We start from the raw sequence: 144,179 nt of genomic DNA, 5'->3' as shown, positions 1-144,179 counted from the left end.
TTTTAAATTCATATGGTTTCTATTATGATATAGAATGTGATTTTTTACTTTTATTTTTGTAAGATTTTGTTTATATATAGATTTTATCTATACTATCTATATAAACAAACTACCCCCTAAAAATTTAATACTCTACCTTTAAAATCTCTAATTTACCCTTTTAATTTACACTACCATCAAACACTTCATCCCTGAAATTCCAAAACTACCCTTAAAAAAAAAATCTCTTCCCTTCCCTGAAGTGGCTCACATAGTATACCAAAATAACACACATGCGTTACTGAATTTAATAATCAATCAACATAAAAAAACGTTCGCTCTAAAATAACAACGGCGGTTTGCACTTTCAGCCGGACTAAGAAACACTTGAGTTGAATCATACATTTAGGTAATAACATGGTACCGCTACTTAACCAGCGTTTTTTTCCAATACCCCGTTGCATCGTGCGGGTACAAGACTAGTTTTTATTTAATTTAATAGTTTTAGATAATATAATTTTGTAGATTTATATATTGTAAAAAAATATAGAGATGCCACATAGGATAAAGATTTATGTGACAATTTTTAAAAATAGCTTTAAATTATAGAAGGCTTTAAAATATTAGAATAACTATTGCTTTAATATTTATATAGATATAATTGTGATTTGTGAATATGATACCTTTTTCAGCTTCCTTATGAAAATGGGCATATAACCTTTTAAGAGAATTATTTAAGATACCCCTGCACTTATAAAATATGCCACTTTTACGTCATTAATAATGGAGAATGCCTTTTCTAGTACAAACACGAATTCATTCTTTGGGTCTCAATCACTAATGTACCATTGGATTTATACTATTTATTGCCTTAGTTAGGTCGTGTTATTCTGGTAATAAAATATGATAAAAGTATATGATTTCAATAAAAAGATTTTAAAAAAATACTTTCTCTAATACATTCCTGAGATGATATGATAAAAGTACATGAAACTATATATTTATAGGTACATCTTCTTACGGTGGTTTGTGAAAAGTTTTTTAAATATCAAATTTTATTCGGAATGTAGAAAATAATTTGACATCAATCTTAATTAACAAAAACACACGTAATACACATTTAACGGCATACCAAATTATAAATATGTATCTTTAGTGTATTAAAGTAGGTTGTGCGATTCTTGGCTAAACTCTCCAAGAAGCTTCATCACCACCCGATTACGAAATCACCATAAGAAGCTTTCAAGGACTATACATGTCCCATGGCCATATTTTGTACCAAGGCTGTGAATAAGACATGTGATTACTAATAACATTTACGTGGTCATTATTTTTTGGGAAGTGATAATTATATTACCACAAACAATAAATCTAATACAAGTATGGAACATTGAATTGTACTATATGCTAGAAACCTTGTACTTTGTGGTAGATTAATTAAAAAAAAGTTGTACATTTATCATTTCCCTAATTTTTGTGGTTAAAAGTTCAAATTTTACTTTTCGTCTAATTATATTATAATGTTGGGTGATTTATTTATTTTGAATTAAACATAAAATCCAAAATTGATAATGGATTAATAATCTATCTATACAAAAAGTAAGAAGAAAATGTTAAAGTTTATAAAAATGAAAACAAACCATAAACATTCACTAAAGATGAATTTTAAGAACACACATTAGAAATATCCTTACCAGTTTTGTTTATCTTTACAAAATATTTTAGTTTTTAATTAAAATTCACAAACATATATCTTGTAACTGTAAATATAGATTACTCATTACTTATCTATACTATATTATTAAAAATTAATATTTTATTTTTGAAAATATTGAAATATATGTAATGTGTTCATTTATTTTTCCTTAAAATTTTTTCACACACATATACACTACCCTCTTAATATTAAGAGAAATGATATATTTACAACATAATTTAGCCATCTACAACAAAAATACATATTTCACTGCACAGTGCACAACTGTGTAAAACACGCATTGTTGTAGATATGTAAAATGTGCTGTAGATATATCACTCCCTAATATTAATGATTAAATTATACTCCGTATTATTCATCCTTAATTTTTTTAAATATCTCCATTAACCTTTATATCAATTAATTTTAGGGGAAATGTTACGTAAAACATGCTTTACCTAAGGGGATTATGTAAAATTCAGGGGTTATGTATGTTTATCAAATTCAAAGGTTTAATTTGTAACTTTTTTTAAAGTAACAGTACCTAATCTTAGGTAAAGTCTGCAGTACGGATCATTTTCTCTTACTTTTACATCAATTATTTACACCACTCGGCATCTTATCTACCACTAACAGTCGCCCCACCACAACCACCGCCGCAAAACGCGATAACGTGTTAGTATTTTTTTAAACAAGTTCACCGTCTTTCATATCTTTCAACCACCATAGTTTGTTTACTATCAGAACACAAATACAGACATACATATTTATAAAGAATATATAATGGTGTAGTGTGACACATTAAATTGAAAATCATATTAAGTGCAAATTCAGTGAATAACTGAATATATATATAAATACTAGGCTATAAAGCCACGTCTCCTATTTGTCTATTTATAAACTTATTCAACCTTTACCTTTAATTATAAATACTCCCCCACTCCCTATCTCTCAAATCCCACATATAATTTACAGCCAAATTATTATATTCTCCAAAATACTAATAAAATACTAGTAACATTTATTTTTATTTTATACATACAGAAAAGAGGTATCAAGAAGTGTGGGGAGCAAGAGCTGAGGGGGCCTCAGTTCCTGAAAAGGAGAATTTAAAGTTTGCCCACAAGCAATTTTGCAGCTGAATTTCATTTCATTTGCGTGTGTATATATACATATATATCTGTATATATTATACATAAAAGTGTGTGTGTATATATATATATACTCGTCTTCAAGATTTCTCAGCTAAGCCCTCTTCTGTGTGAAAAGCTGTAAGCTTTCTATCTTTTCTAGCTTATTATTGAGGTTTGTTTGATGAATATACATTGGCTTTGATTTTTAGATAGTCGATTGATTAAAAGTTTGAATTTTTAATTGGAAAACGAAAGAAAGATTTGATTTCTAATGACTATTTTTGTTTTTGTTTCTTAAGTCTATGTTAATAATTTGTTAGGATGATGTGTTATGTATATCTTGAATTCTTGATTTGATTTGATTGCAAAGTTTATTGCTTTTAATAAATTGTTAGATTATGCTTCAATTTTTTTTTTCCTTTTTTTTTTTTGTCAAATTGGGAAAATACCAAATTTGGGAATTCACCAATTTAGGAATTTCTGCTGACCTTAATTTATATCTAGTTCAAGTCATGCATGCTTATTTGTATTGAAAGTTGGGTGCTTTTTGGTGGGTTATGCTTACAGATCTTTCTGGTTCATTCATTTTGGATTGTAACCTTCATTCGAGAAATTTTTTTTCTATACAAATTATAGCTATAGTCCCTTTGTATGATGTTATTTATATATAATCCCTTAATATCTATTTATATACAGTTAATCAAAAAATGAAAGATCATATGTAACTTGTACAAAGGTAAACTCATTTGTAATGAAATTCAAGAAAATCCCAACTGAGAAATTACAATCTTGTGCTTTTTGTGTTTACTCGGTTGATTTTCAATCTTAGTTTGTTTTGGCTTGTGTTATGATTGTGATTTGGGATTGTCTTGTTGGCTTTTGATTAAAGAGTGCATTTTTAATCTATTTTTATGCTTAGTTAATTTTCAAAGATGGGACATTTTGTTTTTATGGATGTCTTATCTTTGACTGATCTATACATCATGTTTACTACGATGATCTAATCCATTATTAGAAGTTGAATTATTCAAGGTTCCAAAGATTGTAAATTTATCCTAAGTTTGACTTCTTGGACGTGTTAGATAGTTTTCTCTCATTTGAGATAATACTCTTTTAATTTGATATGAGTGTTAGATAATATCATGCTGATAACCTTTATAATCCTTGTAAAATCCTAACCATTTTAATCTATTTAGTACTCAATAATGACTTAGGGTGTATCAAGGGATATGATAATGCTTAAGAATACTACAGATATAGTGTCAATTCTAATTTGTTGTATATAACTATATGTATGTTGTGTGTACCTGTACTTATATTATAAACTGATGATAATTTTGATGTACATTACTTAACATCTAGTACACATTGACAAAATTCCAAAGATGCTAAATTGTTCTTGGTGGTGTTCTTTATTCCGCATGGTACAGATTCATTTACTTTGCATACATAAACAGTTTCCAAACTTTGTCGTTCTTTTCCTTGAAGAATTCGATTCGCATGACAGAATATATCATATTGTTCTAAATAGGAGTCATGTTGGAGGGTCCAACTTTTCTTGTTTCAAGAGAATTGCCGAGTGCTTGTGAACAAGAAAGCAAATGGGCTTATAATGCATATTGTGTCACCGAGCTTTCAAAAGGAAAGCGTTATCTTGATGATGGAGGAGAAACGAAAGCAGGTTTAAAAAAATCATGCAGAACTTCCGAGAAAGGAAGTTTGTCCATTTCACTTTTGAAATCTGAACAATCGAACAGTCAAGAACAAGAGGATCAATCAGATACAAGTTCACTAATCAGCCAAATTGGTCGAGACCTCTCAATCAATTGTCTTTTGCGCAGCTCGAGGTCTGATTACGGATCGATCGCGTCCCTAAACAGTGCGTTTCGGTCTGTGGTTCGTGGTGGTGAACTCTATAGGCTAAGAAGATGTATGGGTATTATAGAACACTGGGTATACTTTTCGTGTAACCTTTTTGAGTGGGAGGCTTTTGACCCGATCCGCTGTAACTGGATGCGTCTGCCTACCATGGACTGCAATGAATGCTTCATGTGCTCAGATAAAGAATCTTTAGCTGTAGGCACTGAACTGCTCGTGTTTGGTAAAGAAATAGAAACACACGTAGTATATAAATATAGCATTGTAACTAACTCATGGTCACCTGGCTCAAAGACCAATACTCCTAGATGTCTGTTTGGGTCTGCAAGTCTTGGCAAGATAGCTATTGTAGCTGGTGGGTGTGGTCCATCTGGCAACATTTTGAGTTCGGCTGAACTTTATAATTCAGAAACCGGGACTTGGGTGACCCTCCCTAACATGAATAAACCCAGAAAAATGTGTTCTGGGGTATTTATGGATTCAAAATTTTACGTTGTTGGTGGAATAGGCGAGGAAAACAACAAAGAGTTAACATGTGGGGAAGTTTATAATATAGAAACCGGTACTTGGACAGAGATTCCCAATATGTTTCCAGTACTAACAGGTGCAGGGGGTCAGGATGCACCTCCAACCGCCAAAGCACCTCCTTTATTAGCAGTTGTAAAAAATGAATTATATGCAGCTTGTTATGAAGAACAGGATGTTAAAAAATATATTAAGGATCAGAATATTTGGGTCAGAGTGGGTGGGTTGCCAGAAAGAGCGAGCTCTATGAATGGATGGGGACTTGCTTTTCGTGCTTGTGGTGATCAGCTTATTGTTATTGGCGGACCGAGGGCTTCTTATGGGGGTATGATAGAGCTGAATTCTTGGATACCTGATGAAAACCCGCCTCAATGGAACTTGCTTGCTAAAAAGCCATCCGGTGGTTTTGTATATAATTGTGCTGTGATGGGATGTTGAGGCGCGTTGAACAGGTTTCTCCATGAACTTCATCTTATATTATGACCTGAGAATCTTGGAGATTTTGTCAAATTTATATCTTTTTTTTTTCTTGTTTTCTTAAAATTAAATTTGGGTCTTAGCATTAATGTACGTTTTCTTGAACAAGTATCTCAGCTTTTTTTTTTTCCTTTTCTTTTAACATCTTTTTTATGCCATCAGATTTCCATACTCTTAATATTCTTTTCAAAGATGGTATTGTGTAGCATAGGTTAATTAATAATGTAAGCCAAAGTGTACTTATAGTTTCTTATAAATATCAGTGCTCAGAATTTTATCACCTTTTTACTATCGTTGCACCATGGCTGCCTATTTTCATGTTCTGTTTTATTGTTTTTTAACGCACCTTATGATCCATGTTTTATATATGTAGTCCCATGAGCCCTCATGGGCATTTTTGGTCAGTAAGCGCGATGATGCATCCTAAGGTTTAGGTAAATATAGTAGATATGAACATAGGTCTGTGATGAAAGCCATTTTCTTTTCTAAAGACGATTTGGTGCCTTAACAATTGCAAATCACAAAAAGGTAAAGTTCGTTGGTGCTTTAAGTGCTTTAAGACATGATTCTTTGGTATGAAACTTAAGTTAGTTCTCTAATTAGTTACATATTATGATCCATTGTGGCACCATTACTAATATTATTATTTAATCACATATAACACCTTAAAGATACTGCATTACATGGTACTATGGTAGTAATAGACAATTTGATTATTAATATAAATATATGTCTGTTTTGGCTTTTGACACCAAGACTTAATAAAGAGATTAATTTAAAGACTCTTAGCAATTTATTGTTGTAGAAGATTTCTGAGGATGTCTACATCAAGACCATTGTTTTCCATAGAATCCAATAGTAAGGATAGTCTTTCTCCTATATTCTTCACCTCTTTTTGCAGCCTCCTTATGTATTTGCATGTCTCCTTGATAATAGCTGCTATCTTTTCCTTATGCCAATAAACCACAATCTAGTTTTAGTTTTTTAGACAAAGTATATACAGTAAGTGAAAGCTCTTGGCATTTAGCAAGATTACTTGTTTGTTGACAGTAGATAACTGGTTTGAGTAATGTAAACAGCCTCTTTTGTTACTGGTTTGTTGATGTATTGCTGGTAGTTTAGCGATAGTTCATTAGGAAACTAAAGATTTGAACTTGGACACATATCTATCTATGAGCAAAGCCCAAGTACACATTCAAGCTCTGTGTAGAGTTACTGTAGGTATTTCTGAATCTAGTCGGTATATATATAATTATAAAACATTTTCCCAAGTTTTAGTGCTATTTCCGTAAACTATAAATTCTTTCCCAATATATGCACTTGCATATCTAACTGACCATCTAGGTCCACCCATATGAACTACTAGTGGTGTGCCAGCATCGAGCGACTCTTTTGAACACGTGTTTCATTAGTGATGTGCCGACATATATGTTCAGTTAAGTAATATGAGTTCTTTAGTAACTGCATTTAAATGTTCATAAAACATAACGTACCCTGCTATCGCCTGTGGAACTTGAAGCTGGGAGAAATTCTTGTAACTTTATGACAAGGTCATTGAGCTCGGCGTGAGGATTAGTTGGATCTTTCATAGATCGCTTTCTAGGACTAGACATACCTTGAAGTACAGTTTTTCTCATGAACTGAATATAGAGTTGCTTTAAAAAGGGCATGCTAATGTGTAGGTTGGAGACAAATTATGTTAGAAAAACCAAAGTCATACTATATATTGATTGTTGAAGACTTGAAGCTGATAATATAATCTTAAACATAAAACTTGTCTCACATTATGGGCCCACATAATTTGCGAGATCAGGTCCCGTTGTAGGCCGACCAATTGGGGGGTTACTTGCAAGTGAATAGGATATATTTACATTTCACCAATAAGATACTCTGTTTATTGTTATGTATGTTCTGTTTATTGCACAATGTATGTTGTGTCATTTGTGTGTTCTGTGGACCCCTCTTGTCTATGCAGTGCTTAAATCTTGGCAGGTTGACAATCGTGCTGGGGTTGACAGGTTTGTATAGCTTTTAACCCAAAGCAAATTCATTTACTTAATCGTGTTTACAAGTTGAACACGCACTCAACTCGTTCAATAAATGGGTTAATTGCGTCAACCTCATATTTAACTAAAAATTTACATAGATAATCAGGACATATCTATAATTCAACTGTAAGGTATTCTGAAAAAGGGATAGACATCATAAACATTAGTCTACTACATTATTGGGTGATATATATATATAATATATATATAGGGTGGTTTTTACGTAAGAACACCCTTCAAATGAGAACACGGCGAGAACAATTAAAAACATTATTGATATGGAAATTTAGTGTCCTTTTTTTTGTTACTGTTAAACCCAAAACACTAACCCAAAAGTTGGATGCTCAAGGCAATTGGTTATCCGACATGTGTTATAGAGCCGGCCTTTAGGCCCGTTGGTATAAGCCTAGCGTCATCTTCCTTAATTTGCACCGAGACGTGGGCCGGGTAAGTTGATGGGTCGTGTGCCTTTTTGTCGTAATTTTTAAGTTTGTTTGATTTATGCATGATTGAATGATTAGCCAGAGTATATCGGCTTTATTTATCAACTTCTGATGTTGGAAGATTTAAAACTTTGTTTTTGAGTTTGTGTTAATTTGTAACAATTTTCTAAAATCTGAACCAAACTTATTTTTTTGGTTGACCAATTCTTTCTCTCCGTTTTACTATATTGTAGTTTTAATATAGAGTTTTACTAAACTTATATGTTTTGTTCCAATGTAATTGAGAGTTATCTTCTATTATACTAAAACACAATTGCTCTAATAGCTTATTAACCAATCATATCTTTTATTTTTTTAAATTCTCAATTTTGACTTTTCTTGAATTTTTATTATATAAGTTATATAATAAATATATCTAAACATATATGTCAATGTCGATCTAACTAAAAGATAGGTATTGCATTAATTATAAGTATTATAATTCTAACTAAAGATAATAATTATCGTGTGTTTAAATTTTGTACGCCTCATACATTTATTTAATAATAATATAGATAAATAAATCCCACTAAATAATATATTTTTTAGACCCGTGTCTAATACACCAGGTTACGACTTTATCACTATTAGATGTTGATTTATTATGATATAGAAGTCAGTATATTATTTTTAGTATTGAAAAATTGATCTATATTAGTGATCATTTTGAATTTTGTTCGTTCGAACGCATCAACAATTTTGCAAAAGATGAAAGAGGATATGTGCTTGTAATCTAATGTAAATACTAGTATATCACATTGTTTTGCTTTTTATTTGCTATCATTTGAATTAAACAGTTATTTCAATTTTGAAATTACAAACTTTCATAAGTTGAATGTATAAATATCTAATATTGATAATTTCATATTTCTCGTATTCAGTGTTGGATACAGGTCTAAAATCTAGTGCATGACTATACTAAAGGGTTGGAGTTCATAAACAATTTTTTTACGGATATTTGACATGGGAGATAATGAATTTCTGATGTTCTTTTTTTATGAAAAATGTGGAGTATAATAGACTTTTTTAACTTTAATATTTCTCTTGTGTAACTGTGTAACTTTATTAATGTGAAAAGCTTTTAAAGACTTATTGCATTATCGAAAATATTCGAAGTTAATTCTTATACATAAAACTATGTTTAAGTAATTGGCATAGCAAATTTATGACTTTTTGCAGAGGACATGTTCTTACAAATAATTTACGTACACATATATCATTTACATATTTCACTTGTCAAATAAAGTTCTTTTTCTTTTTGTATTGATTCTCGTATGTGATTGTCACATATATTTTTTAAATTTTGGTTTGCAAATCTAGCATTATTTTGCTACTTCACTCTTTTCTCCATAGTAACAATCCTTTCTTGAAAACCACTGTTTAGTTATCAATCATCTTATCATATGTGATATGTCATATATACTAACATATATACAAAAAGTATGATAATGACTAATATAGGTATTGATATGATAAGCCTTGAGCAAAAAACAAAAAAAAAAAGTTGATATAATGCACATCTTCTTTTGATTCCTCGGGACGAAACAAAACAAACATTAAAGTCCACCGCAACCCCAACTGGACCTACTTTCTTTGTTTCCTTTCATATTAGGGGTCGCTTCACTTGTTTCCTTTGTATTTTGTTGATTGATCGGGTCACCTATCATAATGATTCGTTGATCTTAACTTTAGAATTATTGATCAAACTACTACTTATTATGTAAACTTTAGAAGAAGCTGGGTTAAGACAATTAAGTATCATCTCATTATCGGATGTTTGAGATCATATCTTGAACGGATTATTTGATTACCGAGTTTGAAAAAATAAATAATCACAAAATATGATTGGTTGTAAAAGTCATTATTTGTGTTGTTAGAGAGAAGTGCAGGATTGAAAGGCTCAGGCTCAGGCATGCTTTTTGTAAACATTAGGTAATTTTGAAAATGCAAAATTTTATCTGAAAACACAATATCGAAAACAACCTTAACATTTGGACTTGAGTGTTGCAAACTTAAATCTATAATGACTATATTACTTTTTATAAACAAAATGAGAGTTACCTATCTTGTATCAAAGTCAGAGGTCGTTGTAGCTGGAAGTCACTTTCAGTCGCGGTTAGCAGCTAAATATTATGAATGTTTTATAGAATTTCAAATTTTGATCTAAATTAAAATTTTATTGTGCCTCATGTTAATACAATTCCAATAATATCATATAAATTGCACACAACCCACTAGTTCATATAGAATTACATAATTGAAAAGAAAATTATGTAGGTAGAGTGTATCTCTCATTAGAGTTAATATATTTGTTTTATCTGCTGCTTGTACGTATATACAAATTATATAATGATGGGATTATGAAACACCAATAGTCCAATAGAACTTTGTTTTACTAAAAACAAATTAACTTTATACTATACAACCACTATCTCCATTATTGCAACTAAGGTCCCTATCAGACCAAAAAGTCGTAAATGTTAATTATCATTATTAGATAATAGATAACTTAATTAACACCATTTAATAAAATTATTTTATCTTCTTATAATTTAGCTTAATTTCAGACTCAACCATGCTGCAATAATTTTATTTTAGTTGTTATCATAGATTAATGAACAAGTTGCTAACTTTGGAAAAAGAAAGTATACAAATATGAAATCTAAAAATAAATTATCATTTTGAGATTGAGTTTGAGTTTGGTATATTACGAAAAAACATAACTGCCACCCTTATTTGCAAATTGTGATATCATTATAGATTATAGTCTGAGTATCTTGAAAGAAAAAGAAGAAAGTGAAATATGAGTAGCAATATTGGAAGGAATGAGATTATTGCATGGATTAATGCCAAACTTCATCTCAATCTTACTAAGATTGAACAGGTATATATATACATATAAATAAAATTTCATTTTATCTCTAAACATTTCTTACAAGTAATAATCTTGTTACTTAGTATATCAAATATTAATATAAATATACTTGGTAATTGGTATGTATGCAAATAGTGTAAATACGTGTATAGTGATCATGTTTTAAAAACATATATACTATGTAGGCTGCTTCAGGTGTTGTGCAGTGTCAATTGATAGACATGACTTTTCCAGGGGTTGTTCCTATGCATAAGGTCCTCCAACCCGAATCAACACTTTTTGTACCTTTTTAAGTTTAAGTATGTATTAAGTTGAGTGCCAAGTGAACTTGATGTGGGTAAAGTGCAGGTACATGTTGATGCAAAGACAGAATATGATATGATCCAAAACTATAAAGTGTTGCAGGATGTATTTAACAAACTGAAAATCGATAAGGTAAGTACTATTAGGGGAACTGGTGTACATTTGTGTCCATGATTTGGACAAGGATTAAAGATTTTTAACTTATGGTGCAGCATATCGAAGTTAACAGACTTATCAAGGGACGACCGTTGGACAATTTGGAGTTTTTACAATGGTTGAAACGCTATTGTGATTCTGCAAATGATGGCATCGTCAATGAGTATGTTATAGCCACCCTTTTTTGGCAGGTTTTGCGACCATCAAACGACTTTGTTTGCATTTGACAAATTAGAGAGAATTTGAGGAATTTTCCATATTCATTTTAAACTGAAAGATGATCTATAAATAGGGTATTTATACATCAATAGCACTTGGGTGCTTGTACATCGTTAGGGTCTTATATGTTCAAATTGTTGCAGGAACTATAATCCGGTAGAACGTAGAAGTAAGTTTTCTAAGGCAAAAAGCATAAAGAGTTCCCAGAAAAACTTGAAATCTTTACAAACAAAGAACTCCCGCAACCCTGAGTCAGATGCACCCCGGAAGATTTCTGTAGGGACAAAACAAAGAAAAACAGGTGTAGTTGCAGTGGAGTCTGTTGCTTCAGATGAGATCCGGGTATCGTCTAATGAGGTAATCTCAATTGGGTTTTAGTTCTTCGGGTCCATTTTATTCCAAGTTTACATGCTAAGCCTAAAGTCAAATTAAATTTTTTTGATATCATTCAGATCAAGGAGACGAAGCTTTCCATGAACCTTTTAAAGAAAGAAAGAGATTATTATTACTCAAAACTTCGAGATATTGAGATACTTTTTCAATCCCCTCAAGTGCAAAATATCCCGGTAACCCTCTTCCTCAGGTTATTTGTATCCATAACAAGTCTAGGGGCATTTTGAAACATTGCTTTGCATGTTGCCATAGTAATTTGAAAGACATGCTTGAGTGTTTGGAAATGCGTTTTACCAACATTATATCCCTTCTTTTTTTCATTTTTCCCCTCACAACGCAGTTTTGGAGAAGCATCCTCCTCCTCCCTGCTTCTCAAACGTGCAGTTTTGAAAATGCATTGCAATCCCAAACACCCCCTTAATTGAGATCAATGTTTATAAATTTTACCCTCATTTTGAATGAACTTCTGTATTCAGATGGTTGTGGCAGTAAAAAAGATACTTTATGCTGTAGATGACGAGTCAGGACTTGCTGAAGCTCAAGAAATTTTATCTGCCAAACGATGAAGAATTGTTGGTGATTGTGTAAACTAACCAGACTGCAGTATGTGTAAAACACACTAACAGATAGTTTACCTGAATTTGTTCTTTCCAGTTTTGCATGTAAGTTAAGATGTCTTGGGCTACCTTCCAGAGAAGAACATATCTTTGAAGTAAACTTTTATATGCATACTTTGCCCAATTATTTGCAATGTGTACCATAATGTACAAATCTTTTTTTTTTTCCTGATATATAAGTTAAGTCAACCAAATTTTGCATCCATGAAACAATCTGCAGAACATTTAATGAACATCGATAGTCTTTCTCAAGAGATGCAAACTGTTTATGCAACTATACTTCATATTTTCTATATCAGTGCAAGTCAACTGTTAATAAATTTCTACAAGACTCAACACATTTCCTCAGGTTGTTTCATACTGACCTATTAGAGACCGATTTTGACGTTATTTCACCTCTTAGTAGCTTCGAGTGTACATCTATTCCTTATAGCTAACCTTACCTCATAGTCTAGGTAGATATATTGATGAACCAATAAAGTTCATTGAACCATGAACAGAGTACACATATCTAGCTCCATAAGACATGGGCAGACCAAGATCAAACATTGTATATACATGATATGTCTAGAGGGTCAATACGCTCCAGACGCCAAGCCAAAAGTGCTTCCAGAATTTGCACTTGATACTCTGCAGCTGGAAGAAGCTCCTTGACCCGTCCGGGTGACCAACTCATCCAACTGTCATACAATTGCACTGGTCAATGGATATCATACTATAGAGTCGATTAGCTTTATCAACAGAACTTGTAAACAGAATGAACCAAAAAATTCACTCACCTGCATTGTGAGGGACTTTATTGCTTCCTTTGTGGCTTTGTTCTTCTCTCCTTCATCCCATGCTTGTTCAGTTGCTTCTTTCAATTGCCTTGATCTTCGTTCCAGTTCAGCTTCTAGAAGTCGAGCTTTGTGTGAAAGAACCTCCACCTACATAACATATAGTACTTTTTGTTTCATTCGAGTAACTGGTTTGGGAATTTATATCGCGTTAAAATTCAGTAATGTACAAGATGCATACCAAAGTACCAAACATTTCAAGATTGTAAAAGTTACCTGTTCTCTCAAAGTAGACATTTCTTGCATCAGAAATTTGTTCTTTCTATTGTAGTCATTTGATCTTATTTCATTAGATGCAAGAGAGCCGACATCAGATGAAAGTGATACTAAGCGATTCGGACTAGATGTTATAGATATTGGAGATGCTTCTTGCCCACCAACTACTGAAACTGAATGTGAGGCCAAGATTGGGTCCGTGTATCCAAATGTCGATGATGATGTACTTGATGTAATTGGTATATGTGCATATTCCCTCATGAGGGTTCCACTATGCTGCAAGAGTGCATGATCCTGGCTAGAGTCATCTAAATGTTCTGATGAAGCAAAAGACAACCTTGACAGTAGTCTGTGTGGCTTATAACCAGAGGAGTTGCAGCTAATATTTTCCTTGTCAACTTTTGGAGGTTGAAAAGTTGTTTGCAAGTCCATATCGTTATTGATCTTACTATAACAACCGTCACAAACACGGTAAGATTTGTCCATACCTGAAGCCAACAAAGCTTTTGACGATTTCTTTCTGCTACACGCTTTACAGAAAGCAAGCCCACAATTGTAGCAGTGGTGAAGTTTTCTGTGAAAGTTAAACTGTTCATGACAACCAGAACACATTGAAAGATCAACAGTGGTAACACATTTCTGAACACAAACTGCAATAGTGGTATTAGATCCGCATACCACACTTTTCACCTTTGTTCCACTTAAAGCTTCAACTAGTGTAGGAACTTCCCTTTCGTTATTGTCACCATGCCCTAATTGCCCATGTGTGCCTTTTCCCCATGTGTAAACCTCGAATTTTGAATTTAAAATTGCAATATGATGAGAACCACATGCTATTTCTTTTATGTATTTATCTCTTAGACCTTCAACACACGAAGGAAGATTACCACCACTTCCAGTACCTCCCATTGTATATACAATCCCCGAGGTAGTTAGAGCAACTGTCATACTAGACCCGCATGCCACCTGGTAGAAGTTTTTATCAATCAGAGTAGCTACACAAGAAGGGATGAATGTTGAAACTTTATTTCCATGTCCAAGCTGACCGTTATCCCCATTTCCCCAGGTGAAAAGTTTCCTCGATGTTTCAGAATCAATCTCTACAATAGCAGCAGTATGCCAAACTCCACAAGCAACTTGTTTAGTAATTAGCCCTTTAAGAGCTTCCACCTCTTTAGGAACATATATGCTGTTAGCATCCCCATGACCTAAAGCTCCAAAGGTTCCTTCTCCAAACGTAAACAACAGCCCGTGTGACGTAATTGCTGCTGTATGCCAAGGTCCACAAGATATATACGATATATGCATACCCTCTATAGCACCTCTAACTTTTCTTGGTGTCCAATGACTGACTGGACTCACATGACCAAGAAGACCAAAGTTGTGAATACCATCTCCCCATGTATAAAGATCTCCGTTTTGTGTTAAAGCACAAGTGTGATTTTCTCCACATGCCACTGACTCAATTTCTAATCCATTTAGGTAGATAAGCTTTGGGGCTGACACATCAGTTTCGATTCCATGACCTAGCCTGCCACCTGATTCCTCACCCCAACTATAGATTTCCCCACTTTCGGTGACTAATACTGCATGTCTACTTCCACAAGATATTTTCTTGACATCAAGAACTGTGATTGATTTCAAAGCCTTTGGTAGTAGTGCATTCGTTCTGGTGGAACAAGTGCTTCCAATTCTATGGACACCACCACCCAAATACCCATCCCCGGTTCCCTCTCCCCATATGTAAACATCCTTCAAAGAATCATAATCTTCTGGAAGCGACTCGCGGCTAGGTGAACTTACAGCACTGGATAAACTTAACTGAGAACTATCTCCACGGTCAGAAGCATATTTGTTTTCCTTTTGAGGGAAACGAGCAGTTGAATCTGAGTGGAATAGAGGATCAGAGAATGCAATTCCAAGTGTTATTCGTTGGGGTTTGTTTACTGAGCGATGACCAGTACTTCTGTTGTTCCCCGATTCCTATCATTTATACAAAATACAAAGTTAGAACTTAGAACAAAGTTTTTCTTTTTCACATATTCGATAAAAATCATAGATGAGATATCACTGACTATATCTCTGCTGCTGTTTGATTTAGTTAGCAGAGAGGTTTTTTGAGTAGTGACACTTGAACTATCTGAAGAGACGCGATCACAAGTTTGGCGGTTATTTCTTGAGATTAATGCCCTAAGTGCAGCAAACCAATTATCAGCTTCATCCTTGTCTTTGCATATCTGTCCATAGTGTTTATGTTTAATGGATCATAATTTCATATAAACATCATGATACTATGAACTAATTAACGTTTATTTGCTATAAAGACATCTTAATATAGCAGAATATAAGTTGCTTACCACATCCAACGATCTGTTGTGATAAATGAGTGAAAAGGATTGATATTCTTTATCCGGCCGAGGATACCTTTGGAAACTTGCCTGTTTATATTTTTAACTTTCATAATCGGCAATATGAGCATGCTTAAAAATATTGAGCAACGAGCTGGATCAAAAGTTGGAAAGCTGAAAATCGATATTCGATATGCTAGCTAGTAGTTAATGACACTAAACTATACTATACACTTCTCATTTACCATGTAACATTGAGGCTCCTACAAATAAGCCACCAAAAAGTTTTATATTGTATTGATAAATGAATAACGTATAGACTTACAGTGCGTTGTCCAGCCATAATCCTGGATACGTTACTCAATCGCAGCTGTTTCTCCTTCCTCTTAACATACCAAATTAGCATTGTCTCATCCTAATAAGTCATAAAAAAACCGATCCTCACTAACAAGAAGTAATACATAATTGAGAAAACACTACTGACCAAGCATTGGATGACTCATATATTAAGATCCAAAATCTAAATGGCTGTCAGCCAACAGTAACTTACCAATTTTTGTTCTTCACCATAGACTATGAACTTCGAATAAATAGCATGAAGTAATTAGTTTTTGGACCCATTTAACTACTTGATAATATAAGCTGTTTAGCATAATCTACAAGCATGTTCTCAGCTTTTCGTAAAGGAAATAAAATAATAATCTACAAGCAGTTTTTTTATGATTGGCATTCTGGTATCCTGCAAACATTTCTTACAGTTCATAGTATACATATTTACTAAAATTAGACTAGCAGCAAAGTCTACAATGAATTGCATTAGAAAGCTTAGGGTGCGTTTAGTTCAAGAAAACTCCCTTGTTTTCCACTTTTATTTTCCAAGAAAACATAAAAAACAGGAAACGCGTTCGATTTCTATTTTTCTAGAAAAGTTTTTCATGAAAACAGAAATCAATGTTTTCCACTTTTCTATGGAAAATTAGAAAACACATTTTTATAGTTTTCAGACTTTTCATTTTCCATTTTCTAAATTTTCAAAACCTCAAATTGTTTTCCATTTTTCAATTTTGAACGCGTTTTCAAAATTTTCATTTGTTTTCTAGAGACGGAAAACTCCTTTCATTTTCTAGAAAATTAGAAATGAAAAACTAGAAAACATTTTCTACAACTAAACATGCCCTTAATTACTCATATTTACAGAATTAAACTTACATTAGATAGCCGAAAAGGGCAGAACTTTGGCTTCCCTCTGCGTCCGTATTTCAGCAACCATGTCTCTTTTTTCAAAGATGTGATAGCCTAAAATCCGTTAACCAAATATGAAGAACTTTACACAACGAACAAGACATACCTAACCAACGTATTCAAAGTTTCAGACAGTATTGACACGAAAACAGTATACACTTCAATCTCAATACACCTCGTTAACTAAATGAGTTTATGTTGTTATCGGGTTGACCCATCTAACCCATTTATTAAATTGGGCGTATTTCGGGTTGGGAGGTGATCAACCCAATAATCCGTCTAATCAAAGTATGTTTGTTATCTTATTCAAATTATTTTTGCTAACTGCTAATTAAATAATCCAATATCCCAACCCATTTGACCCGTTTACATAACCAGGTTACACGGGTCACATTCGGGTTAACTCTGTCCAAGTTTGTATTGTCTTGTAATCAATCTTTATATAGAAATACGACAACTTATCTTCACAAACGATATATATATATTTTTTGTATACAAACACGGAGTAGATGTTACCTGCCCAACATTTGGCTCATCCATGTAGTTAATCCTTTGTGGGTCATTCACAAATACCTATTCAAGATTATCATCATAAATAACTGTATATAACTTATAGATATTGAAACAGATACAATCGAATGTTTTTACTTACGAATTAACCGATGGCGCGGCGTGTTCTTGGATCAGCTGGAATATGGGAAGAAGAAAGAAAAAAAAAAAATGTGAAGGAAAACTACGATCGTCGTTGGCAACGGAATCTGTTGTTTCCCGCCAAAGTTAGTTTATTCTTGGCAAGATGGAGTCTTTAGGAAAAGTGATTTTCTTATAGGTTTTTTAGTTTTTATGGCCCAATTCATAACAAACTCCTTCAGCCCAAATTTTGTGTGGCCCTCGACCCTTCAAATTTGAACCAAGAAAACAATTACTACAGTTTTTTAATAGGGCTGTAAACGGTTCGGTTTGATTCGGTTAGCTAGAAATTTTGAACCATTTTTCGGGTTTCGGTTCAGTTCGGTTAGTTAGAAATTTTGAACCGTTAAGTTTGGTTACCCGAAAAAGTCGGTTATTTTCGGTTAACCATTTATTAAAGTTATGCTAATATTAAGTTTAAGTATTCAATTATAATAGTCAATTTACATTGCATTAATTAATTCTTCTATGTATAATAGTTATTTAACTACATTAATATTTTGTTTTTTAAATAAATATACATTACATCTAATTGTGATTTACTTTTCTATAGCGTTATATTTATGCAATGCAAGTTTCCATTTAAAAGTATCATGATTTATTACTTAAAATGTCTTTTATATGCTATTACTAATATTTTTGATAAATACCTTAAGCAAAGTTAACAACTTTATATCTAAGAAAGTTACTTCGAATATCCCAAATTAATCATAAATTGTGAAAGAAAGTTAGTAAAATTATTAATATTTTAGACAACATATACAAAAAATTAGCTAAAGAGATATGTAAATGATGTATTCATGTAATAAATATATGTGTAAATATACATATATATGATTATATGTGGGTATATATCAAAATTCGGTTCGGTTCGGTTAACTGCAGGTAATGAATATTGAAAACCGTAACCGAACCGTTACACTTCGGTTTTTTCGGGTTTTGGTTTTTTTCGGTTTCGGATCACGCGGTTCGGACCGGTTTTCCGGTTCATTTCTTCCACCCCTAGTTTTTTTATCCATGGGTTGCTACTTTTATAAAACTCAAGCTTTGCTCTGTATCCCCAAAAAAAAGGGTAGAGATCCCTTCAAATTTGAGGAGAAAAGTTGAGATAATCTCGATCATTGGATTAAAATCAAAAAAGAGGGGTGTGGATTGTGGGATACAAAAGAAATGAGCTCTTTTAATTTACTTCTAAACCAAACGAAAAGAAATCAAAATACATACGGTAGAGATAGAACATTTTGTAATTTTATTATCACACTTCATTTTTTCAAGTTTTACTTTGTTTTTTCACTTGTCATTGCTTAAAGATCTATGTTGCTGAATCCAAAAACATATAATATGATTAAACATATGTTTTGTAATGAAAGTCTGAAAAGATAAACTTTAATTTGTATTGTAAAACCTTAATTCTTTAAAGATTGTAATAGAAAAAAATCTCAGGTGAACTATGAACAGACCAAAATAACTTAACTATATACAAGCCAATAATAAAACCTTGATTGTGACCTTAAAAGATAAGAAACCCCAAGAATTTTATATTTCGAAGTAAATAAAAGAGATCTGAACCATGATCTTTACGAATTTTTTGAAGCATGAGTTAATAGTAGTCTATATCTATATCTATACTCCTTTATAATACAAACCAGGTATTCTATTTTTGGAATCTTTTAATCTCTTAAAACATCTATACTTCTATATCTATGCTCTTTTATAATACAAACTAGTTATTCTATTTTTGGAATCTCTTAATCACTTAAAACATTTATAACATACATCTTTTATCTACTAAATTACTTTCATTAACTTCTTAAATCACATGAATTATTTTACATCAATTATCTATCTTACTCGCCGCCGTTGCTACTACAAATCGCCACCGCCGACACGTCTCCGCCTACACTGCCGCATTGCGCAGGTATTCGGCTGGTTAATACAAACTGGGAGTCTTAGCATTCTTAAAGTATTAGTTGATAAAAAGTGTCAAAGATTAAGAGGAGAGTTTCAGGAATTTAAATCACCATCGACAATATAAAATGTATAACTTAATTTTTTATTTTTGATATTGTTTAGTCTTAATCCTTTTCCATTCCGTCAAAAGGCTACTGGTACGTTTACCAAATAGTGGATAAACTCTCTTTAGTCTTAAAATGATACGTTACTAAATTAAGAAGAACAACTTATTAGTTATTTATGGTAAGGACTAATCAGCTTTACTTTAAATAATAATTAGTTGATGGCATCTTCGAAACAAACAAATTTTTATGTCACTAAATACACTATAATAATTTCATATTATATCAATAGAAAAGCAGACACAAGTTCAAGATTACAAGACCAGATTTGATATTAAGGGGGTCACCACAAAAATACATCTACTATATTTTAGTGTTATATGAACTATGAAGAGGAATACGTATTTATAACGGAGTATTTACGGTTACAACGTGATTGATATATCAATTATTTAGGTCCATAATACCTTGATATCTTTTATATATAAAAAAAAAACATACAATAGTTTTAAAAATAATAAAATAAGAAACTTGCCAATGGGTAGGATGAAAAGGACCATCCACTTCTGACCTGTAAAATGGTTTACATTATCCACAATTATTAACAGAAAATCCACACGTAAGCATGCTATGCGCCAACGGACACCATTTCTGATAAGATTCTCACTCCATTCCCCATCAACATTACACTAAAGTTTACTAAATATTTACAAACTTTATTAGAAAAAAAAAAAAAACACTAAAAGTTTACAAACTAAAACGAAAGAAAACCTTGATATAAGGATATACAAAATAAAAGGTAATACACTAATACTTTATCTATTAAATTTTATTATAGTAACTTAGTAACCAAGCATCTTGATGTCCTCGATTACAGGTTATTTTCGGTTCGAACTCTTTGATAGGTAAAAATGTTGGAGTGGTTAGATATGGTTGTTGAGGGAAGCCGGACATCATACTAAATTTCTTATAAAAGATCATTTTGTATACTAACAGAGTGTTAAAAACGAAAATATGAAATAGTTTTATTGAGAAATATAAAAGAGGGGAAAAAATGAAAAGAAATGATTACCTGAATGAGAAATGGGATCCACAGGTTTATTGTAATCTTGCCTGTCCAAATCTCTTGACTTGTAGGCATGGGACCGTAGTGGGCCCACCACTGTCTTTACAAATTCAATGATATAAAAGAGCACCCACGTGGACTCTGAACCAATGGCCCAAACCAACCCAATTCCCCTCTTTCAATTTCAAATCTCATTCCTATGTCAATTAATTCCTTCTTAAACCTTTTCAATCTGTTTGATGCAAAGGTTACAGAAATTTTTGTATCTTGTAAAGAATTAACTATATATTCTGAACAAGATTCATGATTTTATTAAGTAAATTAAAGCATACGGTGTAGTTACACAAACCACTCTGATCCCAATTTACCATTGATGAACTTACCAGTTTTCTTATTTTGTTTTTGAATTGAGTCATCAATGTTCACGTCATATGTTAATCTATAATACTCTATAATCCTACATAAAAATTATATCCTTACATTGAAAAGTTTAGAATTTTAAAACATGCGAAATTACCATTTTACCCTTAATTAATTAACTTATACAATCTATACATAATCTTTTAAAAGATATTCACTATCCTTAAAAATCAAATATATTTGTATCAATTACTTACACCACTCGACGCCAATGTCATCATCATCTGTCGACGCCACCACATCACAACTAATGTCATCGTCGTATTGCGCGGGTACCATGCTCGTAAACTATAATAACTATACGATGTTTACAAATCATACCATTAGATGTTGCAACAAAGTAATTAAAGTCGAGTACATAATCAGTGGGTACCTTAATTGAACCATGAGGGGTTGTTTTTACAACTTATTTTGGTTTTTGAACTTCATATAATTAATTCTTCCATTTTCAAACTAGTGCGTATAATTACACACCGTCTTGGTCAACATTGAACAAATTCGTACCAACAAGTGGCACATTAACTTTGACTCAATCTCATGATCTCCTACGTACATATAAGTTAGTTATCATACACACCTTACGTTTATGCTTATTACTTATTAGTACACTATTGTAGGTACTCCCAATTATTTTATTATTTTTATGATAATATATGATTACTCGGAATGACTTTTCTTTCAAAGTACAATCTTGACACTTACTCTATATTTCATACTTATAATAAAAATATGATTCATATTGAAATAAGTTAACTTTTAACCATAGATACGCTAACTTAATTGATATATGATATTTAAAAAATATGAAAAGGAAATTTCTTTTTTGAAAGAGAACAAATTAAGATGTCGACAATTTCTTTTTCAATATATTTTCCTATTTAATTTGGTCTCTTCTTATTTCTTAATTAGTGTCCGAGAGACTACATTCTAGTCCATCACTACTGATTAATATATATTATCACTATTGATTAATCATGCACTACTACTATTGGAAAATGCTCAACTTCTGTCCCAATTGGCCAATATATATGAATTGAATCTAATTAATATTTCATTTGGTTTGTAATTCCACTTTGAACACCTAATCTAACTTTAAGAAAAGAGCATATATACTCGATCATCGCACACTATCATATATAGCTATCCTCCGTATATACTCGTACACGATTATATAGTTATTGTTTCACATATACACTGCTACTAGTACTGCTGCTCTCTTTTGGGATTTTGATATATCATATTTGGGAGTAAATGTTTTGGGATATGCATCTAAATGTTTTTTTCCCCAAAAATAAAGACACAGTACATGACATAATATATATGATACATTGTATTATTTTATATTATTATGTAATACTATTATTTTTTTTATTTTTTTTGGGTAAATAAACAACTAGAAATTTACAAAAGAAAATCAAAAAAATTCTCGGCACTTGAACGCCTAAAACTAGACACAAAATTTAAATTAAACTTATTGAAAAGATTGAGTAGCATATATTGTTTTTGTTTTTTATTTTATACTAATATTATACTATATTATATCAAAAAAACAAAAGTTATAACATACAAAAGTATAGTCGATCATAAAGAAAAATTCCCACACACATTAATCCACACGTCTTTCTTTCTTTTTCTCTTCTCCAAATTGCCTCCTCCTTTCAAACATATTCTGGTTTTATTAGCTAAAAAATGTAATGCTATTGCATTGCGCAATTATAGGACCAACTACCTAATTAGAGATAGTTAAAAATTTGAAAAAGAAAAGGTTAACCTACATGTATAATGGGTCCGATTGGCCCAAACCCAAATCTGGGTGACACATGAAGTCAAAAACATCAGTAGTGTTTTTTTAATCCCAAAATTCCGATCCATTAGTTTTTATGCCAATTAACGTAATACCTACTTCTAAATGTTACACTTAGAATGCCTTTATTAAACCATGTCGTGTTTGATGAAATACTACCAACTTAGTGTTTATATCTTTAAAATATAAGAGATCCTAAATAACCTATTCTCTTAAAGTATATATATATAGCTTTTATAAATATAAATATATATATATATATATGTAATAAAAATAATTTTCTTTTTTATTTTCTATCATTCTGTATGTATAATTTCGATTTCTTTTCATATATAGTATTGTATTTTTGCTTTTTAAAGCTCACCCATATAATTCCCACTCATTATCTTTGTTGCTTAAAGCTTGCCTGCCTTCATTATCCTTTCTTCCATTCTCTCTCTTTCTTTGAACCTAGCTACAAACATCAAAACATTTGTACAACCTGCCTTGCCCAAAATTATAATCTTTCAAAGAGTGAGTGAGTGAGTGAGTTTAAGCTAGCTAGAATGAGACTACTGTTGTTGTTTATATACACTTGATAAAGAAAGAAAGAAATCCAGACCCACATATCCTATATCCTCCTCAATTTGATTCATTTCATATTCTATCCTTCATTCATATATATAAGTTTTAGAGAGAGAAAAAAAAAAGGAAAAATACTGGCTAGTTTAATTAGCTAGAAAAGAAAATAATAATAATAATAACAATTCACATAATTCTCATGTGATCATGGATGGTGGTAGTGAAGATCATTTCCACCATCGTCCTAACTTCCCTTTCCAACTACTCGAAAAGAAAGACGATGAAGCTTGTTCCTCTTCCGCCACTGCCGGCTTTTCATCTCGTCCTATCTCCGCCGCCGCCGACACAAACAACAACCTTCAGATAACCACCACACCTACAGCAGCCGCCACTACTTCAACCACCACCGAACCTTCCAAGAAACTAGCTCCTAAAAGAACATCAACAAAAGACAGGCATACGAAAGTTGACGGCCGGGGGCGTCGTATTCGTATGCCTGCTTTATGTGCAGCTAGAGTTTTCCAGCTGACACGTGAGCTTGGTCACAAAACCGATGGCGAAACCATCGAGTGGCTGCTACAACAAGCGGAACCCGCTGTTATAGCAGCCACTGGGACCGGGACAATCCCGGCTAATTTCACTTCTTTAAATATCTCTCTTCGGAGCTCCGGGTCTAGTATGTCTGTCCCTTCCCAGCTCCGATCCGGATACTTCAACCCGAATTTCGCTCTCCCACATAACCGTAATTTATTTCCGGGTTTATCGTCCCCTGATAATAATAGTACTTCCAATCTATTGAATTTCGGGTCGGGTACTAATTTACATCAAATACTCCAACAAACGAAGCAAGAAAATCGAGACAATTCTGTTGAATTATCTGAAAGTGAAGAACATAATGGAGCTAGAAAACGAAGAACACCGGGAGATTCGGACTTACAACAACAACAACAACAGATGGGGAATTATTTATTACAATCAAGCACAACAAATCCAGGAACAATTCCAGCTAATTTTTGGATGCTTGCAAATAATAATTCAAATAATAATAATCAAAATCAACAACAACAAGGAGGAGGAGGAGGAGGAATGACAGGTGACCCTATATGGACTTTTCCAGCTGTCAATAACACTGCTTTGTATAGAGGAACTGTTTCTACTGGTTTACATTTTATGAATTTTCCCACACCCGTTGCCCTCTTGCCAAGTGGCCAGCAGTTGTCTGCTGCTGGCCTCGGGGGCAACCCGGGTAGTGGTTATACCGAGGGACAATTAAGTATGCTTGCTGGCTTAAATCCCTACAGACCGATATTCGGTCCTGGGGGATCTGAGCAACAGCAAGCAAGTGGATCTCAATCGCACCATGGAGGCGGTGGTGGGGGAGGCGATGATACCACTAGTCATCAATCATAAAAAGGTTTTCATACGACCCGATGGTGGTGTTAGATTTGTTGTGTAAACACACACACATAAGGTTTGATTTGGTTCAAATTTTTGGCAAAATTAATTTTTTTTCTTTTTTTGAAGATAATTATGCTGATTTTTTTTTTAAATATTTGTTTGTGTGATTATTTATGAGGATTTATTTACAAATGGTTTGGAGAGACGATTTTTAACAGGGTGTATTGTTGGTTTTAATCATTACAAGAAGATAAAAAAAAATTATAAATATAAAAAAAAAAAAAAAAAAAGGACCCATTATGGTAGTAGTTTACTTTGAATATGTTGCTTTTTGTCTATGATTATTGTTACTCTGACTTTATTTAATCTAAACAATAAATAAAATTACTTTTGTAGAAAAGGTGTAAGAAATGGTAATTTATGGCCCCCCTGCAACAATGCCGTATAAAATTCCGTTAAGTTTATAGTCAATCCCATGAAGTTTGAAAGTGATAACTGATGCTATTACCTCATTTTGACCATCACTGAAAAATTTACCATGATGTCACTTATACATTTTTGCACATATATTTTCTTAGAAAATAGCTGGGGTTTTATTTTGGTCAGAGAGTTTTTAGTACATTTTTTTAAGTAAGTACTCTAATTACAAGAGTAAATAAACCCTGGCCTCATATATATCTAATCTAAGATAGGAGTATCAGAGTCATATGGAACTTGTGGTAATGGTAACTATTACTATCTAGTAACATTTTTGTACTTTTATGTATTTGAACTATTTTCCTAAACCAGATACTTCTCAGTTTTAGAGTAAAGGGTTTTGTTACTTGATAACCCCATGTCAATATATGGGTAAATGTTATCCTTATTCCTTAATCATAAATCCTTGTACCTAGTATTCATGATGTTAATATCATGATCGAGTTTAACTGTTATCACTACTCATAAATCCATTTACTGCTCAACTAAGTTGAAAAGAGTTATATTTTGGAGTATTCCTAATTTTGGGTCCTAACACTGTGTGATAAATATTAAGACATAAACAGTTTTATCCTTGTTTTATATTCTTAAGCAAAAGAGGCTGTCTTTTGCTAATTTGATTCATATCTTAAAATTCTATCCTTGTAAATATGACAAATACTTTCCGTTTCGTAGAAAGAAAAACTACATACCTAATTACGTAGTAAAAAGCCAAAAATATACGTTGTAAATTCAATTTTCATTACAAAAATATACGTAGTAAAAAAACAAATTTAACTCTAATAAATGTCATAAAAATAGGTGCACATTTTCCAAAAGTTTAAGTACAGCTTTCAGTGTAATTCAATGAAGAAGTAAAATGGTGATTGGTTTAGGAAAATAATGTTGAGACTATATTATATGAATTTTGTGACAATGGTCAATGTAATGTTGTATGGGTCAATATAAAGAATTAATATTCTTTTTAATATAGATATTTTGAAATGTAGGTGGGACCCAAAACCTTATCAGTCCAGGTATTGGGGTCAGGTTAAAGGGACCCACACCCTCTAAAATCAAAGTTACCTTTTATCACAACTGGGGAACAAGCTTTGATCATTCTTCCCTCTTTATATAATTCAGTCCATTGCTGGCAATGCCACTCAACCAATTTTTTAATATACCATATTTATTCCAATATAATAATATAAGTATTTAATGTATAGAATTATGGCGTCTGGTTGTAATATGAGTCTAGAAAAAGGTTTTATTACGTGTCTAGTATATCATCCAATAATCCTAATAATGCAACTTTTCCATATAAAATGTCAATATTGATGGGCTCTTTTATATTTGGTTTACATGCTTATCAAGTATGAAGGATTTGCTATGTTAAAGGTTAGTTCACTTTTAACACATAAACATATTTTCAAAGGATGAGTTGAAATAGATGTTTCGTGCACACAAATTTTCATTCTCCTTGCATTTAGACTTTTATATTTTATCAGGAAAACTATTTCCTGTTGTGAGTGTACATCATTGATGCCAATATAGATTTTATAAACAACTTTCATTATAAATGAAAAGATAATACATAAACTATCATATTATCCGTATAGGGATTGAGTATTGTAATACAAGTATTAAAGTAAAACAAATAACACAAGAATTTGACCCTTAGATCATGATTAAATTGATACACCAAGATTCACGAAACAATTGATGCACGATCATTTTAATGATGCACAATAATTTTTAATGAAAAGAAATCTATTGTTTTATTTGTTTTATTTTACCTAGTACCTATCCGTATAAATGTATGATAATACTATTTTTGCAACTTTTCAATGAGTACAGGCAATCGATGGATGATTTCATGCAACGTGAACTTTGTATGATGATCAATATTAGTGATGTAAAAAAGAATGATAGACGGTGTTGTATTATCTTAAATTTTTTGTGGTAGTTCATCCTTTTATTTAAAAAAATAGTTATAAAAGAATTAGTTATGAATTGACCAAAATACAATCATTAAGCCCCTCCTTTTGAAAATAGTGATAAGAATAACTCAATTTGCATTAACCGAGCTAATTTACTATCTACATCCAAAACTCCTATCTTATTAATTTACACCTTACAATATTATCTTTTAAAATATCTTCACCACTTTACATCAATGATATGTTTAATTATTTCAACCTACAACGCTCGACAACGAAACCATCACCAATAATCGTCACCATAAGCACCAGTCGCCGCCACCACCAGATAACTATCGTCGTCGCAACCTCTGTCACATTACGCAGATACTATGTTAGTATACATTATATAATTCATGTACTAATATATAAATAGACACATCAATCAATAAATTGTTATTTTTAATTTTATAACATATATTAAGTAACTCATTAATCAATAAATTTTGACTTTTAATTTTATAATAATTTATACTATTATATAAAACACACTACCATTTTTTTCTTTAAGCAATTCAGACTTTGAAATTACCATATTACCCCTTTTCTTTATTCATTAATTTAAACATCTTTATCTAATATACATATAACACCCTTAATAAATAATTTACAACATATATCCTCCAACCCTTAAATAATCGTAATAACCCCTCTTGCATCAATTAATTTTTTACAATCACCACCACACCACCAGCGCCATCACTGCCTACTACCACCGTCGCCACACCGTCGTTGCTACCATCATCACCCCCACTCACACGGACATACTTCTAGTTATATATATATATAAATATAGTTCACGGTGAGTTGTTTTTATTAATTGGATCATGATCTATAGATCGAAAATAATAGTAAATTCTAACCATATAAATTAACCTTTTAAATCAAAAAGTTAACTTTTCATATATTTTTTTAATTTTTTCTTTTTATAAAAACATACTATATTATTTTATATATTGCTTGAGCTAATAGAATTATAATAATATATATGAGTGATATTATTTAGCTTGTGTTAATATGGTTTCCTTTTTCAATTCGTTAATCAAAAATTTAAAACATAGATTAGGTTGTGCAGTATATAAAACATAAATTTTTAAATGCAACCTAGACATGCTGAGCGCTGACGACGAGTATAGAGATAGTAAAAAGGTATACAAGGAGGAAGAATGCGTTGGTTGATTGATGTTCATGTACCGGTATGGTGCTATTATAGTATAAGGGGTAAACAATTTTTTATTTCAACGTGTTTAAGTCAAAATTCAAACCAAATTCACACTGGATTAAAACTGAATCAACTTGAGATTTGGTTTTTGGTTCAGTCTATAACATAAGTCGAATTCAATAAACGATTTTAGGATTGATATTTCAATAGAGAAAATGTTAATTCGGTTTTAACTTAAAAACAAATATAGAGCTAAACCGAAAATGATCTCATTATAAATGGAAAGCCAGCTATGAGTGCTTCACAGAAAAAAAAACACAATTAAATTAATATACATATCTTTATATATAATAAAAAAAGATTGTCTTTTAAAATTATTTTTAGAAAAAATATTATGTGGCATGTTCACAGTTTTTTCTTAAAAAGATTTTAATTTATTTATGATGTCATATTTCCTAATTGAACATTTTTAAAAATAAATAATCCATTAAATGTTTATTTTAAATTTCTATTTAAATTTAAAATGTATTTTATTATTTTTATTAATGCAATAGGTCCTTATATATATATAAATTATGTTAACTAATTTAGTATATTTCTAGAAAAAAATATTATGTGGCATGTTCGTAGTTTTTCTTAAAAAGATTTTAATTTATTTATTATGTCATATATAGTTATTTTTACATTTTAAAAAGAATTTTAATTAATATACCCGGGTTGAACTCGGGTTTATTAGCTAGTTACATAAGTAAAGAAAGGTTTTCAATGAGTTTATGTGATTGAAAATTATAAAACATATATGATATTTATATAGATATATATAGGTAAAGTTTCATGTGAGAACCATTTAAATTGGAAATCCATGAGAACCACTATATTATAACTTGATGTTTATATGTGATAGGTATATGTGAACATATTCATTCACACATTAACAGATCAAATTATACTTAATATTATTTATGTTCATATGTGAATGATTCTCAATTGAACCTTACCCTATATATATATATATATATATATATATATATATATATAACATATTCGATAGTAATATATATAACTATCGAATCACATAAACTCATTGAAAACCTTTCTTTACTTATGTCATATGTATATTTAACTGCGTTTTTTTTTCTGTGAAGCACTCATAGCTGGCTTTCCATTTATAATGAGATCTTTTTCGGTTTAGCTCTATTGTGTTTTTGGAGATGTTAATTATGGTATATTGAGACAAGGTTTAATAAACTTGCATATGTTCTTTTGATCAGTTTTCACATCTATACTCCTTTATAAAAAGAATAGCACACTCTCTCCTAAATATTAAAAGTTACGCATGGCAAAATTTCAATTATACTCTCCTTATTCCCCACTCCTTGAACACACACAACCCACCCTTGTTAGTATATGTATAGAAATGCAATTTAAATATGCTCCATTCGGAGAAACTAGGTGCACTTCGGATGATTTTGTGATGTCAGTTGTATCCGCCGCAACGCGCAGGTACCATGCTAGTATTTGTAAAAATAATTTCGTGAAATTGGTACAGAAAAGTTTTTGCTAGTTGAAATTCAGTTTTTGGTTTGTGTAACATCCTAAAACTTTTAGACGTGACCGTTAATTTGTTGTTTATGACCGTTAGTTAATGTGTGTTTTAAATAAGTTTATGTGATTATATTAATATGGTTAAGTGTTTCTATCCATGCATGTTAATTAGGACATATATTTTTATTAGTCTCGGGATGTCGTTAAATGAAGTGTCATGTCGTTTCTATGTTGAAGGACTAACATTAATAAAGGTAAAATTAATAAGGGCTGATGAGTAAGGTTGAAACATCATATGGAATTAGTATTGAAATTAGATATGGGAAGTTCCATAATTTAGGAGTGATGCTAGTATATATATATATTGGCCGTTTTCTAAAACCTATAATGAATAAACGCAGATCTCGAAATAAGTTTAACAAAAAACCCCAATAACTAAATATATAGGAGAGGAGCGAAAGTCGGAGAAAGTCAATTCCGTAGGAAGTGATTTTAATATTGAGTTCGATAAAGAGTAATCCTTTCAACTTGGGAATAAGGTAATTGACATTTAATTCTCACTAATTTTGTACGTTCTTTAGAATCGTTTGCTATATAGGGGTTAGTTGGTTGAATTTCGCAATTCGTATGGGTTTTCGTTGTAAAAATTTGTTAAACGCGTTTAATCTTTTCTTATATGAAATACGATGATTGTTACGAGACATGGTTATATATGCGTAGTCTTAGACGTTTTCTCGAAGAATCTCAAGTAACACTCGATATCGACCCGTCTATGAGTATTAGTTAAAAGAGTTACGTACATATATAACTAAAGATAATATAATCGATATATATGTTAAGAATGTATAGATTTTATAATTTTTTATTCAGACGTACAAAAAGTTCGAAATTAATTCGAAAGTGCAGAAGGAGTGCTGCATGAGTTCTAATGTTTTTTTAAATATGCCTAGCTTTAAGTTCCTTTAGTCATGCAATAAGAAAAAAAAAGAAATATATATATGACAAATAGCAGTAAGTGCTTAGGCATGCTATTCAGATATTTATTCATGTGCTTCATTGGTGAACTAATTAATATGTACTTCTAGATGATCATGACTAGTCTAATTTATCCATGACACCATGTGAGTAATTTAGATAATTTTTACTGGAGTATTAATATGTAAACTTATGACATATATAGTTGAATATAAATATTTTCATAAAACTAGTCATGGAGATCGAAATACTGTGTCCCAATTAGTGTTCACTATTATGGATTAGTACTGCAATGGTTTATGTAATACTAATATCATGAAATTTTATAAAATTTGGATCTTAAATATAGGACGTACAAATTATATATCAGCTTGCCTACTTGTGTCTACTTGTGTTTATAAAGTTAAAAGTTAACGTTGTTGCTGATAGTAGTGTATTTATTTATATAGCAGTTTAAGTGTTTGGACGTTCACAAGGAATAAAGGGTCCAGTTTTAATATCATTCTATTTCAGGTAAGATACATGACTTTTCTCACGCTGGAGGCACAACAAAAGTAGTTTTTTATAATTAACCTCTTAATTGGATTATCTTATATGTGTTGGGTTTTCCGGATTATACGGGAGGTCATGTGGGAATATATGCATGTTGAAATAATATATGTTGATATGATGACGTTTAAAGTATAAGTAAATATGTGCATATAAAGTATGATGCTTATAATTACGTTGTCATGATATGTTTCAGATATGTGTTGTTGATAATGTTGTTGATATGCCTTAATGTTGATATGTGATGGCTTGTATGTGGAACTTAAGTATGAATGTCTAGTTCACTAGATACACGTGAGAATTATGAGTTGTGCACATTAGTGGGACTAAATGCAAAAGTAGACGTGGGACTAATTAGGTAGTGATTGTGCTTAATGTTTAAGTAAAATGAGAGATGTGGGAAACCGTTCTAGCCTTAGTGTTAGTGCGTAAAAAGTAAGGAAGATATAAATACGTGAGAAATGCTATAGCTAAAATATGTGAGATTGACGTGGGAAGTGTTAAGCTTAACCCGTGCTAGTTGAAAAGCTAGTGCGTATGTGGTCGCTCGAGTGGCTCCTTGCGGCATAGTTACGTGAGACTAGTATTCCCGGGTGGAGTGACTAACCACTAATGTAAAAAGCATAACGGGATACTATGGAAATGGCATTGCCTTTCCTAAAAGTTAAGACGTGGAAAATCGTGCTAGTTGTAAAGCTAGTGCGTAATATGTAAATTAATTAAAGATGTAACATGTGGGAATAAGTTGAATAAGAAAACTATATGAATATGTGAGAAAGATGTACATTTAATTTAAGATGTAGGATTACAAGGTGACGTGAGATTTAAGTAAGATATGTTGATATGTGTGATATAATTGTTGATAGGCACAATTATAAGTAATTACTTTACATGTGCTATGCGTATACGTGTGATATGTTTATGTGAGACATGTAAGACGTGACATGATGATTGAGTTGTATGTATACGATGATATGATTTGAGATGTGTTGGGATGTAGGGATAAGTAAAGGTGGGATTATATTACGATTTTTGTGGTTGATATGTAATGTGGTCATGTTTTTAAAGTATATTATGAAGAAGTTTTGTGAAAGTAAAATGAAGAACATTTTATTAATTGTGTGTATCTTGCTTAGCTAATTTATTAGCTAACACTTGCTTTTATGAAAATGTTGTGTCCTTCAGGATAAGCAGGTTTGAGCTAGGAAAGTATTAGCTTGGTGAGATGGGGTAGATGCAATAAAGAAGACTAGCATAGATTTTTGAATGCTTAGACTTCCCTTAGCCTATGTTTCAGCTACTTTATTTATACTTATGATACTACTAATGATGATGGCATTTATGTTGGTGTCATAACTTGGACTTCATTTATATTGTTTTGATGATGCATGTTAGTAACACCATTTTATGAAAAGTACCATCCGGTTACAGATGGGGCAGTTTTAAAGTGATCCTTTTCCGCTACCTTTTAAACGCCGTTTGGCAAAGTTTTTTGAAATCCAGATTTTTAAAATGACGGGTGTTACAGTTTGGGTTGGGTATACTGAATTTGGCTTCGGTTCGATTTTCGTATAGCACATCAGGAATCAAGAAATACAAGAGGGATGAAATTGAATCAAATACACTGAAGTACCGAACAACTCAAAAGTTGAACCGATAAACACCCCAAATGAAACAAAGAAAAAATTGTATATAGGTTTTTCCTTTTTAAGCACTATAAGGGGGGGGGGAGTGGTCGTGGGGTTTGAGTTACTAGCTAGCGGGCCCGCGCGGGTACATCGTCGCACTATATGGTGGCGGTTCCCTGCAGGAGAGAGAAGAGGATTTTCGCGGTTGTTCACCGATGGGGGAAGAAGGAGAGAGGAGAGAGAGGGACGAGAGAGGACATGATTGATTGGTTGGATGTTTTTTTTTTGTTTTTATGTATGTATATATCATGAAGAAGAAAGCTAGCCGATCTGTTCTAACCTTTTCATTTATTGTTATTTACATTTTAGTCCCTTAAAATTATTTATTTACATATCAGTCCCTATAAACTAATTATTTATTTAAGTTAATTACATATAAGTCCCTGTCCATTAATTTTCATATTATTGATTGTATTTATATATATTTGTTTTAGTTTATATAATTTGGAAAATATTGTTAAAAATAATTGAAAAAGAAATGATGAGGTGGAGATTGGGGGGAGATGAGGAAAGTGCCGCCAGTGATTTGAGGAAGATTGGGAAAAATTGAGGTGTAAAGTTTTGATTGGTTAGTATTGGAGGAGGATGGGTGACCACTCCCTCCCCCCTAACGATCCTCTTTAACTTGAGGTAGTCTTCAAATACAACATCTCAACATCCTTCACTTTTCTATACTTCATTTAGAAATTATTATTTTTCATTAGCAATATCTACATTTCATTAAAAAAACTAACATGGTACCCGCATAATACGGCGGCGGTGATGACAACAATTGGTGTCGGGTGGTGTAACCGTGTATGTTGATGTAATGGTGATAATGAAAATATATATACAAGATAAGGACGTATAGTTTAAATTAGTAAAATAAGAGTTTAAAGTGTAAATTTATTTCATTAAGGACAAATTTGGTAATCTTTAATAACCCTTTTCATAGGGGGTGTTTATTAAGGGTAATTAATTACTTTTGCATCTAACCATTTTCTAACATTTTCCAAAAATAGAGGGTTGATTATTATTAAAAAGAAGTATAGAAGTATAGATGAATTTTGTTATTATTTCCATATAAAAAAGGTTTATTAAACAAATTTTTAATTTTTTTTCCCTGACAAATATAATATGAGTGTACGTGCCCACGATAAATCCTCCAACACCACCAAAAAAGGGGTGATATGCAATATGATAGCATCAACCACATCACCTGTGAGTGTAGACAACACATGTGTGATGGGTGTGGTGCCAGTGTGGTGCCGTACAGGAACATCACCGTTGACCCCAAAAAATGCGGTGTTGTGTGAGATTGCGTGGTGTGACCACACACTACATGACAGGCGTGGAAGAGAAGTAACAACCACTTTTTGCGATAAACACATATAAGTGAAAATGAAAATTGTAATGAGTGGTGTGATGCAAACAAAATAATGGAATGAGGAGTTTGTGAGGTGTGGATGAGATGACATTATGAGATTGGCTGAAAGTGATGCAATATGATAGCATCAACCACATCACCGGTGAGTGTAGACAACATATGTGTGGTGGGTGTGGTGTCGTACAGGAACACCACCGTTGACCCCAAAAAATGCGGTGTTGTGTGAGATTGCGTGGTGTGACCACGCACTACATGACAGGCGTGGAAGAGAAGTAACAACCACTTTTTGCGATAAACACATATAAGTGAAAATGAAAATTGTAGTAAGTGGTGGGATGCAAACAAAATAATGGAATGAGGAGTTTGTGAGGTATGGATGAGATGACATAATGAGATTGGCTGAAAGTGAGTGGTTAAAAATATGGTGAGAAGTGGGATGTCAAACGCCATACAACTTCTTTTGATGTTTTATCTTTTTGTTAAATACGTTTTTATGTAAATTAGTTTTAGTAGATATACAAAAAAAAGGACGAGTATATGCCATCAAGTCATTCATGGTACTCACTTATCATCCATGGACTATTATGTCACCATGTAAAATCAAGTTTTTTGATCATTCAATAAAATTATAATGTCTTAAAATACAATGAAATAATTATAAAAACACATGATAAAGTATATGCAAGCATCGTAAAAGTTCAACACTATCGCTATAACTCTGAAGTATGTTTGAAGGCATGGGGTCTTTGTGAAAATTAATTGTGATTACTAGAAGTTGAAGACATAGAAGTGTAGGTTCTCATCCAAGGAATTTTCGGTTTGAGGTTCCAAAAGATCAATACAAGTAGTGAAGTTGTTGTCTAGAAGTTTTATGGTTAGCTTATGTTTGATTCCGACAATATATGGAAGTCGTCATGATTAATTGGTTTTTATTCCAATGCATCCGTTTTATATCATCGTACTATGTAGATCTTCACGTGTGTTAGAAATCGGGTTTTGAGAATACATAAAATTAATACTGTAAACATATTATATATAAACGAATTAAGAACGTGATAATCACTATCTTTAAAAATATTAGTTTCCACTATAAGAAAGTTGGTGGTTCCATACTAGTTTCCCCTCAGGATTTACCCCAATACCTAAAGATTAGACATCGTTTTTTTTTAACTATCTCTATAAACATTGTGTTTCTGTTTTTCATATAAGAAAGAAAAGATTAGAAGAAACGATCATAGAATGCACGTCCCTATTGCTTGTATTTAAGACTCTTGAGTCTTGACAGTTGTAAAATTGTCAATAAGTCCGTCTAAAACTGTTTTAGATGACCACCAAAACATAAAACCGAACTTTAGCCAATTTAAGACTTATATACACACTTAAGTTTTCATCATCTTCTAATTCGGACAAATACAAAACATAAACTAGCTAATAAAGACCACATCTAACAATGTGTTGGTTTTATTCACCTGTTTTTGAAAAGTGTGAATTACTCATGAATCTCACAGAATATATCTCCAATTTAAACTCTTTGATAATAAACCTCTATTTTCCAAATATTTAAGGGGATAACTCCCTCAAGCCCACCATATTAAATATTTGTTTCCAACCACAAATATGTTTAAGGTAGTACTCGAACCTGAAACCTATCGAGAAGAAATAACTCTTATTACTACTAAATTAAGTGGTGATGGTTCAGTATTATTCATCTTTATTATGATTAAGTGGTTAAAACTTTATTTTATTTGTTTACTTTTTAACATTTATTGGATGATATATACATAAATGTGTATTATTTGGATTAGATTTTTTTTTTTTTTCATCCAACACCCTACCAGGCTACCATATAATACTGAGCACAAGCACGATTAGAAAATAAAAAGAAAAATTAATTATAAAAATGTGGTACCCAGGTCTCGATCTCATTTGATCTGGTCCATGCATACATGTGGGTCCTGTGACTAATGAGTTCTTGTATTAGAAATTTGTGTAGAATCTAATCTGGTGTTTCTTGAATCATGACCAGTGTTTTATGTAGAGTTGTAAACTTGGAATTAAACTATAATTCTCTCCACTTGTTTTAAAATTTGTTTTGTAATACCCAATCGTCCCGTGATACGAACGTTTAAAAAAATATATATACAAATAATACTATATTATAATTATAATGAGCAGTGGATTAACAATGAGATCATCAAATTAATGTTATATTTATTGACGTTAGTTTGTAGGGTTACTTATTGGAGATTTGAAAAAGGAAGACCTGGAGGGAACAACCCGACCTCTAATGAGGACACATGTTAATCGAATGACACAAAACTGTTACTAGTAAAATTATTATACATATATTGCATATATCTTAATCTTAACTTTAATATTATTTTCATATATAATAGAAAACAGTTGAACTAATGACTTATTGACCAATTACATCACTCGATTTTATCAAATTAACTTTCGCTTATATCATCATAATCCTGGTAATCATATTCAAATATATTATTATATCAGTATCTGTATTAATATTTGTAGAAAAAGTCTACACTTTTTTTTATTTTCCGTTAATAATTTATACTTTTTAGCCCTAAGTACTTACTTTATATTTTTTTTATAATATTTAGCCATCAACTTGAAAAAACTTATTTAATTTTTCATTATTTAGTTAGTTAAATAGCTTATTATTTAAACACAGCTTTCGATTTTCTCTAATTTTTAGCTTTTATTGTATAAATAAATATATTTACACAACTAACTTTATACCTAATCTATATATTAGATTTTTGAAAAGCTATTAAAGTTTTATAGAAATAAATATTGAGTTATTAAAAAACTATTAGAAATTTATAGTGATAATTTTTAAACAAAATATAAAGTCCTAAATTGAACTTCATTAAGATTCATGTTATCTCTAAATAAAAAGTTATAATTTTTTCACTTTATATGTAGTAACTTTTTGTATTAATAATGTTCACAATAAATAATAATTTTTTGTGTTGTACATGAGTCTAAAATCTAATATATAAGTATAATACGTTGTATATATAGATATATTTGATTCCAATAACTAGTTAATGACTAAATTATAATTAAATACCTTGCATGATTTTGTTTCTATTATAAAGTCTCATTTGTATAAAAAATTTGCACATATATTAGAATTCCTTAAGAGCTAAGAACATATTTTTTCCTAACTCGACCTGGATACTCGAATTTTCATAACCGGATTTGAATATCGCCCATGGACGGAGCTATTATGGGGGTAGTGTCTAATTTTGGTACAATGTAATTTTTTAAATTTTAAATGGTATATTTGTAATTTTTTTTTAAAATAAGAAAAACTAAATACGAAATACATACAAATGTTACATCCGTTGTTATAAACTTATTCTTTGAAAGTCATAGGTCATCGAAGCATTAATGTTGAGATAAATCTCTCCATAGGCAGAATAAAAAACTTGAGTTGTTTTGATTTTTAATTGAAAGAATGAATAAAGATTAAGGAAAAAGTTTTCTTTGTTTAAAGAAAGATTAAATATTAGATATATTTTCCGGCTTTCTTGCATTATGATTGAATTTTTCATTCAACAAGACCTTGTCCGACGCGTGCGGCTTTTTTTACTGGTATTTTTAAATATGAGTGTTGCACTCCGTGTGGTGGACGAAATTCTTTTGAGGGTCAAATTTTTTACATTCTCAATACGACTCTTATAAATATGGAAAACAACTTTTAAAATTTCCCCATCGCGAGAAAATTTCTGGCTCTGCCACCATGTATAATTGAAAGAAACTATATATCTTATAAAGTCGAAAGTGCGTATGCATGAAAAGTGAGCAACTTGTATCATATCGATCGTATATAAACTGACCGTCTTTAATTATATCTATGCGATGACATATATATGACCTTCGCTACGAGTTCAAGAATATATATGATCACCAGAACTACTCTAGCTACATATCTAGCTAGCTTATTCTTATGCCACAACAAATAATTAGCTTACTTAAGAACGACTGCCCAAAGCATGCAAGACAACGAAAAGGCCGGTATATATATATTGATCGGCGTGATATTTATATGAGTCCAACGGTTTCCTGAATCTTACTACGAAATTAATTAAACAAGGTTTGTAAGACGATACATGAGACCAGATCGAGGGTTCCTGGCCACCCATTTACTCTTTCATTTTTTTCGCATACGAACTTGTAGGAATCTATAATCAATTAATGATATATATCCTTCTCTCCCCATCAAGTGTGTGGTTGATTGTGTTATGTGTGTTTTTCATCGGACGGCCAGAGTTGAAGACATCGAATAACAAAGACGTATGTGTAAATAAGTATACACTTACACAAGCATTGAATACGGAGTAGTTCAAAGAGTATCGATCGATCTGTGATGGTTGTGATGAACTCATTCGGCCTGAAGGAGTGATGGTACGTACACGTATGAAGAAAACGAGTTAAATATTTATGTCGAGGTGTGGTGGCCAAGGAAGTAATATATGATGACATACATATATATATTACTAATATATGAGCTGTTGATAATTTTATATTATACAATAATATGATTATTTGACTTATAATTATGGATCAATAGATACGTTAGGAAGTACACTAGTATAATAATACGTCCATTGACATACATGGCATTCTGGCCTTCTGGATTCTAGGGGTAACGTTTTTTGATGTGAGAAGTTAGCCGGGTCAACTGGTAAATTCAAAATTTAAAATATACACACGTTAGTAATTTTTTTATTTATCTTTGAATAGTAGTACCTATCACTTTTTGATTCAGAAAACCGGCCATGAGCCTGGTTTTTCCAAAATTAAAGGGTGTAAAGCTTATCAGGCAAGCAATATGCTACAAGAGTATTGTTATCGGGTAAAAATCATTTGATTAGTTAAAATCAATTATTAAAATTTAACTTGATCTTACCATCTTAACTATTGAATTTAAAGAAAGTTAAAAAAAAAAATTAACTTTTTTACTCAAAATTCCTAATAAGAGGAACTTATTTAGATTTCGGCTATTAAAATGATCCCATTTCTAAAAAGTTCTCAATAAAGGTAATGCCGTTAGTTATTATCGTTAGTTATGTTTCTTGAATTGGGTTTTAAAAATCTCTTTATTTATCATAAGCTTATTTTGTTTCACTTGAAGTGCATCTACTAAAAAGGAAAAAGAATATCCGTTGTTGTTTTCGAGATTGATTTTCTAAACAAAATTGTGATAAACGTCATATTTAACTCATCACACTGAAAACTTTGTTTATTCGTGTCACGTTAGCCGTACACTGACTCACTACACCGAATGACTTTTATAATTAACCTCACACTTAAATCTTGAATTAATGATTCTGCATCAATATATATTAAGAACCACACTATATTAGATTAGAAAGTATATTATACGTAAATTAAGAAACATTTCATTATTAAACTACACAAAATTTGTACTCGTAGTAAAAGTGTTTTTGAAAACCAACTATTTATAGAAGTTATACTAGTAACATTTGTAAACATTATTATATTTGGGGTTAAAAGTGAATATAAATAAAATACGAGTAATACTCGTGACATAAAAAAAGGCAAAAGAAAAAAACGAAAATGTCTATCTTCTTATCCAACAAATCTTCGCAAGAAACATATATATATCGGAAAATTATTAAATTAAATTAAACCAAACTAATACGCTCAAACAACTTCTGGCATATTGAATAGAGAACGCTGGCACTATAGCTGGCGTTAAAGATGTTCTAATAGTGATTGTGAATATTAATGTAAATTTTAATATATATGTATATGTATATGGTTTTTAGATGGGTGATTATTAATGTAACATTGAATTGAATAAATGAATACATATACGAGGGAGAAAATATAAAAAGCGGGTCGATCCAGCACCGCCTGTTTTGACTCATACCCGTCAGACCCGTATTTTTGAAGTGAAACGTCTGGACCAGCACCGGTTACCTACATCCATCCGACCTGTACGTTTTGACAGTGCTACTCTAAATTATATATACACGTTATTCAATAGATGAGCACAACTGGGTTGGATCAGTGGTTGAAGCTCATGCCTCTAGAAACAAAGGTCATGGGTTCGATCTTCATGCCCAGCAAGGCTGGAGGTCCTTTTCTACCTATGGTAGAACCTGGAAGCAGCCTCTTTACCTTTGGTAGGGGTAAGGCTGTCTACATATCAACCTCCCCCATATACCGTCGAAGACGGTATTGGGACCCAAAACCCGTAAAAGACGGCATTGGGAGTTACTTTCAATAGATGAGCACTAACTTCATAGAACACATTCAGCAAGTCACTCGTAATTTAAGTAACTTCAGTGTATATATGTACGTGTACATCTTAACAATTAAGTAGTAAATGATGTGATTGTGAAATATTAAGAAAAAGTTTCCTTGAATTGAAACACTTGATCGATGTTAGCGTTAGCAAGCATGTGTTTGACATATGTACGTTTTCTGTTTTCATATAATTGGACACCTCAAAAGTTTGGTGCCCCAATGTGAAAATTGAAGGATAATAGAATGCGAACAATAATGAGTTTTGTTTATTACTTCCTTAAAAGAAAAGATACACTACGACTAATATCTAATACCCAAAAAAGGTGGTCAAAGTTACAAAAAATTATCAAAAGAAGCTATGATGTCTACTTAAGATTTTACCTTTTGGCATCAACTTCACGCAAGGAGTTACCAAACTTGAAAAAGTTGTGAAAATGGCATTTTTTTTCCCTGAAAAAGAAATTACTGCCATTGCAAATTTACAAGTAGAAATAGTACCACTATATTCATCATCAAACACTTGCGTCTCTATCACAAAGTGGTCCTCTCCCTTCTTTTTAGACAACACAAAACCTGACTCACAACTTAAATTCACTTTGTTACCTACCCTTCATCTATTCCGAACCCATTCTTACAATCTAAATCAATTCCAAATTTAATAGGAAAAATTACCATAATAATCAAATTTAATACTTTATATCCAAATATAGACACCTACAAAAATAATTATTATGAAGATATACTTACCATCATCCGTACTTGTAAAAAATCAAGTGTTTTGTTGGCCCTCACATATTTGCTAATATTCTTTCAAATTGTTGTTAGATCTTGTCCGCGGGTGCCAATCCTACCTTTCAAAAGGGTGAATATCATATATCCTCTTATTAACCTTCTAAATAACATATATACCCATCTAAATAACATAATATCAAATACACCCAATCTAAATATTAAAATGCTCATATTTACCCATTGTATTAAAAGGTTAATAAAAAATAAATTCATACAATTAAATTCTCATTTTGCCATTCAAAGCACGAACAAAAGAAGGGATAGGTAATATTGTGTTCAAGTGTCTGATATAACTCTTCGCATGTTATAGGTGGCTTTAACTTTCCAACTTCCATTCCCAAATACAGTTTCTTGGGGGTATATAATCAATAACCAAATATAAGTAACAAAAAAAAAAATCTTGCATATTTACATCTATATATTGAATGCTTGAGAAGATTATTTTTGCTGGAAAAAAAAAGGTGAAACGCAATGAAATATTAAACTCGATTCTTTGTTAACTCTCATTCTTGCTGTCAATTAACTTCTTGTTAATTATTTGTAGCTCCATGTCAGATTCTGTCAAGAATACCACCGTGTTCGTGACTTTCTTCAATCGCTAATTCTCAATTCCAATAATGGTCAATAAAATTAGTTTATCGTTTTATTTTCTATTTTAAAAAATGAAGTTTCATCAGTTAATTTAATATTAAAATTGATTAAATGGGTATGTATGATAGGTTTAAGTGTTTAAATTGGATATATGTGATATTATGCTATTTAAGTGGGTATATATGTGATTTTTAAGGTTAACAAGGGTATATATGATAAAACCCCATTTCGGAAATAATGCATCTTTCTTATGTGTTCGAACAAATCTGTTAAGTATGTAAAATTAGGATATCATTATCGATCTTATGACTCATGGAATGTACTTGTTTTTATCACCTCTTGTTGTTTGTCTTTGCTGCGCAATTGTTGACATTTTCTCTTTAAGGTGTTTGTGTTCTTTGGGATCATCTAAGGTTTAATCTCATTTCGATTGTAGTGTGTTCAACCCTTTTGGTCTTCGTTTCGACTATTTATTTCCTTACCCGTCCTCAACCAGTTAACCTATTGGACTTTTCGAGTTAAAAGCCCGAAGAAGAACGAAAATGTACTTGATAAATATTTATGGAGAGATCGACTACAACGGGGTCGTTTACTAAGCAAAGTCTTGATTTTCAAAGAGAGATTTCGGGTCTTGGTGAGTCGACTTACTTTCCTGAAGCTGATCTTTGATTCATTGAGTCCCTCCTAATTACTATATATGTGTATGGCAGTAGGCCGGTAGGAGGAAAGAGGCCGCCGAGTTTGTGATGTTTGGTGCTATTGATAAACTCTTGGCAAAAATAGATGTGAAACCAAAAGACATTGGGATTTTAGTGGTGAATTGTTGTTTAGATTAAGTGGTGCTGCAATTTTGCTCTGAAACTAAAGTACGTCGTCCCTTATTATTGGTAATAGTTTTCATGCCTGTCGTCTCAAAATATATAACATATATCCCATATATATGGGAATGAGAATATAAAGTTGTTAGGTATTTAAATTTAAATGTTGAACATTCAGATATTGAATTTTTTAATCAATAAAATTCAGGGGCCCAAACATTTATTCATTAATCAAGAAATGATAAAAATTTTGTATGTAAGGGTTCCACACCTAATCTTAGATGTCGGACAACCTTATATTTACTTTTCTTTATACACACACACACACACACATATATATATATATATATCAAAGGTAAATATTAAAATACTCGTAATAAATAACAAAACAAGTGAAAAATAACAAAACATCAACAAAACAAATTTAAAAAAATAAACCCTTTTGTAGTAGACGAACAATGCATAATCAAACTACAATTGACGATAAATTAAATTAAAAGAGATGAAAAATAATAATAATATAACAATTCAATATCAAATAATAAACAAACACGAACAAATATCAAAAATAAAATTAAAGTCATATTAAAAAAAGTGTTTTTTTTTGTTGAGAAAGTTTACTCAACTTGATTTGTTTATTAATAATATGAAGGAAAAAAATGATAGGAATGAGGATGATTAATAAATATCTATGTTGTATATCTAATAATTTTTTAAAAAATGGTAATTAGATGGTAATCTTATATATATTTATTGAAAGAGTTTTAAGGATATTATCATATTTAACTTTAAAATTTAAAAAAAGTTATTTTGATAGAAAAAGATTTATGATAGGGTATTAAATATAGTTATCTATTAAATAAGCAAATAAAAAAATCTTTAAAAAATGAGAGCGCTCTAAAGAAATTAGGAGATAGTTTAAACTTAAAAAAGAGTTAATACCCAAAATGGAGTAAATGGAAAACATATTTACCAAAATGGTGTAGTTTAAAAAATATTTACTAAAGAGGTGTATTCTCAAAAAATATTTATCAAAATAGTGTTTTTTATTACTTTTGTAGCATTTTTACCTAAACATTACTTTGTATTTGTTTTTATCAAATCTACCAAATTATTGAAACTTAAAAACTCATGATATCTCATAACATTATAATGCCAATACTAGATCTTAAATAAAAAAAGTACCACATACATATAAAAATTCTTAAATTTTATTCAAAACGCATGATTAAGCAATACCATGTATGTGAACAAATATCAAGCAAATGAAACATTTATAAAGATGAAGGCAAATCTACTTGATCATTAAAACTTAAAAGCTCATGAATTTTTATAACACTACAAAGTCGATACAAGAGAATATAAGCATATATTTTAAATAGAAAAAACAACAGTTACATATAAAAATCGTTAGTTCCATTTGCTTCAATTTTTGTAAACGTTTCATTTGCTTGATTTTGTTCATATATATAGTATTGTTTAGTAATGGTGGTAGCTTCTATATTGTGTTTTGAATGAAACCAATGATTTTTATATGTATGTGGTACTCTTTTTTTTTTTTAAGATTTATGCTTATACTCTCTTGTATTAACATTGTAATGATATGAGATATCATGAATTTTAAGTTTTAATGACTTAGTAGATTTAATAAAAACAAGCACAACATATTTTTTAAGCAAAATTTTACAACAGTAATAAAAAACACCATTTTGGTAAATATTTTTTAAGAAAACACCTCTATAGTAAATATTTTTTAAACAACACCATTTTGGTAAATATGTTTTCTATTTACACCATTTTGGGTATTAAGTCCTTAAAAAAGGTTTAAAGGGTGTTAAATATACCTCAACCTTCTCTTTTAGTTATAATAAATATAGATTACTTAAAAGTTCCTTTACATAGCAACAAAATTAATGGAAATAAAAATTATAAGAATAATGTATAAGATAAAAAGATTTTGCCGACAAATTTTTGTAAGAATAATGTATAAGAAAGGAACAACTTTATAAATAAAAAAAAAGTACAAAGATAAAAATAAAAAAAAAAAAATAGTTGACTGACAAAAACATTTGTTATTTTTTATTGGCTATTAGTATCTCTATTAGCTATTTTTCTTTGACAGTTTTACAAAGTTTATAATATTATCATAAATAAAATAAAATAAACTTAGGGAAAAATCTAGGCTTGCAACATAATATTCTTTAAAACTTTTGTATTTTTAAAATACAATTCTTCTTTATCTTTATTCCTTATTATAAATATATCAAACAATACTAAACTACTACGGTTAAGAATAATTTAACATTGGTTTTATCTGAAAAGACGAGAGCCTATACCAAGTGAGTTAATCTCATAGCCTTTACCAAGTGAGTTAATCTCATATTAGTAATGACCATTATAAACGTTAATTACGATAACTCTATAAATTGGGAACCCTAGCCTTAGTATCATAATTTGACACTCATCGACTCACCCTATATGAGCCATATAATGTTAGTACAATACTTCCATCCTAACCATACATGATCTAAGCACCCCCAAAAGATCGAACTTGTGTCTTAAGAACTCTACATATGGACATTTGATGTCTCTTATGTCTTTTAGCCAAATATTGGTCACAAGTTCAAAACTTTTAAAAGACATGTTGGGAAGTCCTTTCCAATGAGACGTGGCATAGGGGTTTTCTCTATCATTGAGTTGGTGTTTTCCAACATGGTATTAGGACTTCCACCGCCATTCATGCCCTCGGATTGACTGTGCTGGTGACGTGGCCGATCTTTACCGGACAATGAAGAGGCATGTCGTTGAGTCCAATCATCACTACTATTCAAAAAAAAATCTTAAAAATTTTTTTTTGTGTGTGAGATGATGATTGAATTTGAGATTTTAAGGTCATTGAGTATTTTCCTTACAATTAAATTAACTTTTTTGTTTGTTTTTCGTAAATTGGGTTACCAAAATGAAAAGCCTCAACGAATTAACAGTTAAAGCACAAAAGCTGTTCCCGTAGAGATGCCAACCATCTTTCTTTCTTATAAACACTCTCTTACTATACTTATATGATAAAATTTAACCACATATAAATATGTCATGTGGCACTTGAAGGCCAACTTCAACTTTAAATATTTGGACGGATAGAAAGAGGATTAAACATATGTCACATACGCACATGGTTATATGTGCCAAGCATATGGTCCCCCACCTTCACTCTCAAAAAATCTTGGAACCTAAATATGGTAGGATTAGGTAGCGTGGCCTAGAAATGTATTCCTTTCTAATGGGAGTTTTATACCCAAATATTGCTTTTAGTTTGCCACATAAATCTCCATCAAGATCAAGTGTGGTTGCAACCAATAGAGCATATCACCTTAATCAAGCTTTAGTCAAATGCATCATGTTTTTAATCATATTTTTACTGCAGCTCTTTCTCACTGCCATATCAGCTTTTCTCTCTCTTTAAATCACCTCTTCCCACTCACTACCAACCCTACTTCTTCTTCACATCTTTCTCATCTTTTCCTTCACTTTATTTATCTATATTTTATCTTTACACACACACAAACTTAGGCTGGTCCACCACACCTCTTCCTCACCCGGCGATGGGGGGAAGAGGTAAACAAGGAATAGCCAAGATGAGACACGGTGCCAACGCAAGAAAAGAAAAGACGAGCGAGGAAGAGAAAAAGCGTTGGGGTTGGCACCGGCCTTATGGTGGCTGCCGTTTTTAATAGTTTGTAGTCGTTTCATTAGTTGTTTTGATGAAATATCGGTTTTTTCTTCATATTATATCATGGGCATTAGAGAGTGACCCGTAAGGACTTTATACTAGAGCACAGGCATTGAAGGGTGAGCCACTGAGCCATACGTGATGGTTTTCTCAAGTTCTTCCAACTTAATTAGTCAACTTGAGAGATTTTAGATCTTCAATGGTTTGATTTTACTCAAAACGTTGATGCTCTCCCAACTTAAGTAGTCAAATTGAAACAACGAGATTGAGAATCTCCTCCCAACCACATGTACATCATGAAAAGTTCCCTTCCTTCATGGTTCGGCGTTCAACGTTGTCAGTGGTTTTTGTATGCCGAGTTCGATTACACTTATAGTTTGGTTTTATAAATCAATAATAAAATAATGTCTAAAATAATAGGCTTTTTGTGGTTTTTTCTTAAAGTATATACATTGAAAAAAAAAAAATTTCTATATGTCATTTTTAGTCTTGAAAATATCATATATGCTCATTTAAACTTTAAAACATAAAAAATTGCCACTATTCTTAAATAACTATTCTACTAATTTTATAACTTATTAAAAAGTTATTACTATAATTATAATTTTTTTTAGAACCTTTTTTTTTTCTAAGATTAGAAAGAGAAAAATAGTTACTAAAAAATTGAATATCATCGACCTTGTTCATTAAAAATTTTTACACCCAACGAGAGCATCTCCAATGGTAATTTTTAAAAAAAAATTTTATAAAATTTTTATAAAATTTTTCATTATTTTTAAGAAAGGTTTTTAATAACTTTTTTTTTACATTGTTGTGAAACACTTTTTATCAATAGGTTGACAATCTTCAAGTCTTAGAGCATCCGCAATGATAGGTTGACCAAAAGGTTTTTTTTTAGGGAAAATGATCCGTACTACAGACTTTATCTAAGCTTAGGTACTGCTACATTAAAAAAAGTTACATATTAAACCTTTGAATTTAATAAATATACATAACCCCCCTGAATTTTACATAATCACCCCCTGCTTTACCTAAAATAGGTATTGCATGTTTTACCTAACCTTTCCCCTTTTTTTTTATGATAATAAGTCATTGAAAAGCTTTTGATCATTGAGAAAGATAACTTTTTTCATCAAAAGGTTAACCTTCAACCTATTTGGTGAAAGACTTTTTTTCAGATACACTCACAACAACCTATAAATACATTATATTAATATGACTTTTATCTAACATTTTTAATTTAGTATTATAAATTGGTGGTGTAAAAATAATAAAAAGTCATTTATAGGTTAATACCATCGGGAATGCTCTTAGCCTGGATGGAGCGCATAGGCAGGAGATAGGTACCGGACCGGTACCGGTTTGATTATTGCCCCGTCCAACCGGTACCAGTGGGGTGGAGAGGAAAATGGGGAGCGTGGTGCCGGTCAAAGTCGAATGTTAGACGAAAAAAATCAAAAACGCATGGGACCCACTATATGCAACGGCTACATGAGACTACTTCCATTTTATTTATTTCTTCTTCTTTCTTCTTTGTTGCAACCTTTTGAATTTTTTTTTCAATTTAGAGCAACATATATATTTTCAATCAACATATATATTGTTTCAATTTATATATATATACACACATATATACATATTATCAAACAACAATCATGAACCCTTTCTTCAACAATCCTTTATTTTTTGGATCTGGCCCAACACCCCCAAATATGCAATCGGACTCGAGTTCATTTCGATGAGACGGAACGATATGTTAATCTCTTCGCAATGGCACATCATGCGATTGATCAAGAGGTCCGTGATACTGCCTCCTCTTCAAATTAGTATACAAATAGAGACAATCGTTTTGAGTCACACGACCGTCTTGTTTGAGATTATTTTGCCGAGGAACCGAATTTTGATGCAGATTTTTTTAGACAACGGTTTCGGATGAGTAGACGGTTGTTTGTGAAGATAGCTACAGATTTGGAAAGCAACTTTGAATATTTTCAAAGGAGGTTTGACGATCGTGGGAAAATTGGGTTCTCGGCTTTACAGAGATGCACATCTGTTGTTCGCCAGTTAGGATATGAAACTAATTCTGACAGCTTGGATGATTACTTAAATATGTCGGAAAGAACGTCATGAGACACCCTTAATGCTTTTTGTGATGGAGTCATTAAGTTATGTCGGCATGAATATTTGCGTAGGTGATGGTAGTTTTATTTCTGTCTTTAAGTTTTTAAAATGTTGTACAAGTAACTATCTTAAACCACACACTCTTACGAGCAGAGAACCCGGTCAGTGTAGTATAGTCTAGTGATAAGCTACAGGATCGTTCGCAGGGACGCGTTATTGTACCTAATCTGGTAATATGTGTAATTCTAGCGGTTGTGGGGTTGTCACGTATTTCCTGTAATACTAATGCAATAAAAAGCAAATAAAAGCCGCAACTGCTTATCCAGCGAGAGGCTCAGTCTGAAAATAGTTTGAAAAAAGCAAATAACAATAACTAAATTAAAATACTTGTTTGGCATCTCCGATCTCATGGTACGACCAAATACTATCCTACCAGTTTGTCAGATTGTTGGAAACTTAATCACGACTCAGATTCTCGTTAGATTTACTTTGCGTAATTACTAGTGCTGTTGTTAGACTCACACTACCCTATAAACAAATTCTCGTTAGATTCATTGTTTAAACATTAATGACCTAAAGTTTGTGTTACCAATTCATCTTTTAATTACCCAGCTCCTAAGCCATGACCAGATATAATTATCTCTGGTGACCACAATGCTCGTTTCCAAGTCAAAGGATCGCGTCTGACATTGTTAATCATCATATTCAATTCATCCTAATTATTATGGTTCTGGATCCCTAGGTTACAAGTGAATCGCTTTTTACTTCTAGTTATAGACCGACTAATCGTTTTCTGTGCTAGCATATTAGTCCTAGTGTATGATCATAGACAACCATCAGAATTAAACTAATATGTTCAGATATAAACCAATAATAATATGAATTACTAATAATTATGGATCTACGATAAACAACAAAACACACTCCAACAGATTCTAACAAACACAGTAAAACAATAAGCGTCTCCATGATCACATCGATCCAAACAAGTATTCAGCCTACTAACCTAGCAGTATTAATGGAATAACAAAGACTGAAAAGATGAAAGACATTGTTCAACAAAAGAAAGATATATAAAAGATAAGATCTAGACCAAGGATGAAGATCGGAAGGCGTTAGAAGCTCCAAAATCTTTTGGAAATCTGCAAAGTCGGTCTAGGGTGGCTAGGGCTGCTGAATCGGCTTTCTCTTTATGGTTCTGAGGGTTAGTTTGGCTTAAATAGAGAGTAAGGTCGGTTGCTGAACTGGGCCGCCGAGCGGCTGGCTGGGCCTGCCAGCGGCGCTGGGTCTAGGACGTGATGGGCCAGCAGCGCTGGGTGTTGGCTAGCGGCGCTGGCATGTGGCCAACGGCGCTAGTTGCTCCTGCTGCTGCTCATGCGTCTTCATTCAGCTCTCGAATCACTTCCTCGTGTCTTGTAACTTCATAGGCTTCCTTATCGAGTCACTTGATGTCATTTACCCTCTCTCGCATCTTCTGTGAACCTACATAAACATACGATTTATTAAGTACCAATAATTCCGGAATAATAACTCATTTAGACATAGAAATGATGTCTTTCAATAGGGGTTTTATCACAAAATAGACGCTCATTAGTAGGCTAACGCGTAATGATGTGCAACGCATATTTGACGATCATGCGTCTTATCATGGTTTTCCCAGCATGTTAGGTATATACTTATGAATTTTAGTTATTACTATATAATTATGTAATACGCTTATGTGTGTGTGTGTATATATATATATATTACATAGTTAAGTCAAATAGTTTCGGTTTAATAATGTATAGATATGGAGCCTTGATTGTACACATTGGGCTTGGGATAATTGTCCGGTGGTTTGGTGTGGCGAATACACGAGAGGTGAGCAAATTAAAGGGGTCGTCAATAATGCTTGAAGTAGTGGCGACACATGATGCATGGATTTGGCACACGTACTTCGGTGTTGCCGGTTCAAATAATGACATTAATGTGTTGAATCAATCTCCCTTATTCAATTACTATGAAGACGACATAGCACCGGTAGTTCCTTTCAATATAAATGGAGCCGAATATAAGTACCCGTATTTCCACATGGATGGGATCTACCCAAGATATATGCGATGTTTGTGAAAACCATTCCTTATCCAACCGGTGAGAAAAAGATTCGATTTTCTAGGGCACAAGAGGCTACAAGGAAAAATGTGGAGCGAGTGGTATTATTAAAAAACACTTCAAAATATTTAGAGAAACGGCACGAAAAATGAATAAACTCCCCATCCGTAAGATCATGGATGTGTGTTGTGTTCTTCACAACATGATTTTAAAAGAACGCATTATGTCCTGATTATATTCCAGATCCTCCGCTCGCACCACAACCATCAGATGCTCGACTAGGAGAGATACATGACTCAAGCGTACATGAAGATCTTCGGATGGATCTCATTGACCATATTCACCGCACATTCTTCCCGGGCATCAATCGCTAGTTTATTTATGTATTTTAGTGTACACGAAGATCTTCGGATGGATCTCATTGACCATATTCACCGCACATTCATTCCGGGCATCGATTGCTAATTTATTTATGTATTTTGTTGTCGTTTCGTTTAAGTTTGTAGTTTGGTGTATTATTTTCTTGTTTTAGTTTAATATTGTATTAGTTTTAATTTATTAAATAAAAAGTTTTTGTTATTAGTTGAATAAAAAAATAGAAAGCAAATTAAATAGAAAAAGGTAAGGAGGGGTGGTGAGGCACTCCCCACCCTTTAGAGGAAAATGATACACTCTCTCTTCTTAATTTTGTTACTCGTATTAAACAATATTTGAAATACCTTTTTTTAGCTTTTGTCATTGGAATAACAATTTGATCAAAAATTCTTAAGAAGAAACTTTAACTATCGGAGATATAATATCGATCATATTAAAACTTTTAAAAGGAAAAAAAAATAAATTATCGTCAACTTCTATCGAAGAGACTTATTGACTCTTGCTGACTTTTTGTAAATAGGCGCTTTTGGTTGTTAGTTTGTTACTATGTCAGGCAGCGATTAGAGAGACTTTTGTTTGTTTATCTGTTATGAATGTAATGTTGTGTACACTGCATGTGCACCTTCTCTCCCATCTTAACTATACTGTTTCTGTGTGTGATATGGTACAATTATTTGCATTAAATACTATTCGATACAACAACATTTAGACATTGCCGAAATTGGTCCCTCCAACTTATCAATTTCTACCTATTCCAATATTAACTTTGTATTGATTAAAGACCTCTTGGCCATTCACTCACATATACGTGGATCTTCTAGGTGGAGAAAATAAATAAAAGATCTTTTAAAGTTTAGAGTAATTTTATAGGTAAATTTAGAAGAATCTTGACTTTTGAAGGTTAAGATTTAAAATTGATTTTTTATTCTTGACCATTGATTTTAACTAAATTGTCAAAATCTCTTAACTTTACCTATAAAGTTCATTTAAATTTTGAACTTTAGAGGATCTCAATCTGGAGAAAAGAGTAAAACTACATTACGGTGACCGCATATTCTCTTGACCATATTTATATCATCCTTAAAATAATTAGCTAGTGTCTTTGTTGTAATCAATTACTGTAATTATTACACTAGCTTTGTTTCCGCACGTTGTTGCGGCTTAGGGGAAAAAACGATCGCCTGAAAAGGTAGTTTTTTTTTATGTGTGACAGAGATAGATTTGGGAGATAGAATTGGGGGTGTAAAGTTTTCGTAAGGGTAGTTTAGTCCAACTGTGGGGGTGGGTATAGAAAGATATATTAAATTGAGGAACATTTTAGACATATTAGGTTCTTAAGTACTTAAAGTTGTTTCCCTTTATAAGAGAATCTATCTATAATATAACTAAAAGAGGAGGTTGGAGATACACTTGGCACCCATAATCCCCCTCCTTTAGCTTAATACACCCTCCTTATTAATCATTTATTTCTCTAATATTTATTTAATAAAAAATGACCTACCTATAATAAAAAATCTTATAAAAAATCTTTATTATTATTATTATTATTATTATTATTATTATATATATATATATATATCTTTATATGGAGTTAATTTTCATATGTTTCTTCTTTAGCTTTCGTATTGATTATGTTGTGATATTAGTCATACACTTTTTGTTTCTCTTTTATTTAACTAAAGTTGAAAAAAAAAAGTAAGCTGAAATCAATATTTATATGGAGTTAATTTTCATATGTTTCTTCTTTAGCTTTCGTATTGATTAAGTTGTGATATTAGTCATACATTTTTTTTCTCTTTTTATTTAACTAAAGTTGGAAAAAAAAAAGGTAAACTGGAATTAATATTTATATGGAGTTAATTTTCATATATTTCTTCTTTAGCTTTTGTATTGATTAAGGTGTGATATTGGTCATACACTTTTTGTTTCTCTTTTTATTTAACTAAAGATAAAAAAAAATGGTAAATTAGAATTAATATTTATATGAAGTTAATTTTCATATGTTTTTTTTAGCTTTCGTATTCATTAACTTGTGATATTGGTCATACACTTTTTGTTTCATAATTATTATTTTTAGATTTATATATATTGAAATTATCCGTCCAATGGACGAGCCTGAGCACTCGTATAGATATAGATAATAATGAAGGTAATTAATCCATCGCTTTCTTCTTTTGTCTTAACCCGGGTGCTTTAACTCTAATTGATTTTGAATATAATTTACGGATTAAATGATAGTTAAGGTTATTACGTGTTTCATGGGCAAATCATTCATTTTCATAATAAATAAAATAATAATATAATTGAATGAATTAGCCGGATCGGATAGATATGATCTCTATATATATCTTTCGATGATAATCTTGTTTAAACAGTTATTTACTACGACACGTGTCATTATATTAAAACGATAAGTATCCTTTAAGTCATATACATTAAAATAACTTTATTAAATAATAATTAAAAATAAATATTACTATATATCCGTAAAAATAATAATTAAAAACTACATATATTACGTTTCCTTATCTGTATCATGTTCCAACTCCTCTTTTCCTTATCTATATCATTCTCCAACTTTAATTTAATTTTGATTAGTAATCTTTATTATATATAATAAAGAAATATTATTTTTTAAAAATATTTTTAAAAAGATTATTATGTGTCAAGATCACATATTGTTTAAAAATATTTTTTTCTTATTAATGATGTCATATTTAAAAGAACCCCATTTAATGCTTATTTAAATTTTCTAATCTTTTAATTGAATATATATATATATATAATGTAATAAAATGCCTTTTATTTCTTATTAAAATAGGTATTATTATTTTATATATCATTGTATTGGTCGATTCACCATGTTCATATCAAATTATAACATTTCAATAACAAAAATTACATACATTTTATATATATATATTTTTGAAAATTTTAATTAAAATGTCCGGGTTGAACCCAGGGTTATTAACTAGTAATACCTATATAAATTAATTCTTTCCAACACCTATATATACTAATAATAAATCAAATAAATCATATTAACTTATATTGGTACGTAAGATTTCAAAAGAGGTATTTGTATGCATGATGTTGAATTATATTGGTATCACAAAGTTTAATTTAGCATGAGTACTAGATTTTATGTCCGTGTCTAATACACACACCATTTTTTTTTTCTTCCAATCTGGCTACTTTTGCCCCACACATTTGAAATTATCTTTCTTGATCAAGAAATTGCATTACATATTCTTTTTTAACTATATTGTTGGTGTTATAAGTTTTTTATTACTTATTTGATTTTATGTTATTGTTCACGAAAAAAACGTTTGTCATAAATAAATATAAAATTTATTATACATAAAATGAAATATAAAAATAAATAATTATGAATCAAACCGTGCAACACGCACGGGTATTAGTACTAGTATATATATATACCAATAAAGTAAAACAAAATTAAGATGTTTTTAAATGACACGTGGTGTAGTCCTTAATCGACACGTGTCCTTTTAATTTATTTATTTTATTAAATTAGTTTATTTAATTGTATATAGATTCAATGTCCTTAATAGACTTAGAATAAAACTTCAACTCTTGTCTTATTAATACAAAAGACATTATAACCTTATCTGATTGATCGTTTTCTCATTACAAATTTGTCTTTTTTTCTTTCTTAATTCTTCAACTGCTATTACTTATAATAATAAGTTATTAACATGAAGACTTAAAAAATTTGAGTTTACGATCCGAAATCATAAGGCTATTTGCCGTTATGCACTATGCTTACAAGTCTCGATTTTGATGTAATTGTAAAATTTTAAGGTAAATCCAAAACTCTAACTAAACATATATTATATTTATCATTAATGTTTATTATAACTTAGTTTCGATAATTGGTATACTGTACAATCTATATAACTACTGTACATCGTACGGGTATTAAAACTAGTATATATATATACCAATAAACTAAAACAGGATTGAGATATTTTTGAAATGACACGTGGCGTAATCCTTGATCGACATGTGTCCTTTTAATTTATTTATTTTATTAAATTAGCTTTTTTTAATTGTATATGGATTCAATTTCTTTATTAGACTTAGGATTAAAGTCTAACTCTTGGCTTATAGATACAAAACTCATGATAACCTTATTTGATTGATCATTTTTCTCATTAATAAAATTGTGTCTTTCACTTTCTTAATTATTTTGATCATTCAACTCTTATTACTTCAAAATTTTGAATTTACGACCAGAATCACAAGGCTATTTGCCGTCATCAACTATGCTTACAAGTTTCGATTTTGATGTGATCGTAAAAGTTTTAGGTAAATCTAAAAATTTAACTAAACATATATTATATTTATCATTACTGTTTATTATAATTTAGCTTCAATCATCGGTTTACTTTAACCACAATTTATTTCATACCTATGGATCAAGGCATATTCGAATTTGTTTATGACACAATCTATATAGGTACCGTACATCGTACGGGTATTAGGACTAGTATATATATATGTGTGTATGTGTGTGTTGGGTAATGTAAAACAAGTATTAAAGCAAATAAATAAGACAAGATCTTGATCTTAAATGATGGTTAAATTGATGCACGAAGATTCACGAAACAATTGATGCACGATGGTTTTTATGATTCACGATGATTTTCGGTGAATAAAAACCTATTGTTTTATTTGTTTTAATTAATACTAGTCCTAATATCCATACGATGTACGATAACTATATATTGTATCATAAAAGAATTCAAATATGTCACATACATGATTTGTGAGAATGAAATAAATTATGGTTAAAGTAAACCGATGATTGAAGCTAAATTATAATAAATAGTAAGAATAAATATAATATATATGTAGCTTTGTAATTTCAGATCAGAACTTGTAAGCATAGTAGATAACGACAAATAGCTTTGTAATTTCAGATCGTAAACTCAAATTTTTAATGTCTTCATGTTGATAACTTATTATAAATAATATAAGTAATAGGAGTTGAAAACTTGAGAAAAAAAACAGATAATTTTAAGAATATATCAATCATGTTTTAGTTTATTGGTAGATAAGGCCTTGTTTTTTTTGTTTTTTGTTTTTTTACTATAATCATGCATGGTAAACGAAGCAAACAAACGAAAATTTGATTAATATCAAAGCGATTTACAACAATTGCTTGTAAATGAATGTCTTACTTTAATTAGATCATAAGGATTAGGGGACAATCGAATAAGAACAACCTTAAAATAAGAACACGGTGAGAACACTTAAAAACTACATTTTGATGCATTAAAAGTCCATAAAATTAACATACTGTATAACTAATTATTATAATTTAAATGGTTAACAACACATTGGTCTCGAGAAAATCTTATTTTTTGTTTTGTGCATCCATCTTGGATGCATATTCATCAAAATAATGCATCAATGTTTTGTTAAACACTTAAATAATGATAATTAGTTATGCACTATGTTAGTTTTATGAAGTTTTAATGCATCAAAATGATGTTTTTATGTGTTCTCACCGTTCTTATTTTAAGAGTGTTTTTATCGGATTATTACCCATAAGAAGTAAATGACACACCGCAAATTTAGCCAAGTCATGGATACCTCCCTTGGAATATGATGATCATGCTTTCGTTACTTTGAAAAATATGGTAAAGGGGATAATGGTATATGAATGTAACCACCTATGAGTCTATGACAAAATGGTTATGTAATGTAGTGACATACTCGGGTTGCTATATAATTGTAAGAACTATGCCGTGTATGCTACCGGGTAACTTACAAAAGGAATTAAAATCTTGAAGTTCATGGCACTGAGCGACAATGTAGAAACTGTGTCGGATAAAGGAAATCTATCTAGGTGCGAATTTGTAGGAAATGTAAAGAGAAAGAAGGATAACGCGCAACTACATTTGTTTGTGTACAGCTTTAAAAAGAGGGAGGAAAGGGATTATAGGTTTTTTGAAATAATGCTCTGAAAAGATGAAGGTGGGAGAGTTAAAAGTTCTTATAATAATTATAGAATACGAGGCAAGCACATTCTTAAAGTATGGAACTCTAACATATATATATATATATATATATATATATATATATATATATATATATATATATATATATATATATATCTACTAGGTCTTTTACCCGCACGATGTACGGCTATTAAAAAATATAATTGAATTCGATATTGGTAAAGCTTATAATGTAGACGTCAATCATGATTAATTTTTTTTTTTTTCTTTCTTTTTTTTTAGATTTAGTAATATAATGCTAATGTATTGGTTATCTTGTTTTTCTTTAATTTAGTAGTATAATGTTAATGTATTGTTTATTTGTTAATATATGAACAAAAATTATATATCTAAGGTATGTTTGGCAAAAATAGTTGTAGCTTGTATTTATAATTTTTATTTTTGCTTTAAGTTGTAGCTTTTAAGCAAAATTGTTAGCTATAAACTTTATCTTTTAGAGGTCTTTGGTACGATGGTTTTAGCTGCAACTTTAAGAGGTATATATGTGGTTTTAATAATTAAACACTTCATCTAAACTAAAAACTTCTTTACCATTACTTCAAATGTCGTTTCATTTTGGAGTTTTTTCTTTAAAATAAAAACTAAAGTTGGTTGTATCTAAACAAAACTTTTAGCATAAATAGAGTTATATAAACATATAATTAATAATTAATCTTTATACTAAATAAAAGATAATTATTTTTCAAAAGTATTTTTATAAAAATTGTGATGTGCAGTCTACATTATTTCTTAAAAGCTTTTTATTTTAATTATGATGTCATAAATAATTTACAATATTTGTAATTAAAAATAACTCACTAAATACTTATTTAAAGTTACTAATCTTTTATTACAAACAAATAAATTTTTTTAATAATTATTATGTTATTCAATTCATCATCTCCATATAGATTTATAACTAATAACAAAAATTACATGCATATTTTATAGTTTTATAATTTATTAAAACGTCTGGGTTAAACTCGGATAAATTCGCTAGTTACATTATAGAAAACAATCCTATAGTTGTGCTTTTTTATGAATTATAAAAGTATCATATTAAGTTCAGTCTAACTGGTCAGAGACACTCTCGGTTTTACCCAAGGTCTTGAGTTCGATCCTTAGGGATGACAAAACTTTGGGGTTTTTTCCTCTGAATACTTGTAATGACTCATGGTAATGTATTTAATAATCGAATCTTTAAAAATTTTGTATGGGGCAATGAATAATTAAAACAAATAAAATGAATAATTAAAACAAATAAAAAAGAATCTAAAAAACTTTCAAAACAATAGTTGAGGCAATTATAAGACATCCATACGTCAAAAAAGTTTGAAAGAATAATGAACTAACAATAAAATATAATTAGAAAAGACATTTATATGTGCCGACAATTTGTAACATATATCGTAGAACTTTGATCAGAGTTTTTGAAAAAATCAATTGGAATGGCAATCAATAAAAATTAACGATTAGCTATTTTGTTTAGATTTTCTTCATGTATTAATGACAAATCAATTTTGTGGTCGTTGCTCGATGGAAAACGATAAATGTGTATGGCAATTTTTTTTTAATATGGTGGAAGATTTATATTTTCCTATAAAATTGGATGTAATTAGTGAAATACATATAGTTCATAAATTTTCATATATTTTGTACGGGATTTTGTTGAATTATTATATTGTATTTATGAGATTTGAAAGATTTCTTTAGATATTCATATAAATACATAAAAATAAATATTGTGCAAAAAATATGGAGATGACACGTAGGATAAATCCAATGTGTCAATGTTTAAGGATATCTTTGAATTGTGGAGGAGGGTTAAAAAAACTCGAATAACTATTGTTTTAATATATATATATATATATATATATATATATATATATATATATATATATTCTATTCTATTCTATTATTACTCTAATAAAAGAGTAGTTATCCAAGCATTATAAGCCATCTCTTTTAACTTAAAGCTCTCTTTAAAAATTGACACATAGGATTTAGAGTAGTTATCCAAGCATTATAAGCCATCTCTTTTAACTTAAAGCTCTCTTTAAAAATTGACACATAGGATTTATCCTATGTGTAATTTTGATATTTTTTTACAATTATATATATAAACCCAATAAAAATAAAAACGTATACAAAATTAATAAGAGAAATCAAGTACTAAAAATAAAAAAATAAATCCCTTTCATAAAAGTGTGACTACGTTATTTTCAAGGTTTATTTATTGTTATTTTCCTTTTTTTTTGGTAACTTGATACATGGAAAGTATATCAAGGTTTATTTATTGTTATTTTCCTTTTAATTTTTTATTGAATTAATTTTCCGTTGAACAAAAATAATTAATAACCACATGTAAAAGACCTATATATATAAACGTTAATCGGAAAGATGGATAGATATATTTGAAAAATAACATAGATAAAAAGGAATCTTAATAGGATTAGAAAGTTAATAAGTATTACAAGATGTAATCAAATGAGAATAGTCGTCCAATATATTTCTTTTTTCTTAAATCTCTATATATCATTTAATGATTCACAAATAAACTAATTATATATCACTCACAAATAAATATGTCAATTGGTAGGTTATATATCTAAATCTACATTTATATAATATCTATATTCATATTTATAATAACTAACCTATTAAGTCTTTCCAAACCTCACTTTAAATCCAAAGCAGCAATAATTATTTAATTTTTATCTATCAAAAATTTAAAATCTAAATATACTTTATTTAATCGGTCAAATATTACCTTAAATATATTTTAAATTTGCCAAATATTTTTCAACAAACATGATGGAGTACAATGTGAAATGATATATGCAAATAAGTTTCTACAATGGAAACCAAGATTTAATGAAAATGAAAGCGAATTAAGAGGTTGATTAATAATAAGAGTTGTTATTAACAATACCTAATAAGTAATTATGTAAACTTATAAAAACTCGCGCATCACGCGGGTCAAGTACCTAGTATATATATATAAAGGAAAAAACAAAGAGCATGGACTTAACAAAAGAAGATCGATACCGCAAAAAATATTAACATAAATAATTAAATACTACTTGTATAAGGGTGAACGGAGTGGAGCGGGCACCAAACCGGTACCTATTTGAACACCGTTCCGTCCCACCGGTACCGGTAGGGTGGGGAAGAGGATGGGGAGGGCTGTCCCCGGGTCTCTCACCGCCTAGGTATCCATTTTTTTACCGTTACTTGTGGTTTTTTTTTGTTTTTTCATTGCATCGATATATATATATATATATATATATATATATATATATATATATATATATATTAATATATTTATGTAAGTGTTGCAGTGCGTTTTAAGGTTGAGAAAGACGCACATGAGTCCAAGATTCCAAAAGGATAAGAGTTTTATATATATTTACATTTTACACCCTGAAGTTATAGACTATTTATTAAATTACCTAAAAGTTGTTCTTTTTGTTTTGTATGCATTATTATTACTATTATAATTTTTATTTTTATTATTTGTAGTATTAAAACTATTTTAAACTGGTTTAAAAGTTTAATTTTGTAGTAATTACAATTAATATAAATTAATAAAAAATAGATTTTACTTTTAATTTAATTTAATGAAAAATAGCTTTAAAATAAATAAATAAATAAAGAGTTCTTTTAGTTGTATGTTTTACTTGTTTTTGTGTGTTAAAATAAAATTATGTGTTTTAATTGTGTTTTAAGTTGTATTAGTTTTAATTTATTAAATAAAATGTTTTAGTTTTAAAAATAAATAGAAATGAAATTAAAAAGAAAAGCATGAGGAGGGGAGGGGTGGCGAGGTGCTCCTAGCAATCGGGGAGGGGAGGGTAGGAGAAGAAAAATCGGGGAGGGGAGGAGTGGGCAAGCCCTCCCTCCACCCTAAGAGAATGGTGCTACAAGAACACACAAATAAAAAAGATTTTAAGAACCATTCTGGATCATACATTCTTTTTCTCTCTTCAATTAAATAATAAAATTCACCCAAATCATTCAAAATGTTTTATCTCACAAACCGTAAATCGTTAAACGAAATAAAAAGTATGGGTAGTCTTAAAATTTCGTCTTCTTTCATTAGAGATACAATTAGATATACATTTAACGACTTTTTAATTTTCATTTTTTTCCTCTTGTACTTGTGTACAGACACATGTGTAGGATCATTGTTTTCACATATAAATTAGTAAATGAACATATGTACACAACAATGAAGGTTAAGGGCGGAGCTCGTCAATCCATGGCGGAGCCATGGTGGCCAAGGGCGAATCCCGTCAGTCCATGGCGGAGCCATAGTGGCTAAGGGCGGAGCCCGTTAGGTAGATCACCCATCACCGGTCACCCCCTATGATCTATCACCCTCTATGACCTATCAACCTCAATGACCTATCACCCTACTATCTTTGGTTTATGAATATTCTTAAAGGCGAAGCCCGCTCCGAATCATAATTTTTGTTCAACCTACACATGTGTAAAAACACCTTACTATCATCGACAACAGCACGTACTGCAGCCTCCCCTTAGGCGATAGTACCGGAATAGCTTTAGGGATTCGTACCAAAAAGAAAATGAAAACTAAAAAGTCATTAAAAAGTATATCGAATTAGATCTATAATGAAAGATGACGAAATTTTAAGACTACCCATGCTTTTTGTTTCGTCTAATGATTTACGGTTTGTGTGATAAAACATTTTGAATGATTTGGGTGAATTTTATTATTTAATTGAAGAGAAAGAAAGAGGAAAATAATATGTGGTCCAAAATTGTTAGTGAGTTTTTTTTTTATGAGTTTTCAAAATAACTCACCCCGATATAAATAATACTATTAAATATATACGTATGTGTTCATCGAATTTGTAATTTTGTATGGATTTTTATAGCTTGTCCATATACAAACCTGATACAGCATGAGTGATATGTGAACTCCTGCTATTATAGGACATAATATGTTTTCAACTTTAAAGCAACTTATATGAAAGTAAGTGCTTGATGTGCGATTGAAATTTTTTTAATTCTTAGGATTATGATTGTGCACCAAACCGTATCGGATGCTTTGTAAATAAGAGGTTAAATTAAAGAGGGATTGGTAAGGGTTTTAAGGTTAGCTGGCGATTCCACGAATGTAGGAGCAATGTCACTTTACACCAATATGTGTGTGTTAGGGTTTTGAGACCTAAAGAAAGATTCTGAAATAAGATCTTATCGATAAAAATTTTAAGTTATTACTACAGTATAATATATTATTATTTCAAAGCTTAAACACATTTTTGATCTATTTGTTTATGTACGCCTCAAGAACTCAAGAAAAAGAAGAAGATATCTTCGAAAATAGACTAACATTATATTATATATACTGTCGATAGGGTAGAGAGAAAAAAAGAATAAATAATGTAGCTTCCGATTGGACGAGGATTTTATTTTCTTGTATTCTGATTAGTTGGACTTATTTATATAAACTATTTTAAATGTCATTTTATATTAGGTAATAGCCAAGGGAAATTACAACAAATATATTTTGAATTCCAAACGAATTAAATCTTTCAATATAACTTAACAATCACAAAATAATATTTCTACAATTCATGTATACATTGAAAAAATCAAAAAGTAAGATACTTTGTTTCTAGCTAAGAAACTAATTAATTTAGATTTAGGATTTATTTATCAACAAAAATTACTTATTTTTCCCACTAAAATAAACATTAAATGAATTATATCATATACATTTTTTTTCATCTCTAAAGTTAGAATATAAATTAAAAAGTCTTTAATTTAATGATAAGTGTATCTCTACAAAGTCATATAAGTTAAACAAGTCATATAGGTTATTGATTGACGGGTTGATTTCAGGACAAATGGGTCGATTTGCAAGTCAAATGGATTGATGAGTCAACCTGTTAAAAAACATTCTATAAACTTAAATCATTTTCAGGTTGGAAGGTCAACCTATTAATCTAAAAAGTTAACCTGAACCTAACCTGAAAAAAATTAGGTTAATGGGTTGGCAGGTTGGCAGGTCAAGATTTCACAACTCTAACTTGGTTTTTCTCTGGTTGGTTTCATGTCTGGTTTCAGGTTGAGTCGGGTATATACATGCCTATTTATTAGGGTTGTTTATCGAGTCAGCTCGTACCCGATTGACTTTGGGTCAAGTGGGTTGACAGGTCAAATGGATAGTTTTCGGTGAAAAGAGGAAAATAGGTTGTTTTTGAGTACCTCGGTCGAATATATATTTAACATTTAATCTCTCCATTGAAAATAAAAGACATAATTTAGGAACAAAGGTATCTCATTAAAACATATAATTAATGAACGAGATTACAAAAGAACACAATTTAGAAAGAAAGGTACCATATTAAGCACATATGTTTTAATTGAAAATAAGAATTACAAAACAAGTTTGTTTAAATAATATGACAGGGTAGTGACATCTCGAACTACATAATTTTTGTAACTGTGTTTTTTTTTTAATCTAAAAACAAGTTTGGAAAAAGAATGTGGCTGGGTAATGACATCTTGAATTATATTTTTACGTTTTAGTATTTTAAATAGGAAAAAAAAAAGAGATATGGTTATTGGGTAAGACAAAAGTTATTTGTCAAACAATCCAGAATATGTGTTTCAATATAAATCACAACTTAATTTAATGTGTAACGATTTTATTCACAAACTAAAATGGTACACACACAATGTGTAAGATAACAAGTAGTTCATCAATATATTTTAGTTTAGGCTTAAATCAAATTTAAAACTGATGCTTATCAACTTTTACCTAGGAAAAGGATGAAAGTGATAATGGTCGATATCACCAACCATCGACTTCAAAATTTCTAATGTACATGTTTTACTTTTATTTCAATTCGTATAAAAAATAAGAAAGCATTTTGAAGATGGGATATGAAATAGTTACGTGTAAACAACAAAACAACAAAGCTTATCTTGAAACCTTAAAGAATCTGTTTGACGGGTTAAAAGGTCTAAAATATGCAAGCATAACCTGGTTATTTTCAATATGTATCGAGTTTTTGATAGACTCAATATGTTATACCATAAAATATATAAGTGTTACAAGTTTATCTTGATGTCATGCTCGATTTCACACTAAACTTAATCTTTGCATACTATAAGACTTATGCTTTTCGCAATATGTGATACAAATATAAGGTTATCTGTAATCCGATCACCGACCGGGTATTATTCTAGTTTTCTTTTAAGTTCAAAACTGACTTTATATAGGCATGTGTACAAAAATTGTAAAAAAGATCAGGCCCAGGCCCCGACCCAACTTGATCCTGCTCTGTCTTGCCCTTATAGCACTTGGAAAGCCTATTCATTCTTGAGGCCCAGATACTTATGGGCCTTGTCTTAGCCAGCCTTTCTACAATTGTACACCTCTAAAACTACAAGATAACTGAAATTGTCCCCCAAAATTCACATTCCACTATTCAAATTTTAATGAGAAAATAGCCTAAATAACCAAAAACCATATATACAAAAATACCCAACTTTTATCAAATTCACAAAAAAAAACCATAAAATCGCAAGACCGCAAGGAAGAGATGCGGATCGCAAGCACTGCTTGCGGATCGCAAGGGATCCTTACAATTCTCAAGCCAGACTTGCGATCCGCAAGCAATGCTTGCGATTTTGACTTTTTTTTTATACTTAAGGATAAGATTTTTTGTGAGATTTTCTTGTACTTGTTAAGATAGCAATCAGATTTTCGCGTACTTTTTTTGACATATGAATTTACCAACAACTTTTCACCATAGATTTTTTGTGAGATTTTCTTGTCCTTGTTAAAAGCATGACAGGATATTGATTGTTATCGATATGAAAATTGAAAAACCATAGGAACCGTTCTTACACTTAACTCTAATTTTTTTTTAAATGATATTTACTATTATGCCTTATTATATAACATTTCAATAAAATTTAAAGTAAAAATGATTAGTCGAAATCAGTTCAAACTAGTTTAAACAAACATTAATATGTGTTACTATAAACTAAACCAATACCATGGTGAAATGTTGTTGGTAAATTCATAAGTCAAAAAAGTACACGAAAATCTGATTGCTATATTAACAAGTACAAGAAAATCTCACAAAAAATTTTATCCATAAGTCAAAAAATGTCAAAATTGCAAGCACTGTTTGTGGATGCTTGCGGATCGCAAGGAATAACATTGCCTGAGGATCGCAAGGATCCCTTGCGATCCGCAAGCAGTGCCTGCGATCCGCATCTTCTCCTTGCGGTCTTACGATTTTATGGGTATTATTTGTGAATTCGAATAAAGTTGGGTATTTTCGTACATTGAAGATGATTTTTGGTTATTTAGGCTATTTTCTTTTATTTTAATTTTGTATCTTTTATCTGTTTTTTTTTTTAGCAGCTTGTATCTTTTATCTGTATGTAATGGGACGTGAAAATGGAGAGTGAAAGAGACAAGCATAAACGAAGAAAATGGTTTCATAAGACAGAGATAGATGTCCAAGACTTAAATAGATCTTGGTTATCTTATATATTATTGACTAAGAAAAATATTCGTGTGATGTGGAGACTTAATTTTGAAGGCTTGAATGCCAAGTTTAGTGACCCTAGCTAGCGGCTAGTCGGGTTGCTAGCTTATCTGCTGGCTGCCTACATTTTGTGTTTTTTTTCCCCTTTTTTTTTATGGTTTTGAACTTTTTTATTTTAAAAAAGAATAAACGAGATATGTCACCCGGGCGTTGCCCCGAGAGACACTATATTTGTTACAATTTAACAGAATAAATTATTCAAAACTATTAAAATAAATTTTTGATAGAAATAACAAAATGTATAAAATAAATATATTAATTACGACATTTCGATAACGAAAAGATAATGTGTTACAAATAGGTGTGCGTTCATGGATTGAGGTTAACTTATCACAAACTTTTTGAAGAAAACATGTATTATTTAAATGATTAAGAATAAATAAAAATTGACATTTATTAGTTAAAAAATGAACAGTCTAAAATTGTGTGTGTAAATGAAAGTAGTTCGCATAAAAGTTTAATGCTAAAAGGGTTAGAGGTTAAAAATATTGTGGTGAAAATAAAAAAAAAATCAAAAAGTATAAAAGTTTAGTGCTAAAAGTATAAGGTGTTAAAATGTTGTGTTAAAAATAAAAAAAATAAAAAGGTTACTATTCTTTGAACGCGACTGTTAAAAAACAAACGATAAACTTTTGTGAAAGTAAAAGTAATTCGCATAATAGTTTAGTGCTAAAAGTGTAAGAGGCTAAAATGTTGTGGTAAAAATAAAAGAAAAATCAAAAGTATAAAGATTTAGTGTTAAAAGTGTAAGTGGCTGAATTGATGTGCTGAAATAAAAGAAAACCAAAAAGTATAAAATTTAGTGCTAAATGTGAATAGAGTTCAATTATTATGGTGAAAATAAAAAGAATAAAAAGTTTGTGGTTAAAAAGTATAAAATTTTAGTATTAAAAGTGTAAAGTGTTAAAGTATTGTGTTGGAAATAAAAAGAATAAAAAGTTTGTGGTGAAAATAAAAGAAAATAAAAGGTTAAGTGCTAACAGTGTAAACAGTTAAAGTGTTGTGGTGAAAATAAAAAGAAAGAAAATTAAAAATTATAAAGTTTAGTGCTAAAAGTGAAAAGATTAGCATAATAGTTTAGTGATAAAAGTGTAAGAGGCTAAAATGTTGTGGTAAAAATAAAAGAAAATCAAAAGTATAAAGATTTAGTGTTAAAAGTGTAAGTGGCTGAAATGTTGTGCTGAAATAAAAGAAAACCAAAAAGTATAAAATTTAGTGCTAAAAGTGAATAGAGTTAAATTATTGTGGTAAAAATAAAAAGAATAAAAAGTTTGTGGTTAAAAAGTATAAAATTTTAGTATTAAAAGTGTAAAGTGTTAAAGTATTGTGGTGAAAATAAAAAGAATAAAAAGTTAGTTTGTGGTGAAAATAAAAGAAAATAAAAGGTTAAGTGCTAACAGTGTAAACAGTTAAAGTGTTATGGTGAAAATAAAAAGAAAGAAAATTAAAAAGTATAAAGTTTAGTGTTAAAAGTGAAAAGATTCGCATAATAGTTTAGTGCTAAAAGTGTAAGAGGCTAAAATGTTGTGGTAAAAAAAAAAGAAAATCAAAAGTATAAAGATTTAGTGTTAAAAGTGTAAGTGGCTGAAATAAAAGAAAATCAAAAAGTATAAAATTTAGTGCTAAAAGTGAATAGAGTTAAATTATTGTGGTGAAAATAAAAAGAATAAAAAGTTTGTGGCTAAAAAGTATAAAATTTTAGTACTAAAAGTGTAAAGTGTTAAAGTATTCTGATGAAAATAAAAAGAATAAAAAATTATGGTGAAAATAAAACAAAATAAAAGGTAAGTGCTAACATTGTAAACAGTTAAAGTGTTATGGTGAAATAAAAGGAAAGAAAATTAAAAAGTATAAATTTTAGTGCTAAAAGTGAAAAGAGTTAAAGTATTGTGGTGAAAATAAAAAGAATAAAAAGTTTGTGGACCTGATGGGTCCCCATTACTTACTAACTTTTAGATAACAAATTTCCTTATCGAGTAATCGAGGACTTACTAATTTTACCTTTTAATGAAAATCGCTTACTCACTACAATCATTTTACGTGACTTTTTTTAAATTAGAACATATAAGCCAAGTTAAAAGTTTCATGTTTTTTAATAACACATCGGAAATAGAGATGTTATTCAATATATACGGGTCTTATACAGGTTTGGTTAAAACCATTTTCAAACCCCGAACCAACAAATAAAAAAAATCCCATACCTGGCTCTAGATCCATGTACTCGAACCCAAAGCTAGTCCAAAAAGTCGGGTTCCGGTATCCTATTGAAATGACTTTTTTTTTCATACCTACATATTAATTTATCTCCAATAACAATTAATTTAGGTTCGGATTTGAGACAAGGATTTTTAATCAAGTTTGGGGCCCGATAGCACCTAAATCTAATCCATATCTGACCTGTTGTTATCCCTAATTATATGTCCCGTCGGACTTTAGATTCCTAGTGAGCATTACAACCATCAACTTCATAAAAAAAAAAAAAAATTTGCACCCGAGTATCAATTAATTTCAAAGATAAATTTACATTTTATATGCATTTTAAGTGAGAAGGTTATTCTTTACATACATTTTGATTTGTAAATTAACGTTTTTAACTCTCATTTTTATTCAATTTTTCACTTCTTACAATCTAATAATATAACTAAAACAGAAGATTGGGGGTACACTTGACATCCTTAATCACCCTCCCTGAGCATAATTCTCTATCTTAATTAATCCTCTATATTTTCATCTCGAACGTTTTGATTTTCTTCGGGCTGTTCCACTCCGAAATAGTCCATGCATGCACAACATGAATTCATAGATGTAATAATTAAAAATATATAAAAAAATATAGAGGATTAATGAGGAGGGAGTTTTAGGCTAACGGAGGGGGATTAAGGGTGCCAAGTGTACTCCCAACCTCTTTTTTAGTTGTATTATTCATCTTTTAGTTATATTATAGATAAAATAATTTAGTAGACCGACAACTACTTTTCTTTACCTATTTCATCATCTGACATTTTTCATTCTTTCTTTTAAACTTCAAACTTTTTATTTAACTAATTATTACAAATTAATAAACAAAACTAACGAATTTACCAATAAAAAAAGTTGAAAAGAAAGAGTTAACTGGAATCGATATTGATATGGAGTTAATCTTCATATGTTTCGTTCTTAAATTTGTATTTTATCTATTTGAATTTTATTTAGTTTTTATGTAACATACTTCGGTTATTTTTAAAAATTATGATTTATATATTTTGAAACTAACATAAAACTATTAATTATATAATCTACTCGTTCCTCTAACAAAATTCATACTCCCTAATAATGTTGGTGAATTTATTTTTAATCTTTGCTTTTAATTAATTTCCATAAAAAATTACACAAAAAGGTAAGATTCCCAAAATAAAAAGGCAATTGGTATGCATTACCTACTTGCGGCTTCTAAAACAAACCAAACCCGGCCTCTCTTCTTTGTCTGTCCGAGAATCTAAACTCCACAAACAAAACCCAGTTTCATAATATAATCTCTATATATCTGTATCTATATCTATATATTCAAGATTTTGGTTTTTGGGTTAATTGTAAGATGGGATCTGGAGCTGGAAATTTGCTTAAACTTATTGCTCAAAACTTTGACATTCTTGCTGGGTTTCTTTCTTCCTTCCACTCTACTTTTTATTACACAAACACCATAAATTTTATTACTACTTTTTTGGATCTTTTTTATACACATATATATTTATTATATGTACGACATACTTTGTGTTGTCTTGCTGCTATTGATTAATGATTATTTATTTAGTGTTCCTTTTAGGTTTACTTTTTACTGTTACTATCATTCTTATCAATGTAGACATGTTAAGTAGCTTGTAATAATAATATTAATATATTTGTTTTTTTGGTGTTGCAGACCTGTTGTAAGTTTGGCTTATCCACTGTAAGTTTTGATTCTTAGTACTTTTTATGAATTTGTTTCATTAGTATAGTTGTCTTTAATAATGTGAATGATACGGGGTTGATTTTTATTTTATTTTATATAAATAAAATAGATATGCATCGGTGAGGGCGATAGAGACTAAATCTCAGTTGGATGATCAACAATGGCTGACATATTGGGTTTTGTATTCAATGATTACTCTCTTTGAGCTTACCTTTGCAAAGTTGATCGAATGGTAATCTTGTTTGCTTTTTAATGCCTTTTTCTTATACCGCGAGTTTGCTATCGCAGGGTTTGTATTGTACCTGGAATTAGTTGTTAGCTAGTTTACAATAGTGTAAAGTATGTTATCATTAAGTGTAGATAGTTAGTTAGATCTCTAGTGGTGACGACTATATAATAAAAGGACTAGAAACCCAAACGGGCTAGCCTTGAGGTTGGGGACATAGGATTCTCTAGTGCAGATCTGAGTTGAATGGTGTAGGCTGCAACTTTGGAGCCAGTTCTTATGTGCGTAGCTCGGTTGGTTCTCTGAGCTACAATATGGTCAGGTATGCTGTATGCGTGGACAATCTCCTTAGCAGGCTGCCGTGTCCATCTGGAGCATAAGCTTATCAACATTTAATTGCGAAAATACAAATAACTACAAGTAAAAATGTTAACTTTACTCGAAAGTTGGAATATAGAAAAATATACATACAGTTTGTACCAGGTCAACAACTGAAAATGTCATTTTATATGGGATTCAGGGACTCCTTGAGGTTTAAGTATAAGCTTGTTGGCTATTTGTGATTCTCTGTATGGTTCATAGTTGTATAACATCTGCCTTCTCCGTTAGGCTATACGCCAGGGCATCTAATTGATTGTAGCCTTATAGGATTCTTCTTTTTTCCTTTTTAAAAACATAGGCAGAGTTCATATCCTATATGAAACTCACTTTCTTCAAATATTTGGCTCATTAAGGCGATAAATGTTCAAGGTTTTAACTTCAAAGCTGACATGAATTGATCAAATTTAAGAGAAAACATTGACAAAATGTATATAACTTATTTCTTGGTGGCATTTGCCAGGATCCCATTTTGGTCGTATGCAAAGCTGATTGTTACCTGCTGGTTGGTGATACCATACTTCAGTGGTGCTGCATATGTTTATGAGCATTATGTTAGACCTTTTTACACGGGAAAGCAGACTATTAACATCTGGTATGTCCCTAGAAAGAAAGACGTGTTCAGTAAACCAGATGACATCCTAACTGCTGCGGAGAAATACATTCAGGAACACGGCCCAGATGCATTTCAAGAAATCATTCATCGAGTATGCACCTCTCTTTCACTCTGTCACATGCAAATTTTCTTTGTCGAGCTGTTTGGAAAATGATTCAATGGGTTTAGGTTAATATAAGTCATTTTCGTATGGTCGAAATATGCTGGGAGCCTGGGACAGGTTGGGGTCAACCCATAAATACATTTTGACTCGCATTCGACCTGTATCAAATAGCTACTGCATAAAAAGACTTGGACCCACATTCATCCGGTTTGACCCATTTAACCATCTGTGTTTTAGTTTTAGATTTTGAATCGACCATTTGAGACAAAATATTAAAGGAGTGCGCTTCTACCTATTCATGAATAAATGGGTGCCTGAAAGTGCCACATCGATCTCTAAGTATCCCTTTTTGTTTCATGCAGTCTGATAGGGAAGTGAGGCACAGAGGTAACAACATTTTCTCTGGAGATTACCACAATTACTGAGGTCTGAGCAACACGGGGGCTTCAGGTTCTTCTTTTTGTGTTTGGTGTGGTTAAACTCTGTTGCTAACCTGTTGTACGTATCTCCTCGAAGTTAATGTGTGCTCGAAGTATTTTCTACTTCCTATATGTCAGGTTGTTTTCTAAGTACATATCTTTCAATAACATGTTATGGTTAGTTGGTTAGTGTGCTCTAATATCATCTACTTCCTGTAAGTCAGGTTGTCTACTAAGTACGTATCTTTCAATAGCATGTTATGGTTATTTCTACATGCAAAGATGACACGTATTTTACTTGTTATTTTGCATTTGTAACTATCATTGTACTTGTAGAATTGCAATTATCGAGAAGTTTTGTTGAACATCAAGAAGCACAAGTAGACTCTAAATATTGTGCAATTGGTATTGTGGTAGGCTTTATAGCTTCCACCAAAACAAAGCACACTGGATTCTACTATTGCAACTCCAAGAGAAGAAAGCAAGCAACCATATCTCGTTGTTTGATAACTAAATAGTACAAGCAACCTTATGGTTGTTTCTTTAATGGTTAGATTTAATGGTGTGTGATTCAGATGATTTCTTTAGGTGGCGGACGAGTCTTGTTTTTCTTCTTCAAAGCCAGATAGTCCTTGTAATAAAATTCTTTGTACTTTGGTTTGACTTACAATATCTCAAGTAAACTGGGACAATGGCTCCACCCACTTGTCTTCTTGCAAGCCATACAAAAATGCATACAAATGCCTGCTGCTTTCTTTTGGATTCATCGCTCTATGCTTCACACGCTTGAATTTCTTATTACTTTATAGGGAGTCTTGTTAGGCATCATAACTACATTTGGAGCATATAACATATATGATGATTCACATGTAGGTGTTAATTAACAGTTTAGTATAACATCACTTACGTTAACAACCAGTTTGCCCTTCGAGGGTATCACCCGAATCTATTCTCATTCTTGCATATCCCTAACCTCTGATGTCGTCTTGGAGGACCATGGTGATCATATTTGAGTCTTCGTGCTCCACTTTTCCGATCTTGTTGATTTTGGTCGTCTGAAAGTAGTTGATCAGTATCATGAAATCCAGCTCTAGTGCTCTACTTATTGTCACATTTCTTGAGAAAATTCTATGGGTAAGTTGCTGAACATCTCTCTTCCAAGGTTTTCCTTCAAATTAAGGAAAACATTGTTAGATAGCATAAAATATATCAAATGATTGATCTTGATCTGACTGCATATATAAAAGCTAAAGTAGATATCTCAGATCTGGTGGATTAGTGGGGAGCACATTGAAGGGTGATCCAGGTAGAAACAGGATCGGGTACTCGTTTTTTTGCTTCTGAGTGGTCTGTCCACCAGTAGTGCTTCACCTACACCAGAATTTGACTCCAGTTTACCCTCATCTGAGTACTTAAAATGTGTTGTGGACAGCTACATTGCTTGATTCATAAGAATAAGTGGGACACTGTGGCTCACTATTTGAAAGAACCCGTGGTCCTGCAGGCTTTGGCTATGGTACACATGGGCTTTTTCAGTTGGATTTATCCCCAGCCAGCGTTGGGAGTGGTTGGCTCAGACTTCTGTTATGCTTGCAGTTTGGCATTGGCTCTATTCCTGCTGCCTCTCTTTTAATGTTAGTAGTTGGGCTTCATTTGTCCTAAAAACGTTAATGATATGTCATGTTGACTTTAAATTAATATACTTCTCCGAAAAATGAACTTATAGGAATTTGTCTACATTTGTAGGAGTGAATTATTAGGTGGAGTTTTCAAGAGTTCAGGGTTTCATCCTAGATATGTGTGGTTCGAGTTTCGCATACTGCCCAATTGAATGTCACTGTGGTGTCTCAAATGCTAACTGTTAATTGTTAACTACTAACTCGTCGTTCAAAGAAAAATCTATCTATTTTCCGTAGTTTTCTAATGTATAATTATATAAATGTTTAATGTTTACGTTTTCTATTTGATGAGTTCGTGTATATTTAAATAAATCTGTTTTTAACATTTTCGAATTACTACATATTTTACTCCATACTCGGTTTCCAATATAATGACTAAGTACATTCATAATATGAAAGAGAATTGATATTAGTACCACATTATTTAATTATTTTACCACATCTGTACAGTTAGTGTTTGTACAATCTGTAATGATAGTTGTACATTGTGATAAGAATATAAAAAAAAATGGTACAAATATCATCTCCTAATATTAAAACTTACAAATTTGGTGTTCGAAATAAAATAAAATAAAACAAAAATAAAACTTACAATTTAAAACAGATTTGAAAGCTACAAATACTCAAAACAGCAACGGTACCCAATCCCGCCATGAACCGAGGTATGGGGGAGGTAAGATGTAGACATACCTTACCTTTACTCAAAGGTAGAAAGGCTGTTCCAGATCCACCGAAGTGGAAGGGACCTCCGGCCCAGCGCTATAACCCTTGCAAAAGTGCCCGATGGCAGACGAAGCCAAAACCGAAAAGGAGAAACTCTCAATCTCAAACTCTTAATCTTAACCTCTCAATCTCTATCTCAGCCTCAATCTCAGATCTAGATTTGGATCTAGAAAAGATGAAAGAGCCGTTGGGAGAAAGCAGGGAGAAAAAGAGAGAGAGAGAGTAGTCAGAGATAAATTACAAATACTCAAAATAAGAAATCAAAAAGCATTAAGTCCTTTCCTGGACTACTAAATTTCATAGTTTGTGATTCGGATGACATCTTCAGGGTTTGATGGAGGGTGAGTCTTGTTTCTCAACCTTAAAGCCTGATACTCTTTCAGATAAAATCCCTTGTACCTGGGTTTCATTCCTATCTCCTGAGTAAATTGGGGCAACGGCTCCACCCACTTGTCTCCGTGCAAGTTATAGAAAAATGCATGCGAATGTCGGCTCCTTCCCTTCGGCCTTACCACTTTATGCGTGGCGCTTTTGAATTTCTTATTGCTCAATACCTACATAATTTCACGATTATTACATATCAAACTGTATGTTAAATCGGTTTTAAAGTTAGAATTTGTTACCTGAATAACGTCACCTAAATTAACAACCAATGTGCCCTCTGAGGGGATAACCGGAATCCATTCTCCATTTTTGCATACCTCTAAACCTCCAATGTCTTCCTGGAGGACGATGGTGATCAAATTTCCATCTTCATGTTCAGTTATGCCATTGTTCTCAGTTTCAGATGCCGGAAAATATCTCAATGCCACCAAGAAGTCCCAGCTTCTATCGCCATTGTACTCCTGGAGAAAATTTGGAGGGAGGCCTAAACACTCGCTAATTATGCCTTCCAATATTTGGCCCGTCTTCACAAAATACTTGAACATCTCTTCTAATGTTGTCCTTCAATTTAGCAGATAGTAAACTATTAGAAGATATACCATAGCTCCACATGTTTTTAACATAAACCAATACATTGTCCATCAACATAGCAATAATTTAATGGGATAATGACCTGTGAATGTAGTGAACTATGACAAAATGTCTATGTTATGTATTGATCTAATCCGGGGTCTATATTATGTAATGAACTTACCAAAACTGTCTAAGTGATGCATGATATTTATTGTAGGTACCCTATTGTTATATGGATCGTAATAAGACGCAATTCGTTATGTCAAGAGTGCGGAATCCTCTTGATATAACTAGATTGCTATTGCCTTTTGTCAATTAATGAGTGATTAATCAACCTAAGGTGTTGCACGAGCTTGTAATTTGTGTAGGATGTCACACGAATGGCAATTCGACCTAATTCGTAATTTGTAAAATGTTCATTACAAATTTTCGTAAATTAGTCCTGTATTTATACTAGTAGGGTTTAGGTTCGTGTGTTCTTAGGCTTCACACGAAGTGAATCGGGCCCGATCCATCAAAACCCTCGTGTGGTCGTGCTGACGTCAGCACGAGGATCACTCAACGTACTGATGACGTCAGCACGAGGAGCGAATCTTGGATTGCTTATTTTGCTTGTACATAATACGTCCAACCATCGTTTAAGTATTCTAAGACACTTATAACCTTGGTTCTACGTCCTTGTACCTGCATAACAATATATAACACACAAACACAATACAAAAACATAAACAGATATAATATTGAAGTTCAAACGCAATCATTATATACCAACAAAAGTTCTTATTTAAATGATTACTAACATAAATCCTAAAACATAAACGATAATCAAATCTATGTTGCTACTGTCACACATAACATGCATCCCTTAAACAGTTTTAGCTTGTAACATGTATCCTTTAGACAGTTTTGGTAAGTTCGTTACATAACATAGACCCCCGATTAGATCAATACATAACATAGATATTTTTTCATAGTTCACTACATTCACAGGTCATTATCCCTAATTTAATATTTAAGAGATTTTCTGACGCCTAATTTACTTCATTGACTACTAAACGAGTGTTTTAAAAGTCTCATTGTTAGTGATCATAAGGGGTGCATGATGACCATGGTTGAACCGGTCAAGATACCAGGTGTCAAGTTAGGGGAAAGAATATGATTAAATTTAACGATCTTTCTAAGTATATTTTACCTGCTTTACTTTGATCCGATAAAAGTTGACCAGGTTTCAAGTAAATGTATGGATATTGCAAGATATAAAACCAATTATATTTTGATTATGTTTGAACTAACATATGAACATAATAGGTGATAGTGACAAATTATAAAATTCTAAATGAAAATCTGGGTCATTTTTAACTAAACTAAAAGCCCTTTACATTTTCTTTGAACATTAAATCTCATTCCAATTACATTTGGGTTACATATGCATCCAGTCAAGCCATTTTTGTTATTGACATTACTATATTGAGAGAAGCTAATCCAAAGTTCATGACTGATAACTTTAGTTTATCAAACCTTACCAGAAACTTATTTACTAGAAAATGTATTTTACTTGCACATTTTATCGTATTATTACCGACTGAATCTCATGAATAAAAATAGGATGCCCCACCCTTGTGTGCCTACCAACAGCGGGTTATTGTCATCAGATTCAGGTGTTGAGGTTTTAGTCAGCTTTTCTTGGTTGCTTTGATCAGTACAAGGGTCTTAACTTTTAGAAAATCTCTTGGCGATGCTATTGAAGTGCCTTTGGTCAAAATGTCAATATCTAACTTCAGGTGATCAGTCAAGTTACAAAGATTGAAGGATAAATGACAGCAAAAACATCAGTTACTTCAGTTTTATCACTTGCATAGTCTCCTAAAGAGATAAACAAAAAGTTCAACATGTTGTGAAAACTGTCATCATTATCGTTATTGTGAGTGTCCCTAAAATGTTGGCTGCCTTGGAAAATGGTGGATGGCTGGTTGTATGCTATTGCTTACATTGCAGTTGCAAACTTTAACACCTGATCTACAACATTGACTTGGGTTTCTAAACAGTGGATACATGGTTATATTCTCTTTATATCTATGTAATATATATTTAACCATATATGTAAAAGGACTGTCGAAGAGAAAATGTAGAATTTACCTGAAATGAGGTGGATTAGCAGGAAGAACATTGTATGGTGATTCGGGTGGAAACATAAGCACGTACTCGTTCTTATCAGGTGAGTGTTTCGGCTGCTTGTTGTAGCCAGCGGGAAGTGGTGCATCAGGGCCAGAACTAGACTCCCTTTTCACCTCATCAGAGTACTTAAAGAACGTCCTGGACAGCTCCATAGATTGGTTCATCAGATCGAGTGGGACACCATGGTTAACTACTTGAAAGAACCCGTAGTTGGCACATGCTTCAGAAATTGTCTCCTTGGCCTTTCTCCGACCAGCTTCATCACCATCTGTGAAGAAAGGTGAGAGATCAACTGTGGGAATTGTTGGTTCTGGCATATTTTTTCCTCCGTTTGGCTCTCTGTCTTTGCCACCTTTCTTTATAATAAGGTGACTTCATCCTGCTTTGCATAAGGCTAAAATATATTGGCTTGTAAATTATAAGATTTTATTAATTATTTCTAACTACTTTTTGTCTTATCCAAAGACACATATTAAATGTAACTTGTTATATATATATATATATATATAGAAAAAGTGAGTATGAGGTGTTATGCACCAAACTTGGGTGAAAAACCCCTTATATACTAATATTTTAATATTTTAAATAAATGCATGACCCCCATGATTTTTACCTTTTAAAAAAAGGTATGTGAGGGGTTTTTCATCCAACTTGGGAATATGAGGTTGTTAGGCACCTAAGTTGGATGAAAAACCCTTCACATACCTTTTTTTAAACCATAAAAATCATGGGGGGCCAAACATTTATTCAAAATGTGAGGGGTTTTTCCACCCAAGTTGGGTGCATAACAGCCTCATACTCACTTTTCCAGACATATATATATATATATATATATATATATATATATGGGGGATGGGAATATAAGGCTGTCGGGTATCTAAGCTTAGGTGTGGAACACTCACAGATTGTTTTTTTAATCCATAAAAATCATGAGGGCCTATGTATTTATTCATTAAAGAAGAAATAATAAAATATTAGTATGTGAGGGTTCCACACCTAAGCTTAGGTGTCGGACAGCTTTATATTCCCTTTTTCCTATAATATATATATATATATATATATATATATATATATATATGGCCTGTTTCATAAACTTGGCTCCTTGTTGCTGGCTGGCTTTAAACTCCCATAAAAATTCTTTGTTTTTCTTACCATTTCTTTTCTGAAAACTTTGTATATATACGCTAAGTTATAAGTTACATTGTAACATGTTATCAACACGTCTCTATGATCAATATATCGGAACCAATTGCAGGAAACACTCACTTAATCAAGTTAACCACTAATCAAAGGTAATCATCCCCTAAAAACATTTTTATAACATTATATCAGAAGAAGATAACTAACATAATAAACTATAGCATCTATTCTTCTGCACCAAACTCCAATTTATTCTTAATAATATTTATTTATGCAAATGCTAACCTTAATTTTGTCTTGTTCTTTATGTCTCTATTAGTTATGCAACTAACTCCTGTTTATTCTTACTAATCTTTATTGTTGTATTCAACTTGTTTATGTGTTACTTAATCATTCTTATCAATTTATTCAATAAATTATATTTTACAAACCGGCTATCTAATGGTAATTAACGGAGACAAATGGAGCTACAACTATATGTTTTCAATACTTCCTCACTTGCCTTTCCATTGATCTGGACCCATACAAACAATAGAAAGACACAAAAGCTGAAAATCATCTTTAACATATTTTCCAATACAGATTTCTATTTATCTCATGCTGCAATGTGGCCATTTGGGACTAATTCTTTCCATTACTTAACTTTTCAATAAAGGATTAAAAAGGAGCACAATGATATGATCTCACATCGGCCAAGTATGAGATTGGTTAGTGGTTTATATGCATAAGCGTCCCCTCCTCCTTTGAGTTAGCTTTTGAGAGTGAGTTCTACACCCAACTTATGGCATGATACGGGCCTATTATGGGATGGGTTTGTATGACACAAATGGAACAATATTTTTCTTATAGGATTAGTAAAATGGACAATCGGTTTCATGGCCAACAAGAAATATGAAAATTGCATAAAAATATGGTTAAAAGGAAATGGGCCGGGATTCGAACCTCTGTCTCGACTCTTATGCTGCATGTTCCCTAGCACTAGGCTACTCTTTAGTAAAAACGAGATATATCACCCGGGCGTTGTCTCGGGAGACATGACGTTTGTTGATGTCTTTCTTTTTAAGAAAAATTATCTAAATTTATTAAGAAAATGGTATTAAGAGAAATGACAAAATATGATACATAAACGACGCTCTTATAAGAATGACAAAATGTGTTGCGATCATAATACAAATAATAATAGAAAAAGATGACTTTGATATATTAATTTCTTTCTATAATTTTCTAACCAAAATATTACATGTTCCCTTAAAAAGTTTGTGTGAAAATAAAAAAGGTTTAATGGATGCCTACAATTTAAAATAAAATCCTTAGTACAAAATGTAAGAGATCAAAGTTTTTAGTATAATAGTATTTTAAAGAAATAAAATTAAAAAAATTTACAAAGATAATAAATTTATAATGAGGAAAAAAAAGTTAACCATGTAAAAAATGTAAGTTAAAAGTAATAATTACTCCGTAGAAAATAATGGACATGTGGGGCTTACAAAAAAAATAAAAAAGTTACTATTCTTTGCACAAATCCCAATACTCCCGGACGTTGGCCCGGGAGACATTACGTATGTGGATGTTTTAAAAAAAAATTACTTAAATTTATTAAGATAATTGTATTAGGAGAAATAACGAAATACGTCTATAAATAAATATATTAATACCGAGACGACGCTCTTAAAAGAATGGCAAAATGTGTTACGAACATAATACAAATAATAATAGAAAAATATGACATTTTTTACATATAAATCCAAAGTTTTGAATTAACCTGACATACTAAAATGTCAACACATGGCCCAAAATTAAATATAAATAAGTAGCCCAAAAGTTTGAATACGGAATAGCAAAGCCCATTAACGATAACTATATTAATACCGATAACGACATTCTTAGAAGATTGGTATAATATTAAAAACAATAATAGAAAAAAATGAAATAAAAATATATTTAATATTATATGATGAGTTTATGTTTTACAAATAATTATGGGTTCATGAGCCGGGAGTTAAAAGACACAAATTTTTTAAGGGGAACACGTAGTATTCATCTAGTGGTTAAAAAAATGATAAAAATAAATGAAGGTGGCATGCCTATGTGAAAAAAGAAATATTAAAACTTTTGTGTGAAATTAAAACTTGTACAGTTTAAAATAAAATCCTTACTATAAAACTGTAATAGATTAAATCTTTTCGTATAAAATGATTTTAAAAGAAAATAAAAATAAAAAACGTTAAAAAAAGTTAAATAAATTTACAGTGAAAAGAAGTTAACCATTTTTTTTTAAAAAGGGTAAAAATTACTTTTGTGTGAAAATGAAACCCATACAGTTTAAATGAAATCCTTAGTGTAAAATTGTAAGAAATCAAATCTTTTGGTGTAAAATAATTTTAAAAGAAATAAAATAAAATAAAAAGGTTTGAAAAAGTTACATAAATTTGTGGTGATAAAAATTTAACCGTTTTAATAGAAAAGGGTAAAAAATAATAGTAAAAAAAATAATGAATATGTGGACCCCATCAAAATAAAATAAAATAAAATAAAAGTTACTATTCTTTGTACGGATTACGAGATTTTGTTTTTAATATATATACGAGATATGTCACCCGGGCGTTGCTCAGGGAGACATTACGATTGTAAATGATTTAATAAAACATACAGTATTATTCAAGAGATAATGTGTCATAAACTTTTTGAAAAAAACATGTATTATTCAAATTATTAAAAACTGACATTTGTCAGTTAAAAAATGAACTGTAAAAGTTTTGTGTGAAAGTCGTTCGCGTAAAAGTTTAGTGTTAAAATTGGAAGAGACTTAAATGTTGTGGTGAAAATAAAAAAAAATCAAAAATTTTAAAAATTTAGTACTAAAAGTATAAGAGGTTAAAATGTTGTAGTGAAAATAAAATGAATAGAAAATTTATTATTCTTTACAAGTTTTCCTGTACATTTTATTTAATATATGTGTTGAAAAGTTTGTTGCTAAAGTGTAAAAGGTTAAAATGTTGTAGTTAAAATAAAAGATTATCAAAAAGTAGAAAAAATTAGTGTTAAAAGTGTAAGGAGTTAAGATATTGTGGTGAAAATAAAAACATTAAAAAGTTTACTAAGAATTATAAAAGTTTTGTTCTAAAAGTGTAAAGAGTGAAACCATTATGGTGAAAATAAAAAACAAACTATTATGGTGAAAATAAAAAATAAAATAAAAAGTATACCATTCTATACACGTTTTTCCGTACCTTAAAATAAAAGAAAATTATAAACAATGAAAGTTTAGTGCTAAAAGTGTAAAGAGTTAAAATATTTTGGTGAAAATAAAAAGAATACAAAGTTTACTAAAAGTGTAAAAGTGTAGTGTTGAAATGTTGTAGTTTAGTGCTAAAAGTGTAAAGATTGAAAGTTTTGTGTTGAAAATAAAAAGAATAAAAAGTTTACTAAAAAGTATTATAGTTTAGTGCTAAAAGTATAAAGATTGAAACTTCTGTGGTGAAAGTAAAAAGAAAAAAAAGTATACTATTACTAAAAAATATTATAGTTTAGTGCTAAAAGTGTAAAGATTGAAAGTTTTGTGGTGAAAATAAATAGAACAAAAAGTTTACTAAAAAGTATTATAGTTTAGTGTTAAAAATGTAAAGATTGAAACTTATGTGATGAAAATAAAAAAAATAAAAAATATACTATTCTTTACACGCTTTTCGAAACTTTGTTTTTAATATATATTATAATATAATATATACAACAATAATTATATCTAAGCTAAGGACACATAATAGAACACAACTTCTTTGATAAAAATGAAATGGTTATCTGAAAACAAAATAAATATTGTTAAAAAGGTGGTACCTTTACAATCTCATCTTGGACTTCCTGCAACTTCTGGAGTTGAGTGTCGAACTGTTCATCTTCAATCATGTTTCCAATTTTGGATTTTTTACATTTACAAGCTGCCATTCTAAAATCCTAAAATCTAATTGAGGAATCTCCACAAAAGGGTTTAGGGTCTTGTAACTCCCCCGATAGGCAGAATATTGGCTTTGTTAACGAGTGGCGATTATTGAATTATTCTAACTTTAGTTCGATTTTTTGGGAACTGCTTGAGTTAAAAAGTCGAGCCCGAAATATTTAGTCCATGAGATAATTAAAAAAAGGAAAATTATTAATGTCTCATAAAATTTAGGCCTAAAAGTATGCCTAATAAAGAGAAATTGATACATGACAAAGTCAATGGTAAAGATTATGAAAGTGAAATTGTGAAATTCATGTGTTAAAATTTGAAGGCACTAGTCATACTTTTAGACAAATTATTAGGCATATTTATCATTATCCTTAAAAAAATAAATAAATTCATTACACACAAAATATAAGATTATATTAAGTTAAAGTTTAAGAGTATATTATTTTTCATCTATCATATTTCTTATTCCTTGTAATTTTTTTACGAAAATTAAAATTTTTTTTTATTATTATTATATATGGTAAGTATACGTATTTTTTCTATTTATTCATTTTTATATTTAAATATTCTATCAATAAATAACAGTTTATATACTAGTGTTTATAATACAAAAGTCGGAGCCACCTTTTGTGGGGTGTATATATTTGTAAAAACGCTATTTAATGAATAATGGAAACAATGATGTCTTTCAGCTTGTAAGAAAAATCTTAATTTTTATACCTGTAATAATTATCATTACGTAAATTAAAAAGTTGAAAATAGATTTTATAAATAAGATGACAACACAAGGTTCAATCAATTAGCGGGATATGGGAGAAAGACTGTTTCTATTATCCCATAAAGATCTCCGGCCACAATGAGATAAAAATCTTTCATACAGAGTCAATTTTTATATAAATTTAAGTTTTAGGTGTATTTATGATCACCCATGTTTATGTTAGAGATTTTCCCATAAAGAGTCATAAGTTCATTTGCCCTTATTACAGAACACACGTCTCTTCAATCGATGATCAACATAACCCGATATTTGAGGAACTCAAAGATTTCATTTGAGACAGCCTAAAACAGCACAAACATGAAGGTCTCTTCTTTAAGTTGCAAATAGATTTGCCTTTTAGTTGACATCGTAAAGTCTTTTGTCTATTGTTAACTTTGATCCCACATTATTTCTTTCACTGATAACAGTTGTAGGGCTACCACACATGCGATAGTTTTACACCACTACTTTTTACTTAATAGAGATTTTTCAATCATAGAGTTTTGTTTTCCAAACTTCTTTTTGGTATATCATTTTAGTTTATCATAGAATTATTGTACAATACTAAATTGATAAAACTCATATATCGACCTATCCTTAGTTGAGATTAGAGCATCTAAAAATGGTGCCGAGATGGCCGGTGCGATGACACTACCACACCGGATTTTGTGGGTATCGTGGCATCATATGGTGGTCATCCTGGTATAAACAAGCAATGTGGTGACTTCTTTTCTTCATTTTGTGGGATTCAACTTTTAATGTGATTGTTCTTAGCAACACCAAAATGCTTTTAATCCAACTATTCTTATGTCAGTGTAATGCGGCGACGGTAGCAGTGTGATAATTAATGTAAAAGTAATTGATGTCAAAAGGGTAATGTAGTTATTTAAGATTTAATGCTAGATGTTATAAATTAAGTTCATTAGAGATATTATAAGTATTTCAATTAGATTTTATAGGTAATTCAAATGGAGAACTTTAAAATAATGAATAAAAAGGGAAGAGTATTTTTGGTTTATCAACAACTTAATTGAAAAAATTAAGAGCTGCACAAACCAAATATCGCCTTCTCATTTTTCCCAAACCATCACAACATACGGCGAGTGCTTTATACGTCTAACCAGACCTACCTGGGCTTCATGGCATGGTTGGGTTCCCCGATCTCAAACACTGGCCACTTAAACCTTTCGATGCACGTTCACAGAGTCACAATAAAGCAAAAAGACAAACTCCATACCATTTTCGTCCCGAAACTCAAGTTTCAACATAAAGCCAATTCAACACAAGAACTAGCTAGCCGACGTTAAACATCAAAAGACATCATGACATAAAACTCTCAAAATGTCATGACTTTGTGAAGCATTTGTCTATGGTTGTAGGCCCTTTTATCAATTGAAAAAATCAATAACCTTTCAAATGTATAAAGCAATAAGCACCAAATAGATGAACCATCATTAATTCCGATATTTTCTATTAGACAACATTGGCCAGTTATTACTTTAACTAATCAAACTAATTAAAACACGTACACACAACTTGATCACAAAATACACATAATACAAATTAACATTCTAATTCACATACATACAAACAAACATAAATACATATGATATCGACTGTAGCTAATAATTAATGTTTCGATTTATCAACAGGTCTATACACTGGTTCAGCTACTTTCACAGAGTTGTAACTCTTGCACCCCAACAACCCGTTAGCCAGTATTTTGTGCGGTTTTTTCACTGGCTCGGTTGTCTTTGTTTTTGACTTCGTGTTATAAGCCGTGTGTTTTTCATCATATCCTGAATAAACGGAAGAAAATTCAGCAGCACTTGCGGTGACAACACTCCACTCGATGCTAGCTTCACTAGGAGCGTATTGAGTTGAGGGACTCATGGCACTCGACTCAGACGGTTGCCATCCAGCTCTTGAGATATTTTCTATCTCAAACAAATCTGAACTCGCCTCACTCGCCATGTCATCACATATTACACTTTCTTTGCTCTTTGGGATCGCGTCCCATGTCAAAATAGACATTTTTCTCACAAGGTTTTTTGCTATGTCACCTTTGTTTAAATTCTTAGACCCGAATACTTCAAGTGACATCCTTGGAAGCTCTTCGATCTTTTCATCTTGAATATTTGTTGTTAGGATCTCCAAGGCCGGATTCAGGACTGGGAATGCGAACGGGTCACCTTTTTTAACGCTCTGGTGAACGTAAACAGACTTTCTAGTTGAACAAGGACCCGCACAGCCGTAAAACCATCTCTTACCACTCGTTTTACGTTGCAACAATGCCCCTTGGTTGTTGCTAAAACTGCTCGCTTCTGAAGAAATACTAGGAGTTCTTGCTGTAAACATACTCGGCTTCAGCTGTTGAAAATCCAAAACCGCCATGTTGTTAAACTTTTCACTAGCATCTAATTTATTTGTGACACCTTCAATAGGTTTAAGGTAGTAAGAAAAAGAAGCTACACGAAGATCATTTGGGTTGGTTTCGGTTCCCATATTTCAAGTATGAACAAAAAAAAAAAAAAAAGTTACAAGGACAAACTCGTACAATTAAGTAGCTAGAGTAAATGAAATGAAACTTTACCTATTTGGTTGAGTATTTTTTTTCTTTTAAAGGCAAAAAATGGATGTATCAAAGAGGTTGTGATGGGTCCAATGCATTATATTTGTGGCTTGAGTTTGGGGAAGATATGTATGCTATAAATGTGATAGGGTACCAAAATTAAATATATTCCTATTGGGAGAATATATGATGGAATTGAAGGTATTGGGTGCAAGCGGTTCCATCGAGTATTTATGGCTCGAGGCATATGGGAATGGACCACGAGGAGTAAGTGTAGTCGAGAATGTAGGTTTTATTATTGATTGGTGTTGAACAAATATTCTCGCGCTTAGTTGTGTATTAATCGATTGATTGTAACTAGTGACTTAGCTACACACCACAATTGAGCTGTTGATATTTAATAGTTCGCTACTTATATTACCATTTTTCATATATAGCAATAACACTATCAGAACGTTTTAAATATTAAGGGCGACATTTTGTATCTGTCTTAGTCATTTCAAGTTTAGCTTTATAGTTTTGTTAATCAGATCCGCTAATGATAAAATAGGATTCTAATCATATTGCATTCGGGTAAGCTGGTTCAAGAAGTATATGTACCATACTTCAATTCGATCCTTCAATCTATCCAACCATGCGCCTTTTGATAGTTTTCAGAAGTTTCAGACGAAAGTGTGTTTTTTTTTGTTTCTAAAAATAATATATTTCACATATATCACGATATATTTATGCTACTTGTCTCTAATAAGACTTGAACCCGTGGCTTGTTGATTTACTACAAAGGTCCTTTAATTGTTTCAGTTGACATAAAATTGGGCTTGGGGAGAGAAAAAAAAAGGGCAAAAGGACCCTTTAATGAATAGATAGATGGATTCATAGATATTAATTTAATAATTCTTCTAAGAACAACAAATTTAAATTGCATCACTACACAAGTATGTTAGTTCAGTTTGGATCAGGAAGAACATATATCCATTTCTGTCTGTATGGTCCTACATGTATTCTGCAAGCATTATTATGTTTATCAAGCATGTTCATAAAACCAAATTTGGACATACAAAATGTAACACCCCAACAAGGCGGAATCATGATGGTTACATACTAAGCACAACACGACATGGAAATTAAGTAGAGACAAGTCTAAATGCATTTAAAAGGATTGGAAATCCATACAATCAGTCAATTTTAAATACCGGATCATACAAAAATGCATAAGGAGCACACCCATCAAACGTTTACAAAATAATAGTTCAAAAGATGGTAAATGATCCTAAGCATAACCCATGAGCGGGAACTATGAATCACGGATCCATGATAAGGTCCAAGTCCAATCCTAGCATGCAATTAAATCAATCATCACCCAATACGTCTTTGGTTAACCTGTTCACCTGAAAAGTGTACTAAAACGTGTCAACATAAAGTTAGTGAGTTCGTAGGTTTAGATAAAGAGATCAAATGTGTCGGGATGACAACCGTTAATGTTACATGAGGATTAGGATACCTAATCATGTCCACACAAATCAACACAAATCAACGTTTAACAATAGTGGTAACCGGCACGACTTACATGATGAACAATGCATAAAATACGTTTCCTGACACGACTTACATAATGAATAATGCGTAGTAAACCGACACGACTTACATGATAAACAATGCGTAAAATACGTTCCTGGCACGACTTACATAATAAATAATGCGTAATAAACCGGCACGACTTACATGATGAACAATGCGTAATCATAACACATGCAATCACGTGAACAAGCAAAACAAGTAAGTAATCATCATCTCGTTCAACATCAAAATCAATCGTATCAACTGACAAGCATTTAACAAACTAGTACACTTTCCACCCCAAATAACGTAAACGTAGGGGCTACGAAACTCACCTTTGCCTTAAGCGTTTGTAGTAGGTGACTAAGCGGGTAAGCGGGGAGCACAATGATCACGACCTATTTCACAAGCATCAAGTCAACACAAGTACCCTAAACAATAAGGCTTAGCTAGTTTACGTCATGCCATAACCCCTAAGAAAGTTTGAGTAAGTTCCCGTAACCCATAGGCTACCAAAAAATCAAGTACGGAAGTTAAACGAAGCAAAAAGGTAGACTTCAGATAGCGAGCCTCACCAAAAACTTGGTGGGGCGCACCAAAATGATTTTTGATCAGAACTAGCAGGTAGTGGGCCTCACCATGAATTTGGTGGGGTGCACTGGAATTCCACCGATCACAAAAACTGAAGCAGTGGGTAGCACCAGAAGTGAGTGGGCCTCACTAGCCCAGATTTTCTGAAAACGGGTTTTGACATTAAATTCGACCCCAACTCATTTTCAAGCTTGATTAGACGAAATTGATCATAAACAACAATAACCCACTAAATCGTTTCGATCCCTAACATCATTTCTTGTCCAAAATCGATCATGACCCATTTCAAACCCTAATGAAACCCTAATTGACCCAAAACCGACCCAATGAGCTTCAAGACTCGTTTTCAAGTGTAAATAACTAAATTTGGGCATAATTAAACATAACCCAACTTAAGAATCCGTTCATATCATCAAAGAAAGCCCCAAAATTGTTCCTGACCTAAATTACATAACCAAAACCCTAATTTTTGACCCATATGGGTCTTGACCCGAATTTGACCAAGAATCCATATAAGTTGAACTAGAAACATGATTCTAAGCATAGAATGATGAATTTGGGATAGCTTTAACTTACCAAAACACTCCAAGACTTGTAAATCCGGATTTTAGGGCACAATTTGGATAAACACCTTCAATCTCTAAGTTCCTTCGAAGAATAATGATTTTTATTATTAGGGTTATTAAATTTAGTTAGTTTGATATTAAAAACACAAGATTTGATGTATTTATGATGGATTCATGGAGATTTCTAGTTGGTCGGTGAAGTAGAAGAAAAAGGAATTGCATGAGAGGGAGAAGAGATAAGATAAGGTAAGGGAAAAAGGGGATGAGTGATTGGTGGTGTGTGTGTGTGTGAGGGTGGTTGGCCAAGGGGTCTCATTTTTGAGGCCCCGTTCCGCTAATTTCGACAAATAGCTAAATGTTATCCAATTAAATGCTAAAACAAGAGCCGTAGCCATAATTAACTTAACGCTATGTCAAAACGTCCATTAATTCATATTAATCCATGAAATCATTCTCATTTAATTACGTTTAACTTATACGTCAAATAAGTCAAAAATCACGAATGTTACACAAAAGGAGGCTGTGTTAGCTTATTTGTTTGAGCTTATGCTTGTTAGCAAAAACTTTATTAAGGCTAATAAGTCAAAAGCTAATAAGCTGTTTGAATGGAAAAATGGCTTATTAAGCTACTAACAAGCTAATAAGCTTCTTCAATAAGCTAAATCAAACATGCCCTAAATATGATTGCCTCCATTTACTTTTGTTCAGAGGCTTATATCATTAGGTGATACGATTTTCCATCTTACACTTGGTGAGCAAAACAAAATGCAGGTTCACTAGAAAGTCATGAGAATACATTGTTGAGCTGTGTCACTCTCCATTGTGAAGGGGACGCCTGTTCATAATATGGTTCAAGAAAGAGTTGACCAAGAAACTGGCAAACAAGTAGTAATTCGACTTATGGTTTAAATTAAAGTCTAATTAAACAAAACCTTTAAGCTTCTAAGAACATGGTTAACAAAAATAAAACTCAAAACTTTTATAGCACTTACATGTAAGAGAGTAAAAAATACATGAGGCAATCATGGTATCCAAAAACTCTTAATTAATCAACCCTGAGCTATACTCACCACTAGATCTCAAACTAAGTTCAAGTTGTTGGTACAATTAATTAAGATGGAAACTGACCATTCCTCTTAATGGTTGCAAGTTTCCAAACAGAAACAAACAATATCTTTAAACGTTGTATCCTACATCATCTTCCTGCATCATCTCGAGGCTGTCGAGTTCCTTTCACCCACAACCCAATATTGTTTAACTGCAAACAATACCTTCTCTGGAACAAGAGGCCCGTCTTCATGATCCACCATCTTCGTGTTCCATCTCATGCCAGACACGATTTTTTTCACCTTCAGAATTTCTCTTTCATTGTCACGTATTATCACAGTACCTTCAGGCCGTAAAATTCTGTCCATTTCTAAAAGAATGTCCTCATAATTGCACCTGCATATATGCCAGCCATGAAAAACTCCTTCATAAGCTCAGGTTACAAAAAGTTCAGTTTTGTACTTTTGTCAAACAAACAGTGCTTATTGAATCTGATGTGTAAGCAACTTACTTGTCTTTGTACAAGCTGAAAAGACCATTGGCATGGATTAAGTCATATGTCCTTGGGTAAGTTGAAAATGCTTCACACCTGGAAAAGGAGATAAGGAAAAGTGTATAATGGGAGGGAGACTAATGCACAAATTTGATCATTAGGTTTGAATTTATGTTTAATCTATCTGATACTCAGGTAAGATGAGACACCACAGTTTGCAAGAACAAGCAAATTAAAAATGAATTGTGGTAATACAATAGCAAAGATGACATTTTTTTTGAACGGCAATCTATTCTATTCCTAAATTACACGAATGTCTGAGGATTCTCGACCCCCCCCCCCCCCCCCTCCCCTCTTCCCAAAAAAATCGACCCCTACAAATGTAGGAAGTGGGACTCGAACCATGGTGAAATACCTCAAGGTCAAAGACCTTACCAATGGGCCACCAACCCTAATTTTATCAAGCACAAATTTTTCCAAAGCCTATATGTCGTTACAAAGCATACTGCTTCTTCTCGCATTCACTAGATAAGAATCTCTAATTTAAGTAACACACTTGATTTCTAGCTTAAGTACCACACTTGATTTGACTTACAAAAAGACTTGAATTTAAATTTATAAAAAGTTTCTCATTAAGGTAATCTTGTGATTTACTAGACAACGCAGCGGCCACATCATCCTTTCGACTGGAAAGCCACGTGTAATTTACCCTGAATCACATTTGTTGAGCGTTTAAAGTTTTTTATCACATTTTTGAAAGCTTTAGGTTTTTTGTGGGTGAAAACTCACAATCAAGTGTGTTATTAAAGCTGGAAATCAGAGGAAAGTGACTCCCTTATCCTTTTATGCAATTTACTCAATAGGGAAGTAATAAAGGTTTTAGTATTACCAGTCATGGTATATGCCAATAAGACCTCGTTCGAAAACCACTCCAAGAGTGTCTTTCTGAGCAATCGTTGGCATCACGTTCATCACCCATAACTTAGGAGACTCGATTGCAGCAGCAAAACTTCCAAGACCCGCATTCATATCCATAATATTACGATAACGCCCTGAGTCAATGATCTTATTCACCCTCTTGTAAGCATTCAAATGCTTCTGCCACAACTTGTTGTCCTCTTGGAATAAATCAGCAGAAATTCCAGAAACCATCCCACTAGTAATCCTTGGAGGAACATCGTTAAGCCTCTCGGGAAAAGGTTTTAACTCACCTCCCGAAACATCATCTGCATTGTTTGTCTCGAGATAAGGAGTTACACACTCTTCCATCTCCTTGTACCTACGCATGGACATACATGGGTCATTGATTGTTAGAAAAACCACCTTTTTGTGTTTGCTTGATAGTCAAAAATATGAATTTCAGCATTCAGAATTATACCAGACATCATCTGGATTTGTGGATTGGCACATGGTAACACGTGAGTCTCGTTCTTGACAATAGGACTTATTGACTCTTTTCCTCCAAATGGCGGTTTCACCTTTCTCGTATTTCTTCTCCCAACAAAGAAGTTTAGCCATGTCTTCAATGTTCTTCTGCTCTTTTTCAAGTTCTTCTTTAGGTCGTTGCCATGATTTAAAATTAGCCTTCCAGTTAATCGGAGGACCAGAAAGAACCCAGTAGCCACCAGGTCTTAAAACTCGATCAACTTCCATCATGTACCTTCCACCTAGCACAAAATTTCATTATTAAGTTATTATATGAATCTCTAATACCATTATTTAAAACAAAGATTAGAGTTCATGAGGTTACTATTTCCGCCCCATGGAATCAAACACCGAGAACAATGAGCCATGTCAAAGGATTTTGATGGATATGGAAGCTTTATAGTTCCAAGAACGCCGATGATTGCTGGAACACCTCTCTCTAGGGCAAATTGAACTTGTGCTTCATGTGAGTCTCGTGGTGCAAATGACATAGCTATCACATTCCTTTTGAATAAATATGCACCCCAACTTGCAACCTACACAAATCACAAATGTAACAAAAACAAAACAAACAAACAAAACATAAATACAGATAACATATAAAAGAAGAAGAAGGGGATCTACAACTTACACCACAGCCAGTGTCCAATGCCGTTCTAACCATTCCATTAGCTATCGGGATAACAGAAGCCAACTGATCAATATACGCATCGGCCCCATGAGGAAATTGTGTTCCTCCACCTGGGAACCTAAACACGTTGCCTTCATACTGGATCCAATTCTGGATCGCCTTTTCAACCGTCAAACTCTTGTAGGGTGCATTAGCAAAAGGTACAAAATCCCGACTTTTAGGCCAAGGAAATGGGGTCACATACCCTTTAGGGGCAGGAATAAGACAATGCAACTTCTCATTTTCAGGAGGGCAATGTCTCTCTCTATAATTCATATTATCTCTAGGAAAAGTCATTGCACGCATTTGATCATGACACGGTGTATAATCAACAAACCGATCTTCACAGGGCTGAAAAATCTTATATTCTAGTAAATCATGTGGTTGCCTAATCCCATCACCATGGTGAGTCTCAACATTTAGATTCGAAAGCACACTACAATCGGCACTTTTCGTCACCTCTTGAGCTATACTATCTCCCTTACCAAACCCGCTCTTTTGCCACGCACCAAGCAAGTAAAAAAAGCAACATAAACCAACTACTATAAATATCGAAAACGATCTTCTGGTTCTATTATCCCCTGGATTTCCTTTAGTTGCCATTAGTAACCTGCATTAATTATCTTTATAAAATCAAAATCTTAATTCCTAAGTTTAGTACAAGGCCCTACATAGTTACTAGATCTTTAACAACTACAAGCCAAATCAATTGTAAACTTTTTGCCTAATAACTAATGGGGTCATGATAATAAATTCATTTAGCTACATCCAGCTAGGCATTTTATCAAACACTTAATGGGCATTTTAAAACAAGCATTCCCCTATGTAGTAAAGATTGCATTTTTAAGTTGTGGGCATTCAAGAAAATGAACAAGTTAACAACTTTATGATCTGGGTCAGCATTAAAACCTAGTAGAGTATAAAGGGTATCGAAAAAAATATGATCTTGATGAGAGAAAAAGGCAAATCAAAACTTACAGATCTTGAGAGTGAATATAAATGGAGATCTTGATGATGATGATATTATTGGGATTAAAACATGGTTATGTGTGACATATATATGATTAGTGTATATTGTAGTATGTATGGTGATGTGGGCGTGGGGTATTGAGATATGGTGGTCACTGTTTTGAATAAATGAAGAGGAAAATTGTTTTGGGATCTTGATGAGATGATGATGATTGTGATTATTAAAGTGATGATATGGGTCAGGTTTGGTCTGTCTTTTCCTTAGGATTCTAAACAGATCACTCTTTTGGTCACCTAAACAATACCTTTTCTCTCTCTCTCTCTTTTTTTTTTTTTCTTTTTCTTCGTCGAGTGCTCACACTATGCAAAGAAAATAAATCGTTTCCAACAAAATGTTATTTTGAAGATGGTATCCAACACTTTCAATATGTACTACAGCTTCACAAACATCATTCTTGTTGAATTTTTTGATTCTTGATATATAGGTAATAGGTGTGAGTATGGGTTGGTTGTTGGTTAAAATAGAAACCCGAACCGATCCATTCGGTTTTTAGAAAAGCAAAACCATTGGATTCGGTTTTTGTTCGGTTCGGTTTGTCGGTTTGGATCGGTTCCGTTTTTTTTTTTTTACTTTTTTGTTTATTATATTATAAATGTAATTTTCAATTTTTAAGAAAAAAATGTGATATAGGAATTAAAATATAGAGATGTTTTTTATTAACAAATTATATTTTTATAGGTGTTAAAATTGATATAAGTTTTAGAAAATGAATTGATTTATTGTACGTTTTCATCTAAAACATACAATTTATATAGATTTGTACACTACAAAGACAAAAAGTTTAAATATATTAACATACAGAAAAGTTATTTTTATTACAAAGGTTTGAAAAAATACAAAAAGTATAATGTATTTCCTCATTTTTCTTCCTTATTCTTTCCATCTCCGACCACCACCACGATCCTTCGGCGACGACGACCATCTCCGGCGAGACTTACACATGTGTAAGTACAACTTTTTTAGCATTTTAGGGTTTAAAATTTTTAGGTTTTTTCCTTCGCGAGACAACCACCACCAACCACCATAATCTTCGACCACCCCAACCACAACGTCGGCGTCGTCATCAAGGGCGTCACCCGTACCGTAGCAAACCATCACCATCTCTTGGATTACCGCGCATCAAATCCATACGATTCCCATATGTGTCCTTTAACAATCAGCTTAGAACGGATGAGCGCCTCTGGCCCATACCATATCCACCCGAAAATGAACCTAATTCTCGCCGGAAAGTTAATTTACACATGTGTAAGTCTCGCCTGAGATGGTCGCCGTCGCTAGAGGATCATGGTGGTGGTCGGAGATGATCATGGTAGTGGTGGTGTTGGTCGGAGATGGAAGGAACAAGTATGTGTAACTTAACTTACACATATACTTTTTGTACTTTTTTAAATGTTTGTACTATAAATAACCCACCCCTATTAACATATATACAAATTATAAGTAATAAATATAAATGTAATATGATATAGATATAAAATAAATTATATTATATTTTGCTTGGTTCGGTTCAGTTTGGTTTTTGATTGGTTTTTTGGTATATGAAACCGAAACCCAAACCGATCCGTTTGGTTTTTAGAAAACAAAAACCAAACCAATAGATTTCGTTCGGTTTTCAGTTTTCGGTTCGGTTTTGTCGGGTTTTTTTCGGTTTTTGTTTTTTCGGTTCGGTTTTTGCTCACCCCTAAATTAGGTAATGACGTAATGTGTCATATTGATATATAGGGAATGCGACAAGACTAGCTAATTTTTGACTGTTTTGAAAGTTTATGACAATGCTAAAATTCTTCAATGCAAAGCCGGCAGACTGAGAGGCAAGCCATCATTTTGGGCCCCCATATTTTTGAAGTCTCTATATTTTGTTATAGTGGGCTTAAATGCATTTTACATATTTGGGCTAATACCATTATTAGAAAACGAAGCGGCTATTGCTATTGTAGTAATAAATCCAATAACTCTTGCCTCTTGATAATAAGTAATAATTAGCCTGATAATAAGTAATAATTAGTCGCTCATAATGGTTTCATTTTAATTGGGATCAAACTGAAGTCTTCACAGTAGCAGGTTTCATAGCATCTCTTTCAGAACAACATGTTGAGTCACGTACTTTTTTTTGTTTTTTACTTTAATTTGTATGCTAGTAAACTAGGTCCCCAAATTTTATTTCGCTTAAGGGCACCAAAAAGCTTAAGTCGGCATTGCTAATATGACCAAACTTAACTTGCACTATACAATGAGTAAGGACGCATAGTAGCACAAACCGCAAAGAACGTCTTTAGATTAGTGGCGTTTCACCATTTTTAATGGATGGAAGTAGATATATCCAAACTAAAACATTTAGTTTGAAATAGCCGTCGAATCAAGTACCAGCTCCATGCCTCCATGGTTTAGAGTCTTTAAACTATGAGTGGAACTGTGGAAGTAGTAGTAAGGGCAGGTTGTTAATAGAATTAATAGTTTTACTCTATTCGTTAACATCTTAACATATACATAGTCTCTTGTCGATTGCATGTATCATAATTTAGTTGGTTTAAATTATATTAATAGAATTAAAATGTAATTTACTTATAAATAAGTTGACGATTTAATTATTATGGAATAATAGTACAAGTATAGAATTTTGATGAGACATATACAAATGATATAGGATTCGTGTCAAAGTGGTCACTACAATATGATCAATGCTCTCACTAGATTTTTAAAGTTTGGAATATATCTTAAACCCATAACCGGTAATATAAAGCTTGTTATTTATATGACGATTAGTATATTATTGAATTTTTAAGATTGTGAGAAATTTGCAAAAAGTCAAGATGGCCGAGTTGGTCTAAGGCGCCAGTTTCAGGTACTGGTCCGAAAGGGCATGGGTTCGAATCCCATTCTTGACATTATTTTTTACTTTATTATTGAAATAATTTGTAATTCAGCTCTCATGACCAAAATAAAAACCCAAAGAGAAGATACGAAAAAAATAACATATGATCTGTCAATCTCTCCTCAGCTAACTCACAGTACCAACAAACGATACACCACCATATGCAAGGTAGCAGTCCTCCTGTTATTTAATAATTAACCTAGTACGTCGTCCCTTAGTATTCAGTCGGTCTTAATGAGGGATCCATGGGTATAAAAAAATTGATCTCTTTTCTTGATTTTTAAAACAAAAAAAACCGTCAATTACATATTTTTTTTACTTAATAAATACAGACATTATTTATACATTCAGCCACTTAATACATTCAACACTTAATGACTAAAAAACAATGCTAGCAAAGAGGTTCTATTGGGCTTGGCGTTATTGTTCTATAGGCTGCATTCTTGAGTTTTTTTTTAAAGGAAAAGAAATGAAAAGATAAGAAAAATCACCTTTTCGCATTTTTGAGTTTTTTTTCAAAAGAAAAGAAAGTGAAGGGAAGGAAAAATCAAGGTTTTTTCCCCCAAAAGTTTTCTGGCCATTTGGTCTAATTTGGAAGGAAACTCGTGGAAGTGGTGGTTGCAGGTGGTAGTTGCAGGTTTCCGGTGGTGGTTGCGTTGCAGGGGGTGGTTGCAGGTTTCCGGTGGCTGTTGCAGGTGGTGGTTGCAGGTTTCCGGTGGTGGTTGCGTGGAAGGGGTGGTTGCAAGTGGAAAGGGTGGTTTCCGGCGGTGGTTGGAGGTTTCCGGCGATTGTTTCGATTATTTTTCTTTCACTTTCCTTTCAAACTTAAGAATGACTTTTATAAATCTAATCTTCTATCCTTTTTTTCCCTATCCAATCTTCCACTTTTTTTTCTTTTAAAAAAAACTCAAGAATACACTCTTACACTTCTAGCTAACTTTTAGCCCCTCAAAGTTCTTTTGATGGAAGAAATCTTATTTCAATAGATCCCTTATCCAGTTATCCAGATATCATCCCTATGTATCATATCTTTGTTAGTTTTCACCTTTTAAGTCAATTAACATATTAAGTTCCAATCCATAAACTTCAGGCAAAAAATGAAGAATAAAAAGAGAGCTAAAAAAATGTAAAAATCTGAAAAGTCAGTTGAATCGATATTTATTAGCGTGCATGATTATTACGTATTACAAGCAATTTATAATAAATTATTTACGTTAATTGTGAAAAAGTTTATCCTATCTTGAAAAACTCTTTTTTTTTTCTATCATGATTAAATATTAATGGCACATTTTTATGTGTTTAACTGCATGAAAAGATATCAAAATAATTTGTGACGAATTATTTTTCAGGCATGAACAGACTTATATATATATGTACATATAGCACCGTATGTTATCAAATAAAGAAGCAAAAATGTCTACTAACATAATATATATTGAAAATGTTGGATGTGCTAATTATTTGATAGACTTATAAACATAACAAAAAATTTGTTCCACCTCTCAATGATCAAACAATTAACTTTTATTCATATTAAAACTATAATTATTATTTGTAGTTTTTTAAAATTATCTTGTGCCACCTCTCAATGATTACAATGAAAGACATTATATACGAACCAAAGAATTCAAGATGCGATGCTTCCCGAAGTCTATGTCACAACAAAAAAAGACAAAAAACTAAATGGACAACGCGACACCCTTAAGACGTTAACAAAAACTTAGGTATGAACTCATTTACGTAATTCTAGCCGAAATAGCCAATTATAGACTATAAATTGATGGGCAACTTATAGAAGAGGTAACATAGCTATACGAATCTTCTAATCCAGAGAAGTTAAAATGAGACCGAACAGAAGATAGTTCAACTTGAGTTGAAAAATTAAATGTTCATTGCGAAAAAATTAGGGAAAGAAAACGGACTTAATATAACTATAAAAAGTATCTAATCATGAGACACGATAAGAAAAACGATATGATATTCGATCTCTTTGTTTTACTTAATATCTATACATGTAATTGATCGTTTTATTTAATTATTTTTACACTTTTGTTTGAAAATAGTGAATCACTCACGAATTACGGTAAGTGTAACATACATTATTTTTAAATGGATCGACACTAGAGAGTCCATTCGCAGAATAAGTCCTCAACTTAATGTCCTCATGAGTTAACTTTTGTCACTCTAAAATGTAGAGAGAAAAACTCTCACAAACACACGATAGTTGGTAGTCCAACTGGTTAGAGGCATTCAAGGTTTTACCCAAGGTCTTGAGTTTGATCATTAGGGATGACAAATTTTGGGGTTTTTTCCTCCGAATACTTATAATGGCCCATGGTCAACATCTCGTTGTCTACGGTACGTGCAAGGCTTCACCATTATACGGTGAAGTTTCCCTGATGTCGCATACCGAATGAATGTTCGGGAAAAAAAATACTTGTGTTCACCTAGATATGTCAATTTCATAATTGATATATTTTAAATAATTGACATATTTTAAATTAACAGTAGATTTTGTTTTTTTTATTCTTTTAAAAGGTAAGATTGTATGTATAGTGCATGTTAAAAATATATTAGTACTACGTATAAAACATTTAAATATCTTGTAACACCCCAACAAGGCGGAATCATGGGGTATCACAAGAAAAACACAGCACGACATAGAAATTATCTAGAGTAAACTAAATGCATAAAAGGATCAAGTAAATCCATACGAACCATTTAGTAGTGCAAGCAACCGGATCACATCTAAGCATAAACCCTAATCTGGAATAATGAATCACGAATCCAAGAAGTCCAAGTCCAAATCCAATTCTAGCAAAATCAGGCAATCAATCATCCAATACATCTTTGAGCTAACCTGTCACCTGAAAAGTGTATTAACACGCGTCAACATAAAGTTGGTGAGTTCGTAGGGACAAGTAACAGGAAATAAGTATGTCGGGATAACAACCGTTAACGATATACGAGGATTAGAATACTTAATCACGTTCCAAGGAAACCCTAAAAGGTTTCACGTTATCACAAATCAATACAAGTCAACGTTTACGTTCAATTATAGTTATAATGGCACAACTTACATAATAAATAATGCGTGATAAACCGACACGACTTATATGATAAACAATGCGTATAATACGTTTCAGACACGACTTACTTATATTTCAAATGCGTAAACTACGTCCAGGCACGACTTACATATATTTTAAATGCGTAAAATACGTTCCAGGCACGACTTACATATATTTCAAATGCGTAATATCACGGCACGACTTACATATATTTCAAATGCGTAATATCAACGTTACGTTACAACTAAGCATTCATATTCAATATACATGTTAAACAATATCGTTAATAGCAAAGTTATGCCACAAATCGTGGGCTTATCGCTATGCCATCAACATGGACTTAATCGTTATCACAATCACAAATCTATAATATGTTAAGGGGGAAAATGTTATCATGCGAGATCCTATGTCCCGATCCTTATCAAAACGTTTTCCATCAATCAACAACACAATGCACATACACTTCTTACGATTCTAATTTCAAGGAATCATTGATGCTTATATACAGGGTCACCCGCAGCCTTCCCACCACATCTCCTATTCATTGAAAGTATAACCGTCTTCCATGTATGTACAACTACCCAAATCACAACAAGTATTCATAAACGGAAGCATAATTAACCGAGCAACAAGTTAATAAGTTAATCAAACAATCAATCAATCGATTAAACGACAATAACAAGCACGTACACTTTTCAGCCCGAATCTCAATTGAGTAGGGAGGGTTTACGAAACTCACCTTGATTGGATATGCAAGCTAAGTACAAGTTATAATCGAGTTATAACGTCCAACAATCGCTTAGCGTACACCACCTATAAACATATACATTACAAATCACGTGTTAAACCCTACATAGGTTCTAGAAGAGAAAATCAACCTTAGAGGACAATTGGGACTTAACTCGGTTACGTCACAACCCTAAAGTGTCTTATTGGTTCAACCGAATATGAACAAGGACACTTTATCACATCATTTTTGAAAATGGCAGTGGATTCAAGCTATAAGGATTATATCATGATAAAGTAGACTCTCCCACGATTCCAACGATAGGTCATACGCCTAAAACGGACTTACGGATCAAAAGTTATAAGTGTTTGAAATTGACATGTGACCAGAAAAATGTCACTGCACCGCAGTGGGGTCTGACCCTTCCCACTGCGCCGCTGTGAGAAGAATCTGCACCCAACAACAGCCGTTCATCACCATAAATGACCCAAAAACACCCATTTTGACCCCATAGTCGACCATGGAAGGTTCAAGACATGTTTTGAAGCACAAACCAACATCATTTGACATAAACAAACAAAACCCTATCATAGATTCGATTCATAACATCATACAAATCTGGATTCACCTTAAATTCAACCAAAACCCTAATGAAACCCTAAATCGACCCAAATTCATTTAGATCCAACACAAGGAAGTTATCTACTAATTAAAAGGAACATTTTGAGCTAAAGATTACTTACCAATTCGTCCTGGAGCTTCAAATCCGTTTTTGGAGTTCTTGAGAAGAATGAACATGTTTATAACCCAAATTTCTTGAAGTTTTGCAAGAGATTATTGTTATACTTTGATTCACTAACACTTTTGTTACTACTACAAGTTGAAATCCGGATTTTTAAAGAAGAAAAGAAGGAGATGATGATAAAAAGGGGTGTTTGGTCTTGCTTTGAAAGAAAGAGAGAAAAGAGATAGAATAGAAAGAGAGTTGTGAAAGAATGAATGAGTGGAGGGTGTGAGGTGGGGGTTGGGGGCCGGCCTAGAGAGGTCCAAAAGTGGCTCCCGCTCCGCTAATTTCGACAAATAGCTATTCGTTAATCATTTAAATGCCAAAACGAATCCGTTAACACATTTAAACTCAACGTTACGTTAAAACATGTCAAAATGTTCCGGAATTTATCATTTAATCATACCTTAAATTTCGTTTCGTTACAAGTCAACATAGGTCAAAAGTCGCAAATGTTACATATCTAAAAACTTAACTGTATACATACGGACAAAATTCTAAATACTTGTACAAATTTCTTGTTTATCAATTATTCTATCATTTTCTTTACGTATCTACTATGGATATTTTTAACTCAATAACAACGATCAACAAATTTACAAATCTATTTGGGTTATGGTATGAATCCATCTTGCCAACAATGGGTAAGGTTTGAATATAAAAGGGTTATCAATCATATGTTCATATCTTATATACGTACATTAGCAGGACTTCAAATTCACACTTAAAGAAGCTAGGATTATAAAGGACTCACATAGTCACATGTTAAATACTACCGTGTTTGATGCATCTATTGTTGTCGGTATATATTTATAATATGAACTAAAGAGATTGGATTATACAGTCGGTAAGGATGTTATATATGTCTCCACTTTGATTTTGCCAAGCCCATGGAAGAAGGCAAAGAAAAAAGAACCGACGTTTAGACGTCAAATCCTTAATTAATTAACGAGCATGGTAACCGCGCAATGCAGCGGCGATGACAGTGACATTGATGTGGTGGTATCAACGGATGGTGACGATAATGACGACCGTTGGTGGCGGTAGATGCGTCAAGTGGTGTAAGTATTTGATATAATGATATCTGATTTAAAAGAGTAGTGGATATCTTTTTGAAGATAATGAAATGATTGTGTAAGTTAACTCGTTAAAAGTAAAATGTTAATTTCGCATGCCTCAAAAATCTTAACTTTTCAACATGGAGGTATAATGTTTATATAGTAATATAAAAATATAGATATGTTAATACCTATAATATAGCTCTAATATGAATGGCACTAAAAAAAAATAATAATAATTTTAGGATTGTTACCTTTTGTATATATGTGAACATTAGTGAAGTTCAACACTACCTAAATAAGGATAAAATGGTATGAACAAGAAAAACCTTATGCATCATACTATCATAGTACAAAACTACAAAGGTAACATATATGTGAGTGGCCCATTCTCACTTTGGTTTGACTTTTATCATGTAATTGGCCCCAATAATTAACAGATTAGTCCCGCACGTAAAAGTCAACAACAATTTTAAATGAAAACTCAAGGGACCGCAATTGGGCCCTATACGTGTCAAACATCCACGTGACTGATGCCAGATGTCACCATTTTGTTCAATCGTAGTGCTTGTATTTAAAGCCCATTTCAATTAAGTGGACCAGGCCCGGCAACATCAATCTTAATAAAATAAAAAATGGCTTTTTGGATTGGTAACGTGGGCCCTTTTGTAGGCTACGTAGAAGGCCCAATAACTATGAGGAATATGAAGCTTTAAGTTCATTCTTCACCGCACAGGTGTTAACTTGACACGTGGCGGGTTGTGATTGATCCGGTGGCCCACTCTCACTATTGATATCGATGTCGTGTTTGTATGGCTTGATGGAAAAATTATTATTGCTATATATCACTCCAGGCTATCGTGGCCCAATCAGTGACTACTCGTTTTAATGTACTTGTACCATATATGCCGGTTGTGATATGATTTCTTATTCACCTTTATCCAAACTTTAATACACTTATGATGATTCAATCAAAATCTTAGCATGATTGTAAATGGTTTTTGTAAATACTTGTTGGAAGTAACTAGACAAGTGTCTCTTTAATTAATTGATTCACTTGGTTCCATGCATTTTTTTTACATCGATTTTTATAAAATAAGTCATATATTGTTTTCAATGGATCTAACATTAGCATTTTTGAAAATGGCAGTGTTGTGTCCATTTCCTTAAATAGGTAGATTAAGTAACTTAATCGAGTTTGGTTAAAACTTATATTCTTAAATATTGACATCCGTATCAACTTTATCTTGTAACTCAATTGTAAGAGACAAAACGCGGCCGAATCAACATAAGCAGGCTTCAATTGCTACGTGAACCAATGGGGCCTTAATTAGTCTATTAGTTTAGGAGTTTTCCGTTAATTTGTCTAGGAAGTTATGGATTTGAACTTTGTTGTGAATGGGACTTTTGGAATGCTCTATATCGAAAACATAGGATAGTAACCCTTTTAAGGCATCTCCTTAGATTCGAACTTGGATGAGCCTCACCAATATTCAGGGGGTGTACCGGTCCTTGTTGTAGGGTTCAATACCCGTTGTAGTCATAGTGTTAGCTAAATTGTTAGTATCATTATTGTAGTCGTTTAAACTGTTAAAAAACAATCATTAATTGTTCAAAGATATAGTGGTTGTGCAATGTATATCACAGTCGATCAATTACAATTTAATTAGACATTTACATATTCAAATTGCACTAATATCTTAATTGAATGATTATTATTGATTTCTTTTGAAAAATTTGCAAAGTCAACGTCAATAATCAATATATTGAGTTCAATCCAAATGATTAACGTACTACAGAGTAGTAATACTAGCTAGCAATTAAGTGACCGAATTCAATTGGAAAAGTATTGGTGTGAAAGATAATAAAATCAACTTTCGATCGATCATTAAAGATTCCAACTTGAACTTCAAGTTCATTATAGATATATTCATGCAAAATTGTGACGCGAACATAGAAGTACGTACGTTGTCCATATCAAATTTACATTATTTCGAATAGTACTTCTCATGAAAAGATTCTCAAATCAATATGAGCGATCGAGGTGAGATCAGAATGATGAATATAGTAAAATTGCCCGGATTACATTTTACTATCGATCTTATAACTTGTCATCTTTGTGTTTGATCTCCTTTTCATCCTAGCTACCTTGTAGATGCTATCTGCGATTTTATTGATGTTTTAGCTAGTTAAAATTCTATTCTATTTTTCCTATATATTTCAAAATATGGGTTATATTCCTATTTTTCCTATCTTATTATTATTGTCACTTTTTTTTTAAATGACAGATTAATTTGGATCAATTACAATTTATTTGTCATATATTTGCACATAGATTTTTTCTTACGATTTAAAAGGGACGGTGTCTAATTAATATATTCAAGGTCTCAAGGATATATGGACTCTCTCTCTCTATATATATATATATATTGCGTCATAAGGAATTGAAAACCTCAACAAACCTTGACTATATTTTTCTAAAAAGACAACCAAAGTAGACTCGGCTTTCTTCGCAAGCAGATTAAGGCTCGGTAATTAATGTGTATCAAACAACAAGGCCAGAAATCATGATACAAAGCCACAAATTAATGAAAATGCTAACTTTGTGACAACTATGGTTTTGTTAATTAAGCACGGAAACTTGGGAACATTTTGAGTATAAATTTGTTATAAAAAAAAAAAGAAGAAGGAAGAAGTCCCTTTTTAAATAGTAAGACTTAATGTCACAAGATATATATATAGTACTCGAAGCATTATATAATTTCAAAGATAAAGTATACGCAAATATGTCACAAATTCACTTTTAGCGATCGATATTCTCGTAAACATATATAACTTATAGAAGATTTTGATTGTTTGAATAGAACTAGGTAGCTATCTAGTTGATTACGCATTGTGTTTTGACGATTTCAACAGTAGTACTCTATGACATCAGTGACAAATGTTTCTTATGCGGGCGGGCGTATGTGCATGCGTTTGCTTTCATGCAACAAATGCCAAGTGTCCATTTCATGGAGCAAACCACCTCTTCTTAACCGGATACTAAAAAAAAAAAAAACGATGGATTTATTCAAAAGTTTTTTTCCCCCTTCAATCTTATGTATACCAAAAACTCATTCGTTTTACCTACATATATAAAGTTGAAACACAGATTAGCAGTTATATAGCAGGTTTACTAATATATAGAAAACTAATGCGATTAGCAGTTATAGGTTTATAATTAACTTCATATGAAGGAGTACTTTAATTACTAGGACATAAAGTAATAAATGTTGCAACTAGCTAGCTTAGTAAATTAAAGTTATATTACATTGTATTTCTAAATTGGGTGAACGTGATTGGTTACTTAATTTGACCTAGATATTGTACATTTGAATTGTTGCAAGTCGAGATTGTGTTTTATTGATTTGATATCGATCTACTATTGGTTCATCATCCCATACCCTGCAATACACATTCTTTTTCTCGAAAGATGAAAGTATTAATGTTATGTTTGACTAGAAATATTCGCTTACTTCGCTTTAATTTATATACAACATTCAATCCGGGTACGTATAAGAATTTAGGCATGTTATACATACTATACGCAACTTAATCTATACAGATTTAATTAGTTATATATGGGAGCTTAATTAGAACAAACAGCTGATTCATACGCATGAGTTTAATTTGTTCAACATGCATTATTTACTCTAGTACTCTACACAATATATCGATAATTAAACATATAACTATATATGTTCAACCGCTCTTTACTACTTCATATTTTCGCAACTCGGAAAAAGAGTTAGTGCAGTGTATCTGAAATCATAAAGCTTAAAGATTTTACAAAAATGCACATCTTTACGCTACAAATTATTTGGACTTTCACTCAGGATTGTTTTGATTTAATACTAGCACGATACCCGCTCAATGCGGCGGTGATAATAGCGGTGACGATGTGGTGGTGAGGTCGACTGTTGTTGGTGGTAGATCAAACGTCAAATGTTGTATATAATTGATGTAAATGGTTAATTAGATATTTTAAAAGATAAATGAATGATAGTGTAATTTAATCATTAAAGTTAAAAAGTAGTGTAAGTAAAAATATTTTAAGGGTATTAAGTGAAATTATATTATATATTTTTCAACCCTTAAAAGAATGCTCTATTTTTTTTTTTAATATAGTATAGCACTATAGATATGTTGAAGTCTCCAATACCGATTTGATTTGAGATTTGATGAAGAACAAAGTAAACCGGCCTGTAAATTAAAACAACTATTGATTAACATTGTTTACATGCAGTACAAGTTTTAGTTTTGATCCTGTTTAATTATATCTCTCTGATCAATCTGCATGAAGCATATATGGTTGACTTTTTGCACACCAACAGTAAATGCATCTTGCTGTCTTCTTTTGACTCTTTTTTGTTGAGGTTTAAGTTTTTCATGAGAGAGAGAGAGAAGCCATTTCTTTTCAAACTCATTTGTTTGGTCAGCGTGTAAAATCATCATCACCACACCTCCTTCTCCTCATTTTCTAGCTAGCCCTTCTATTAATATATTTCTCTGTTTCTTATCTTCATATTATATTATCTATATATAGCCCAACCTGAGGGTGTGTGTGACTCCAGCTCAAAGACTCTTGTCTTGACATTTTCTCATAAGTTGAAACACAAGAAATACACTACTGTACAAGCTAGCTACACCTTGCCTTATTCATAAAAGTTCTTATATACATACAACACAAATTAACCTCTCATTCTAAAATACAACATACTCAACGTGAAAAAAGAAAGATTTTGACTTGAATAAAATGGGAAGGCCCCCTTGTTGTGAAAAGATAGGTGTGAAGAAAGGGCCATGGACACCAGAAGAAGATATCATCTTAGTCTCTTATGTTCAACAAAATGGTCCTGGCAACTGGAGATCTGTTCCTACCAATACTGGTATATATATATATATATAATTTCGTGCTAATTATATACATCGATTAAACTTTCTATTTACTTCATTCAATTCATTTATTTAATTGTTTTGATTTTCTTTCGGTTTTTTGTATTTTTTTTGTATTAAGAAAAAAAAAGGTGTATATTCTTTGGAGGTGGGTTGGTTGGATCATTAAATTAGGTTATTTATTGTATTCTGCAATTCTCCTTCATTAATGCTCAAAAAAAAATAAAAAAATAAATTCTCCTTCATTCATTGATAATACTAATAATTATTAAGTTTTTCAATGGCTATTTATTATAGTACTAGCTACTTGTGTTAGCTAGCTAGCTAGGACCATTATCAGTTAAATGAACATGTTGTTGTGTAAATGATCGAATTGAAGGTTTGCTAAGATGCAGTAAGAGTTGCAGACTGAGATGGACTAATTATCTTCGGCCCGGTATCAAACGTGGCAACTTTACTGAACAAGAAGAAAACATGATCACCCATCTTCAAGCCCTCCTTGGCAATAGGTAATTATTACTTATAAATTTATTTATTATTGTATATAAAGAGATCGAGCTGAGGGTTATTACATTACATACGTACATAAACAAAATAATATGAATGTATTATTCATATATTATCGTCATATCTATTAATATATACGAGCTGAGTACTATTATATATTATTATGGCAGATGGGCGGCAATAGCTTCATATCTTCCACAAAGAACCGATAACGATATCAAGAATTATTGGAATACACATCTAAAAAAGAAGCTCGCCCAAGATGAACAAAACCATCATCAACAACATGGTCGTCATCGCCATGGAAATTCAAAAGAGTGTCGATCATCGTGTGATCATCAAACATCATCTATATCTAAAGGTCAATGGGAAAGAAGGCTTCAGACCAATATCCATATGGCAAGACAAGCCCTTTGTGACGCCCTATCTCTCGACAACAAATCCCCTAATTTACCTGAATTGCCCCTATCGAATACTGCTCATCAACCTTCAATTTCTTATGCTTCGAGTGCTGACAACATTGCGCGGTTACTCCCGAACTGGATGAATAATAATTCCAAGAAATCGTCACATGAAGCTAGCTCGGAAAGTATGGAAACAAGGCAGACTACAAGTTCGTTGGTCAACCAGCAATTGATCCCAAGCCCTCCGAGTGAAGGTTGTTACGATAATTCCTTTCATTTTGCTGCCTATAGTAATAATAACCAAATGATCACCAACGATGATCAAAAGAACGGTAACTGCTACTACTACTCGAATTATAGCAATTCGGATGTCTCGCAGTCGGTTTCACCTGAAACAAGTATGTTCCAAGATGAAAGCAAACCGAATTTGGAAGATCAAATTCAGATGCCTCCTCTTAGTTATCTAGAGAAATGGCTTTTTGCCGATGAGGCTGCAACTCAAGGTGACCATCTTATGAATATGTCACTAGAAGAAAATGACGGAGGTGGCCTCTTCTAATTAACTACTAATTATTTCGATCTCTTGTTTCATTTTCCAAAGTAATTAATTAATTTCTTATCTTGTTTTTCTTTTAAAGGATCTTAATTGGTGGGGGGTTTCATCTATGTTTAGAAGAGCTTCCATGCATCTTTTTTAATGCTTTTTTTCTTTACTAGATTTAGTTGAAAAGAAATGTAAATAATTAAGATAGGAATTAGGATATATATAGTAATACTCGTATAATATGTTTACTAGCTACTGCATAAAGAGTAACAATGCTAAGCTTGTTTATAACCACCTTTCCAGGAGGAAACAATGTGTACGTATGTAGCTCCTGTAATACAAAGGTCGGATCGATGAAATGAATGAAAGTTAATTTGAGTTTGTTTCTTAATTAATTGTTAATCTTTTCAAAATAGTTACTCGTATAAATATAACTAAGCCAGTTTAATTTTTTTTTTTTGTTATTGTTGAAGATGCACTCTACATTAATTACGTACAGTACGTAGTTCAAATATCTTGTATAAAGAAATACAAATTGAACCTCTAAGGCTCTAATACTATGGTTCTGTTAATTAGTTTACATAATTTTGTCATACAATTTTAGTCATTATATTATATATATATATCTCATTAATAGCTTATAAATAATTAATTTAGATGGGTAAATATATATGATCAGTACATTCATTCTCTATATATCATATTTTATAAAAGCCATCCAAATAAACTTAAAAAACATTTACACGGACTATATATATATATATATATGGCATTAAACTTTATATAACTGGCCATGGAAGGCTTATAGAATAATGCAATATTGTAAATATTAAACGATTGCTATTCTCAATCAAACTTAAAGATCAACCTAATAATCAACATAAAGTTTTATTACATGACATATATAATCCACTCATTATTTCTCTCGATCTCTTTCTTAGATTATGTCAAGTATCACCATCATATTGTTAGGTTGATTATTAAGTCGTTTTGGTTAAATTAATTAATCATTTTCCAAAAAAAAAGACAAAAGAAACGAACCAGTACCTATTACAAAAAGACCATGCTGTATAGAGACTCACAATTAATTGAATCGATCATTGAAATACGTTGTAGTGTTGTATTATATCTTTTTATAACTACTAATAATGTGAATGTGAATGTTATTATTATACTCGAATAAACTATTTAATTTTCATATCAATAAATGCGATAATAATTCTTCGATAGTAACGTGACTAAGGCTGGCCTGTACTATTTGATACCGTCAGTGTGTCTGTATATGATGGATATATGTACTTATCTAGTATCTAGCTTGTACTAGACTTATGCTCGCACGATGCAACGATAATGGTTGTAGCTAACGCAGTAGGTGGTGGCGGTGGCGATTAGTGATGGCGACGATGACGAGTAGTAGCATATATTGATCAAAAATAATTGATGTAAAATGAGATAGCTTACTTATTTTAGGATCCGAGAATATAAAATAGCTTGGCTGAATAGTTCGGGATATATGTTGTATATGAGAGTTTTGACTTTGTGTATATATACAGCTATGACAAATATTGCCATAACTTACACGTTACCGTAGATATCGAATTTTAGTTAAGCATACAATTTGCGCCTTTCTGCAAGATAAAGCCATTAAATTCACAAGATGCTCAATGTGCCCTTCAGGATCTTCAACAACCCTTCTTCCCAATTGGGTTAAATAAAAAGAAAGATTCAAATTGCTTTAACAAAATATCATACTTTAATTAGTACTAGTGTATCACATTGGGACAAAGCATAATGTGTATCTTAAATGCACAAAACTGAATGTGGCAGGGTATAGTCGTTGACAAAGCATAATAGTTTATCACGAGAATTCTTTCTTTAATTTCTTTTTCTTTTTTTTACCAGCAAAGTTTTTTTTATCCAATTAAGTTTACACTCGTCCGGCAAATTAATTAACATATGAGTGCCTCCAATTGGACTTAATAAAAGCATGTTTGAGTCTTGCAGAAGGGGCATAGTTTTATCTCAATTAAATATCGTGCCCTCGAGCGGTTAAGTTGGGAGTTTCTCCTTCTACTAGGTATTGAGGGTAAGGGGCTAGCTAGCACGGACCCGGAATCTAAACGATATGTTTGCACTCGTCCTATTTTAGCATGAAAATAATTAAGCTAAATAGCCAGTTAAGGGACACCGTATTTATTTTTCCAACCCATTTCGATACTTTGTGGCAGGGTTTTATATGCGAAATGATATATCAGCCTAAAATTTTTGAAAGTCACAACATGAAAACATGTAGATTTCATTAAACATCTTTTCAATTCTACGTCCTTGATTAGTTGATTATTCCAAAAGTCATCAAGTTGTAATTAACAAGATTGTTAATTAGGCTATTATTAATACTAGAATTTATAAATTCACATGATATACAAAATTACAGAATGTTTCTACTTGTAAGTTCAAGTATATATAATACAGACATCAAAGACCGATTCGTTAATCTTATTTTATACCAATTAGTAATAATTACCTGATAATCTTAAGCTATTATATATATTTACAATAAGATAAATCTGGCTATTTCTATTAATAATACACGATTTACTTAGCTTAACTTATATATATTCAACAATTTTTATTAATGATGTAACTAATTTACCTAATATTCTGTAAAAAGTGGACTTATGAGAAAAGAAAATATTGTTAGCTAGCTTTTTTTATAAGTCAGCTCTGATCCGTTGGTTAAATGCTTTTTGATATATATGCCCAGTTAGTTGAAAGAGTCAGAATAGGAAAGTACTGAAAAGGAAGAGCACCCATATGGCTTTCATGATCGACTCAATACCTCCATCTACCCTGAATTTTGGACAAAGAATTAATTAGAAACATGAGTACTCTGTTATGGGCCCTTTTATTTATATATGTCCTCTTTTACAGCCTTCTTTGCATGTAGAAAGTGCATGTCAGTCCAGAGGGACAAATTTACGACGGCTAGCTAGCTCCTTTAATTCCTACGTGTATACCACGAATCATATATAGGAAGCTTCATTCCTTTGAGAAATTTAAAGAGAATTGGATTAACTAATGAGATCGATCGAGTAATATTGACTTTAAAGCTGGCATGCATGGGTCATGAGACCTCGATCGTCATGTTCTTTTTAATTAAATTGATCGACACGCGCGAGAAAATTAAGTATAGGTTATATATATATGATCTTTGGGAATATATATATGTTTAACTGCGTACGCAGTGGCGGCTTAAGGTTTTTTGAGGCCTCAAACGGTATCAATTTTTGAGGCATAGTTAATTACCATATAAATTAGAGTAAAAAAGAAAAGCCAAAAAAAAAAGTAACTCGATTTTTAATGCAAATTATATATCGTAGTTAGTCCAAAATCCAAACATTAAGTCGAATATACAAAATATTAAGGCCTCGAAAATTTGAGGGCCTAAAGCGACCGCCTAGTTCCATAGTACTGTTGAGCCAGCTCTGTGCGTACGTCTTACAAAAGAATTGAAAGTTAAGTAGTCGTTTGATCAGATATATACATATCATAATTAAGCCCAAGTATACATCTTAATTTAGGGGTGTTCAATGATTCGATTTACGGTTTTCCTTGATTTGACAATTTAAGAAGTAGATATAACAAACCGAAACTCAATGCAAACCAAGTTCATCAGGAACAAAACAAACCAAATACAATCATATATAATTGCACCAAATATCCAAAATGCATGACAGTATATATATAACACATCTTAATTAATTGGTCGGAATTATGTATAACACTCTTCATTAACATAAACTATATTGTTCAAAAAAATATAGTGATTTAATATGTATAACAATCAGCTGGCAATTAAATGGGAGGACATAGCCTCGTGTTGAGGTTAGCAGACAAGTGATTTAATTGATATAGTGATCATATAGGTCATGTATGACAAATATGTATTACATTACAATTGTAATATGACTATATAAGTTATTAGACCGTACGTAGACCATTTGTAATATATAGTAGGCGGTGGGGGTGAAGGTGATCATGACCGAGGCTAGCTCGGCGATCGGTTAGGTGGCAATGAAAAGCCGGCAATCACTGGTTGAGATGAAGGCCTTCAATTCACTGGCTTAGGTGAAGTTTAGTAGGCCCTGTTTTGATTATGTATAAAGTAAACTAGTAAAGTGAGATAGTTTAAAATATATAACTTAACATTAAATACAGAGAAATGATTAATTCTTTTAACTAAATAGCTTAAAGATCTTTCTAATCATAAGATAATGACATATGGAAAAATCAGGGGTAAGATTAAAAAAGAGAATTAGTAGATAACGCATGTCATGATTTGAAGGTTTTAGAAGTTTTTAGAAGGATATTTAGAAGGATCGATCATTTTCCTTAAATAGTTGTAGAGTAAGCGTAAGGTTGATAGGTTATCGGTGATCAAAGAGAAGTTGGTGTGATAATAGTTTGGATAGGTAATGGATTATATTACAAATAATCTAAAACTGGGTCCTTGATACACGAAATTGTATGTAGGTCCCATGCATGGATAATTCTTTTGAGGTTTATTATGTTTCTCTTCTTTTATATTTAGATCGAAAAGAAGAAACTGATCATTAATTCTATCCTTTGTTTGAAAACCAAATTAATTTGATACTTCGTCGGGGCCTAAGGAATTGAACTACACATACCTATACATTATAAACGCTTAATAATTATGTTGCAAATGCCTAAACTTAGTGCATCATAAATGTCCAAAGGGAACCACATTAGTACATTATGCATTCAAATTATTCCGAATTTCGAAACATGATTGTACTTTTACTATACGTGTATTATGGTATTTAGTACTTAATTGCTTTCCATCTTATAAAGAATAGCTTCAAAACTTTCTTAGCACACTACTTTCTAATCTCTCAAAATTTCCTCCGGTGCCTGGCCGGGATCATGTGTTTTACGGATGCATGTGGATCATGTGCTACTTGAACTTTGCTCAATTGGTAAAAAAATCAACGATCGATGATTTCAATAAATTGTCGTGGATGTCATTGTTGCACCTAGCTAGATTGTTATTTTCTCTAATGCTAATCTATAGCATATATAGGAGCAGTTTAGATTAGGGGTGTTCATTTGGTTGGATTTTAGGAGAGTAGAGTTATTCGGTTTGGCTTAATCGGTTTTTTAAAAATTAGTAAACCACCCAATACCCAATTCATATATGTGGCCACCCAATCCAAACCACCCAAATAAAATTCGGGTTATTTGGTTGGGTTTTGGATTACCCAAATAAAAACCACTTTCAAACTTTGATTCAATATATTTGAATAATCATAAAAACCGAATTTCAATGCACACCATTTTATTTATTCATGCGAGATTATTGAAATAAATATGTGTATTTTTACTTTTAGGTTTAACGTATTTACAAAACTAGAGTTGTATTTATGTCATTTAGATTAAACTATTATAGTTTTTATTAAATGTTAAATGCTTAATCGGGTTTCGGTTGAGCCCCAATTGCAATTTATCTAAACCAAAACCGAACCATTTAACGACATTTTTAATCGGTTTCATCCAAACACCAAACCAAATCCGAATAACCCTATCCAAATAATACACATGTCAAATGGATTGGGTGGTTTATTTGGTTAATCCAAATAATAAACACCCCTCGTTTAGATGAGGGTTTTGAATGTGTAGTTATTTTACTTTAAGAGAATAAATTAAATAAAAGTTGCTAAACATTGTCAGGGTTAGCTTTATTCGATATCTACTTAAATGGGGTACGTAATTGTGATTTCATGTCTCAAACCTCACTACCTCGGTTAAGATACAGATGGGTATCACTTAGCCAGGTTGTAGCTGTACGTATTCGATCTGTCAAAATTTGGATTGGGTCATTATACCAATGATTATGTCTAAATATGAAAAATATATAACTACTTGTGTTAAAACCCACTCTGACATGGGTTCGAGAAGGGTCATAACCCAATGAATTTACCTCGTTTCAAACCAAAAAATTTCATCAAAAATCGAATTGAATTCCGTAGGAATGAAGTAGCCATATGCTCTCAATTGTAGAAAAGGGAACTTTATATAACGTCATGTTTTTTTAAAATCATCTCTGATCATAAGTCGAAATATCATATTGTGATGTGCCACCTTATCAGCCAGATGTTGATGGGCTAAAAAGATGCATCCATTGATCCCTATGAGTATATGACCATATATAAGTGAGTGGATCTTAAATCTTAATTGTTCGGTGGTCCAAGTCCAAGATGCAAAGTTTGAATGGGCCTGTGAAATCCATAAAGTAACTTGATATTTCCAGTAAGGTATAGTTAAATAAAGATCTAAAGCCCAACATATGTTATTGAGATTCTATCTATCGGCCCAAGGGAAGACGAGTTTTCACTCATGCAGCCTGGAGGTAGTCATACTCGTGCGCAAACCCAAAAACTGACCCGACCAGTTTTGGTCAACGGGATAAAAACTGGTTTTGATCAAACCTGAACCGGTTTGAAACCAATTTTTGTCAAAGGTTGACTGGTTTCAACCTGATTTTAGGACCCAAAAACCAAGCCGGTTAAATTGACGGTTTTTTTTACCCAAACTGGTTTGGTCAATTCCGGTTTTGACCGTTTTTAGTTTTTGGTTTATCAGACCCGGTTCGTAAAAAATCAGTTTTTTGGGCACCTTTACCTGGTGGTACAAGAATGGGACCTTTTCTTCTTTTTTGAAACCCCCAAAAGGTTGGAATTCCTCAAACAACTAACATATTGATTATCTTGCATCAAATAAATCAAGCCAATCGACAAGTCATCACTTGAAAAGGTTTCACGACCCAAACGAAAAAGTCAACGGTGATATATTAAGACAAATCTGGATTTAGCGAGAATATTGTTTGTTGTGCTCAGAATAACATATTAATTTTAGGCACAGGGTAACACCACCAGGCAAAAGTCAACCCGACCAAGACATTAGCGGCGACGTCGCCGCTAATACTCTGAAACTGACAGGGGCCCGCTAATTTCTCTGTCAGATTTACCATTACAGACATGGGGCCCCGCAATATTAGCGGCGACGTCGCCGCTAATACTCGGGGTTACACTTTTTTGCCTGGTGGTGTTACACTCCTCGTAATTTTATATGGTGTAAAGAGAGAATCCCCTTTCTTATGACTTTGGCGAATGGAAGACATAAAATATTCTGATTAGGAGATTAGGATCGATGGTTCCACGTACATTCGAAAGGCGTCAAGGGATCTTCAATTCTATGGCTTTGTCTATTCGGGCCTATACTAGTTAGTAGTTACTGTATTTTCTTGATGGTGTGTGCATTTTACTCCCACTCATTAGTCCCACTGTCCCATAAAATAAGAGTTAATTAAGCTTACTTTTTTTTTTGTTCGTTCCAAACCAGGATTCATGTATATATTATCATGTTTTGATCCATCAAAATATTTTCAAAAGGTAAATGTGATATTTTATTGGTTGATAGTGATTTATTAAAAAAAACATATGACAATTTGATAGTGGATTTTTTTTTTTTTTTTTTAACTAGATGAATTTATGAAGTATTATTAAAGGGGATTAACATCTTCTAATGTTGATCCAACTTTAACTTTATTTAAGTAAGGTTGTATCAATTTTAACTATTGAATTAAAACTAATAGTTAAAATTAAAATTTAATGTTTAAATTTTGACAATTCATTTTAATCCAATGATTAAAGTTGATTCAACTTTATAATTTTAGAGGATTTCCACTCATTCTAAGGGTTGTTCTTGTATAGTTTCGAAGGTGTAGATTTTTTCCTTGAGGGTGCATATTATATGAAATTTTAGTGTATCTTTATATTGGTTAATAAACCTTTAATATAATTCTATGATGATATTAAACATTATTCTCACTTCTTTTCATGGTCCCTTCTAATATGTATTTGAAAGACACGATTGTCTAAACATGGCTTGTCTAACACAATAATTTGGAGTAGACCAAAACATATCGTCAAAATACCATTTAAAAATAATCGATAAGACCCCGTGAATAAAAAAGTGGACTTGTTTGTTGGAAATTTGACCGAATATTATGCTCTGATAGGCAGACTAAATTAAGTTTTGTGCTTTCATCACTGGACTATACGTTCATGCCATTGGCAATGAAGAGAGAAATAAACTTAATTAACGATATGTAATACTCCGTAATTCCCTATAACTTTAGTGAGTCAATATAAAGTTGGACACTAAAGGTGCATTCTTGAGTTATTTTTTAAATGATAAGAGGAAGAATAGAAAAGAAATAAAGACAAAAATGCATTCTCAAGTTTTTTTCAAAAAGAAAAAAAAGGAAAAGGTTCCAGCCCATTTTGGGTGGATTGCAAGAGAAAATATTTTGTTTTCTTATGAAATTACCCTTCTATCCTCTCTAAACTTTATTTTAAAACATTTGATAGTAAAATCATATGAAACTTTCTTTTCTTTTCCATTCCATCTAACTCAAGAATGAAACACTTTGTTATTTTCCCTTTCTTTTCTTTGATTTTCAATCCAACTCAAGAATAGCTTCTACATGTATTATTTCTTTTCTTCTCTTCTATTGTCCAATCTTTCACTTTCTTTTCATTTCATGAAAAACTCAAGAATACAGTATAAAAGTTGCGCCGTTACAACAGAAGAGCTTTAATTTCCTATTGGCAATTAATGTTGGAGCCTTGCAGGCCTATATATGCCAAGCTCACTATTATCATGTCTTGTGCTTTCACTATTCAAGTTTGTCATTAGCTACTAAATGACGTATTACTTGTATAATGCAAGTAACCTTAGTGTTTGGTATGTTTAACTCCGAATAGAAAATTATATAACTAATGACCGGAAACAAATATTAATGAGAAATGATAAATCTTTTTAAAAATCCTTCTAATAATCCTCTTTTAATCTCATCTTTTGATTTTAACAAAATGTCAAACTCTTATATATAATTAAGAATTTTTTAAGTTATTAATTAGTTAAAATGATTAATCATTTTCCAATTTTTATTGTCATATACTGACAATGTTTTTGACATCTAAATTCTTTCTTAATTTATGGGACATGTGATTGATGAAAATTGGTTTTTATTACATGACTAATGGCTGCACTATTTTCCATATGAACTTTCATATTCGATTAAAGGATATTGTACTTTTTTAGTCCAAATAATAATAATTAAAAAAGGGGTATACCAGCTTCGCTTCTGGGATAATCAATACATAAATAGGTAGTTTAGACTTTTTCGTAGACCTTGTAAAATTGGCATGGTTGGTGAGGAACAATATGTCTTGTCTAATTTTAATAACCATTCATGTCTCTATGACTACTCTTCTCCCTTTTATATTTTCAATCTTTTATCTAATATATTATATATGCACATTGTCCCACTTTGATTTATCTTTTGACAAACATTTTTACGAATTTATGCATGTATGTTGTCTTTGGTAAACTTAGACATTTAAGGCATGGGATATAGAGGCCGAACGACTCGATCAGAAAGCTAACTCAGCGTCATATTACTCTCTCCGTCCCATATTAAGTGTCCAATTTTGACTTTGTGAGTCTTTTTCTTTTAACTTTGACCGTAAATGTTTTTGTTTGTATTATATAACACTACTTGATATAACATATATGAATTGATTGTGTTTCAAATGTACTTTTCATTGATATAACTTTTATCAACTAAAATATAACACAAACAAAGATATTTACGGTCAAAGTTCAAATAAAAAGATTTGACCTGCCAAAATAGGACAATTAAAATGGGACGGATTTTCACAATTGCTTCAGTTTTGAGTAATCATGGTCGTAAAACAATGCAAAACATCCTTCTATTTTCATTTTTTTACTTTAAAATTATTATATATTAAACCTTTTTATATAATATATACAAATACTTAGATAATCTTTTAATTTGAGACTACTAAATCAAAGCCTGGTATCATAACCAATAAATATAATAAAAGCATTGAAATATGGAATGATTTGTAGTATGAAGATCGAGCGACCACATAAAAAACCTTACAAAACGATATAATCTATTAGGAATCATATTGGCAATATTTTAGTAACAAACACATTGTGCGGTGGTCGTTGAAATCAGGTGCGGGCTGTCACCACCTTGTCACGCATGTATTCAATGAAATACGTACACGAAATTTTACATACATTAATACAGTTTAAAGTTTAAACATTTTTTCACTACATATTGGACGGGTACACTTCTATCATATTTAACAATACGTACTTGTTACATACTGTATAAAACATGATATCTTTAATTTTTCTGAAAATTGGTGAGACCCATATACAGCATGCATGAAATATTGAAATAGTATTGTCGATCTTCAAACGTTTTACGAGTGATTGTTTAATATAATAAATGATGGTAGCTAGTAAATAAATCATATGATAGTGATGGGGGTTCGGTAAACAAACCTTTTAAAATAATTCTGCATTGACTATATGGCCTCACTCGATACTCATGCAAGATATCCTTTTCTAAGAATCACAAAATATGCATTTGCAAATTAAAAATAAAAGAAAGAAAATGGGGTTGACAACCTTAAAAAGTAATTTAAGGGGTAAAGTTAAATGATTTTGATCATTGATTTAAAATTAATAGTTAAGATTTAAAAATTTTAATAAAAATTAAACCATTAATTTTAATTCAATAGTGAATAATCATCCAATTTTACCCCTAAAGTAATTTCTAATTTAATTTGAGGAAATTCTCACCCAATAAAATGTTACCTTTTGACTTTCGCTCCTACAAACTACAATAAGGGGGGGAGGGAGTGTGTGAGGTATGGAGAGGGAGATGGAAAGGGGATTGGCCGCACTCAAATTTTTCACTTCATGTATGACCTCATATAGTCAATAGATAATCCTCTATTAATTTTCCTTGTTGACCAATGTTTTAAAACTGGATTTTAAGTTGATTGAGTCGGTGTTTTTTATTGATAAAACGTACTTCCGATAAACTACTGATCATATTATTAAATAAACGTGGTTATACAATATAGTAATCTCATGACTACGTACTAATGTGGAAGTCTCATTATATATATAGATATAGATAGATACTAGAATAGAATATACAAAAAGCAACAAACACTAGAAATAAACGGTCATAAAGCTAGATGACTCTATAGAAACTACCTATGAAAATCTTGTCAATATGATATATAATCCTGTCTACCATGTGCATTTAGACATGTCTCATGAAAATTATGGTGTAACTTGCCATTCTTAAGGCCCATATGAACATGGAGCTTAACTAACTTCTTGTCAATATATGTTATGCCGCATGTCTTTTCCATCGATCAGTTTGATTTAATTGCATGCTAATTTAATATATTGATAACTTAAATCGAATGCTGGTAGTCAAGCTTCTTGTAACACGTATGACACAATGGAAACATGCATAAAGTGAGCATGATTTGATGTGTATTGAAAGTAGTCTTTAATAATAATAATAATCGAGTCATAGAGATTGTCCGGCATATATAGACGAGATTATATGAATAAGAAAAACGTGAGCAACATAAGTCTAAGTACATGCCACTTAAAAAAATGTCATTCAACATTAAATACGAGCTCCGTGCGTCCACACACAAATATATGCTATTGATATGATTTAGAAAATGTAAATAAAATAAAATAAAGGTAACATCGATCCGTCTCTTTTCGTGCATGTCTCACTGAATTTCACACACGTACGTATACACAAGTACATTAATTCAGATTTGGTCCCACGGTAAATATGTCGGGTGGAGAATACGACCACCAAAAGATCTATTTTGTATGGACTAATATAACAATGCATGTAATTAATGTAAGTGTTATATTCTGTATGTATATATTAAGGTAAACTATATGAGGCGTGATATACACCAAAAATTTCATATATGCTGTTTTAAATATATTCATAGATTACTAAAATCTAAAGTACTTAATTTTGCCGTCGCTTAAATAATCTTCATGGAATCTCGTGCAAAACACATGTTTTGCTTTCCAATCTGTTCATTTGTGCGTATCAATGTCATGATTCCATAAATCGACCCATACAATAAACTACATGATTAAATTAATTAGTCCTAACAAAAGTTTGACAGGATTATTATATATATATATATATATATATATATATTAGTATAGGAGTGTAACCAACTATAACCAAGAGGTTATGTAATGTAACCAACTACTCGACTAGCTAGCTATGTAGTGTAATCAACTTTGTTTTTTAGGCAATGTAAGCAACCGACCAGGAAACAAGTTGTCGGTTACTACTTTCATTTTTATTCTTTTTTTTATTAGACAAATTGCCACCAGAGAGTTAATCACGAATCGTCCCTGTGGTTTGACAAACAAAAACCCATCAGGCCTCGTTGTGTGTATGCTCGCTGGAAAATAGTGATGGTGGTTAAGACCCAATCGGGCCAGTTTCTTCAAGTTGTATATATCAATTTTTTCGGCGAGTGTTAGATTCAAAAATTTTTGGTCAAGGTTTGTGCTGGATCAATTTTTGAGTCGATTGGTGGTAGTTTTAAGTCTTAATTCGAAGACAAACAATAAAGTTATCGCGATTTTAATTTTTCAGGCGAATCACCATTTTTTCCGGCGAGTGTTGGATTCGAAAACTTTTGGTCAGGGTTTGTGCGGGATCAGTTTTTGAGTCGATTTGTGGTAGTTTCAAGTCTTAATTCGAAGAAACAATAAAGTTATCGCAATTTTAATTTTTCCGGTAAATCACCATTTTTTCCAGCGAGTGTTGGATTCGAAAACTTTTGGTCAGGGTTTGTGCGGGATCAATTTTTTAGTCGATTGGTGGTAGTTTCAAGTCTTAATTCGAAGAAACAACAAAGTTATCGCGATTATTAGGTGGTTGTTTTTTGCTTTGGCTTTTGGACTAGTGATGATATGATATAGATACAGATACATTACACGTGACCACATGTGTGTATAACCAGACGTAAACCTTATGTATCCGGTTACTTACATTGCATAACCCAAAAAACAAAGTTGGTTACATTACATAGCTAGTCGAGTAGTTGGTTACATTACATAATCTTTTGGTTATAGTTGGTTACATTTCTATGCCATTATCCTACACATATATATAAGATATATATATATATATAGTGAATGGATCAAGTCATAACCAAAAAAATGAAGAAAACCGTAAGAACCACTAAAAAACAACTCTTAGGGCTTAGCCTTAAAGTTAAGTACGACGTATGAGTTTAGAACAATGTTAGCATAATCGTGATTATGAACCCACCAATATGCATTTGTATCTAGTAAGTTTTTGTTTTGTAACTGATCGTTAGATACAACTCCCGGCTCTGTCCTGGCTACATATATGTATGTTTAGTTAAGCACTTGACGCCTACGGAGTCAAATGGTAATAATTTAGTCAACGTGTAAAAATCATAATGCATTATGTATATATGTTTGGTTAATTAAGGGATAACATCCACTTTTTGAGTGGGATTATAATGCCATGTCTAATCACTTTTGTGGTCAATCATATAAATATATTGTTTTGGCATTAAAACATCAACCAAACATATTGTAATTTTGTAAGTGGTGGATTTGTTGACACATTAACTTGATTTTGTTATTGATATGTGTCGATTCATGATTAGCCGGCCCTCAAGAAACGTAACCAAGCTAGATATGATATGATGCCTCGAGCTAGGTCACTCTTTGCCCTAATTAAAATTAAATAAAACCAATATATTGATGAAACCAAAAAGAAATATAAGCAGACATCACATAGTGCTTCAATAATGCCCTTTCTTGGCATATTTCTTTTTTCTCCAAGTGGGAGAATTGAAATGCATTTTAATTTTGTGTAAATTCTAAGCATATAATGCCAGGAACACAAGCTGCTTATTTAAGGACTTTTATCTTAGCCACACTCTTCAATCATTAGTACTTGACAAATCTATAACGCTCTCTATCTCTTTATGAACTTAAGTTTAAAAAGAGAGAAAGAGGGGATAATATATATACATATTGGAAATGAAGAAACGTCAAGTTGTGATTAAGAAGACAGGTTCTAACAGAACCACAAGCGTATCAACGAATCAAAGGGTTCGGTATGCGGAATGCCAGAAGAATCATGCGGCTAACATCGGAGGGTATGCTGTCGATGGGTGCAGGGAGTTCATGGCAAGTGGAGAAGAAGCAGGTACAAGGGCGGCTGTCACGTGTGCGGCTTGTGGCTGCCACCGCAGTTTCCACCGAAGAGAAGTGGATGAAGTCTTTTGCGAGGGTTCATCAACATCTGATTCCTAACTAAGATGTATGATGCATGTCGTCCTACGTACGTGGTAAGAAAATTAATGAGGACTTGTTGATGATGATTGAATATATATTTAAACACATTTTAATTAAACACTCACACTACTGTCACGTACACATGTGTATGAATATCTTATACATATTCTCCCTATTTACAGATTTTCAAATATCTACTATCTGTATTGATTGTATTAATTACTCATTTGTACAAAAGTAATTGTTTGCCCTTATTTGTCAAAGTCGTTATAGAATGATTCTAAACTGGCTAGAAAATCATCTCGATCTTATATACTAGCTACTTATACCTTGGTTTCATTCAATTTATCGTCCCAAAAACCCATACAAGAAAATGCTAAATGAAGCCCTTTTAACGTGCATTAAAACAATTGTAGTTTTCATATCAAAAGTTCACCTGGTAAGTGACTAATTGATGCACCTTAACCATAGCACGCCCTAAGGGCTTCGTTTAACAAAACTCATGACATTAGTAGATCTTATTGATCGCCCATTTATTTATTTATATACTGTAATGCTTTTTGAAGAAAATCTTAATTGCCTAGATATATATGTTCGGACATGCAAGACCAATATGTGTGCATGTATATATTTGGGCAATTCAGTATATAGTAGTAATCACCCAATTATTCATGACTTGGAAATATTTTAAGATACTTTCTATAAATGTAAAGTATAGGGTTCAAGAGATGGAAGTTGCTAGCTAGCTCCAAGATGTTGTTGATTAGTTTTTGCAAACAATACATATATATATAAATACTCGGACCCTGTATATGCATATTATATATCATGTGCCATTGATTTAAAAATGAATTAAGATGGTAGCTATAGCTAGCTAGGTGGAAGGATAATAAAATAAATAAATATATAAGATATGCATTGCATGCATTATTATTTTGAGCAACATATATAAAAAAACTAATGAAGAGATTGGGAACAATTTGGATGTCACATGGATACAGCAAACAATCCTCCAGCTTTACAGCTTCTTCAATCTAGCTTATTCATGACTTTCATATATGGATGGATCTTGTCCCCCATTTGAACTTACAAACTGTTGTTCTGGTCTGCCAAACGTGTATTTCTATAAGTCGATTGATCTGTGTTCCCTTTCATTTCATATCATCTACATAGCAAGCAACAACACAAAGTCAAATGCTTCAATTCCAACTAGTAATTTCTACTCTTCATTAGCCAATCGTGCCATATATAACTTTATAAAAAAATGTTGATATTTGATTTAGTCCCCCACAATATAATCTATATATCAACTAACATGCTTTATTTTTGATCACTTCAAAAACAATTGGAGGGTCCAACATATACATTTTCACTATGTATAACTAACATATATAATTAAACTCGTATTTGGTTTGGTTTTACCAAGGGCATACATGAGTCATGTTATTCGTGACCGATCAATATTTAAGAAACCATGGAGTTTATTAATTAAATGCTTAATAACCGAATGCACGTGTTAACTAAAAGAAAACCCTTAATTTCATGTGTTATTTTGTTGATCACTATTTTACGTTTTCATAGCACTTAATTAGATCGATCGGTTCTCTTTTGTGGACCATCTAATTAATTGCTGGTAGCTTAGGACAAAAATATACGTAAGGTTATGGTCGTTGAGAAGTAATCTTGTGTTTTGTTATTTAGTTTTGGTTAAGTTGGTTTTACTTATTTAAGTTATATGAGTGGGTCTAATAAAGTGGGTCATGGTCAAAGGTGATTAGTGCATGGAGACTAGGCTGAATTGGTATGCAAATGTAGGAATGTTTCTAGGAGAGTTAATAGTTTGTTTGTTGAAGTCTCCCTTTTAACCGTTGGTAGTATGTATGCCCTTTTTAAGGCTTATTTGAGTTAGCTTTTCCTTTTGCAAGTAAAATAAGTCTCACTGCATTTTTCTTTCTTTAACATTCTCCATATTATCATATATATTTATAGTGATCAATTTGTGAGTGAATCTTGGACCTGATATCCAACGTTGGTCGATGCAACTTAGGTCGTTGGATCGAGTTGGTTATTCAAGGTTAGAAAATTAATAAACATATGTTTGAGACAAACTAAATATATATCCATTATTGCTTCATTTCAGACAAATCAATTAAGCCATTCAATCTCGAAAATGCTTTGTTACTCATAATTCAGCAAACATTATAATTTACGCCATGATCGAATACATGAAGATGTACATACAAGTGAGCGTGGTGATCATAGTTTTGTTTGTTTAGATATTAAAAGTAAGTAAATACTTCTTATTGGGCTTTATTTGCTTACATGATATGTGATGGATTAGAATAGAAGTTTACTATTCAAAGTCTTAACTGGCCCACGGGCCTATTATAATATGGTGTATGTAATTATGTTATTAGGCTTTTGTTTTGCTAAAGTTCCATCCTTTTCATTTATCATATATAGACCATGCATAGTACGTAAAACTGAAACAAACACATTAAGAACAAGGGCTCTTCAAGTCGTTATTATATATATATATATATATATATGGACAAGATGATCACCATCCCCACCAAGTGAAATCCTTACATCCCGTAGTGAAAGTTCGGTGATTGTTGGGCGGTGATGGACATGAATCGAAAGGACAGGAATTGAGAAGATACATATATTTGGGAATTAGTTGGGTGGTGATGACTTCCATTAATTCAATTGGGTAATATATGCTACATTACTATGTATAAGATCATTCATGGTGGGTGTATATAACCACTAGTCCTATTGAGTGTCATGACTGAAAAATCTTATTCAATCACCTTCTAAAACGTACCATTATTTGTGTATATATTTAATTTTATGATCGTTTGAGAGAAGCATAAGAAAAAAAGAGGCTCGTTGGTGATTGATTATCAGCAAAAATGAGTGAGGCATGAATCTCATTGCTTATATTGCAAGTGGTCTAATGCAACGTCCTCATATATTATCGATAAGGCCTTTGCTTATAGATAGTCTTCACCTGCGTCCTCAATTGCCAAGACGCAAACGTCCTCCGAATTAGTCCTCCTGTGGACTATTGAAGACGCTCCATTGTGGGGTAGTATGTGGGGTCTGTAGTTGTTTTTTTTTTTGTTTATATGTGTATTGTGTAGTGTATATATATGTGTATTTGTGTGTGTGAGATAAATTATAAAATAATTGATGATCTGATGAAGAAGTTTCAGGAAACTTGTTTTATAGGCATGAAGAGTCCTGAGTGGTGTTATGCTGACGTGGCAGTGAAGGGAGTCCTAAGGACTCCCTTCTTATAAGCACATGCCTAACCAACCACTCTTAAGGCTTACATTTTCCGTTCCGTACCCCTTAAACTAGCTAGTAGTCGTCTCTTTAAATTTTCATAATTGTTTGAGATTTTTTAAGAAGTAGCCTTTCATTAAAGAAGACTGTCTAAATCTTTCTCCTCTCATTTTCTGCTTAGGTCAACTTTAATTATCTGACAACGTACATTACCTTCAATTTAATTGATTATACTGAAAAGTAAAAACCACTTGCCATTGGAGTATTGTTTTCATTAAGGGTGACAATTTCTAACACGACTTGCAACATGACACGAAAGAAGCACTAAATTTAAAAAAATTGGGTCATAAAAAGGGTCGATAAGACAAAGACGTTCAATATACGGGTTGAGTTTAGATTGACCTTTGTAATCCGTTAATACAATATACCAACCGTTCAAATATACGAATATGAGAACTAAATATAATAAATTTGGATGTTTGATTTCAAATTTTGTAACTTTTTTACGTTTTTCTATGTTTTTATCTTGATGTTTAATGTGTATCACATATTATGCTTGTTATAATTGGATCATTTTAATTTAATTTATAGGTAGATCCAATATATCAAACATTTCAACTTATAATTAAGTTATAATAAAATACGGAGTATATAATAACATAGTTAAACGGGTTAACTCGACTTCTGTGTTAACTAAGTGGGCTGGATTTGGATTCTTCTTAGTTTCATCAATAAATAATCAACGTATTTCACATTTATTTTCATTTATTTATTTATTTATTTATTATTATTATTATTGCAGAATTTATCAAATGTGTATTTATAATTTCGATTCCAGATACAATACATAGTTAACATCTTTTCTACAATTTAAAAAAAAAAAATCCGTAATGGTTAAAGAAAAAGTTGACAACGCAAAGTTCAAGAATATAAACGTACAAATTAAATTACCAGAAAATATAACAGAGAGACGTGTCATCCGCAAAATAGGAACTCACACGGTCACACGTGACGAATGCTACATTGCCAACAGCCCAAACACGCTCTAGGCAATACATATGACAATCTTGCAAGGTGTTATACAAATTTACAAAACTTTGTCGTGTCTTATTTGTTGTCAAAAGTCAAAAGACTATCTCTAACTCATAACTTATGTCTATAACATTGAACAATTCTTAATCTCTCACATTTCAATTTTATAGCTCAATCTTTTTTTCTTTTCTTTATTCACTTTTCAATATAATAGTAGTTAATGTTTAAGAAAAGCATTGAAACATCACCGTTTTAAAAAAAAAAAAAAAGAAAAAAATAGAAAAACTCAATATAAGATCAAAAATTAAAATGAAAAGAAAACATGAGACGATCAAGCTACCGCCATAACTTGGAAGCAGTAACATTGGTTGTAGCGCCACATCAACAAAGACGGATGCTATAGGGCCTAAACCCTTAACATTGGCTATAACGTTTCCGTTGAAGATGGCTAAAGACATGGTTTTATCTCAATAGCATTGTTAGGTAACATTGACACAATACTGAATTAATGTTTAACTCCAATATGTTTATTTGGTTTTATTAGGGGCAAGGTGTAAGTCGCGAAAAACCATCGGCAAAAAACATCGGTAAGGAGCGGCACTTTTCGTCATGCCAAACATCGACTCCCTTTGGGCGATTGAAGTGAACGTTGGAGGTGTTGGGAGCAACATGTTTGACTGTTTTCCCCCTCTTTTTATACAAGTACACAAATACACACACACCTGAGAATTACAATCGCTGGAAAATCTATTAAATGTCTCGATGCCTCTCTTTTTCTTCAATAGTCATCTATAGATAGAGATATGGATATATAGATTGATAGATAGAGATACTAATATATAGAGTTAATTTTTGTTTTCTTTGTTGCTGGTAGGTAAAGTGTGCTTTTTATTAGAGAAATAGACGATAGTATGCAAATAGATATGATAAAAATTTTCTTATATTATTATTAGATGGAATTGATTGGTACCACTAGTTTACTACACTTTTTTCTAAGGTCACTTAGCGTAATTCTATTAGTTCATTCACTTGTCAAAAGTTACGAATTTTTGACAAATTAAAACCACACCTTGCCAGACACTTTAAGTACAAAATATATTTCATATTAAGTTTAAAAAAAGCATGTTTTTTTTATCATACATGAGCATGGTACCCACACAATGCGGTGATGGTGACGGGGATAACGGTCTAGTTGTATCGGTGATAGTATTATTGGTGGTGGTGTCAAGTGGTGTAGGTTGATGTAAAGGTAATAATGGAATATTTAAAGAGATAAGGTCTTAAAGTGTTAATTATTAAAAAAAAAAGAATTTAGATGTAAATTAATCCACCAAGAGCAAATTTGATAATTTATAAAAACTCTTTCCATGGTAGATGTTTATTAAGGACAATTAAGTACTTTCGTATGTAACATTTGAGTAACACTTTTTATTTGTAGGGGGGTCAATAGTTTTTATAAAGGAGTGTCTTAATCTTAATATATACTAAAAGACAACTGACCTAACTTCAATTGACTAATCACAACTCTCAATTTTTTAAAATTAATTAAATAAGCACATGTCTAAATTAATTTACACTTTTTAATTTTTCATCACCAATTTGCACTTTTAAACCTTATTTTAAAATAATAAACTTATTAATTAAAATATAAAAGAAAAAGATATAAACTCATGTTAATCCTAAATATCCAACTAATTAAATAATGAAATATACCTTTTAATAACTTAAAAAACAACTTTGTTTACAATTAGTCTTAATCCAGCTATAATTATAACTTATCAAATTATTAATGTTTATATATAAATAAAATAATATATTTAATAAATAACAACTATATAATCTAAAACTTTTATGAAAAACAAATACACAACAAAATCTACAAGAAGTTTCTTTAATTGTATCATTAAGAAAATTGTTACAACAACAAACCATTACAAGATATTGATTAATGAATAATTTAAACGCTTTCGTCATTGTTTCAATATTACGTTATTTAAAGTCTCAAATTTAATAAAAATAACACATGTCTAAATCAATTTACATTTTTTGGTTTTTATCACCAATTTACACCTTTAAATCTTATTTTAAAATAATAAATTTATTAAATAAAATATAAGAGAAAAAAATATAAACTCATGTTAATCCCAATTATCCAACTAATTAAATAATAATAAATACCTTTTAATAAATTAAAAACCAACTTTGTTTACAATTAGTCTTAACCCAACTATAATTATAACTTATCAATTTATCAATGATTATATATAAATAAAATAACACATTTAATAAATAACTAACTATAAAATCTAAAATTTTAATAAAAAACAAATACACAACAAAATATAAAAGAAGTTTCTCTAATTATATTTTTAAGAAAACTGTTACAACAACAAGCCATTACAGGATATTGATTGATGAACAAGTTAAACATTTTTGTCAGTGTTTCAATATTATGTTATTTATATTTGAGTTTACATTTTTGTTATTTCATAATTTTAATTACATTGTTTATATTTGAAATCACTAGTTTGTTCTTTCACAACTTTTTTTAAATTATAGATCTAATTTATTATTAATATATAATAAACATCCGTATATTTGACACGGGTCTAAATTTAGTATATATACTTAAAGGTAACTGACCTAACTTCAATTGACCAATTACAACTCTCAATTTCTCTAATTCGATTAAATTAGCACATGTCACAATATAATTTATACTTTTTTGTTTTCTATCATCAACTTACACTTTTAGTCTTTTTTTCTTAAAATAATAATGTTATTGAAATAAAATACATAAAATATAACATTCATGTGTATCCCAATTTTCCAACTAATTAAATAATAAAAAAATATATTTTTCATAAATAAAAAAAAAACTTTGTTTACTATTAGTCTTTATCCAACTATAATTATAACTTATCAAGTTATCAATGACTATATATATATAAATAATACATATAACTGATAACAATTATATAATCAAAAATTTTCATGAAAAACAAACACTACAACAAAAACTACAAGAAGTTTCTTTTATTGTATTATTAAAAAAATTGTTGCAATCGTAAGCCTTGACATGATATTGATAGATGAACAAGTTAAATGTTTACGTTAATGTTTCAGTAGTACATTTCATTATTTTGATTTTCATTACAATATTTGTATTTAAATTTATCGGTTTGTTATTTCATAGTTTTACTTATATTCTTAAATTCACTGGTTTGTTTTTTCACAGTTTTTATTGGATTACATATATTTAACTTTATCATTTATATGTCATAAAAAACCAGTGTATTTGACATGAGTCTAAATCTATTAAATAATCTATATCTTATGAAACTAATTATTCGATATCCTAATAAAATGTGTAGAGAGTATTATAACATTAAAAAGGCCCCAAAAACATGCTACTAAGCATAAGTTTTAGATCCGAAGTATTTTGTCATTGATAAACTCATAAACATACCCACGTTGACGTTTTTGCATCTATAATCGCTCGGATATACACGGTTTCCGAGTAAAAAACAATACCCGTAGTATTATTTTAAGAATTTATTTTTTGTAGAAAGAAACTTGGTACGAGTATTAAGGGTACACTTTGGTATCATTTTCCTTATTTGTAGAATGGATGAGGTAAAATTACCTATATATGTTAACTCCTAAGAGATGGGTACCCGCACAATGCGGCGACAGTAGTGGCAACGAGTGGTGTTAGTGGTGGTGGTGGTAACGACGTGGTTATTAATCTAAAAGTAATTGATGTAAATGGTAGTGTAGTTATTTTATGGTTAATGGATATATCTTTTGTAAATAACTTTATTAAGAATATTATTGAGATATTAGGTGAAAATATTTAAATTAATTAATAAAGGAGATAGATAGTTTGAATAAATATGGGTGTATAATATTTTAAGGATATATTGGGTAAATTTAGTGTATGAGCTAGGATTGTGTTGAAAATTAAAGGTATTTTGGATATTTTAAAAGTAGAGGGTTGAAAAGAAGGGAGAGTAGTTTGTTTATTAATTAGTTTAAGATAAGATAGCATAAGATAAAAGTTACATGTATTGCTGAATTCTCTAAATATTTGATATATAAATTATTTTTTTTACTCTTTACCTACGACATTATTTGTTAAATCTATTTTTTAATTTATAGCATAATACTTATAAATAATATTTGTCATTTATTCAGGGCGGTTTAACTTGCCTTCCAAAATTAAAAAAATGTGTGTGAGAGAGAGTGAGAGAAACCCAAACCCCTTCCCCCACCGCCACCCAACCCCTCCAACAAATCCTCACCGCCGGTAAGATACAAACGGGAATGATACTGACTGGGAACATGTCATGCACAGACGAAAACACCGCCAATCTACCACCACTACCTTCTTCATCTATAATCTTCCTCCCTCACTATCTAGTTATGAACTGAAACAACTTTTTCTGGACCATGGAAATCTGGTGGATGCCTATGTCGCCAGGAAACGCGACAAATACAATAACCCTTTTGGTTTCCTGCGTTTCAGAAACGCCCCCACTGATCCAAAATTTCTATGCTCTCTGCAAAACATCAAATGCCAAGGTTATATCCTTAGTGTTTTTCTGTCGAGATATGATAAGGAAGGAAATCCCATCCAAGTGACACAAAACAATCCGCCACCCCCTTTCAGAAACACCACCTCTGCCCGCCACCAAACCACTTACCAAAAACCCCCTCACCAATCCCATCAACCCTCTTCAAAATTCGGTGCCTCATACAGGGACATCCTTTCCAGACCAACTTCCCATGACTCAATCTCCATTGACCTCTCAAGTCTATCACCCACCACACCAAACCTTTGGACAAAAACCTCCATAATCGCCACCTGTAAATCTCTTCCTATCCTCCAAAAGCTTGAAACCATTATCAGTGATACTGACCCAATGACTAAGGTCACCATCTCATATGTTGGCGGCCTCACTACCCTGCTAACGTTCAACGATTCAACCATCACTGAGAACTACCTGAAAACATACTCATCAACCCTTGAAATGTGGTTTTCTAAATTTGAACCATGGGATGGACAGGATCATGCCTCTGGAAGAATCACCACAATCAGAATCTATGGAGTTCCTCTCCGACTCTAGGACAGAGTTGTTTTCGATAAAGTTGCATCCACAGTGGGTCATGTCCTTGAACAACCATCTGCTACGTCAACTTCGGGAAATCTAAGCTTTGTTAAGGCAACTATCTTAGTCCATGCACATCAAAGGGTGAACATGGAGATCAAGATAAACTACAAATCCAAGTGTTATGGAGCAAGAATCATTGAGGATAATCAAGAATGGCAGCCATCCTTCATTGTTACCCCATCCTGTCCAACTGGGATTTCAACAGGCTTGCCGGAAATGGATGTGGACCCCCCTTCAGGTAATTCAAAAGACACTTTGAATGCAAAATCCCAACAAAATACCCCTTTTTCCAATAATGAAAATAATAAAACATCCCAGCAAAATTCCCCTTTTTCCAAAAAAGATAATAATGCAACCTTAACTGCCTCTGACTCTGGTCCCCCTACACAACAAAAAACCCCTCGAGACCCACCACCGCCCCCACCAAATCTGTATGTCAGACCACATCTCCCCCAAAATTTCTCGGAAGAGGCAACGACAAACCTCTCCTACCTTAGAAGCCTCCCCAAGCTCTCTTCTCAATGTACACTCATCACCTCTATCACAAAACCCCAAAAACCCTAACTCACTCCCCCTCTGCAACACAGCTCCACCAATAACTACTAGCAACCTTTCCTTCCGACAAAAAGTTCAACCAATACCTTTTGTTAACCTTAATGCTCTCGACGACCTTTCATCTGGTGACACTCCCCCCTCCTCCACTGACAAAGATCCACACACCTCTTCAGATCACCTAATTATGCCCGATAAACCCTACCATTATTCCGCAGACCATCCAAACCAAGATACTACTGCGTCAACTGATGCTGAATCTCATGGCTCTGAACCTCATGTTTCTCATGACCCTCAAAACCTGAACTTCAACAGGGACATGATTCAAATGGAAGTTAAGAATACCTCTACTGTTGGCGACTGTGTTGGCGTTAATCTAGCTGGTTACGCGAAACTGGTCGAAGCTCAAATCATTAATGACTCGGGAATAAACTTGCCCCAATGAATTATCTATCACTCAATATCCGTGGCATTAAGGACAGTTCCAAGTCCAGGTGGGTAAATCAACTCAAGAACGACCACCACATCAATTTCCTCTGCATCTAAGAAACCCATCGTCCGGATGGTCATAGTATTTTCCCCCACTCCTTTTGGGGAAATCATAATTTTCAGCATGACTTCATTCCTTCAACGGGTCGGGAAGGAAGATCTGGAGGTGTCTTGAGTATATGGGACCCCTCAATCTTTTCATTATCCAACACAATCAAATCAAACCACTTCCTTATTACCTCGGGCCACATAAATGGCATTAACGAACAGTGACACATCCTCAACCTTTATGCTCCTCAAGATCTACAAGCTAAACAAGCCTTATGGGATGAAATCTCGATACACATCTCTTCCATGCATGGACTTTGGATTTTGTTGGGTGACTTTAATGCAGTAAGAACCCCTGAAGAACGCAGTAATTCTGTTTTCAACAACACTTGTGCTCTCTCCTTCAATTCTTTCATCCATCAAAATGGACTACTCGAGTACACCATGCATGGGCATCTCTTCACTTATGTGGCTGACAATGGTCATAAAAAAAGTAAAATTGATCGAGTCCTGGTCTCCTCTAGCTTCATGAATAAATGGCCTGCCGCGTCGCTTACTGCACTACCTCGATCCCTCTCTGATCATCGTCCTATTATTCTCACCACCTCAAAAGTAGACTTCGGGCCATGTCCCTTCCGACTCTTCTCCTCTTGGTATAAAAAACCCGGCTTTGAACAGTTTGTTATCAACAGCCTCACCAGCGGCACATATCGTGGGAAACCTGATCAGATTCTTAATGCTAAACTCAAAGCTTTAAAATTGGAGCTTAAGGCCTGGCAGAGAGATACTTCCAATCAAGAAAATATTCAAACATCAGCTCTTAATGATCAATTGGAAGCTTTGGACTCCATCATCGACCATCGTGACTTCACGGATGCGGAACAATCTCTTTGGATTGAGATAAAGAGCAATCTTCATGCTTTAGAGCACGCAAAAACCCTGGACTTGCATCAAAAATCTAGAACCAAATGGATCAAGCACGGGGATGAGAACTCATCATATTTTCATGGCCTGATCAACAGTAGAATAGCAAGGAATAGGATTAGTGGCCTCGAGATTAACGGGCAATGGCATGTGGACCCTCCCTCTATCAGAGAAGCAGCTCGCTCTTTTTTTGAGATGAAGTTTAAAGAGCCGATTCATGACAGGGCCATACTTAATTGTAGGGGACTGAAAACCTTAAGCAATGAAGACACAGCCAGCTTGATAACCCATTTCACCCTCTGCGAAGTTAAGCAAGCTGTATGGGACTGTGACAGTGAAAAGGCCCCCGGCCCGGACGGGTTCAATTACGGGTTCATTAAAAAGTTTTGGGAGATTCTCAAGTTTGATTTCCTAATTATTCTGATTGATTTCTTCCATTCAGGAACAATAAGTCATGGGTGTAGCTCTTCTCACATTACCCTCATCCAAAAAAAAACATCTATAACTTCTCTCGAAGACTTTAGACCGATCACCTTGGTAGGATGCATCAAGAAAACAATCTCCAAGGTGCTGGCAAACCGACTCAAAGCAAAAATCTCGAAGGTAATTTCAAAAACACAAACAGCCTATCTCACTGATCGGAATATTCTCGATGGCCCTTTACTGTTGAATGAAATTATATCATGGCTTAAAAAGAATAAGCAGGAATCTTTCTGTTTCAAGATCGATTTCAAAAAAGCCTTTGATTCGGTTTATTGGAACTTTTTGTTGTCAATCATGGAACAAATGGGCTTTCCCAACCGTTGGTCTTATGGATAAAAAGGCTGCTCGGTTCAACTAGATCGGCCGTTCTTGTGAACGGGTGTCCCACAAATGAATTCAATTGTGAAAGAGGGGTGCTACAAGGGGATCCTCTCTCCCCTTTTCTCTTTCTTATCGCTATGGAGGCTTTCTCAAATATTATCCAAACAGCCACAAATGTGGGCCTTTTTACGGGAATCAAGCTTCCTAACTTCGGCTCCTGTGTGTCCCATTTATTATATGCTGACGATTCCATCCTTATTGGAAACTGGTCCATCACCCATCTTCAGAATATCAAAAGGATCATGAGGTGTTTTTAGTTGGTCTCAGGCCTCCAAATAAACATGCAAAAATCGTGTTTTTATGGTCTCAATCTACCCCCTGATGCTATCCAAAACTCAGCCGACATTCTCAGATGCCAAATTGGCTGCTTTCCTATTGATTACCTTGGCCTAACTATCAGGGCGAACATGAATCACACAAAATATTGGCTTCCTGTTATCCGAACCTTCGAATCTCGACTCTCTCAATGGAAAGCTTCCACACTCTCGATTGGTGGTAGGGTAACTCTTATTCGTTTTGTGCTTGACAACCTCCCATCATATTATTTCTCATTGTACCGAGCCCCGGTAAGTGTTATCTCAAAGCTTGAATCTCTCCGTAGACTTTTCTTTTGGGGTGGGGATTTATCTGGAAACAAAAAGATCCCATGGATCTCCTGGGAAAAAAATCATTGCACCATTGAATTCGGGCGGGCTTGGGCTGGGTTGTTTAAATATTAAAAACTTAGCACTTTTGTCTAAATGGTGGTGGAGATTCCGTAAAGAACCTGCCAGCTTATGGTGTCAAGTCATTAAATCCATTCACTTTTCAAACCGGAATTGTTCACCTCTTCCGTCTCGGTCTAGTTTGGTGGGAGCTTGGAAAACTATTTCCAACCTCAACTCCCACCTTGGAAATTTCAATGTTTCTTTGGAGCATCTTTCTGCAGGTCGTATTGGAAACGGTGAATCCATCCGCTTTTGGATTGACAACTGGAATGGAACAGAGCCACTTCAGGAAACCTTCCCGGAGTTATTCAAACTTGAGAAGCATAAAGGCTGCTCCATCAAAGACAAATGCACTGGTGTTGGACGTTTCTCACAATGGGAGTGGACATGGCTGAGACCTCCCTCGAACGCCATTGAACTTCATCAGTTTCAAGAACTTCTGACCCAAATCTCACAGGTGTCTCTTCGTGACGAAAATGACTCGTGGACATGGAACAAGGATAGCTCAGGAAACTACTTGGTCAAATCAATGAAAAATCATCTCCTGTCCACTATGCATGGGCCGAACCCGTGGCTTTTTCCTTGGAACCGGCTTGCACCCCTCAAGGTAAACATCCTTGGATGGAGAATCAAGATGAACAGATTGCCTACCATTGACCAACTACAAAGAAGGAACATTGCTATCTCGTCCGCATCCTGTCCACTGTGTCTGCAATTTGATGAAACAAATGAGCATCTTTTCATCCACTGTTCCATTGCATCCTCACTTTGGCACTCCATCGTTACTTGGTGCAATCTCCCGATCACCAGGCTCTCAAATGTCAGAGAACTCTTCGAGATCCACAAGCATGCAACGATTCAGCCACCTAAAAGGAAACTTCTTAACCTGATTGTCCTCACTTACTGCTGGGTTATTTGGAAATGTCATAATGAGCGTGCTTTCTCCAACAAGTTTCCTTCCATTCGGTACGCCTCCGAAGAAATCAAGAAAACAAGCTTTCTTTGGTTAACTAATAGATCTGAGAAGCACCAAGTAGGTTGAGAAAATTGGAAAAACTTTAATGTTTAGCTCGATGGTGTAGTTTTTTCTTCCTTTGACTCTGTATATTTACCTAGCATCTCGCTAGTTTTTCTTTATTAGTAAAGTTTTGAATGTTCGAAAAAAAATATTTGTCATTTGTAACTTAACTTTCCATGAAACATTTGATTTGTTCAAAGGCTATAACTTATAGAAAACATTGGAAGTTTTTTTTTTGTTATAGAAAACATTGAAAGTTATAATATATTAGTGTAGTTAATATCAATAGAATCTGGTTTTTTAAATCAAAATTTTTTTAAAATGTAATTATAAAAGAAATAATCAGTATTAAACCTCAAATTTATATTATTTTAAAATGAAAAGTCTTTTTTTATTTTTAAATAACTTCATTTATTTTACTCATTTAAAAAATATGTTCTCAATAAATAAAGATTGGTGCAGAAAATAAAAGAGTGCCTTGTGGGTAGTTAGAAAAACCCTGTTTAATACTACAGTATTAGTAAAATATGATTATACCAAATCGAGAACATCCTTCATAAATCCAAGAGCCTACGAATTTTTATACACATCAAGATTCGATTTTACACCGAATATTAACGTACCCAGCTGAATCCCTTTTTATACATTTTTCTATTCCATTCTACTTTCTTTCATTGCTGCTGCAGATCTCATTCATATTCTGGTAAGAAACACTTTACTTGCGTTCACCCTTTCCCTTTTTCTCATATTATACTATTATTATTTGTTTAATTGTATCTATCTATGTACTTGTTTTGCAGGTTACCTATTTGCTGTTAAATCTTGACACTCAACAACAACAACAACACATTTCTTTCACTAATAACTTCAGATTTAGTGAGTTTCTTGTATTTTCTTGAATTTTGCTTGATACCCAATTCATATATGTAATTAAAGCCCCTGCCTTTTTATCACCAATTAATTAGAGTATTCAGAATGTAATTAGGGTTTTGCTTATTTTGTTGATATTTTTGAAATTTTAGTGTTTTGTTGTTACCGGGTATTTGTTTTTACATATTATAATCAACTTACAATAATCTTTGGTTTTAATTAAGTGTCAAAGTTTCAATCTTTTTTTTTTTTGTTTAGTCAATGACTTCAACGCCCGAAAAACGTGTGTTTTCTTCAAGATTGCTTTCATGTTTGATTGCCATTTCAATGTTCTTTTTTATCCTTTCGTGTTCACTTCTCTTTCGAATTGGTGATAATTCATTCGTACCTAGATCAATTTACAATCTCATTGTTGTTGACCATGGGTCACTAGAGGCCGAAGTTGAGTCCGTCAAACGTGGAGTCTCATGTGATCCAAATCAAGCTTTACTGAAGGCGTTTATGTATGATTTACCTCCTGAGTTTCACTTCGGGTTACTAGGTTGGAGAGGAAACACGAACCAAATATGGCCTAATGTTGGTAACCTTAGTGATATCCCTAAATACCCAGGTGGGTTAAACTTGCAACACAGTATAGAATACTGGCTCACTCTTGATCTATTATCGTCAGTTAGTCCAAATGTACCTAGATCTTGCAGTGTGGTTCTTGTACGTAATTCGAGTCAAGCAGATATTGTTTTCGTTCCCTTTTTCTCGTCTTTAAGTTATAATAGGTTTTCTAAAATTGAGGGGACAGAAGAAAAGAGTACTAATGATATTTTGCAAGAGAGGTTGGTCGAATATTTGAATGGTCGGGAGGAATGGAAAAGATTTGGAGGGAAGGACCATTTAATAATGGCTCACCATCCAAATAGTATGTTACTTGCTAGATGGAAATTGGGCTCGGCTATGCTAGTGCTTGCAGATTTTGGTAGATACTCGGATGAAATTGCAAATGTGAATAAAGATGTGATTGCACCCTATAAACATGTTGTTCGGACTATTGATGCTAGAATTTCCCCTACTTTTGAAGAGCGGCCCACGTTAGTGTACTTCCAAGGAGCAATTTATCGGAAAGATGTGAGTTATTTTTTCTATCGTCGACATTCTTATTTTATGCTGTTTGCTGAATTTCAGTCTATAAGCATCAATCAGGCGTCTTTTGCTGAAATTATTGAAGTAGTAATCTTCCTGCATTTCTGGATCTGGGATGTTAGGAAGAAGAATTGTGTCGTTTTATTCATCAAAATTATGAATAAATTGGAGATTGCATACTCATGAATTTATGTCTTTTTAGATGCTGAAATATATATGCACAAAATTTGTAGTTAATCACATGCTTTCAACTACGAAGTTCTTACTGTCATTCTAAGCATCATTATACACCATAGGGTAGTAAATTAATTCATCTATATATCAAATTTGCACCGAGTAATCCTCTTTTTAGTTGCTAAAAATCCAGCCCTTAACTGAAAACTTATCATAGGATATGGATAGCAGATGTTGGAAAATGGGCGAGTGGAGGAATGGGTCTCATCAGATATTTCTCAGGTTGACCCTAGACATGTTGAAAATTTTATCCTTATTTTGAGATAAATTACTTCTTATATATAATTACCTGGTATGTAAAATATGATTATAAAGAACTTAATATGTGAGGTTTCATGCATTATAAATGCACTCCCGGCAACTTTTGATCCATTTGACCCGTTTCTCTTTAAAGCCCAGTTCTATAGTTTTACCTGTTTGACCGTTAAACATAAACATTACTCAAATCGACCCGTTCATGTGTAAGTAGGTCAAACTTGCCATATTTGATGGATAGTCATAAACTCGTAATATTAGGCTGAGGTTACAGTGCTATGCAGACTTCAATGATATTAGGCATGGTTTCATGTAAAGAAATTTATTTACATCTTTATTTGTTGAGAAAATTCATTCTTTCTTCAACAATAAATCATCTCTAAAATTTTCTTTTTGTAATCAGGGTGGAGTGATTCGTCAAGAATTATACTACTTAATGAAAGACGAAAAAGACGTGCACTTCACATTTGGAAGTGCTGGTGGAGGCGGGATCCGCAAGGCATCTACAGGAATGGCAGCCTCCAAGTTCTGTCTCAACATTGCAGGAGATACACCTTCCTCAAATCGCCTTTTTGATGCAATTGTTAGTCATTGTGTTCCTGTTATCATCAGTGATGAAATCGAGCTACCGTATGAAGATGTTCTGGACTACTCCAAATTTTCCATATTTGTCCGTGCTTCAGACGCCTGCAAAAACGGGTACCTTTTGAATCTTCTTAGGGGGATTAAGAAAGAAAAATGGACCGAAATGTGGGAAAGATTGAAGCAAATAGCACCACATTTTGAGTATCAATATCCTTCAAGGCCTGGTGATGCAGTAGATATGATATGGAAGGCAGTTTCAAGAAAGGTATCGACTTTACAATATAAAGCCCACAGAAAAAATAGATACAGTATGTCACAACAATTTTTAAATGCTCATTAAGTAGTTTGGTTTTTCTCCCTTTAGAAGATTGATATTTTTTTAGCTTCTGAGAGGGATATATAGATCACAGGTAATGTAACATATATTCAGAATTCATAAATATATGAAATTGAGTAATTTAAATTTTTTAATCCATATTGTTGCTCATATGAGAGAAGAAAAATAGCTTTATACATACATTAGAAGCAACCCATGATCGTGTGTGTGTGCGCGCGCGTGTGCGTGTGTGTTTAAGAAATGCAAATGAGACCTAAAGAGAGAAATTTTCCATTTTGATTTGGAAACCCCTAGGGAAAAAAACACCAAATAGTATCTGGAAACAGAGGTCATGGGTTCGATCCTCATCCCATGCAAAGGTTGGAGGGCCTTTTCTACCATTTAGGTAGAAACTGGAAGCAGCCTCTCTACTTAGGTAGAGGTAAGGTCTGCCTACATCTTAAACTCCCCCGTACACCGTCGAGGTATTGGGGCTCAAAACTCGCGGAAGGCGGCACTGAGCAGTTACTGACTTACTTACTTAGTATCTGCATAATCTTTCATCTGTATCAGCATCTATTATGAATAGGATCGGACCCTCTTCGAACTCTTCTTTCACTTGATTTGTTTGGATCAAACATAAGTGAGGGCGTTGGTGCGATACCAACCTGTGCATGCAGTTTTTGAACGGATGCACTCCTGAGAAGACGCCGAACCCTTGTAAATGGTCTTTCTTCACTCCATTTCAAGGCAAGATCAATGCTTTGAAGTGCACAGATTTTCTCAGACTCCATAGATAGGAACACGAAGCACACGATGATCATGATTCTGGAACGAGTAACTGTCATGTTGTTGAAGCTATTTACCAAGTGGATGCTCTGTTTGTTGTGATATGTGACTTGTGTTTTATGAGATTTGGATAAAATAGAAGGAAAAAAGCAGAAAGAGAGATGACATTAGATTCATTTCAAGCATATTGATGTGATGTTTTATATAAGAATGTGAGAGGTTTGCAAACTAATTTGAATTTTAGATTTATGAAAGAATGTGAGAAGGGGAGAGTCTAGGCTGCTAAAGCTCTATAGATTGCTACAGATGCAAGAAAGCCAAATAAAGTTAAAGCATAGTCTTGGTTTTCTTTATGCTTTTCTTTGTTTGCCAAAATCTTTAAAATATAAACTTCTCATTCAAAGTTAAGTTCTAAACTTAACAAGAATTCTTATTCTTCTATGCATAGTAAATCATCTATCTAGTAATTCAAGGTTTTTTTTCCTTATAATTGAATGAAACTTTTGATATAGGCACACGTCTCTCTAAAGGGGTGTAAGCACTTTGTATAAATTGTCGTTGAAGACAAGGTTATTTGCTTTGATAGCTGCTTTCAAGTGTTTCCATTAGTTCTGCCTGTAGTGTCAAAAATCAAGATTTTTTGCTCATTTTTGCTTCTGCTTATTTGCAGTTCTTAAGTGAAACCATTTAAGGGAAATCGTCAACCAAAATAACTTTCTGTTGTTCGAATGATGTGAAACAGATATGCAAGGCCGCTTGATATAAACTACACGCTCGTAATTTCATGCCTGTACATAAATAATTAAATAGTGTCATGGAAACAATAAGTTAGGTCAAAGAATTATATTACACATGGACCAAAAGTCCAAAATGGCAGTATGGCACATATTTCACGTATGTTACCTTAGCTCGCATGGTTGTCAAGACAATAGCACTTGCAAAATTTACAATTTTACACTTTACGAATCATATACATTTACACTTACACTATATATACCTTAAAAAACATGAAATTTACAATGTAACTTATCTTTAATAATAAGCATGATTAATCCACACTACTTGGGGTAAATAATGGCATATAATTAAGAAGGCCTAAGATTTTAATTTTCGTTTTCACATATATCCACTAATCCACAAATTTTTTTTGTAACTCCCAATATTTATACTTCATTTGTTCTTGTTATAAATTTATACCCAATACGTTACTCTAATCAATGCGTTCTCGAATTACCATTTTATTTTTACCCCTCAGTACTTCATAGCGGAGTAATATTTAATTTCATGATTCTACAAACGAACAATATGTAATTTAATTATTTGTCTTTACCCGCAGTTTAACAATGATATATTATCACTACACTTGAAAATAAAGTTTCTCAAACTTTGTTCCATTTCCACGTATATATTTGTTATGAATTTAAAACGGGGAATTTTGTTAAGAACCTAGTCTCGATGTCAAAAAAATCAACATAGTGAATCATGAATCTTAGTTTCGCACGAGTGCACGCATGAGCATAATGATGTGATTCCTTGCTATACGTATATTTTAGTTACCGTGGACAAATGAGGTGTTACAAAATAATTATGAAATTTTACACTTTTTAACTTTTTATTGGAAAAAAAAAAAGGAAGAGAAAGAAAAAAAGTAGAAAAAAAAAGAGTATATGATGGTAAAATAAATCTTACATGGGCATATGAATCTACATATGCATGCATAATCATTCATGAAGTATGGCAGTTAAATCATTGGGACGCCGCATGATCTTCTTTGCAGTGATTACAATTAATTATTAAATACTTTCACATTCACATTATCATTAAAACTATCTCAACATGAACGAATCGAACTAATTAGCATTTAATTAATCGTTATTACTCCTTTCATCAAGTATATAGTCTTTACCAATTCCTATATAATAAGAATTCCAGTTTTTAACTTTCCTTCTTCCCCTTCCACCCTCTCATTTCTAACACATCATGCAAATTCAAAGAATAAACTAACAACAAAAATTAACCAATTAAACCACGATGGCAAGTAGTCAAAATTCTATTAGTCTTTGGTCTCCAGAAGTCAATTCTGTTAAAAAAGATGTGTTTTCTATTCCAAACCAATTGCATCCACTTGAGTTCGGGTAGTGTTTATATATTATATCAATTTTATTTTATTTTAGTTGTTTAGAAAATTAAAAGAAGAAGACAGTTAAAATGTTTGTTATGTTGTAAAATGTGTATATATGTATGTCCAGGTTTCCGGATGTGGGATACGATACTAGTTATGAATTTCAGTCCATTCCATTTGAAGAATATCATAATGAATTTGATGCTTATTCTTTGATGGATATCATCTCAAAGGATCCTCTCTATTCATCTTTAGATATTGTTTCAACCCACAATCACCAGTTTCTTCCAGGTTACTACTTGTGTACTAGTTTAATTCTTGAATTACATATACATATATGTTTGTTTGATTTTATGTATGTGCTTGTAGATCCTATAACATATACACCAGAAGATTTTATGTATGTGTATGAAATCAACAATGGGTTCAGTTTTCAGAATCAAGAAATGCCTATGGTGATCAACGACACATACCGGCTTCCTGATCAAAACCAACCGGTGATGTCAACGTATACGGATCACAAGAATGCAGAAGAGGATCGTGTCACAAAGACCGTGAATGGTCACGAAGATGTGAAAGTGGAGCAAGTAGAGTTAGAGAAGGAAGTAGTAAATTCATGGAGTCCAGCTGGAATAATGGAGAAATTAGTAACAGCTGACGATGGAATTAATAATGGTGGGGGTGATGGCGGGTCTAGTTATACTTCTAAGATGGTGTTAAGCAGGGAAATAATATCTCAATATTTCTACATGCCAATCACGCAAGCTGCAAAGGAGCTTAATGTTGGATTGACCCTGTTGAAGAAACGTTGTCGAGAATTAGGCATTCGTCGCTGGCCTCATCGTAAGCTTATGAGTCTTCAAACACTCATCAACAATGTTCAGGTCAAACTTTTTTCTGTTTTTTTTTTATATATAAAGATATTATATAATTTTGTAATTTACATTTTAATCTGAAATTCTGAAGTGTCTATTTTTTTCTTGGACTTATATATTGTGCAGCAGATATTGGGTAA

At 32.1% G+C, this 144,179-nt stretch overlaps 12 protein-coding genes, 1 long non-coding RNA gene and 1 other non-coding gene across 16 annotated transcripts; 8 read left to right on the top strand and 6 right to left on the bottom strand.

The window, feature by feature from the left end:
• Positions 1 to 2,666: 2,666 nt before the first annotated feature.
• On the top strand, positions 2,667 to 5,970 carry LOC122589369 (F-box/kelch-repeat protein At1g74510-like). 2 transcript variants are annotated; one of them, XM_043761658.1, is made up of 2 exons: positions 2,667 to 2,946; positions 4,340 to 5,970. In XM_043761658.1, exon 2 carries the CDS (start codon positions 4,345 to 4,347, stop codon positions 5,647 to 5,649), a length of 1,305 nt encoding a protein of 434 aa, XP_043617593.1. In that variant the 5' UTR covers positions 2,667 to 2,946; positions 4,340 to 4,344; the 3' UTR covers positions 5,650 to 5,970. The 2 variants fall into 2 exon arrangements, with proteins under 2 accessions (XP_043617593.1, XP_043617592.1); XM_043761657.1 differs by having other exon boundaries at positions 4,239 to 5,970.
• Positions 5,971 to 6,386: 416 nt separating this feature from the next.
• Positions 6,387 to 7,392, bottom strand: LOC122590138 (transcription factor ILI6-like). The gene is made up of 2 exons (XM_043762475.1): positions 7,182 to 7,392; positions 6,387 to 6,637 (listed from the first exon to the last, which is right to left on the bottom strand). Exons 1-2 carry the CDS (start codon positions 7,356 to 7,358, stop codon positions 6,482 to 6,484), a joined length of 333 nt encoding a protein of 110 aa, XP_043618410.1. The 5' UTR covers positions 7,359 to 7,392; the 3' UTR covers positions 6,387 to 6,481.
• Positions 7,393 to 10,819: 3,427 nt separating this feature from the next.
• On the top strand, positions 10,820 to 12,924 carry LOC122589461 (microtubule-associated protein RP/EB family member 1B-like). Of its 2 annotated transcripts, none has more exons than XM_043761755.1 (7): positions 10,820 to 11,102; positions 11,279 to 11,347; positions 11,442 to 11,528; positions 11,609 to 11,715; positions 11,915 to 12,128; positions 12,224 to 12,337; positions 12,678 to 12,924. In XM_043761755.1, exons 1-7 carry the CDS (start codon positions 11,022 to 11,024, stop codon positions 12,750 to 12,752), a joined length of 747 nt encoding a protein of 248 aa, XP_043617690.1. In that variant the 5' UTR covers positions 10,820 to 11,021; the 3' UTR covers positions 12,753 to 12,924. The 2 variants fall into 2 exon arrangements, with proteins under 2 accessions (XP_043617690.1, XP_043617689.1); XM_043761754.1 differs by having other exon boundaries at positions 10,823 to 11,102; positions 12,641 to 12,924.
• Positions 12,925 to 13,356: 432 nt separating this feature from the next.
• Positions 13,357 to 17,963, bottom strand: LOC122588281 (PH, RCC1 and FYVE domains-containing protein 1-like). The gene is made up of 8 exons (XM_043760395.1): positions 17,940 to 17,963; positions 17,391 to 17,477; positions 16,507 to 16,596; positions 16,191 to 16,271; positions 15,873 to 16,070; positions 13,834 to 15,816; positions 13,561 to 13,707; positions 13,357 to 13,461 (listed from the first exon to the last, which is right to left on the bottom strand). Exons 1-8 carry the CDS (start codon positions 17,961 to 17,963, stop codon positions 13,357 to 13,359), a joined length of 2,715 nt encoding a protein of 904 aa, XP_043616330.1.
• A 5,844-nt stretch (positions 17,964 to 23,807) lies between these two features.
• Positions 23,808 to 25,594, top strand: LOC122588987 (transcription factor TCP14-like). Its single transcript, XM_043761212.1, has one exon. The coding sequence runs from the start codon at positions 24,187 to 24,189 to the stop codon at positions 25,387 to 25,389; it is 1,203 nt and encodes a 400-aa protein (XP_043617147.1). The 5' UTR covers positions 23,808 to 24,186; the 3' UTR covers positions 25,390 to 25,594.
• A 44,373-nt stretch (positions 25,595 to 69,967) lies between these two features.
• Positions 69,968 to 72,406, top strand: LOC122587483 (HVA22-like protein a). The gene is made up of 5 exons (XM_043759669.1): positions 69,968 to 70,183; positions 70,446 to 70,472; positions 70,585 to 70,707; positions 71,543 to 71,786; positions 72,161 to 72,406. The coding sequence occupies exons 1-5, from the start codon at positions 70,122 to 70,124 to the stop codon at positions 72,221 to 72,223; spliced, it is 519 nt and encodes a 172-aa protein (XP_043615604.1). The 5' UTR covers positions 69,968 to 70,121; the 3' UTR covers positions 72,224 to 72,406.
• A 2,503-nt stretch (positions 72,407 to 74,909) lies between these two features.
• Positions 74,910 to 78,068, bottom strand: LOC122588280 (flavonol synthase/flavanone 3-hydroxylase-like). Its single transcript, XM_043760394.1, has 3 exons — positions 77,713 to 78,068; positions 75,243 to 75,564; positions 74,910 to 75,173 (listed from the first exon to the last, which is right to left on the bottom strand). The coding sequence occupies exons 1-3, from the start codon at positions 78,066 to 78,068 to the stop codon at positions 74,910 to 74,912; spliced, it is 942 nt and encodes a 313-aa protein (XP_043616329.1).
• Positions 78,069 to 85,130: 7,062 nt separating this feature from the next.
• LOC122587448 (protein PHYTOCHROME KINASE SUBSTRATE 3-like) lies at positions 85,131 to 86,138 on the bottom strand. The gene has a single exon (XM_043759622.1). The coding sequence runs from the start codon at positions 86,097 to 86,099 to the stop codon at positions 85,224 to 85,226; it is 876 nt and encodes a 291-aa protein (XP_043615557.1). The 5' UTR covers positions 86,100 to 86,138; the 3' UTR covers positions 85,131 to 85,223.
• A 1,310-nt stretch (positions 86,139 to 87,448) lies between these two features.
• On the bottom strand, positions 87,449 to 89,096 carry LOC122586376. Its single transcript, XR_006321969.1, has 3 exons — positions 88,891 to 89,096; positions 88,059 to 88,121; positions 87,449 to 87,554 (listed from the first exon to the last, which is right to left on the bottom strand). It is a non-coding gene; the product is annotated as an uncharacterized LOC122586376 (long non-coding RNA).
• A 738-nt stretch (positions 89,097 to 89,834) lies between these two features.
• LOC122588939 (probable methyltransferase PMT2) lies at positions 89,835 to 93,721 on the bottom strand. The gene is made up of 7 exons (XM_043761159.1): positions 93,494 to 93,721; positions 92,477 to 93,125; positions 92,171 to 92,381; positions 91,799 to 92,087; positions 91,310 to 91,699; positions 90,439 to 90,516; positions 89,835 to 90,323 (listed from the first exon to the last, which is right to left on the bottom strand). The coding sequence occupies exons 2-7, from the start codon at positions 93,116 to 93,118 to the stop codon at positions 90,089 to 90,091; spliced, it is 1,845 nt and encodes a 614-aa protein (XP_043617094.1). The 5' UTR covers positions 93,119 to 93,125; positions 93,494 to 93,721; the 3' UTR covers positions 89,835 to 90,088.
• Positions 93,722 to 96,349: 2,628 nt separating this feature from the next.
• TRNAL-CAG lies at positions 96,350 to 96,430 on the top strand. Its single transcript has one exon. It is a non-coding gene; the product is annotated as a tRNA-Leu (tRNA).
• A 10,097-nt stretch (positions 96,431 to 106,527) lies between these two features.
• LOC122587351 (myb-related protein 306-like) lies at positions 106,528 to 108,838 on the top strand. Its single transcript, XM_043759489.1, has 3 exons — positions 106,528 to 106,985; positions 107,372 to 107,501; positions 107,670 to 108,838. The coding sequence occupies exons 1-3, from the start codon at positions 106,853 to 106,855 to the stop codon at positions 108,460 to 108,462; spliced, it is 1,056 nt and encodes a 351-aa protein (XP_043615424.1). The 5' UTR covers positions 106,528 to 106,852; the 3' UTR covers positions 108,463 to 108,838.
• Positions 108,839 to 122,428: 13,590 nt separating this feature from the next.
• LOC122590257 (mini zinc finger protein 3-like) lies at positions 122,429 to 122,926 on the top strand. The gene has a single exon (XM_043762588.1). It carries the CDS (start codon positions 122,503 to 122,505, stop codon positions 122,776 to 122,778), a length of 276 nt encoding a protein of 91 aa, XP_043618523.1. The 5' UTR covers positions 122,429 to 122,502; the 3' UTR covers positions 122,779 to 122,926.
• Positions 122,927 to 137,936: 15,010 nt separating this feature from the next.
• Positions 137,937 to 140,408, top strand: LOC122588418 (probable arabinosyltransferase ARAD1). The gene is made up of 2 exons (XM_043760528.1): positions 137,937 to 138,848; positions 139,756 to 140,408. The coding sequence occupies exons 1-2, from the start codon at positions 137,991 to 137,993 to the stop codon at positions 140,275 to 140,277; spliced, it is 1,380 nt and encodes a 459-aa protein (XP_043616463.1). The 5' UTR covers positions 137,937 to 137,990; the 3' UTR covers positions 140,278 to 140,408.
• The last annotated feature ends 3,771 nt before the right edge of the window (positions 140,409 to 144,179 follow it).

Source organism: Erigeron canadensis, chromosome 2 (assembly GCF_010389155.1).
Source record: "Erigeron canadensis isolate Cc75 chromosome 2, C_canadensis_v1, whole genome shotgun sequence".
In the NCBI taxonomy this organism is placed as follows: Eukaryota; Viridiplantae; Streptophyta; class Magnoliopsida; order Asterales; family Asteraceae; genus Erigeron; species Erigeron canadensis.
This window is presented reverse-complemented; position numbering and strand designations above follow the sequence as displayed.

What these genes read in the sequence shown, in the direction of transcription:
- LOC122590138 (XM_043762475.1), bottom strand. Translation starts at nt 7,358, where the DNA reads ATGCCCTTTTTAAAGCAACTCTATATTCAGTTCATGAGAAAAACTGTA. An exon ending in GTTCCACAGGCGATAGCAGG is followed by an intron (nt 6,638 to 7,181) that starts GTACGTTATGTT and finishes TATTGGCATAAG; the next exon opens with GAAAAGATAGCAGCTATTAT.
- LOC122588939 (XM_043761159.1), bottom strand. Translation starts at nt 93,118, where the DNA reads ATGGCAACTAAAGGAAATCCAGGGGATAATAGAACCAGAAGATCGTTT. An exon ending in CATTGGACACTGGCTGTGGT is followed by an intron (nt 92,382 to 92,476) that starts GTAAGTTGTAGA and finishes TGATTTGTGTAG; the next exon opens with GTTGCAAGTTGGGGTGCATA. An exon ending in ACAAATCCAGATGATGTCTG is followed by an intron (nt 91,700 to 91,798) that starts GTATAATTCTGA and finishes GTCCATGCGTAG; the next exon opens with GTACAAGGAGATGGAAGAGT.
- LOC122588987 (XM_043761212.1), top strand. Translation starts at nt 24,187, where the DNA reads ATGGATGGTGGTAGTGAAGATCATTTCCACCATCGTCCTAACTTCCCT.
- LOC122588281 (XM_043760395.1), bottom strand. Translation starts at nt 17,963, where the DNA reads ATGGATGAGCCAAATGTTGGGCAG. An exon ending in ATGAGCCAAATGTTGGGCAG is followed by an intron (nt 17,478 to 17,939) that starts GTAACATCTACT and finishes AACGGATTTTAG; the next exon opens with GCTATCACATCTTTGAAAAA. An exon ending in ACAACAGATCGTTGGATGTG is followed by an intron (nt 16,071 to 16,190) that starts GTAAGCAACTTA and finishes CACTATGGACAG; the next exon opens with ATATGCAAAGACAAGGATGA.
- LOC122587483 (XM_043759669.1), top strand. Translation starts at nt 70,122, where the DNA reads ATGGGATCTGGAGCTGGAAATTTGCTTAAACTTATTGCTCAAAACTTT. An exon ending in AACTTTGACATTCTTGCTGG is followed by an intron (nt 70,184 to 70,445) that starts GTTTCTTTCTTC and finishes TTGGTGTTGCAG; the next exon opens with ACCTGTTGTAAGTTTGGCTT. An exon ending in TTTGCAAAGTTGATCGAATG is followed by an intron (nt 70,708 to 71,542) that starts GTAATCTTGTTT and finishes GGCATTTGCCAG; the next exon opens with GATCCCATTTTGGTCGTATG.
- LOC122590257 (XM_043762588.1), top strand. Translation starts at nt 122,503, where the DNA reads ATGAAGAAACGTCAAGTTGTGATTAAGAAGACAGGTTCTAACAGAACC.
- LOC122588280 (XM_043760394.1), bottom strand. Translation starts at nt 78,068, where the DNA reads ATGCCAGAACCAACAATTCCCACAGTTGATCTCTCACCTTTCTTCACA. An exon ending in GCTAATCCACCTCATTTCAG is followed by an intron (nt 75,565 to 77,712) that starts GTAAATTCTACA and finishes GCTAAATTGAAG; the next exon opens with GACAACATTAGAAGAGATGT. An exon ending in ATTTAGGTGACGTTATTCAG is followed by an intron (nt 75,174 to 75,242) that starts GTAACAAATTCT and finishes GAAATTATGTAG; the next exon opens with GTATTGAGCAATAAGAAATT.
- LOC122587448 (XM_043759622.1), bottom strand. Translation starts at nt 86,099, where the DNA reads ATGGGAACCGAAACCAACCCAAATGATCTTCGTGTAGCTTCTTTTTCT.
- LOC122587351 (XM_043759489.1), top strand. Translation starts at nt 106,853, where the DNA reads ATGGGAAGGCCCCCTTGTTGTGAAAAGATAGGTGTGAAGAAAGGGCCA. An exon ending in ATCTGTTCCTACCAATACTG is followed by an intron (nt 106,986 to 107,371) that starts GTATATATATAT and finishes ATCGAATTGAAG; the next exon opens with GTTTGCTAAGATGCAGTAAG. An exon ending in CAAGCCCTCCTTGGCAATAG is followed by an intron (nt 107,502 to 107,669) that starts GTAATTATTACT and finishes TTATTATGGCAG; the next exon opens with ATGGGCGGCAATAGCTTCAT.
- LOC122588418 (XM_043760528.1), top strand. Translation starts at nt 137,991, where the DNA reads ATGACTTCAACGCCCGAAAAACGTGTGTTTTCTTCAAGATTGCTTTCA. An exon ending in GAGCAATTTATCGGAAAGAT is followed by an intron (nt 138,849 to 139,755) that starts GTGAGTTATTTT and finishes TTTTGTAATCAG; the next exon opens with GGTGGAGTGATTCGTCAAGA.
- LOC122589369 (XM_043761658.1), top strand. Translation starts at nt 4,345, where the DNA reads ATGTTGGAGGGTCCAACTTTTCTTGTTTCAAGAGAATTGCCGAGTGCT.
- LOC122589461 (XM_043761754.1), top strand. Translation starts at nt 11,022, where the DNA reads ATGAGTAGCAATATTGGAAGGAATGAGATTATTGCATGGATTAATGCC. An exon ending in GGGTTGTTCCTATGCATAAG is followed by an intron (nt 11,348 to 11,441) that starts GTCCTCCAACCC and finishes GGTAAAGTGCAG; the next exon opens with GTACATGTTGATGCAAAGAC. An exon ending in TCCGGGTATCGTCTAATGAG is followed by an intron (nt 12,129 to 12,223) that starts GTAATCTCAATT and finishes GATATCATTCAG; the next exon opens with ATCAAGGAGACGAAGCTTTC.